At 42.6% G+C, this 144,179-nt stretch overlaps 2 protein-coding genes across 5 annotated transcripts; one reads left to right on the plus strand and one right to left on the minus strand.

Annotated features, from left to right (window-relative positions):
- Positions 1-9,364: 9,364 nt before the first annotated feature.
- LOC144004784 (nucleoside diphosphate kinase B-like) lies at positions 9,365-25,320 on the minus strand. The gene is made up of 5 exons (XM_077502311.1): positions 25,218-25,320; positions 13,682-13,814; positions 9,907-10,008; positions 9,719-9,831; positions 9,365-9,648 (listed from the first exon to the last, which is right to left on the minus strand). The coding sequence occupies exons 2-5, from the start codon at positions 13,808-13,810 to the stop codon at positions 9,534-9,536; spliced, it is 459 nt and encodes a 152-aa protein (XP_077358437.1). The 5' UTR covers positions 13,811-13,814; positions 25,218-25,320; the 3' UTR covers positions 9,365-9,533.
- Positions 25,321-27,266: 1,946 nt separating this feature from the next.
- Positions 27,267-80,977, plus strand: LOC144004783 (carbonic anhydrase-related protein 10). Of its 4 annotated transcripts, XM_077502307.1 has the most exons (10): positions 27,267-27,839; positions 35,067-35,141; positions 39,190-39,332; positions 42,845-43,030; positions 54,387-54,482; positions 55,769-55,841; positions 61,463-61,617; positions 75,834-76,008; positions 76,080-76,137; positions 80,730-80,977. In XM_077502307.1, the coding sequence occupies exons 1-9, from the start codon at positions 27,779-27,781 to the stop codon at positions 76,085-76,087; spliced, it is 972 nt and encodes a 323-aa protein (XP_077358433.1). In that variant the 5' UTR covers positions 27,267-27,778; the 3' UTR covers positions 76,088-76,137; positions 80,730-80,977. The 4 variants fall into 4 exon arrangements, with proteins under 4 accessions (XP_077358433.1, XP_077358432.1, XP_077358436.1 ...); XM_077502306.1 differs by lacking the exon at positions 76,080-76,137; XM_077502310.1 differs by lacking the exons at positions 75,834-76,008; positions 76,080-76,137.
- Positions 80,978-144,179: the final 63,202 nt, after the last annotated feature.

The following is a 144,179-nucleotide window of genomic DNA, read 5'->3' on the forward strand; positions in this document are numbered from 1 at the left end:
TCGAAGTGCCAAACTTCATTTTCCACACACCCTATGAAAAATAAATTTATTACTCCAACTACTACTTTATTTACAACCACATAATTTATTAATGTGATTAATTAATAATCATGTTAATAAATCCTCCCCTTCTACCTGTAAATGCAAACGTCAGTTAGTGTCGGTTTGAACTTTCAACCATTGGAGGGTGCTATTGTATTGCATAACAACATACTTATTTTTAGCTTGCACAAAACTACGTTGCTTATTGATGTCCGTCCAAAACAATCTAACTGAACTAGAGGTGTCAGTGGATTAAAATTTGTAATCATAATTAATCGCATTACTTCAATAATTAACTGACTATTAATCACACATTAATTGCACATTTTATATCTCAATTTATACCTACATTTACAATAAAATGTACCCCCCCCACCCTCCTCCCCCAATTCCAATATGGTTTTATTTTTTTTAGTCATTGATAGAGCAATTTCATAATAATTAAATTAAAAAAAAATTCAAAATTCATTGATAGAGTAATTTCATAACAATTCAAGAAAAAAAGTTTAAAAAAATACAAATAAAATATGTGCTGTACTGTAAAACCAAACCAAAGCGTGACTGATTTGTTTTGGTCATTTTTCTCTCACTACAACATGGTATAATTGCATTTGTAAGACAATAGTGAAAGCTCAATGCATTTCTCTTTTCATATTAGGAGCTGCCTAATTTTTAACATGAAGTAACTTGTGAAATTATGCACATTTTTAAAACTGTAAAATACAACACAGTCCCCACAAATATATGCATTCGCTCTAGGCTTTTATTTTGTGAAGTGAAATAGGATGTGCATTGTAAAATGTACTGAATAGGAACCAGAAACGACCGATGTGTTCTTTTCATATTAATAGCTCTGTAATTTTAAACAATAAGTAACTTGCGAGTTTCTGCACATTTTAAAATTGTAAAATACAACTTGACGCCAATCCCCACACATTAGGCAGTATCATTTAATTTATTACTGCTAAATTGTGTTATAGTGACTCCTTTTAATGACGTCGGACGCTTTTATTTTGTTAAGTTCTCGGATGCGAGACGCAGCTGAGGCCGCTCTACTGTTACAGCGAACACATCGGTAGTTTCACTTTCACCTTGATGAGATATTTTGTGGAGATGCTGAATAAAATACGCCTCACATTTAAAGATAAATAGGCTTGTGCTCACTCCAACTGTCAAGACGGCGTCCATTCGGCTCTTTACTCTCACAGGGGTTTCAGAGTGTCCATGGACGCCTCTTGGTGCTCGGTGCGAACGCAACGGCTAACCGAGTGCGTTCTTTCAAAGCAAGGCACGGGTGGTAGTGGTGAGACACAGTCCAAATGGCTCCTCCACCTATAAACACTGTATTTTAGCTCCAGTGCTTTTCTATTGGGTAGTTTTGACGTGGACGTTTCTACTGCGTGGTGACTAGAATTCCCTGAGTAGAGGCTTTCCAAATAAGGAGCACTCATTAATCGAGCGTTAAAAAAAAATAGTGCCGTTAAAGGCACTTTAAGTTAACGAGATAATAACGTGACAATTTTGACACCCATAATCTGAACATAGAAGTTATTTTAAACAGTCACTCACGTCTCACAGGCAAACAAACATGATATAGCCAAACGCCAACATGCATTCTCGGTACTCAGGAGACTGCTCCTTAAAACAGATGATTCTCCTTCTCCAGACTCCTAGTGAGGTGGATTATAATGCTTTGTCGTAAGTAGCGCCAGCCACTGTTCAGGAGGGGCATAACAATTAGTCGGCGTCTGCTTGGAAAAAAAATGCTGGCAGGCTGCATCGGCAAGGCGTGCGACGTCACTGCGCCGGTGCCGTGATATGTCAATCATTTGGCGTCTGCTGGGTCCAATCACATTTCAGCAGGGGCACGTGCCACCCCGGTCCCCCCTCTGGCTCCGCCATTGCTGATACAGGAGCCGAAAGCAGCACATCACATTCGGCTTAATGAGAACCGGCACCGGAAGCCCACGTTTCCTGCGGATAGAACACACTTTCAGGTTCTTGGATAAGTCTCTCTCTCCCTCGCTCAACGCCCAGTCAAAGCCACCCTGCCGATTGCACTCGGTTTCGCATTACAGGAAAGGCAAATCTGACAACCACATCGCCGATACCTCGCCTGCCCGGTGGAGGCTGAAAAAATGTAATTCCGTAAGGCATACTTTGGAGAGTTCACGCCAAGTAATGTGACTTATGCGCCGGGTCAATGAGTCGAAAAAGCGGCAACAGCGTCTTTTCAGGAAGTTGTGGCGCTTTGTGATATTGTTGTTAGGCGGGAGGGCAACGACCTTCCCGCCTCTGGCCTCGCTTAAATTCCGGTAGCTTGTAGAGCCGAGTAGCGGTTGCCAGATCAACCCATGTAACTTGCTGAACGCCTTTGCACGGCAGTCGACTGCTTCATCACCGTCCATGGGCCCCCACGAGCGTAATAGTTGGCTGGCTTGTTTCAAGGTGTAACCGAGCTTTGTCACCAAAGCCGGGGACGAGAACTCGGCTCGGGCAGGATCGTGGCCACATGTTGGCTGATTCGACCACAAGCGGGTACTTCCGCGGGTCGATTAGAATTGTGAAGCTTTCTGGGTCGAGCTCCATCGCGTGGCGTACAAGCGAGCCTATCTGACACAGTTTAGCGCGCACATACCTAATGTTCCGGTGCGAAGTCCCATCCTTGTAAAGCCAGAAATCACAGAGAGCCATAATGAGATGATCTGACGTGACCGTTTCAATTACTGCGTCGGCGGCCATGGAACTGACCAATTGCCAAAGGTGCTGGCTACAACCCTCCGGCGGTTGTCGGTGCAAGGCATGCCGTGACTGTACTTGATTCCTTCCAGACAAAATTGGACGTTGGTCGGGCTTAAGGAGGCATTTGATGACATGGCACCATAAGGCTCGGCGCAGGAAAAGGTCACTGCAATGCATACAATGGATGTAGTCAAAGTGATTCACGGCGGCCTCCTCTGGGCTACGAGCTGACCCGCGCCAGCCTCCGACACCCGGCTGTTGTGCGCATAGCCGCCCTGGCTGCGCAGCGCGGCTATTTGTCACCTCCGCTCAGCGGACCCCTTCGGAAGACTCATGAAACTAGCTACTTCATTGCGGTCAGACACTTTCCAGGTGGCGGGCGATTTTACTGTAGGACGTTTGACAAAAGAGGCAGTAGTGAAGCTTTGTGCCCTCGCCGGCAACAGAGAGAGGCATGGTTGGGTCGCAGAGACCAATGAGGTTTTGTCCTCCGGAGCGGAGACCAGCGAGGCTTTGAGCTGCGGAATACACAAAAGTGTTTGGTCATTTTGACTCAGCAATGGTCACTTTTAAATGTGGTTTAAGTTAATACAAACTCGCCCCCCTCTACATGCCTTCTTTCCTCTCTTTTGTCGAGTGAAAGCTGCAAAATGCTGCAGTGTGTTTGCCCTTATAAAACACAGCCGAGGCTGATCACCAGGTGCGGGCAATTTCGCTCATAGCGGCGGCGGACCAATCACACGGGCCCGCAAAGGTCCTCTGACCGTATCGGGACTTCCGGGCCCATTCAAAATAATAGCGGAAGGCTCCTCAGAAGGTATTTGAAACCACACACGCACAAACATTCCTGTAAATGGTCAACATTTTGTAAATAGTATGTCAAATTTGAGAATATTGCTGTTTACTCATGTTATCAGATATGTAAATAAATCCTTATTTTGCTATCAAACACACATTTAAAAAATTTTTTTTTCATGTTTTATGGAAGGCAAGGACTGGTTGAGATATTTGAGATGTCACTAAACCAAAAAAAATTAGTGTCAAAGTCAATTGTGCAGAAAATGCATCATTTCACAAAAAGCTTAATTTCCCCTTACGTATTTTGCCTGAGATGCTTGATTTATGTCCAACCGACCATTTTCTGATGATGATTACTAAAGAACAGAATATGGTAGAACCATACTTTTTCTTTCTAATGAAAGAGCAGAACCCAAAGCCCAATCTTTCAAATGGTACCCAACATGTTATTTGAGTCATAACACACAATGTTCTAGTCAGTCTTGAAAATGATTGAAAATGTTCGAAACGGTTGGATTCTAGGGTTATCTTTTCAGAAAATGTGTGGTATCTAAAGAGTTAACATAAACCTCTTTATTCTCAGAATTCAGACTTTAAAGTGAGAATTCTCACTTTATTCTCAGACTTCTCACTTTAAAGTCAGAATTCTGCGATTAAAGTCACATAAAGGTGGTAAACAAGCTGTGCAGTTCAGGATTTATTTTTAGAGATGAGGACACATAGGTCACGAAAAGGACACGGAAGAGGATTAGGGCCAGTGAAGAGGAAAAAAAGGGTTGACAGGATTCTCACATTATTCTCTGGATTCTCACTTTAAAGGAACACAAGACTTATAAAAACTAACCAGCTATTCTGTGAAATTGTTCATTTCAACTCTTCCCTGAAAAAAAAATTGCTAATTTATGTTCAGCAATTATGATTTTATAGCACTTTGTATGAATATTTTTGCGTTAAGTACTGAATCGGGCGTTTTGAACAGTCATGTGAACATCGTGACGTGTCGCGTGCGTAAAATACACATTCAATGACATGGTATGAATGACAGAGGCCGTTGCTCAATAGGCATTCTTGTCCGTACTTACGTCCTCGCGATGTCTTGAAACGTCATCAGTCGCGGCCCAAGTACTGTTCCAATGGGGTATATGCCACGGAAGAGGCGGGACTGTTTTTGCACATCAGCTTTGGTTCCGGTTCGGTTTGCGACGTGTGATTCCGACTTTGTGCCCCTCGGTTGCGCGTTCGCAACCCGGACCGGAACCAAACTCAAGTGCAAAATCACGGAAGTCCCGCCTCTTCCTTTGCATATTGCACATTGCAAGCAAAAGCAGTGAATGGACGGAATACCCGAATGTTGTTCGTACTGCGAGCGTCCTGCTTGTGACGCATTGCCGAAACTGTACCACGTGACTAGATGTTATATATCTGCAAAGATACTGGTAAGAGTTGCAGGTTTTGTTCTGATTCTTCTGAAATTGTGATGATACATCTTATGTTCAAGTGTGCAAATCCCAAAAACATGGGAAAGAAATCAAGTTTGACGGAATTTATTACAAAACACAGCTGCAAAAATACAAGAGCACACTTGCAAATGAAAGAGCTTGCAAAGGAATCAAAACCACCGAAATCCCCCCCAAAAAAGGAAAAAAATCAAATCAAATCAAACAAGCACCAGATTGAGGCGAGACAGGAACCAAAAAGGTGAGGTCGAGACTAGTTGGGCAAAGTAGATCAGCAAGAGGATTAGTCTGGCAAACTGGTGTACTCAGCTGCCAAAGGCAGCCTGATCAACACAACACAACACAAAACAGGTGTGTGGATAGTCATGGCTCCCCCCAGTGGCCAGACAGCAGCTGCAACAAACAAATAATGAAAGCAGGCCAACTCAAAATATAACGCATCTATAAAACGTGGCAGCAAACCTGCCATGTCTAGTCTGCCTAAAATGAAAGATAAAGAAAGAAAAAACATGATGCTCCTCTGTTGCCATTTGTTCCTTGAAGTACGAAATGCATTATGGGATATATTCACAGCCAAGCCTTCACCAAGCAACAACTGATGCATCCTTGGTTTAAGCTAGCAAAAAAGAACGTCATCCGGGAATTCCGTGTGGTCTTGGCTTATGCGTACTTGATTGGAACAGTACTTGGGCCGCCAGTGATGACGTCTCGCGAAATCACAAGGATGTAAGTTAAGTTTTTAACCGACGTATGTTGTACAAACACATTTTGAAACATCCAAATGGTAGTACAAGTCACATGATATAACCACGATGAATTACGGAAATACGCCAGCGAGATATGTGTGCTTGGGAAGTACTTTCTTGAAACCGGGCTTACCAAGACCCTGATCGTTGCGTCACAAGAATGTACTCCGTGTTCTTGATATTGAGAAACGCCTTACAGCTAAAAAGTACTTCTTCAAAAGCAGTGGAGGACGCGCCAAAGATTTGTTTCCAACCGAAAGCCGGATGAAACTGGCAGATCCATCCGCCGGCGAGTAAAAGTGGACGGTAAACATCCGGGTGTCTTGTACTCTACTAGGCTAAGCTACATGTCGTGTGCTAAGCACGCTTCATCCCACATTGGAACGGTCACTGCCCCACCCCCACACGGAATAACATGAAACCGGACGTGCTGAGGATTTTACTCTGAGCAGAATTGGCGCCGTATTTGGGATCGAAGACTGTCTCTTTCTTGCCAATTACGTTGGCAAACTCCCATTGAAATGAGCAAGGCGGCTTTCGTTTTACGCACGGGATACGGCATCATGATCACGTGACCAGGATGATAGTGTCCCACACGGTACGTTCAAATTTTGATACTTTATCGGTTTAAAATAAAATTCAGGGAATAAGGTGCCAGAGATATTTGCACTTTTGTTCTTTGTACACAATGCCCAATCCAATACTGGAAAATGCGATAAAAGTGTTGTATCGCTTTAAAGTCAGAATTCTCACTTTATTCTCAGAATTCAGTATCATATGAAACTTTTTTTCCTTACACCTCACTAGCAGGTATTGTGTCAAAAAGTACTTAGCATTGTAAAAAAAAAAAACTATCCCAATGCCGTGGGAGCGCACATGCAGTGTGGAAGCCACACGACAGCACTGCCTCCACATGTTTTCAATAAACACATAAAAAACACGCGTGGTTTTCGATTTTCAGTTTTAGAAACGTTTTGTAAAATGAGCAAATGTTTTTTTTCGCTGAGAAACAGAAGAAGAAGCACCAGTCACTCCTGCCGTGGACTCAAGGTGCGTTCAATGAACAGGCACACAGTACGAAATCACAGATATACATAGAAAAAGCTCAGACGCCTGACAGAGCGACGTGACGCATTTTTGACACTTCCCTTAAAAACTTAAAACAAAAAAACTAAACTATACTTCAAGAATACAGCATGCAATGTGAACGCACATGTAGTACATAAATATACAGTATGTATATAAATTAACATGTATACATCCTACTATTTTGAATTAATAAAAAATAATTTGAAATTCTTTTGTCAGTTTTAAAATCGCTGCTTCTGCTGATTTAGATTTTTGTCAAGGAACCGTTTCAGTACCGGTATTAGGAATGTAACGATATCCAAACATCACGATACGATATTATCACGATATGAAGGTCACGATACAATAATTATCACGATATTGTGTGGGCGTTGGCGATATTTAAAAAAGATCACATTTAAAAAAAAAAAAAAAAAGACAGCTCATACTAAAAAAAAAAGCACAATATTCCACTTTTGTACATAACAGCAATGCATATAAACCACCTACAATCTCTAATAATATTGAGGCACTTACTTGCTAATGCAAGCACACATTGATCGCTTCACAAGCAAATTATTTTCCCTTACATCTGACAATTAGCATAGATTTTAAACACAAAAGGCCAAAATATCCCTAATGAAAATTAAATTGCACTAATAAACTAGCCACTAGAGGGTGCTAGAACTGCACAGATGGAAATCAACCTGACTTTTTTTAACAGATGCGTTCCTTTTAAATATTGTGAAGATGACGACGATATTGTGGCAGTTTTAATATCACGATATTGCCCTTATCGTGACATACCTAGTATGCGTCCAGGTATTTTATGCAGGAAGAGTATCGATGTCAAAATTTTGGCATCGTGACACCACTGTCCATCATACAATTTTTAAAACGTGCGCGGGTGAAAAATATGGTTAACACTCCAATTGGAGTCTTAAGTTGCATAATGCCTCTTTAAAGTCAGAATTCTGAGAATAAAGTGAGAATCATGTCAACCCATTTTCCCCCTCTTCACTGGCCCTAATCCTCTTCCATGCCCTTATTATGACCTGTGTCCTCATCTCATGTTCTAAAAATAAATCCTGAACTCCACAGCTTGTTTACCACCATTATGTAAATCGATTGCACTAAACTGCTACTACTACTACCGGGCTCTAGACTTGGGGTGTGCTCAAAAAATCGACACGGCAATATATCGTTGCAGGCCTCATTACAATACATGTATCGATACGCAGGCGTCAGAATCTATATTGCTTGTTAACTTTAAATAGGCAGTTAACATTTGCCTTTGCAGCTTGCATTGTACCTAAAAAAATAAAAAACAGCAGCGTCTTTGAAGTTAATTGCCTTCAATTAATGCAAAAATAGCTCACCAATGATTGGACACTGTGTCTTGCTAAGAAAAATGGAAGCAGAGGAGGAATATCAACATTTATTTACTTATAAAATTAACATTGCATGTGTCTTAATTTAACATTTTTCGTATATTTTGTTTAAAAACGAAATAAAATGTTACATGAAAAAAAATGCTGTTTTTATTTCCCCAAATATTTAAAATAAGCACATTTTACAGCTGTAATTTTAATACTTGTAACTTTAATACTTACTACTGCTCCTTGCTCTGCAGTGCGTGCACATTTAGACCAGGCATGCCGCTATGTGGTAAACCTGTTAGCTGCTAACAAAAATCATTTTTGTCAGTCAGCATAACAATCATATTTGGTATACATATGATTAGAAAATGCAAGTAAATTAATGTAATATATCGGGATACGTATTGCCTTGAAGATTAAGTATTGGGAAACTTGTGTATTGCAATACCTATCGTATCATGACCCCTGTATCGTGATACGTATCGTATCGTGACGTTGGCAGCACAACCCAGCCCTACTCCAGACTGCCCCTACCTAAATGGTGTTATTTTGCCCCTAACATTTGGGACTGTGAAAGTGATTTTTTTTTTTTCTTCCCCACCCACCAACGTGAGTTTGTGGCATGTGGCACCAGGAAATTAGATACATGCATATATATCTATTTTTTAAATTATTTTTAACATGCCCCACACTTCAGCATATTTATTGTGTGCGTGCGTGCATGCGTAAATGTGAATATTTGCTCCACCGGTTGATTTAGAGCAGGGGTGTCCAAACTTTTTCATTTGAGGGCCACATCCAGAAAATCAGAAGGACGCAAGGGCCACATAATGTTATGAAGAGTAATTGTTTAGTCCTAAAAATTGTATACATCTTGTACCGATATGTTGGCAGCCGACCTTTTTTAATGGGACCAATCGAGTGTTGTGTGTGTGTGTGTGGGGGGGGGGGGGTTCAAATAAACTTAACAGATAAACGGACGCTGCAATTCTGTTCTCGCAGAATTACTCACCGTTTTTCCTTGTTGAATTTGAAAAGCGAGAGGTGCTTCGTGCATTTTTATCTGGTAAACATGTCCATGCTTGTTTGCAGCCCTGTTATAATCTACTCATCCCAGTAATGAGTGACACCATTTCGTCTCGAACATTGACATTTATTTTATGGCATAAATTGACGTTTGAATGAAAACGTCATTTCAACACGAAATAATGGAATGTTAAAAGACAAATGCATTCTTAAAGTACAGTATGAACTACTTCTGCTGTAGGTCAAATTGTATAAGGGGCATTTGAGGACAGTGCTTAGTAGAGCCAGCTGGATGCACAACTTGTGTAGCAGGTCAGCTCTTGTTGTTCGAACCACAGGTCAATCTCCTTAGTTGCACTCTCAACCGAGTCACTTCCATGTATGATGTTTCTGTTGACCAAAATGGAAAATAAAACTGCCGCTAGAGACAATACCAGAGATGCAAGTAAACGACACTTACTTGTTGACATCAATGCAGAAGTCTCCTCTAATTGTTCCAGGTTTGGAGTCTGCTGGGTTGGTTTCTCCGAGCATCACCCTGCCAGTCTTAACAACCCCTTTTCCTTCCCACACCTGTGGTGTTAAACACACACGTAATGCAATGTTGACCCTCCAAAGTATTTACTGGCTAGTTATTTTTATTCTCACCATGGCAACCACCGGACCACTGCTCATGAAATTGATGAGGTGCGGGAAGAACGGACGCTCTTTCAAGTCACTATAGTGCTGCATCAGCAGCTCCTCAGATGCCTGCAAGCATGATTGGATAGAACTGAGAAAGGATTCTGACAACTACCTTGAAAACCGATAAATGTCTACATCTAGACCAGTGTGATGGCATGTGTACCACAAGTGGCGTAAAAAGGGGGTACGCAGGATATGCACCGCATAGGGGCGCTGCGCCAGAGGGGGGCGCCAAAGCGATGGAAGGAAAATTATTTGGAGCACATGTAATGATCAAATAAACGCACGGGACTTACTCGGCGCTCCTCTGCTCCGTGACTGTCAGTTCCTCTACGCTCGCTTTTTTTTTTTTTCATTTTTTTCTCAAATTGAATTAGTTTAAATGGTTTTCAGGGCAGCTCTGTTAGTTTGAGTTATTTCAAAAATGCTTAGTTTGAGTAGTTTTTAATGATTGTGATTTATTTAATTTAAAAAAAACTAATAAAAAAAATTAAATAAACCATGGTAAAATGAAAAAAAAAAAAAAAGTATTATATTACTTAACTAATTGGTGTGTTTCAGCTGAGTTAAAAGAAAAAGCAGGCGAGGTGAGGCGAGGCGAGCCATTGGAACCAAAAGCCAAGCACGCAAAATTGTCGCCTAGGAGCAACGTCATAAATATACTTAAAATGACAATTAAAATAATCCCAAAGGCTCATATATTCAATTAATTATCAATGATAAAAATGAAGGACATTTTCGCTACACAGTAATTAGATTTGTAAACCTAAAATAGTTTGTTGTATATTTTTTATTTATTTTGTTAATGGAAATGTTTTTTGCATTTTTGTTTGAGTTATTTTGTTAACTAAAATAACCTTGGTTACATATTTCCACTACAGAAAATGCGTTGAGCACTGTGTGCTACTGCTGTTATTACTTATTTTAATTACTTAATTTTAATTAAAAAAAAATATATATTTTTTTTTAAATTAAAATTAAAGAGACAGTGTGTAGAATTTAGTGCCATCTAGTGGTGAACAAAGAATGCACCAAAGATCGCGACGAACTATGCAATATAACTAGTGATGTTTAAAAAAATAAACAAATAAATAACTTGTTGATGTAATAGAACTATGATTGAACATTGGAAAATCAAAACATACTACTCAATTTCTGAAAAGCTGATCACTTGCTGTAATATTACTGGCATCATGGCAAAACCTCAAAATAAATGATTGGAAAATGGTATTTTGGGGGAGGGGAGGGGGCGCCTTTCATGTGTCTGCACACCCCTCAAAAAGTAGGTAGTTGCGCCCCTGTGTACCACTATTGGTATGTGCTGGTACACCAAATAACTGTACAGTTAAACTGTAATTAAATTTGAAAAGGGATACTTGACTCATTGAAGAATTTTCAGGAGTGAAAAGTTAATATTTTGTCCAGAATTAGTTTGATAACTTCATTATTTTTAATGTACAATTACAGTAATACCTTTAAGGTAATTCTTCTATTTGCTGTCAACTGACGATGACATCACACTGTTGCTGAGGAAGTAGGCAATGGCCAATCTTGGCTCACCTGTTTTCTGGGTTTGGTCAGTAACCTGAGCCATGATTGGTCGTTACCCACTTCCTCAGCACAGGTTATATTAGTGATGATATTTTCAATGAAAATTGTGCAAGAAAAAGTTAGAGAAAGTATTCACTTGAAGATCACAAGGGCATGCACAAGTGGCCATCGTAAACAGCAGAGCATGCGGTGGACGTGCACAAGCTTGCACAATTGAGGTCTGCTGTTAGGTGGGGGGGGCAAACAGTCTTCTTTCCCGTATTTGAGAACTGACCGGTCGATGACCGCATTCGCTGACATGCCTAAATGAGGGGTCCTCATACTCGGTAAAATATTTGCTTCGAAGATGATAAAACAAATTGCTCGTATTACCTTTGCTAGCAGGCACGGTCGCACGACAAATCTTGCAAGTGGCATGCGCTATGGGATGATGTCAGATTCGCCCGGAGTTCCTCAAGGCTCTGGATGTTGGTTGTGAAAGTGAAAGTGAAAGTACTAGCGCCGCGTTTTGCTTCAGAGGGCCGTCACGGCGCATCCGGGAACTTAAAATAAAAGCGTCCAACGTCGTGAAAAGGAGTCACTATAACACAATTTAGCAGTAATAAATTATTTGGGCTGGGAATCTTTGACTGTCTCACAATTCGATTATGATTTTTGGGTCTACGATTCGATTCAGAATCAATTTTTGATTCAAACGATTTTCGATTTAAAATTATTTGATTGACAAATGATTTCTGCTTCAATTTACACATATGCACAACATTGTCTTGATCTACTCCAGTCTGCTTTGCAAGACAAGATGGCAAATAGACATTAAAGTGTCTTTTTTTTTTTTTTGTTTAAACATTTATTAATTTTGTATTGTAAGGGCCTTTTTCCCACAAAAACTGCATGTGGGCTACAATTGCCTTTTCCCCTTCTTCATTTCTAATTTAAATAAAATAGATTTTTGGATATCGATTCGATTAATAAATGAGAATCTTGATTCTTTTATGAATCGATTTTTTGGCACACCCCTATAAATTATACTGCATATATTTGTGGGAACAGATGTCAAGTTGTATTCTACAATTTCAAAATGTGCAGAAGATCGCAAGTTACGTCTTGTTTAAAATTAGGTAGCTCTTAATATGAAAACACATCGATCGTTTCTGGTTTGCATGCAGTAAAGAAACGTCATTTTACAATGCACATCCTATTAGACTTAACAAAATAAAAGAATTCCACAAAGGAATACACTAACACAATTTTGCAGTAATAAATTAATTAATTCATATATTTCTGGGGACTAGGTTGTATTTTACAGTTTTTAAAATGTGCATAATTTCACAAATTAGTCAGCTCTTAATATGAAAAGAAAAATGCACTGAGTTGTCACCATTGTCTCAAATGCAATTATGCCATGTTGTAGTGAAAGAAAAATGATCAACACAAATCAGTCACACTTGTTTTGTTTTTTAATGTACAATACCTATTTTAAATTGTATTTTTTTTTTTTATTCAATTGTTATGAAATTACTGTATCAATGACTAAAAAATAAACCATATTTAAATTAGGGGGGAAAATGTGCATTTTATTGAAAATTTAGATATAAATGCAAGTATAAAACATGCGATTAATCGTCAGTTAATTATTGAAGTCATGCGATTAATTACGATTAAAAATTTTAATCGACTGACACCTTTACTTTAAATACTAATTTTTCCGCTTGTTGTCGACTAAAGATGACATCACGTGCTGAGGAAGTCGGTAACGACCAGTTCGTCGACCAAATCCAGAAAACAGGTGAGCGCAGTCGTTATCTTCAGTCAACAGCAAGTGGAAAATGTGTTTTTAAAAAGGTATTAATTGCACATAATGACTTTATCCAATTAATTCTGACAGAATGTTACCTTTTTACCGCTGAAAATGGCTGAATGAGTCAAGTATCTCTTTAGCGCTTGTGACAGCTGCGACGCCAAAACCCACAGTTAGAAAAAGGCAGGGCGTCTTGACTCAGATTATCTGAAATCCCAGGATCAGGAATAGACATGGTTGCTAATCGGCTCTGTCGGTCACTCTGCACTTACAATATACTTGACTAAAAATCTCGCCACTATTGAGAAATCAGTTCAAACCTTTACAAGTCCGTAAAAGAATATGAAACATGGGAAGAGAAAATGCATAACAGGTGGAACATTTACTTACCTGGAGCATTTTCATGGCCACGAGTTTGAAACCTTTCTTTTCAAATCTTGTAATGACCTCCCCGATAATGCCTCTCTGCACACCATCAGGCTTGATGGCAATAAAGGTGCGCTCCTTCTGCTCTGCCATGACTCTTTTTAAAAAAAAATTACAAAAAAAATAAATTAAAAAAAAATACATAAATCACATGACACACATTTTATTAAGTATACATACATCAATATACGTTAATACAAAGTCTGTCTAATTATAAAGAATCACCATTGCTTACATCACCATTTTGCACAAAAAAAGGTGATAGTTCTGGCCAGTACCTCATTGTGCAGACATGGGAACCCCCAGCAGAATCAACCCTGGATCACCCTTCCTGCTACCGGTACTTTGTATTGTCACCACTGAATAACTTTAGCCACACTTCTAGGTATCCAATCAAATTTAGACTTCCTCAGCCATACTTCATGTTGCAGCAAATTGACCCATGGAGTGTAATGTTACCACTTTAGGCAGACACTAATTGACCCATGTATAAGTATACATTTTAGGAAGACACTAATTTAGCTATTAGGGCTGGGTTTTAAAAATTTAATTGATTTTCCTTTTCAAGCCAGATAATTCATAAAACCATGAATCAATTTTATATATCTAATTTCCCATAAATTCTTTAGAAAATAGATTTTAAAGGCCTTTTTTTTTTGCATCTTCCCGTTTTGTTGAAATTTACTATTTTTAGTGTTCACATGAATTTAAAAGTATTTTATTACATTTATGAAAGAACTGACTTATTGCTCTTTAAGACAATTCTGAATCTTTTTCATTTATATTTACCATCCATCCATATTTACAATTGGATTATCCATCCATCCATCCATTTTCTTGATCGCTTATTCCTCACAAGGGTCGCGGGGGTTGCTGGAGCCTATCTCAGCTGGCTTTGGGCAGTAGGCAGGGGATACCCTGGACTGGTTGCCAGCCAATCGCAGACAATTGACTTGCTGCGTTGCTATCGTCAATCAGATGACAGGTAACGACATGGCCCCGCTAGTTCCGACGACTGAAGCTGCAGATCCACTGCCAAAAGGGTTCTAAACAGCGGTTACAACGGAACCGCTCGGCCCCGAAGAAGTCCCATGGAGGCGCAAACATCCGGTGACAAAAATAAGCCGCTTTGGTGTGGAACCGGTTACAGTGGAAAAGCGACATATATGTTTGTATGTAAATTGTAGTCTGCGTGGTGCACGTGTACGCGTATGCTATGCCCGATGAGTAAGTAACCAACCAATGACATTGCAGCGGCTCATGTTTCTATCTATCCGATTGAGTCGGGGTGGGGTGGTGCGCTCTCGTTGCTACGGGAGAGCTAGCGGACGACACGGTCACTTTCGAACGTACGTTTTAAACATAGTGCAGAGGGAGATTTAAAAATTTTTTTCCACCCTCACGTACTTGAAAGTTGTCTGCATTTATGTTACCTAAAAAGACAGCGTTTATAATACAACTGAGCTACAATAACATAACAAATCAGGTAAATTTCTGGCAAACCAAATTAAACACAAATCGGGGAAAAATGTCTTATAACGGCTATTAAAAAGGGACAAAAGGTGAGTGCACACAAACACCAGAATGATTATGGAAAATAATTAATTGCGCCCCCCCAAAAAATGGCGATTGCGATAATATGTGCGACTATTTTTTTCAAGGTCATTTTCTTTTTTTTACCCAACAAAAAGTTAATTATAATAAACAATATCAGAGCTATTATATATTACAGGATCTTGAAATAAAGGCAAATGAAGCCTTTTAATATCAGTTTTTTTCTACTAGTTACAATTTACCACTCAAAATATCCAACTTTTAATGTTGCATGAAACATGACTTGTAAACGTTGTATTTATCCATTTTTTCTTGACCGCTTATTCCTCACAAGGGTACACTGTATTTATAAATAAATTCAGTATACATATGGGGAAAAAAAAAAAAAAAAAAAAAAAAAAAAAACTTAAAAAGAAACTTAGCGATCTTCAGTCAGTAAACTTACATGCTAGCTAAAGTGTCGACCACAGGTCTCAAACTCCAGTCCTCGAGGCCCGCAGTCCTGCATGTTTTAGAGGTTTCTCTCCTCAAACACGCCTGATTCATCAGGAACCTGATAATGATCCTCATATGATTCTGCTGTGTTTGAGGAGAGAAACCTCCAAAACATGCAGGACTGCGGCCATCGAGGACTGGAATTTGAGACCTGTGGTGTAGACAAAGTAAAATTACACCTGCTTATATGACGCGTAACATCTCCGATTTGATTTCAAAAACTTCTAGCATTCTGTAGCAATCCTTGTGGGTGGGTTGCGGGTTGAATAGTTTCCCATGGTCTGGATGGGCCGTGAAAGCAACACAGTACTTGTTGAGGTAAGCTAAGCGCGTTTAGAGCCGTTGTGTTCTGGCGTGGTTACGAGCGACAGTTACTTGCAAACTGCTATTGAAGAGTTGTTGTTTGGTCACCACTTAGCCTGATTAATTTCCCACTACAATACATGTACATTAAAAGAGGCTACGACGGCAGCGGCATCTAAAACGGTGTCGCAAACGGGTCGGCTGCGTGACGTCACTCCTGCGGCAATTTGAAAGCACGTACGGATTTATTTTTTTTCTCTTCACTCATTCATTCACCACACGTAGGCTGCTGTGAGTGAGTGAGTGAGTGAAAAAAAATAATCCGTGCGTGCTTTCAAATTGCCGCAGGAGTGACGCCACGCAGCCGACACGTTCGGCCGGCCCCTTTTGCGACACGCCACCCCCCGCTCTGCGATTGGCTGGAGGAGTGTAAACACTGTCTTTCCACAGAAACGTCCCGCTGTTTACAAAACAAACACAATGACAAAATACAGGCTGAGGGTGTGGGGGTTTAGGACAAAATCACCACCAAAGATTAACATAAACCCAGATGTGTAGACAGAGAAAGTTAAACTGTGTACATCCTGTATTTAAAAAGTGCATTTTCCTGAGTGAAACCGGCATACTGGGCCTTTAAAGATTAGGAGGAACCTATTTTTTTTTTTTACGCGATTAATAAGTGCTGCATATTCCGAACTATTTTGTGTTTTATTATTGTGTTGCCGTTGAATATGGAGGTAAATATGGTGCAAAAGTAACTCGTAAAAAAAAAAATAAAAATAAAAAATGTAGCTGTACAAAAAAAGTATGAATTTGTATCTGTCAAAGACCTGATTTGTACCTGTAATATAAATTTGTACCTGTATAAAAAAAAAGAAAAAAAAAAAAAGAAAAAAAAAAAGAAAAAAAAAAGAAAAAAATTTGACCTGTAGAAAGAAGTGTAAAATTCTATCAGTAAAAGTCATGATTTGTACCTGTAGAAATGACAATTTGCAGTCAAAGAAGTCACCACTAGGAGTCATAAGTGGTTTTTCTGCTGCTGTCCAGTCACATCACTTTTGCTACAAATTTCTCACTACAGATGGTGCAAAATGATTCATACTCATAGAACGCAGTGATTTGTACGTGTTGAGAAGGGGGCGGGCTCTGGAGGATTTGGGAGCGGGTGGAAGCTGAACCTCATTGGTTCAGCGAACGACAGTGGGTTGATCTCAAAAGAGGTCATGTTATTCTCATTAGTATGGACTAGGTCCGGAATCCCAAACAAACAGAGGAGTGACACCAGCATATGAGTCATTTTGGAAGAAAAGGACGTCGCAGGCATGAAAATGTCAACATGGTTCAATCTACCAACACAGTGTGGAACAGCTTAAACGTTGGTTGACATGCAGAGACCTCAAAGTGGGCAAAAAGAAACCAGTTTTAGTATGAAGGTAAGATTTATTGTACAAACATAGCTCGTAATCCGGTGCTAGCTAGCTCATCTCATGTTGCTAATTGTCACAAAAACGGAACACATTGAAGTCACATTTTCATTTCAAGATTTGAAGCCTACACGTTTGGACTGTGACTTTCTCTCCTGAATAATGTATAAACATAGTAATTTTATGGATGCATATATGATGCAAAAGTAACGTACCTGTAAAAAAAAAAAAAAAAACTCATAAAATACATATGTTTACCTACGGCGACAACTACTGCTTAGTGCTTAAATGTGAACATTACTATAGCGATGTAGAACCCTTTTGGATGTCTTACAAGATAACCTAAACCTATAGCCAGAAGTGGACAGTACTCAGCTACTTGTATTTGAGTAACTTTTGAAGAAATTAGAGTATGTTTTTTTTCTTGTACTTGAGTAATATATAGTATCTGTACTCTTACCATTATAATAAAATGAAAACAAACCGTTTTTACTGCAAGGGAATCTTTAAGCTGCTACAGGTATTTTAACCTCAACCTTTATCCTCTGTATTTATTCATTTTATTTTAAATGTTGCAATTTCTTCATAAATGTCTGTCAGGATTTTTATAGTGTCTGCTTTTCAAACGGTGTTTAAAAAAAAAAAATAATAATAATAATAATCTACACTCCTAGTTTACTCATCATTCACAGTACTCAAATATTTGCGCAAGTATTTTTTTCCTCATACTATTTTAATTTCTACTCGAATTTAATTTTCTAATGTAACATTCTGGCTTTAAACATGCTCGTCTATATGCGTCACTAAGATGTGAGCAGTGTCACTGTCACCTAGCTACTTTAACAAAAGTAACTAGGTCAAACGTTTGTTTGTTTATTTTTAATTAAAAGAGCATAATCTCCAGTTTCAAAATCTTGTTCAAAGGTGGAGGAGACAACTCCTGGAGACACTGCTGAAGTATCAGTGAAAAGGATGACCCACGCCATCAGCAAGCAGCCAAATATGACACCTGATCTTCAAATTGATGTTGACAACCACAGCAATGGATGCAGAATCTTGTTTATTGAATGATACATGTTATTTATTTGCTTTCAGTATTTCAAATAACTCCCAATAAGGATTAAATTGTACTCGTTTCACGTTTCAAACTCAAAATTGGAAGACGTCTAGAAAGCACATTCCCGAAGGTAATTGTAGTGAAATTCTCTCAGAACAGGAACCAGTGCATCAAGGATTCTCATTTGTTGGACTTGAGGTTTGATGTGCATGTAAAAAAAAAAAAAAAAAAAAAAAAAAAAAAAAAAAAAATTGTAGTCTACTTGTAGAAAGAAGTGTAAATTTGCATGTGCCACCGATATGGATACAGATGGACCAAGAAGTAACTTTTGTTTGACTACATGCTGGCATCTGCGCGAACAGAATTGTTGGGTCAGCATACTCATACAATATAATAATAATAACAATAACAACAACAACAACGCTTATACATCATGATGAATTGTAAATGCACCAAAAAGACGTCAGCCCTTTGGGGATAATGTATACTATTTTAAAATACACACTTCAAATATATAATCATGAACTAACATCTTGTGAAAGGGTGCAGAGTTCAATATATCTCAGAACAAGTATCCAGGTCGTAAAACAGAGAGGTTCATTAATGGAGTATGACGTCTCCAGCTAGTTCAATTTAGAGTGGCAAGGTTTGGATGAGCGTGCTCCTGTTAGAGAACACAGTCGCGTATTCCAGTTGACTGGTTTATGTATTGCGGTCTGCAACAACACAGACAAATAATAAATGTCAACAATATACAAATAATTCTAGTGTACAGCATGCACAAGCCTCAAAGTCAGCGTTTTCACTATTCAGCAATTAAATCAGCAAGCACATTCTACTGTCACCGCATTCAGTAATTAAACAACCAAACACAAACAATCCACATTCATGTGAAGAGCATCATTAGCCTCGTTAGCATGCTAGTCGAAACTACTAACTAGCACGGGCTGACGTGACATGCACGGGCATACATGTATGCTATACTGCACAACAAACTTTGGACGGACATTATGCGCACACACACGCACGTTCAGGAATACAGCCAGTCGGTATCTATGAGAGCGTAGAGGCTCGAGAAACGCTTCGAGCGAGAGGGGAAAGAAAAACAACTGCCGCACTATGGGGTATAGCCACGGAAGAGGTGGGACGTGATTTTGCACAACAGTTCATTTCCGGTCCAGGTTGCGAACGCGCAACCGAAGGGCACAAAGTCGGAAGCACAATTATTTTTGACGCAGCCAACACGTCACAAACCGAACCAGAAACAAACTGATGTGCAAAAATCAGTCCCACCTCTTCCGTGGCATACACCCCATTGGTGCGTTCAATGACCGCTAAAAAGAGTAGGAAATTTGAAATGTGCATAAGCTAGCTAGCATCGGATTATGATCTATGATTGTACAATAAATCTTACCTTCATACTAAAAATGCCTTTTTATGCCCACTTTGAGGTCTCTGCATGTCAACCATTTAACATTTAAGCTGTTCCACACTGTGTTGGTATTGAAATTTTCAACCAACGTCCTCTTCTTCCAAAATGAGCATAATGGTGTCGCTACGCCGTTTGCTTGGGATTCCGGACCTAGTGCATACTAATGAGAATAACGTCACCTCTTTTGAGATCAAACCCAATGCCATTAGCTGAACCAATCAGGTTCAGCTTCCGCCCGCTCCCAACTCAACACGTACAAATCACGGAGTTCTACGAGTACAAATCGTTTTGCACAATCTGTAGCGAGAAATTTGTAGCAAAAGTCACGTGCCTGGACAGCAGAAAAAAAAACTTGTGATTCCTAGTGGCGACTTGACCACAAATTGTCATTTCTACAGGTACAAATCATGACTTTTACAGATAAAATTTTACACTTCTTTCTAGAAGTAGCCTACAATTTTTTACATTTTTTTATTTTTACATGCACACTTTTTTATTTATTTATTTTAACACGTACAAAAGGTGCATATTCACTAAAGCCTAATTTATGCCTCCACGTTTGCTCTCGCGTCGATGAGCGCCGTCGATCACATGATCGACGCGAGCCATGAATTTTAAGTGCTGCGTCGCTCGTGGCCGGCCGACGTGCACACGTCGCCAATCCTTGGACGCACGTCGATGGCGGGGCGTCGCTCGCTTCTGATTGGTCCATTCGATGGCGTTTTTTCTTTTTTTTTCTCTCTCTCTCTCCCCGCCCCCTGCCCAGATAGTTTCCGTGAAGGCAACTGGCGGCGCAAATCGACTTCCCTGCTCGGAGACCACGGCTGTGCATGTGGATATGTGCCTGGGACGAGAGGCGGAAAACAACAATAAAAAATAAAAAATAAAATAAAAAACTGTGTTCGCTAAGCGCACGGCTGTTGTGTTTTGGCGAGTTTACGGCCGACACCGGTGCAAATTACTGCGGTCAAGCCAGCCGCCACTCGAAAAGACGAAGTCAAGCCAGCCGCCCCAACGATTGTTAATACTGTGCATTACGGTAACATGCCGACGTGCCCCTGCGCTGGCCACCTTCAAAATAAAAGCTGCTCAACACCTGGTTTAGGGTTTAAAATAAAGAATCATAAAAAAATAACGGTTTGTTATTCCAGAACCAGACCAGTTCTAAGGGACACTACACCACCCCAGGTATCCAGCCAAAGTACTTTAAACAAAATCTGATGTTGCATTTCAAAATAAAACTCATTTGAACATTGCAATCTCGACTATAATCCCTGATTTCAAAAAATCATTAAAAATTCATGGTTTGTTATCCCAGGACCAGACCAGTTCTGATGGACACTACAGCACCCCAGGTATCCAGCCAAACTACTTTGAACAAAATCTGATGTTGCATTTCAAAATAAAACCCATTTGAAAATTTAAATCTCGACTATTGTTGTTGATTTCAAAAAATCATTAAAAATTCATGGTTTGTTATCCCAGGAACAAACCAGTTCTAAGGGACACTACACCAGAGACAGGTATCCCGCCAAAGTACTTTGAACAAAATCTGATGTTGCATTTCAAAATAAAACTCATTTGAAAATTTAAATCTCGACTATTATTGCTGATTTCAAAAAATCATTAAAAAATCATGGTTTGTTATCCCAGGACCAGACCAGTTCTGAGGGACACTACACCACCCCAGGTATCCAACCAAAGTACTTTGAACAAAACCTGATGTTGCATTTCAAAATTTTTGAATCAGCAATAATAGTGGAGATTTAAATTTTCAAATGAGTTTTATTTTGAAATGCAACATCAGATTTTGTTCAAAGTAGTTTGGTTGGATACCTGGGGTGGTGTAGTGTCCCTCAGAACTGGTCTGGTCCTGGGATAACAAACCATGAATTTTTAATGATTTTTTTTAAATCAGGGATTATAGTCGAGATGTAACTTTTCAAATGAGTTTTATTTTGAAATGCAACATCAGATTTTGTTCAAAGTACTTTGGATGGATACCTGGGATGATGTCGTGTCCCTTAGAACTGGTCTGGTCCTGGGATAACAAACCATGAATTTTTAATGATTTTTTGAATTCAGGGATTATAGTCGAGATGTAACTTTTCAAATGAGTATTATTTTGAAATGCAACATCAGATTTTGTTCAAAGTAGTTTGGTTGGATACCTGGGGTGGTGTAGTGTCCCTCAGAACTGGTCTGGTCCTGGGATAACAAACCATGAATTTTTAATGATTTTTTGAAATCAGGGATTATAGTCAAGATGTAACTTTTCAAATGAGTTTTATTTTTGAAATGCAACATCAGATTTTGTTCAAAGTAGTTTGGTTGGATACCTGGGGTGGTGTAGTGTCCCCTAGAACTGGTCTGGTCCTGGGATAACAAACCATGAATTTTTAATGATTTTTTTTAAATCAGCAATAATAGTCTCGATTTTATTTTTCAAATGGGTTTTATTTTGAAATGCAACATCAGATTTTGTTCAAAGTACTTTGGCTGGATACCTGGGATGGTGTAGTGTCCCTTAGAACTGGTCTGGTCCTGGGATAACAAACCATGAATTTTTAATGATTTTTTGAAATCTGGGATTATAGTTGAGATTAAAATTTTCAAATGAGTTTTATTTTGAAATGCAACATCAGATTTTGTTCAAAGTACTTTGGTTGGATACCTGGGGTGGTGTACTGTCCCTCAGAACTGGTCTGGTCCTGGGATAACAAACCATGAATTTTTAATGATTTTTTGAAATCAGGGATTATAGTCAAAATGTAACTTTTTAAATGAGTTTTATTTTTAAATGCAACATCAGATTTTGTTCAAAGTAGTTTGGCTGGATACCTGGGGTGCTGTAGTGTCCATCAGAACTGGTCTGGTCCTGGGATAACAAACCATGAATTTTTAATGATTTTTTGAAATCTGGGATTATAGTTGAGATTAAAATTTTCAAATGAGTTTTATTTTGAAATGCAACATCAGATTTTGTTCAAAGTACTTTGGTTGGATACCTGGGGTGGTGTACTGTCCCTCAGAACTGGTCTAGTCCTGGGATAACAAACCATGAATTTTTAATGATTTTTTTAAATCAGGGATTATAGTCAAAATGTAACTTTTTAAATGAGTTTTATTTTGAAATGCAACATCAGATTTTGTTCAAAGTAATTTGGTTGGATACCTGGGGTGGTGTAGTGTCCCCTAGAACTGGTCTGGTCCTGGGATAACAAACCATGAATTTTTAATGATTTTTTGAAAACAGGGATTAATGTCAGAAAATAAATTTTTCAAAACAGTTTTATTTTGAAATGCAACATCAGATTTTGTTGAAAGTACTTTGGTTGGATACCTGGGGTGGTGTAGTGTCCCTCAGAACTGGTCTGGTTCTGGAATAACAAACCGTTGTTTTTTTATGATTCTTTATTTTAAACCATAAACCAGGTGTTGCTCAGCTTTTATTTTGAAGGTGGCCAACGCAGGGGCACGTCGGCACGTTACCGTAATGCACAGTATTAACAATCGTTGGGGCGGCTGGCTTGACTTCGTCTTTTCGAGTGGCGGCTGGCCTGACCGCAGTTGCAAATTGGCAATAATTAATTGCCACGGTGATGAACTTACTCTCCCCCCGGCTTTGTTTCGTGTTTCTGAATTAAATTGAACTTCCTGAATCCGTCATAAAATGCAGAGGAATCGCCACTCTGTGGCGGCCCAGCCATAGCGACAGCGGGACTTGGTGTGAAACTCCAGCAGACACCGATGTGTATTGCGCACAAGTCGGAAGGCAAACGCACGAGCGGAGCTCCAACGTGACGCCTCGACGCGAGCCTCTCGCAGAAGCATACTGAGGCCTTAAGAATGCGCTGCGTCCGGTAATGGGGTATATGCCACGGAAGAGGCGGGACGTGATTTTGCACATCAGTTTATTTCCGGTCCAGGTTGCGAACGCGCAACACAGGTGCACAAAGTCGGAAGCACAAGTATTGTTGACGCAGTCCACACGTCGAAAACCAAACCGGAAAAAACAGTGTGCAAAAAAAAAAAAAAAAAAAAAAAAAAAAAAAAAAAAAAAAACCAGTCCCGCCTCTCCAGTGGCATATACCTCATAGCGCGAAATATTGCACCACAACTGCACCAGCAGTCTGCGCCCAGTAACCCAGCTATTCACTCATGTTATTGCTCTAATCATATACCGGCGCAAACACGCCCACAAATCTGACAGCTTGGAGCAAATTTGCACCCGATTTACCACACAAGGCAATTGATTTGCGAGAAAGATGACATTATCAGAAAGCGAGGTTGGACCGAGATTAGCGTTTATAGCGCCATTAAGCTGTACAGAGCAGAGAGGACGACAACGGCGTCATTCATTCATAAAGTACAATTTTATTTTATTTTTTTTTACAAGTTAGTGTTGCACCAGATTTACCTCCATAGTTGAGAGCTTGTGGCAAAGATGTCATCTTCTGTTATGCCTGATTTCCAAGTTCATAAACGCAACAAAGTGCGTGGCCGTGACTTGGCTCGCGAGTAGAAAAGAGAGACCTCCATGAGGGAGCATGTTCGATGTGAATGCTTCGATGGCATACAAAAACTGTTTTGGTTATTAAACGCGAGTTTGCTGACTAAATTGCCTCTGCAATCCATAAGAGACCTTATTAATATGTTAGCGTACCAAACATTACGTTACACACACTGTGTTAATTATTGCTAGTTTCCAGACATGACTATCACTATGCCAGAAATGCTCGACATCAGCCACAACATGCTTCCTTTTTAAATGCCGCTTTAAATGGTGTGATGCCAAGACAGGGAAGTTTCCATCGTAGCCAAGTGCTTCTCAACTCTGGTCCTCGTGGCACACTAGCCAACCTGTTTGCCATGATGTCTCCCTACCTTTACAAGCTAGTGAGGACAAATTACATCAAACAAAATGATAAAATTACTGGACACCCTAAAATTGACAACGTCATTTCAAGCAAATTCGGAAGCGGACATGCCGGACTTTTCAAACGTCAAAATTTCGACAATAGTTTCTGGAATTTCCCATAGTGTCTGTGCGATTGAACAGAATAGGATACGCTTACAGTGGAAAATAGCCTGTCGGCCTAGTTCATAAAACGTCTCCTATTCTGAGTGTGCATTAAGGCGATTTTACAGGTTTTAAACGTTAAGCAGAGAAAAATTAGTCACGAAAACATCCCAGACCTACAATGCTCTACGAATTAAATGATGTTGCGTTACCGTAATAATGGTCCTGGAGAATTCCAGCCTTCAAACGCTGCGATAGAAAGCTAAAAGACCGCCCAGTCTCGCGCAGCCGCTTTTTATGCGCAAGGGCGGAGACTCGTCATGACTCATTTCAGGCATGCGGCCGAGGGCAGATTAAACGTGCCCAAGGAGGGAGGACTTCATTTTTTATTTTCATTTTTTGTTGACAGCAGGTTCAGTTTTCAAACAAATGAAACAAAAATTGTTGGCAATCTTACCTCTTGCAAATTTCGTATTAATGGGCAACTTTGTGTGGGTTCCCGGATCTGGCAAACGGAGCAGGCAGCTATACTCAGGGTCCGACCAGCATCACGTGTTGTAGTTATTGTCCACTGATCTGTATATAACTGGATAGCTGATACGTAGGTCATGACTTTTGAAGCCGCGAGGCCGCCATATTGCCACTCCCAAGAAACGTTTCTCCGACAACGATCCTATACATTTACAGAAACATAAACATTTGACAGTATTTAGTAGAAACACCATGATTCGTATGTGTTTTAAATTTGTTAAATATAAACAAGAGGACTTAAGATATTCTACAACTTACATGTATAAATTATGCTTGCTGATGTTTACAGGAGGAAACTTCCATCCATCCATCCATCCATCCATCCATCCATCCATCCATCCATCCATCCATCCATCCATCCATCCATCCATCCATTGTCTTAAAGGCATAATTGACTCATTGAACAATTTTCAGCAGTTAAAGGTTAACATTTTGTCCAGAAAGAATTTGATAGCGTCATTATTTTTCATGTACAATTAATACCTTACATGTACAATTAAGTCATGAACTCAAACTTAACCCTGGCTTGACCCCAGACATGACACTTCCTATGTGCACTAAAATAATTATTGAGGGAATATTGAAATGCCTATAACGACCTTCCACAAATTATTAGGCAATCCATCTCTTTATCTTCTTTTAAAAGACGTCTTAAAACCTATCTGTATTCTTTGCTTTTTGGCGCACCATGAGACTTTACATTGTTTTTGGTGTTTTGTGGTGTATATGAATTTGATGTTCATTTATTCATTTATTCATTTATTCATTTATTCATTTATTCATTTATTCATTTATTTATTTATTTATTTATTTATTTATTTATTTATTTATTCACTCGCCTACTTCTTATTACTTTACTGATGTAAAATGTATTTACTTGTAAAAAAACAACAACAACTTGTATACTCAAAAATGTTTACTTTGTTCTTGTTTTTGTTGCCTTATTCTTTACTGCACAACCGATTTCTTTTTCATGTACAGCACTTTGTATTCAGCAATGCCTGTTTTTAAAGAACTTTATTAATAAAGTTGAGTTATCTCCTGTCCTTGGTCCTCTGTAATTTGTTTGTCATAATGAGTATATGGTCTTAAATTTAAATGTGATTTCAGTGTAACTGACAACCAAATGTCACATTTTCTTTTTAATTTTTATCAATGGCTTTCAGTTGTGCATGTACAATATTTAGAACTTTTATTTACAACACAAAATCCACAATAACTCATTTCCATATTATGGGCCCTGTTTTATTAAGAGTTAAAATCAGTAATGTTATTTTGAGTCTATTCACCTTGTACAGGCTTATAATTAAAATAATCTTTATTTTTATTTTTAATTGTAATTCTTGATAAAAACCTGCATTGCGCAGCCCGACCGACTTCAAATCGTGTTATTTGACTTTACTTTGCACAGCAATGAAGTGTTATTTGTTTTCCAGTCCACTCATTTGAGATTCACTTCCCACAATTTCCTCCTCTGTGGGTCTCCGGTGAACCGATGCATCATAATAGTGTTGCCTTGTCGTTGCGAGCAACAAGGCATGATTGGAACATGAAAGTGTTAACACCTATTGCAAAACATTACGAAAACCCAGCAGTATAGTAACAATATGGAGTCCATATGTCATGTGGCCAGCAGTTGACCAGCGTAGTAGCTCTGAAACCGAGTTGGCCAAACTCGATCAACGGCTCTGAATTCAACTGTGCAAGGGCGCCACCGTGTGGCAGCCCCCAGTTATCCATGTTCGGTATGTTCCCTCCTTTTGAGTGGCAATGATTTTCTTTTTTTTTGCATACTATATAGGCACCACAGAAATGTAGGTTACCTAACAGTCTTTTATTTTGACACTAATGGGAAGCGCAGAGGTTGTTTATCCATACTTGACGTTGGTGTTTTGCTTCAGGGAAGACTAATCGGAGGAAAACATGTCCATCGAATTTGACAGACCTCTCCAGTTTTGTGATCCTCCCATCTCTCAGGTTTTTCTGCCTTCACATTGTTCAATCGGCATCCGCCGCATTGATGTGCTACCGTGAACAGTGGATCCGTGATTTTTTTTTTTTTGCTTGGAATTCTCCTGTATTTATTTGTTTTAATGCTGACCGAGCGTCACGTTTATCACGGATTTTGATGACCTACTTACTTCATATGGTGCTGAATATCTTGTATGAGGTGTCTAACACGATTCAGCCTTGGAGGAGAACGTCTGAGATATTTCTAATGACCGTGGAATGAAGATAAAAGATGGACATATTTGGAGGATTATTAATCATTTTCCCAGCCAGTTTTATTGCCTGCGTATCAGGTGAGTCATTCATGTCTTCGTGGTCTACTCCTGCTCTTCATGATGAAATGAACGCACTTCCTATAGGTGCACTAAAATAATTATTAATGAGGGATTATTGAAATACCCATAATTATGCATATCGAAAAATAAAGGTCTGTCCATCCATTGACAAGAATACCATGCAATGTATCTGTGCATTAGTGATGGCCTGACCGCAGTTCAAATCTGGTATGGCTGCTAAACTGAGCCATCGACGGCGCAGACGATAAAGGGGACGGAATGGGGTGGGTGGGGGCTCGGTGGGGGTGCTGTGTGACATCCCAATCAGATTCATATTGATCACGAACCGTCCATCCCATTTTTGCCGCGTAGGGTGACAGAAATCACAGGTAATACAGAACACTATGTTCCGTTTCTATTGGGGGAGCCTGAATAGCTGACTGATGCGTTTAAGTTACACAGGAATGTCGGAATTTTTAATTTTAAGTTTGAATTGCACCCCTCTTCCTAAAATCGGATCACCAGTTCATTAGGGCAGAAGAAGTTGGAAAATTTATTTTCTTTGTGTGTTAGCCAAGTGTTCAAGTTATAACATGTAAATTACATTTAGTTTTTGTTGTGGGTGAAGGGTAGCGGGGTATGGGACAATAATATTGTGGAAATGTAGGTCAGGTGTGGGAAAACTTTGGTTTATGCTCTTTTGTTCGCTGTATGCAAACAATTCTACTTGAACATTTATTCATGTTGTGTGTTTTGGTTCGCCCCGGTTGGGGTCTGCTATGATAATAGCTTATAAGGATTTCCGTGCAAGCATGTCACAAGGTGGCAGTGCGATCTCGACAGGTTCAGTAGATAAGCACAGGATTTTTGGGATAAGTTTTAGTTTTGTAGTCAGACAGGGACTTATATTTTTGTTTATTTTATTTACTTTGTAAGCACAATGTCCAATATACAGGGATAAAGTCTTAGTTTCTGAGCTGGAACATAAACGGAATCCACAATCCAGTCAAACGAAGTAGGGTGTTTGCGCACATGAAAACATTAAAAAGTGATATCATGTACTTGCAGGAAACTCATTTATGATCGAGTGAATATACAAAACTGAAAAAAGCTTGGGTAGGGCAACTGTATTATTCGAAAAATGATGATAGGGCACGTGGTACAGCCATTTTGATTAGAAAAGGCATTCCGTTTTTTTTTTTTTTTATCACACACTATTTGTGACCCCTGGGGTTAGATATGTCATACTGAGTGGCAAATTGTATGGTGTACAACTAGTAACATTGGCTAATGTGTATGGCCCCAACTGGGACGATCCACCTTTTTTTTCCACAAATTTTATATCAGAGCTTAACAACTACCAATTGATAATAGGGGGTGACTTTAACTATGTTCTGCATCCTAAACTAGATAGATCAAATCCCAGATCGGGTAGCAGGATCTCAAATGCTGGCACAGTTATTAAATCGATTATGGACACATATGCACTTTTTGATCCCTGGCGGAAGGCTAACCCAACTACTAGACAATAGAGCGCTTTCACTGATGTCACGAACTCGGCAGTAACCCGGATGCGCGGCCATATTGGCGATATTGACGTAAATAAGCTAACGCAAGCTAATGGAGAATTACAATGATAATTGTTTGGCGAGTCTTTATCGATGTCAAAACAACTTCAAAAGCTCGGCAAAGCCCACCAAAGATGCTAAGGCTTATAGGGACGGACTTGGCAACACAGGAAAAAGCCCGCGATTTGGAAAAAATATGTCTTATCAGGGGTACAGATCCCTATGAGCTGGCCACCTCTTCTTGGATCCATGACGACCCAGCGATTTTTCCTTCAATTACATACCCCGAAATTGTGAACTCGTTACCTGATTTTCTCGCCGAGCCTGTACACAGCAGAATACCTTAAATCCTACAAAGGTTTGGAAGCTTACAACCAAATGGTGTGTGCATGGGTGAGGGAGACACCTTACCAAGTCATCAACGTACCATAGTCTGGATCAAATAAGGAAATAAACTCTGAATAATTACAAGTATTTCAGTGAACTGCTGTGAAGTTTTGCACTTCAGACGGTTTACTTGTGGTTTGAAATCATGTTGAATTAATTTATGTATATATTTATTTTTTCCAAAGGTCGAAGAAACGTTTGTTATGCCATAGCATAATTTATAATACACTCATATACACTGTTGTATTTATAATGCGGTTGAGATGCATGGCTTTCTTGAATAAATGTGTGTGGTTCTGAGTGACATTCTGTATGTTGTCTTCCATAAGCATACAGTAACAATGATTACTATAAATAGCAAATATTTTAGAAATATCTTGAGGCTACATATTTGCAGACCAGGCTCTCACCATGTTCTCACCACTAGAGACCGCTATTGTATTACTATGATCCTTTTATTCTGATCGTTGAATTGTAACAAACTTCTGTCATTGCCTTTACTGAAAACAGCTCACTAGGTATAGACCGGATAGTTGCTATTATTAATACAGAAACACTCTAATCAAGCTTGATGCATTTAGCATTTCATCTGTGTGTTGTTTTATTTTTATTATTATTCTTTTTTTACATGTTTTAGTTAGTAAACGAAAAAATAGTCATCTATTAATGATTAATGGTATTTTATTTCCAAAGTGAATATGCAATACACTAATCAAAATCAACATCTGATGGACAAAGGTTCACCATTGTCCTCCACAAAGTTCTCTGTTGTGTTAATGTGGTGCGGACTCCAAGGTATCTCCAAGATGGCTACTTCCGGGTTAATGACGCGCCTGATGACGTGTTGTGAAAACACTCTATACTCCTTTTTTTTTTTCACCAGTTCACCACTCTTTTTCTAGGATTGACTATTTCATAGTAGACGATGGGACTCTTCCTATGGTCAAGGATTGCCAATATAATAGTATAATTATTTCTGACCATGCCCAGTACAACTGGATATTTGTTTTCCAGAATACGTCAGGCCATGTCGGACATGGCGGTTTGATCCCTTGTTACTGTCTAGAAACTCGTTAAAAAAATTCATTTCACAACAAATGGATATTTTTTGGGGAATTTAAGCTTATGCCAGGGCTACCATTAACTACAGTGTGGGAAGCTTTCAAGGCCTATTTGAGGGGACAGATAATTTCATATACGGCTTATGAGAGGAAGAAACGCAAACAGCGCTTGGAAGAACTAATTCATAGCATAGCAGAGGTGGACCGTAAATACGCGGAGTGCCCAATGCCGGACCTTTATAGAGAGAAGTTGTTGTTAAAAACTGATTTTGACAACCTCTCTATTAAACAAACAGAACTGCTGTTCTTTAAATCAAAACAAATATTTTATGAGCATGGGGAGAGGGCTGGAAAGCTTCTAGCCCACCAAACTAAACGAGCCTCAGCTGAACGAGCCTGTCCCGAAATTCCAATGGGTCTGGGAGAAATAACCACTAACCCTTAGATAATAAATGACCAGTTTAGACAATTCTACATTATCCTCTATAAGTCAGAACTACCAGACAATTTATCGGACATAGCTCTGTTTTTGGAGGGGTTAGCCACCCCTACAATCAGTCCAGAATACCATTTACAAATAGACAGAGACATTAAAGCGAATGAAGTAATACAGGTAATTAATTCGATGCAGAATGGCAAGGTAGGAGGACCTGATGGGTTCTCAATAGAAATATACAAGGAATTTGCTGATAAGCTGGCACCAATGTTTTGCCAGTTATACCAGGATATTTTTTTTTTTTTACAACAGAAATTTCCAAAGACTATGACCCAGGCAATAATTTCAGTATTACTGAAGAAAGGTAAAGATCCCCATTTATGTGGCCCAATTTGTCTGCTGAATTGCGACTACAAAATTCTAATCAAAACATTCGCTACTCAAATAGACAGTGTTATTCCACTTGTTGTCGATCGGGACCAGACAGGTTTTATTCCAGGCAGACAGTCCTTTTATAATATACGTAGGCTGTTCAACATACTGTCCACTTCACAGTCCACATCTGAGCAGGTCCCAGAGGTGGTGATCTCCTTAGATGCGGAGAAAGCATTCCATCGTGTGGAATGACCGTATCTGTTTGCTGTCCTGGAAAGGTTTGGTTTTGGTCCGTCATTTTTGACATGGATTCAAATACTGTATGATGCACCCTCTGCGGCGGTACGTACTAATAGTATTATCGCGGACAATTTTCCTCTTCATAGATCCTGCAGGCAGGGCTGTGGCCTTTCCCCATATTTGTTTGATTTGGCAGTCGAGCCCCTTGCTAAAGCTCGTAGAGCAGAGGACAGTATTAGTGGTATTACTCGTGGTGGCAAAATCCACAAGGTCGCACTGTATGCAGATGACGTGCGACCCCGATGTCATCAATACCAAATCTATTGTTGATGTTGGAAAAATTTAGATACATCTCGGGTTACAAGTTGAATAATTCAAAGAGCCTGATTACTCGTTTCCCTTTTAAAGTAGAACAAGATATGTTTACCTATCTAGGAATTAAAGTTACTCGTAAGATGCGGAACTTGGAGAGTCACAATCTTAAACCGTTATTTGTGCAAACAAAAGACTTTGATCTGCTTTGCCAATCTCACTAGCAGGTCGGATCAATACAGTTAAAATGACGGTCATTCCTAGATTTCTTTATGTGTTTCAGATTATTCCAATATTTATCTCTATGAAAACATTCAAACAATTAGACAAACTGATTTCTTCAAGGGTGCCGGCGGGTTAGGGTTACCAAATTTTCTCTGGTATTACTGGGCTGCAAACATAATAAAGCTACTACACTGGATCTACACATACAAGAATAAGCAGGGTCCGGACTGGGTACATGTGAACTAATGTCCAATCCACTTCCAATGCTTACATCATCATTATCGTATGACAACCGCTTGAGGGAGCGTGGGAGAGAACATCGCATGGACCGTCCGCGGTATCCCTTGCGTACCACGAGACCGGCCCAGCGGATCGTGGAGGTGGACCCGGGCTTGTGACAGTTTTACCCGTGTGTCAGTCAGCAGCTAATCAGATAACTCCATGTCAATCCTGTTTCTGCTGCCTATCAGAGTTACCCACGTCTGGCCGCAGCCTATCAGATCCATTCTCAGACTATAAAAGTCAGACAGAGAAGTGTGTTTGTGCCAAATTATTCATCTGTTCCTCTGCTCAACTCCACAGCCCAAGTTAGTTCCACGTCTCTTGAGCCTTGATACCTTCTCCTTGATCTGGTCTCGTCGTGAGTGCGTTCTGCATATACAAGAATGCAGCATTATATTCTAATAGTGTAGTATTATATAGCGTATTATCATTTTTTTTGTCTTACATTTTTATCTGCTACACAGAGTCTGTTCAACTGGTCCATTTAAAAATTTGTCAGTAAAGCCAAAAGATGTTGATCATGCCTCAGACCCAATTTCGTAACTTTTTGGCAATAGGTGGGGCCATTACGGTGTCGCAAAATCTAATGATGCACTGTCCGTGACAATAAAATATGCTTTAACTTGACCCAGACGGTCCTATCTTCCCAATATTTCACATACAAACTTAGTTTTCACAGTAGTGGTTGTGCTGTGAAATTCTGCTGCCATAACAATGCATTGTTCAGCAAAAAAAAACAAAAAACAAAAACTAAGAATGCTGATTTAAAAAAAAAAAAAAATAATTGTATCTTAATATTGACTCATGAAGCTTTGCACAGAGCACACACATCAGGCTTGGTAAATTAATCAATATTTTAAGTTTAGTTTTTAGCACCCTGAGATATACAAACAAAGTTATTGGAAGCCATACCCTAAAAATGTACATGAAGTGATCTGTGATTTTTTTTGGGTCCAATTTTGGCCTATTTTTTTCCACATTTGCATTGGTCATACTTTTGCCCCCTTATCCTAGACCAGTGGTTATCAACCACAGTCCTCAAGTACCCCCATACAGCCTGTTTTCCATGTCTCCCACAGCAACACAGATGTTTCAAATGATTAGCTAATCAGCAAGCTTGTATGAAGGCTGATTACGATCCTCAGGTGTGTTGGCTAAGAGAGACAGGGACGAAAGAGAGAGGAAAACAGGCTGGATAGGGGTACTCGAGGACCGGGGCTGAGAAACAGAGTTCTAGAGAATTCATCCAATTTTCTTATAACTTTGCCTGTATCATCTCAGGACCTGGGAAAACAATGGCAGAGCAGAAAAAAAAATCCCGAATTTTTGAAATACTAAATGAGGGGGGCGGGGCTTAAAATTTGCCTTTCCTATTTCCTTCGTCACGAAAAAGGATTAATAACTCCCGTGTACATGCTCCATAAAACCCCAAACTTCCCATGTATCTTAATAATCACGGCTTGAAGACATCTATATGATAAAATTTGGTTATTCATATAGCACCACCGAGTGGTGACAAGAAATGTCATTCTTTACTATGCTGAGCCCGTTGAAGGGATACACTTTACAATTTGTCAGAAATGCCTGAAAATGTTGATCATGCCCCAGAATGAGTATTATAACTTTTCGGCAAAGGTGCCGCAAAATCTGATGATCTAGCATGACTATAAAAACTGCTTTAACTTGACCCCAATGACCATATCTTCTCAAAATTTCACACATTCACCCATCCTGAAGACATCTACGAACTTACAATTGATCATCGTATACTGGGCCAAAAGAAATACTAGTTTTTTCAACGTTTTTCTCCAAGCAGGTTAACCGTACCTCATATTTGCATTACTGCAATATTATGGTACTTGGATTATGTTACTAACTATATTTTTTACATGACACTGAACCACCCCCAAAACAACTTAATCATGACAAAAATATGCTTTAAAATATCTTTTACATATAGATATATGCGGTTGACTTATGAGTGCACTAATATTTATTCAAACCGGGTAGTCAGTCGTCAGCCAGAGACTTGCTGAGGTGAGAAATTTTAGTTGATTGGGCAATCATGGATTAGTAAAACATCAAAAATGGCTGTATGGTGCCAGGCACTTCAGGTTAGACAAATAACTTAAATTCAGTATGTATTGAATATTTTAAAATGAACTGCTTAAATGCTAAAATATCAGAAATAAAATGATAAAGGACTTTGGCAATGAAAGATCTTAATTGCAATAAGGATTCATCTACATGTGCTCAGTGGTTGTTGGTCCTACCCCTCTTGTCAAGATGTCTCTGTGTGAATCGATTTTGAGCAAAACTGTGCTCTCTAATTTTGTGTTTTGTTCTTCTTACCTCGCAGCCCAGCAAAATCCACCAAAAATTCATGAAGGTTGGTGGGCATATAAGGAGGTGGTACAGGGAAGCTTTGTCCCAGGTAAGATTCAAATAAGTAAATCAGATATAATAATAATAATAATAATAATAATAATAATAAATCACATTTTCATTGCTCTTTTCTGGACACTCAAACACACTTCACAAGTGTGTTATTGTTATGCCCTCACACATTCGCACTCTGGTGGTGGTAAACTACATCTGTAGCCACAGCTGCCCTGGGACAGACTGACAGAAGCGTGTCTGCCAGTGTGCCCCTACAAACACCAACAACGTATGTTAAATGTCTTGTCCAAGGACACAATGACACATGACTTGGAGAGAGTGGGATTCGAACATCGGACCCTTCGCTTCCCGGAGCCACGCATATATTTATATACTTATGCTCATTTTGTACTGTTTACTCTGGAGCTACCGGTGAGATGAATCACATTGGAATTTGGGTGAGAGGTGTGGTACACCCTAGACCGGTGGTCTGCAACCCGCGGCTCTAGAACCACAATGAGCGCCACCCTAGTGGAGCTTTTTCAAAAATATGTGAATGTGTGATTTTATTTTGGTAACAATATTGTTTTTTGAATTTTAGTTTTTTCATTAGTTTTAGTTAACTTAAATAACCTTTAATGGCACCTGTTTTTTGATACCCTCCCTTCTTACTTTGACCTTTCTTATTTGAACTGAGTCAAATGCCATTTTTAGTCCACTGAAAAATGGACGGAGGGCCGCAAATGGCCTCCGGGCCGTAGTTTGGACACCTCTGGCATAAGCCATCAGTCTGACCACCTGCAACGTTTCCTAGCTTTGGGGGAAACTTCAGCTAACTACCTACCTACCAAGTAGCATGACTACAACAGCGAAAAAAAAGAAAGAAAAAAAACAGACTAGGAATGAAAATAATGTGTTGGTAGAGTAATAAACCTTTTATATATCCTGGTCGTAGTAAGGAACTTACAATTTTACTCGACTCAACAGTCACACTAGGGAGGTTACCGCTGGAGGACGATCAGCATGCTCTGCTTGTATACAACGTTGCAACAGTGTGGGTGGGAGGGAACGGAGAGCTGAGGTGTATCAAACCATTTTCTAATCAAATGAGTGATATAATTTATTTTTGTTGTTTAAATATTACTTTTAAACTCTATGATTTCGGTACATGCTGTATAATTTTCTAGCTTGGTAAAAAGAACACACAATAAAAACTATATCTGTATATACTCTAAAATTTTGGGGTGCTATTGTTCTCTTTGGGGGTGCTGAAGCCCAGGCCCGGCAGGGAAAGGTCCCGCTCGTCACGCCAGTGTGCCTAGTAAGAACTAACCCTGTTACTGAGACTGGCGAACTCCACCCCTACACCGTGAATGTGAATGACAGACGACATTGCCCGACAGTCATGGCAATGAATGGGTACACATCTTCCACATCCAGAAAGATTATACTCAAGGATCTCCATACCTCTGACCGTTCACCAAGACCCGCCCACCCGGCAGAGAAGACCCAGTCAACCGCATCCAAGGACCAGGCCACCAACCCCAACCTATACTGACATTGATATGACAGCGTTTCCAGTGCGTCTTTCCAGTCCACAAGACTCAGATCATGAGTTCACTTCAGTTCATGACTTTTTTTTAATCTTGTCTTCAACTCAAAACATATTACATCTAATTTTTTATAGGCACAAATCCAAGATCATCCAAGATATGATGTAGAGCCTGGCCATGTTTACATTCTTCACAGGAACAGCAATGTCAGAAAAGCATTTACTTAAGTCATATAACCATGGAGTCCCCCGCCTACTGCCTAGAGCCAGCTGAGATAGGCGCCAGCACCCCCCTTGTGAGGAATAAGCGGTCAAGAAAATGGATGGATGGCTATAACCATGGACTGTCATTTCTTTGCACTTTTTTTTCTTTCTTTTCCCGTCTCTTTAACCTATCATTTCTTCCCCTTTCCTGTAAATATCAACAATTATCACCACATAGAATTACATGCATGTGATTAATTCTTGACAATAATTCACCCACAACTCAGTGAGTGAATTATTTCACCTTTAAAAAAAAAAAGCTGCAAATATCCATCCATTTTCTTGACCGCTTATTCCTCACAAGGGTCGCGGGGGTGCTGGAGCCTATCTCCGGCTTTGGGCAGTAGGTGGGGGACACCCTGGACTGGTTGACAGCCAATCGGAGGGCACACAGAGACAAACAACCATCCACACTCACCAGCACACCGAGGGACAATTCGGAGCGCTCAATTAACCTGCAATGTATGTCTTTGGAATGTGGGAGGAGACCGGAGTACCCGGAGAAGACCCACGCGGGCACGGGGAGAACATGCAAACTCCACCTAGGAAGGCCGGAGCCTGGACTCGAACCCGAGTCCTCAGAACTGGGAGGAGGACGTGCTAACCAGTCCTCCACTGTGCCGCCCGCTGAAAACATACTGCCTGAATTAGTTGATTTGTTGGTCTTCAGTATAGTAACAAATATTGCTCCTCCTGTTATTGTAACAGTCCTTATTTGGGTCAATAAAGGTATAATCCACAATTTGATTTTCTATTTTCTGATGTGCTGTGAATACAGAGTTGGTGTTTCGGCCCTACTTTCTCTCTCAAATTCAGCCAACTCCTCTACACTTTTAATCACCCTTGTTTTCATCTGCTCTGGCGAAAGCCTCTTTGTTTTGATGAAGATTCTGCATTTGACCGTCCAAGTATTGTCAATTAGCCCGTTCTTCTTCATTTGATGTGCCTTTTTTTTTTTTTCCTTTTTTTTTATCTGCATTCTTTTTAGTGAGATTTTCGTTGCTATAGACATCCTTACCCTTAAACTTTGGACCTTGCTTCAGGAGAGCAATCTTTTTCTTTTTATCGGTAAACCGCATCAGTACTGGTGGTCGTTGTTTCCCCCCTGATGACAGTGGGAAACACATTTCGATGTCCTCTGGTTCCACGGTTATGTCCAAATCTCTGACTTGGGATATCACTTGTTCCTCCATCTGTCATGTGCTGAAGGGGTTTGGATCCTGAGGCGCAGACACAAATAAGGTTTTAACCCTTTATTCACATAACTTGACCAAACGAAAAACAACGAGAATGCATCGAGAACCACGAGACGCCAGGCCCCCTTGAGCTGCAGGGACGCACAGAGGAGCAGCTTGCAATAATCCGGCAAAACACACACACTTCTCAGACCCTTAAATAGACAGTCAATCGATCTCATAGGTTGTGGCTAGGCATGTGAGTACTAGTACTGACATAGAATTCTCTGATTGGCTGTTGACTCCGTAATTACAGATAGTTCCTGGCATCAATAAACATCATATAGCATAAAAGATCCTTGACATCATACAGCCTAAAACTAGTTGAAACTGGATGCCGTTACATCAACACCAAAACAGACACATAACGGGTCGTGAACTCTGGCGTATGGTCATGAACTCTACTCAAACTTAACCCTGGCGTGACCCCAGACATGAGACAAGACCCAAACATTACTCCTGCAAGACTCGAGTCATGACGCCATCGTCACAAAATCAGAATTTAGGTCAGGACTATCTCTGCTTCTTCTGGCGGCACTTACACGTGCGTACACAACTTTATTTTAATGCAAGTAATTATCACATCAGTCATGCGAGCATTCTGCTCCAGGTCATCCACTATTTGTTCCAAAACAAGAAAACGCTGATCATTTCCTTTCAAATCTCTACACAGTTGTTGCATTTCTTTCAAGAGCTCACGAAGTGGCTCCATGCCCTTTTTCACTACCAACACGTCCTTCTTAATCACCAGGATTGCATTCTCTACTTTATTTTCTATTTTATCAAGAAGGTCTTATTATTTTAGAAAGTCTTTATCTCTTCAGCCTCTTCCGCTCTTTTTCCGCCAGGCATATCGCAACACTAAAAACACAAAGACTGCAGAATGTGTCTTTTCTCGTCAGATGCACCCTTGATTTAATGCAGAACTATATACTTACGCCAAGCCCTTCAGCACACTCATGAACGACATTTTAGCCACTTGTCCATCAATGACCCATCTTTTGAATACTGTACTAACACCATCTCACACAATTAGTGTTTTTGTGTTGCAGTGCCGTCTTTTTGGGGCCTGGTAAACTCGGCTTGGAACTTGTGTTCAGTGGGGAAGAGGCAATCACCAGTCAACATTGAGACCAGTCACATGATCTTTGATCCTTATCTCGCATCCATGAAACTAAACACTGGTGGACAAAAGGTATGGATGTATTTGCAACTGTTCACTGTTCTCTTATGTTAGTCAGTTCTCGTTTCCAGACATCCGTCCCTCTTCTTGTCCATTTGTCTGCTCCTCAACTTCACCTCTATTCTTCTCCATCTATGTTAATGGTCAAAAGGCCCGTTTCCACCGCAGGAACTTCGGGGTAAATTTACGGGGCCACGCCCGTATGTGCAAGGGAGCTTTCCCGACCGGGCCACATTTACAGGAACTTACGGGGACGAGCGGAGGTCCTACTCGAGGGTAGGTACTCCGCCGGCCCGATAAACTCCCGATCGGGCTCTGGTGCTGATTAGCTAAAAATTATTTTATATAAAAATATCTTACCTACATGTGTGACGATGATGCATTCTCGGATAAAGTCTCTTCCACCAAAATAATTCTCCTAATAATCCTTTTCCTATTTTCGTTCCACTCTACTGTTAGCCTTTTAAAATTCTTCATCTTGACGTCGTCTCCTCTCACTCAAACCATCCATCCAAGTACACAAAAATAAAAAGCTGAAAAAAATGACAACTGCCACAAGTTTTCCTCTTTCCTCGTTGTTCCAATTTTTGCCGCACCGTGCTTGGGTGACGTCACGGGAGAAACCATTGCACGGTGATTACGTGTGATTACGTGTATCGAAACTTGGGAGGTTGCGAAATGGGTCGTACTACCAGTGGAGACACAGCCACGAGCGGGCCGGCTGAGAGGATGGTTCTGGTGTAAGTCCCGTCCCCCTCCCTCGACCCGAAAGTCCTGAAGTGGAAACGCGGCTAAAGTGTGCCACGAAAGCAGCCCTTGCAGTTGGCCTGTTATTGTTCATTGGAGGGCAAACAAGAGCAGTAAAAGCAAAATGAGAGGCAACTACAGTGCTGCCTTGCGATAGTACAACCCCAAAGTTTAAAGTCAGTTGGATGAAAACACTAAGACATGGGAGCAAAAAATTATGACCCTATAAATTTGACAAAATGTTCCAAAATTAGACATTCAAAAATTAATAGCTCACGTCGTGTTAATTTTAAAATATGTCAGCAATGGACGCCAATTTCTACAAATCTAGCTGAATCAATCGCAAAAGCTTCATAAAAATGTCTAAATGGCACTATTGAGCCATTTATTGCAAATTGCACAAGAAATATCTAAAATATTCATGTTCATGACAGGTCTGATGTGTGTGCAAAGTTTCATTAGTTTTTGCACGTTTATCTGAAAACAAACATTATTTTTCTTTGCACACAATCCATTGCTACAGCAACGGCACGTGACAAAATAAAAAGCTTTCGATAACTTCATTTTCAACATCTTAAGATAAAACAGACCAAGTTTGAAGACGATTGGATAAATGCAGTAGGAGGAGCTTGTTAAAATATAACCCCTTATAAAAGGGTCCAAATGTGACTACAAATCCCAAAGTAAATCAAAATGGTGGACTTCCTGCTAGGGTTAGCATATGACTCCAAGAGACTTTTTGGTAAGAGCTGATACATAAGCCTCCAAATTTTTGTAGCTCGAGGTGAAACAGACAACCGGGAATGCTTCATTAAAGTAAGATTTTGAAACGCAAAATTTGATGCCTCGCCACTGGTGGAATTCCTGTTTAGGTTTAGCATATGGCACCAACAGACGTCTTTGTAGGTCGTGTGCTGTTACATATGTGTCCAAATTTTCGTAGCTCTAGGTTAAACGTGCAAGCGGGAATGCTTTGTTAAGTAGTAATTTTAAAACTCAAAATTTGATGCCCCACCCCATCATATAGTACATCAAAAACTTTTTTACCCCAATGTTGTCCTAGGTTTGAGATGGTACAGCTCAACTTTGAAGTCACTCGGGTTGGATGTAACAGCCCACGACGCACAAAAAAACCCTTTTGGTGTCATATGCCAAACCTAACAAGAAGTCCGCTAGAGGCGGGGCATCACATTTTGCATTTCTACATTCTTAATAAATGAAACATTCCCGGTTGTACGTTTCGCCTAGAGCTACCAAAATTTGGAGGCATATGTAACAGCCCTCGATATACAAAAAAAAGACTTTTGGAGCGATTTGCTAAAACTAACAGGAAGTCCGCCATTTTGATTTACATTGGAATTGGTTGACTTTTTTGAGGGGCTGTTTCATTGGGGTCATATTTTAACAAACTCCTCCTACAAAATTTACCCGATCGTCTTTAAACCTGGTGTGATTCATCATCAGATGTTGAAGATGAAAAGTTATTGAAAGCTTTTTTATTTCGTTGCACTTAAGATGTTTAAGATGCAAAGTTACAGAAAGTTTTTTATTTTGTCGCATGCCGTTGTCATAGCGATGCATTGTTTGCCAAGTAAAATGTTTTTTTGAGAGTCTAAACTGCGAAAGCTCATGAAACTTTGCACACACATCAGACCTGTCATGAATTTCTTGTGCAATTTGCAATAAATGGCTCAATAGCACCCTCTATAGACATTTTTATGAAGCTTTTCTTATGATTCAGCTAGATTTGTGAACATTGGGAGAGATACTTATCAGCCTAAGACTTACCAAAAAGTATTCTGTAGCCATAAGCTAAACCAAACAGGAAGTTAGCCATTTTGATTTACTTTGCAATTTGTAGTCATTTTTTGGGGCCTTTTATAGGAGTCATATTTTAAAAAACTCCTTCTACAAAACTTATCCGATCGTCTTCAACCTTGACGTGTTTCATCTTAAGATGTTAAAAGTTAGCGATTTTTTAAAATTTTGTTACATGCCTTTGCTGTAGCAATGCATTGTTTGCATAGAAAAATGCTTTTTTTTTTTTTTTTTTTTTTTTTTTTGAGAGTCGAAACATGGGCAAAAACTCACAAATGTTTGCACACACATTAGACCTGTCACGAACATGAATATTTTAGAGATTTGTTGTGCGATTTGCAATAAATGGCTCAATAGCGCTCTCTAGACATTTTTATGAATCACTTATGATTGAGCTAGATTTGTGAATATCCATCCATCCATTTTCTTAACCACTTGCTCCACACAAGGGTCACGGGGGTGCTGGAGTCTATCCCAGCCGGCTTCGGGCAATAGGCGGGGGACACCCTGGACTGGTTGCCAGGCAATCGCAGGATATGTGAATATTGGGAGGCATACCTATCAGCCTAATACCTACAAAAAGTATTCTATAGCCATGTGCCAAACCTAACAGAAAGTCCGCCATTTTGATTTTATTTTGTTAATTGTGCATCATATTTGGCCTTTGATGAAAGTTTACACACACAAGGCATGGCAAGAACATTTACATTTTGTCCTTGTCCTATGTAACAGTACCCCAACGTGCCAGTACCGCGACATGCAAGTACCCCAACGTGGCCCGGATTGCGAGGGTCCTTTATAGCTGCTCGCAGCTCTAGTTCTTCTTCTTCTTCTTCCTTTGTTTTTATTCTTCTCCACATTAGTCCAGTGTAAAATTATCCATGTTATTCATCTATCTAACTGGATATTACACACACTCACACACACACACATCTTTTTCCTTCTAATTACTTCATCAGGTGAGGGGGACAATGTATAACACAGGCCGCCATGTTTCTGTGCAATTGGACAAGGAGCATTTGGTTAATATCTCTGGTGGGCCTATGATGTACAGCCATCGTCTGGAGGAGATTAGACTACACTTTGGTAGCGAAGACAATCAGGGCTCTGAACACTTGCTGAATGGTCAGGCTTTCTCTGGAGAGGTGAGTGCAATGTTTGTCTATGTGTGATTCCTGTGAGTTGGAACAGCAGAGAAAATAGAACAAGATTTCTGAAACAAGAATGCTTATGTCAAGCTTAAGGTTTGGTGGGCTGATACCTGAGCCCATTTTAACAAATAAAGAGGCTGAAATGATACCAAAGTAAATACCAGAGGTGGGCATTTTACAAAATTTTGCTTGTCTGTCATTCGGCCCAACCCAAAATAATGGTAAATTCTGGACTTACTTTGTTGCTCTGTTATCATTCCCTCTGATTGTTTATCACATTATCTTCCTTACACTTACAATTTTCTTATCACCTTCAATGTTCAGCTCTCTCTGTCCAAACACCCTTCCCCGAACCTTTTCATTCCTCAACATCAACATTGATACCTTCTCTGCTGACATTACCAGCCTTCCGCGAACAACTGCTAACAGCTCCCCAGATGACCTTGTTTCCCACTACAATACTCATCTTCATTCACTCCTGACTTCTCATGCATCTCTGAAAACCAGACCAGTTTTCTTTACCCATTCTTCTCCCTGGTTCACACTAGTTCTCCACCAACTCAAATCTGAAGGAAGACAACTGGAACGTATTTACAACAAAACTGGACTACCGATTCAAAAAGAAATGTACAAAAACCACCTAAGTGTTTACAAGGACAATATCGCCTCAGACAAATCTGCCTACTATTCTGGACTGATTCAAACCCACCAAAACTCTCTTTTCTCTCTTCTCTAATATCACCAAACCTCTGACTTGATCACCCCACACGTGCACTCCACCGACACCTGCAAGTCAACCATGTAATTTTTCATTTCCAAAAATCAGTAATATTCATCAACATCTGAGTCCATGTCCAGTTTCAGCTGATCTCACCACCCAACTTTTCATCCCCACAATCCTGTTCTCCAACTTTACTCTTCCTTCCATCCATCCACTCCATATGTGAGATTATTCTCTACTCAAAACCCTCAACCTGCCATCTTGATCCACTTCTCACAACACTTGTTAAATCCTGCCTCTCCTCAGTTGCCCCTTTTATCACTAATATTATCCATTCTTCCTTACGTATTGGTATTGCTCCCCTTCCATCTATCCATCCATCCATCCATCCATCCATCCATTTTCTTAACTGCTTACCCCTCACAAGGGTCGCGGGGGGGGGGGGCTAAGTATTTTGGCTGGCAACCAGTTCAGGGTGTACCTCGCCTACTGCCCAAAGTCAGCTGGGTATTATTCCCCATTCTCTCCAAAACGCTTCTATTACACCAATACTAAAAAAAATAAAATAATAAAAAAAAAAAAAAATGGCCTAGATGCAACCAACTTCAATAACCTTCGACCCATTTCCTACCTTCCATTTATTTCCAAAATTCTTGAAAAATCTTCACAACCACCTCATCTCAATTAACATCTATGAGCAGTTTCAATCTGGTTTCCGTCCATTCCACAGTACTGATCTTGTCAAACCCACGAACGACCTCCTCATAGCTTCTGACTGTGGTCTACTCTCCATTCTCATTTTACTTGATCCGGCCGTGGCGAGAATGCATGACTTGCAGAGCCGGCGGCGAGAATGCGTGACTTGGAGCGGCAGCCAGCGAGAATGCGTGACTGGCTGAGGCCACTGGCGAGAATCCGTGACTTGCAGAGGGTGGCGGCGAGAATGCGTGACTTGCAGAGCCAGCTGCGAGAATGCGTGACTTGGAGCGGCAGCCAGCGAGAATGCGTGACTGGCTGAGGCCACTGGCGAGAATCCGTGACTTGCAGAGGCCGGCGGCGAGAATTAGTTTTAGTTTAGTTTATTCATTTTTTCCTTTCGGGCACATTACAGCTTACATCAATCACATCACATCATTTGCAACATTGACATCCGAATGAAGGGCTGACGGGTAGAAGCCGAAGCTTATTCGAGACCCGTCCCCATCGACCCATTACTATAACACATCAATTAGGGGTGTGAATTGCCTAGTATCTGACGATTCGATTCGTATCACGATTCACAGGTCACGATTCGATTCGATACCGATTAATCCCGATACGAATTTATAAGTCGATTGTTGCGATTTTTTTTCATTTAAATTTAGAAAATACTAATCAGTAAGCTTGTAGAGTGTAAGATTTATATGAAAATGTATTATTTATTTATCTGAAATTTCAGTCTTATAGAGGTTGTAATCTGTTTCATGTTTGAACAGCATTAAAATAAAATATTAAGGCTTAATGTTCCGTTCATATAACATTCTTCCATGCTCAAGGTGTGAATTCTAACCCGAAGTCAGACGTTTTGTTGAATATTTTTCCATTAAAAATGGAAGTTTAAAAATCTATTCACACGCACACAAAAAAAAAAAAAAAGGCAATGATGATAAGACGTTGAATCGGTAAGACTACCGAATGAACAATTCTGAGCTCTTAAAAAAAAAAAAAAAAAAAAAAAAAAAAAAATTAGATTTTTTTTTATTGAATCGATTCGAGAATCGCGCGATGTAGTATCGCGATATATCGCCGAATCGATTTTTTTTTTTTAACACCCCTAGCATCAATCATATACATTATTTAGAATAGTCATTAATTTTGATCGTTATCCATCCCATACTATCCCAGACACTACTCGCTCAGTTCATCTTGAATGTCCGTGTGTAGATTTTGGCTAGTCCCAGTCATTGGGAACTGGTGAGTCGGTTCCCAGACGCCAGCAGCAGGCCCACCCCGCTAGGCGAGCAGCCAAGGCAAGCGCAGTTCTTCTCTTTCACCAGTAGCTTCTTCGCTGACCTCGGATCAGCTTTCACACGTGTTGTGCTTTCCAGAAGAGTAGATCGGCTTGCATTCTGCCCATTGCTATTCAAGCAATTTCAGCCTCGATTCTGGTCAGGTAGCACCACTGGTTGCTAGCACGTTGTAGATCTGATGACTCCTGTGCGCTGCCCAGTCTAGCTCACCCAGCAGAGCGGCCCACGCCAGCTTCATTCCAGGAACCAGACCACCAACCCCATTTTGCGTATTGACAGCAGATTTATTGTAGCCACAATACAGCCTTATCATGTAGCCTTGACTGTTACAACAAATGTCCAAACGGAATTCGAGCCAGACAATATTTACATTCAAACGGGAACAGCATTACATGTTATCAATGCAGGTGTATAAACAAGAGTTAGCCTTGGCAAAGTCAGCAAGTAATCATATACAAATCCAGCTTTGGGTATTAGTGATGTTGTTGTTGTGATATTGTGAATTACTGTTGTCTCTCAAGCGCTACCAATAACCTCAGCTCCTTTCACGATTCGTGTTTTTAGTTGACCAGAGTTATCTTTAGTTTGAATAAAAATTCAGCAGTCTTTTGTCCATGTGCTTTCGATAAGTCCATTCTTTCTCATTTGTCGTGCCTTTTTGGCGATGTCAGCATTTCGTTTGGTGAGGTTTTAGTTGATGTAGACATGTTTCCCACAAAGCTTGTGACGGTCTCTCAGAAGAGCAATCTTTTTCTTTCTGTCAACAAACCTGATCAGAACTGCCGGTGGTCGTGTCCCTCCAGTTGGAAGCGAAAAGCACATCTGAATGTGCGCAGGATCAACAGTTAATCCCAAATCTCTGAGTTGAAGTGTCACTTGCTGTTCCTCAGTCTCGTTCCCTGAAGATTGGTCAGAATCTTCCGTGCTCGTGCTAGCCGCAGCTCTCGAAGGGCTACGGCGCGGCTTGATCTTGATACCGGTGACTATCACATCGTTGATACGAAGATTTTGTTCCAAATCATCCACTTTTTGTTCCAAGGCAACAATGTGTCGATCTTTTTCCTGTGTCTCTGTCTTCAATTGCTGTATTTCCTGAAGAAGTGGCTCAATGCTCTTCTTCTTTTCAAGTAATTCGGCAACCATTCCACTGAGTTTTTTAAGAGAAGATTTTATCTCCTCATTCTCGTCAGCTCTTTTTCCGCCAGGCATTCTGCAACAATGTAGTTAAAAATCCCAATGCAAAAATCAACAAGTAGTTAGATTCACGAGCGAGTGCAGGAGCAAGTACAGATGCGTCCTTCCTCAACAGATGCGTCCTTCAATGAATGTGTGACTTGTAGAGGCCGGGACGAGAATGCATGACTTGCAGAGGCTGGCGGCGAGAATGCGTGACTTGGAGCGGCCGGCGGGAGAACGCGCTGCGTGACTTGGAGCAGCCGGCAGCGAGAATCAGTGGCTTAGGGAGGGCGCGGCAGAGAGTCTGTGACCTGGAGAGGCTGCGGCAGGGAGTCCGTGACTTGGGGCTGCGGCAGCAAGGACGGAGAGGCCAGGGGCTGCATTGGCATGGACGAAGAAACTCCGGGCTGCATTGGCAGGGACGAAGAAACTTGGGGCTGTGTTGGCAGGGACGGAGAGGGCAGGGGCTGCGTCGGCAGGGACAGAGAGGCCAGGGGCTGCAGCGGCATAGGCGAAGCTTCCCGAGGCGGCAGCGGAACAGGCAAAGCATCCAGAGGGGGAAGCGGCTCTGGTGAACCGGCCAGGTGCTGCAGCTTGGCTCACCTTTGCTTTGTTCTTTGCCTCCTCCGAGCTGGGGCGTGCTGTGACGGCCTGCCTCAGGCCAGCCAAAGCCTGCCTCAGGCGGTGGGTTTGACAGAGGTGGGCTGACCAAGGGACCGGGGAACTCAAAATAAACTAGGGACTAAAGCTACTTTCACACTGGACGCTAAATGAAGTGTGGTGTCGCCTGTCCTGCGAGAGCATGTAGCGCGTGTTCGTTGTGCAGCCGTGTCACTCGCGCCACACTTACTGGAGGAGAGGCGGGGCACAACTTCTCTCCTGTTTCACTCTATTAAACCATTAATCATGTATACTTAATAAATTGTTTTATTATTGTCTGTGTACATGAAACATGCAGCTAAACAGGCTGATTGTACATAATATTGCGTAATAGCCCTTAAAGCCCAATTGGGTCCTCTCGGACTTTGAAGAAGAAATTGTGGGAAACAATGCACTAATTATGAAATAATATAATGATGTCGCATATCAAATTAAACAGCAGAACCGGAGCTACAAGAATGTATAACTTTTACATGCCACAGGCACAGGGAACAACTAAAAGCGCTCCGTTGGGGAGGAAAAGGCACAAAAACAAGGCGCAAGGCAAGGCAAAAAGCAAGGACAATGGTTCGAGGACTGTGGGACGCTTCCATGCACTGATGTGACACTTCGGCAACGGCAAGTGGTGTATGATGACTATTTATTGGCGGGATAATTGGTGGCAGGTGGAAGTAATCATGGCCTGGAACCAGTAATAAGCTGAGCAGGAGGAAGGACAAGCGACCTGGGGTGAGAGTGCTGTTAGTATTTTGAAAATAAACAGGAAATAGATCAACAAAGTAAAATCAGAAGCTGGCCCACCTGTGGCGGTGTGACAGTAACCCCCCCCTCCAGACGGCCCTGGTAGGTCGGGATGTTCTCGCTAGAAGTCATAGATGAGTGATGGGTCCACAATGAACCGGGAGGGAATCCACTGTCTCTCCTCTGGACCGTATCCATTCCAGTCCACCAGCTATTGCTTTCCCCGGCCCCGATTCCTGACATCCAACAACTTACTGACCTTGTAGACCGGGCCGCCGTCGATCATTTCAGGGGGAGGCAGATCCAGTTCCGATGCGACCTGCGGGCTGTCGTGGACCGGCTTAACCGGGCTGACGTGGAAGGTGGCGTGCACCCGGAGGGATTGTGGCAGGCGAAGGCGAACAGCAGCAGGACCTATGGTTTTAGAGACAGGATAAGGCCCCACAAACCGTGGAGCCAGTTTCGGGCATGGTACCTTTAGTCAGAGGTGTTTGGTGGACAGCCATACTCGTTGGCCTGGCCGGTAGTGGGGCACGGGTCTCTTCCTTCGGTCAGCGGCCCTCTTCATCCGATCTCTTTGGCATTGCATCACCATCTGGGCCACTGACCACATTCTGCGACACCGGTGGATCATGGCCTGAACGGATGGTACAGATGCTTCCTCTTTGAGATCGGTGAAATATGGAGGATCATAGCCGGAGACGCATTTGAAGGGCGTGAATCCTGTGGCAGACGTGGGTAAAGAATTGTGAGTGAGCTCGACCCATACCAGATTTGTGCTCCATGATGACGGATTCTGAGACACCAGGCATCGGAGTCCAGTTTCAAGTTGTTGGTTCATGCGCTCTGATTGTCCATTAGCCTCGGGATGGTAGCCAGAGGTCAGGTTGGCCTTGGCACCTAGAGCCTCGTAGAACTCTCTCCAGAAATGGGAGACAAACCGTGTTTTACCGTGAGAAGTGGGAAGGCCAGTCACAAAATTCAGAGAGATTTCGGCCCAGGGTCTGGAAGGGATGGGAAGAGGTCCATCCGGGATTGATTTGTTGTTCTATTTCTGGCACATACTGGACAGGCCGTCACGTACTGCTGTACTGAGGCCTCCATGGCCGGCCACCAGAATCTCCGGGCAACGATGAACAGGGTCCTGCGAACTCCGGGATGACATGAGATTCGTGAGGTGTGGGCCCAATGGATTACCTGTGCCCGCAGGTCATCTGGCACGAAGAGCCGACGTCGAGGGCAATCCTTGGATGGTGTCATGTCCTTAAGGGAGTCTTTGACGTCATCCTCAATTTGCCAACCCTCCTATCACACAGTCTTTGGGCAGAATAGGTTCAGGTTTGGTTTCTGCAAGACTCGAGGTCATGGATGCGGGATAGGGCGTCGGCCTTGATGTTCCGGCTGCACGGCCTGTACGTCAGGGAAAAAGTGAACCGATTAAAAAACACTGACTTCCTGGCCTGTCGGGGGTTGAGCCTCTTGGCTTGGCGCAAGTATTCAAGATTTTGGTGTTCGGTCCAGATAATGAAGGGGTGTTCTGCACCCTCCAGCGAGTGCCTCCACTCTTCAAGAGGCACTTTTACTGCCAGTAGTTCTCGATTGCCAACGCAGTTGCGCTCGGCCTTGGAAAGTTTCCAGGAAAGGAAGGCGCAGGGATGCACTTTGCCATCTTCCTGGCACGTTGCGATAAAACAGCCCCGATTCCAATGTTAGAAGCGTCAATCTCGACCATGAACTGCCGCTTGAGATCAAGAACCTTGAGAATCGGGACCTTGGTGAATCGTTGCTTGAGGTTGTTGAATGTGGTATCGGCCTCCGAGGTCCAGTGGAATCATGGAGGTCAAGGTGTGCAGTGGAGCGGCGATGGTGCTGAAATTTCGGATGAAGCGCCGGTAAAAGTGTGTGAATACCAGGAACCATTGGACCTTTTTCCCTGAGTCCGGCGTGGGCCATTCTCGTACCGCGCTGACCTTGTCTGGCTCCATCTCTACTCTCCCGGGTGACACGACGAATCCCAAAAAGGATATCGTGTCCACGTGAAAAAGGCTCTTCTCAGCCTTAACGTACAGCTGGTGGTCTAGAAGTCGTCGCAAAACATGTGTCACATGTTGCTGGTGGATCGTCATGTCAGGGAAGTAGATTAATATGTCATCCAGATAGACGTACACAAAGTGGTCAATAAAGTCCTTTAGTACCTCGTTGATCATGGCCTGAAACACTGCAGGTGCATTGGTGAGTCCAAAAGGCATGACTAAATATTCATAGTGCCCCCGGGGGGTGTTGAAGCCGGTTTTCTATTCGTCTCCCTCTCGGATACACACAAGGTGATCTGCATTTTGGAGGTCCAGTTTTGTGAAAACCTTGGCTTACTGTAATTGGTCGAACACGGAAGACATCAAGGGTAGTGGATATTGATTCTTGATGGTAATATTGAGGGGACTGTAGTCAACACATGGTCGTAGTGAACCATCCTTCTTGCCCACAAAGAAGAATCCTGACCCTGCTGGCGAAGAGGATGGCCGGATGAGTTCAGCTTTGAAGGAGTCGTCAATATAGTCATTGAGGGCTTGGCGTTCATGTCCCGAGACCGAGTACAATCTTCCCTTGGGAATGGTCGATCCCGTGATCAGGTCGATAGGGCAGTCGTAGGGTCGATGCGGAGGAAGAGCCATGGCTTTGGTCTTGCTGAACACTTCGCAGAGATGATGGTAGCAAGGAGGAACTGTGTTTAAGTCTGTATATTCCTCAGTGGTGGAGGACATGGGAGTCACCTGGTTTACGGAGACTGAGGGAGCATTGGTCGCTTGTGGCCCCAATCCATGATCCACACAGTCTTTTCCCCAAACCATGATGTGCCCAGAGCGCCAGTCGATACGAGGATTGTGTATACGCAGCCAGGGGTGTCCCAGTACCAACGTGTGCGATAAGGATTTTAAGACATGAAATCTGATTCGTTCTCTGTTTTGTCCTATTTGTACCTCAAGAGGCTCGGTGAGATGAGTGATGACAAATAGTCCTCTTCCGTTGAATGCCCTGGCCTGAATTGTCGCGGTGAGCGGTTCTGTCTCCAAGTTACAAGATCCCAGGCCATGAGACTTTTATCGGCCCCGGAGTTGATGAGGGCTGGCAGATCTGTGGTGACAGCATGGTGACTGATTCTGATTTGTGTGAGTCTTCGGGTCTTGGCTGGTTTAGGGGATTCGGAGCTTACCGAGGGACTCCTTTTGGCGGGACAGTCCCCCACTAGGTGACAGAGTTCACCACAATAGCAACACCGGCCCTCTCGGCGGCGAAATTGTCATTCTTCGGGCGTCAACTGGGCGGAGCTGCACGGGTTCTTCAATGCTGCCTCGAACCTCTCTTGGGGCTGGCGTCTGGAGAGAAGTGAGCCTTGGAAATCCGGTTGCTGGTAGATGTGGAAGGACCCCTGGACCAGTCCTTCTTTGGAGACCACTGATTTGCGCGAGCTTCCGCTGCCAATGGTCGGTGCGGATGGCCAACGATATCAGCGAATCCAGATCGGCCGGCAGATCGATGGGGATCAACAGCTCTTGCATTGAGAGGGTGAGTCCTTTCAAAAAATGATTGTGCAGGGCTATGGCATTCCAGCCACTGTTGGCTGCCAAGGTACGGAAGCAGATAGCATAATCACTGACAGATTCCTTGCCTTGTTGAAGACGGCTCAGCTCCCGTGCCTTTTCTCGATTATCGCTGTCCGGATCAAAAACTTGGCGTAATGCTGCTTGAAACTCGAATGCCACCTGGGAACGGGCCGTGGAGAGTGCCTGTGGAGAGTGCTCAAAGTGAATGTCACATTCTGTCAGGAAGACCTGACATTGCCCGGGTTCACCGGAGTAACGTTCCGGGGAATCCAGCCTTCAGGCCTACCCCGGTACACGACGGAGTCGAGGCTGTGGTTGAAGGTTCGTGTCGGGTGGAGGGCGGCTCCGCATGTAGCTCATCAGTTCTTGGATTTGACCAGTAAGTTCACTCAACGGGGTGGCCATGGCTTGCTGAAACTTGGTGCGTCAGTCGAGCCTCCTGGTTCTGCGGTGCGGCCTCGGGTTTCCCCGCTGGGTCCATGCTGGCCGAAGTGTACTGACACACCGAGGAAGGTATTACTCAGACGCAGGGAGAGAGTAGGCGTTAAAGGCTGCAGTTTATTAACTCCAAACTCAAAATCACCTCTAGATGAGGGGAAAAGGGGTACTCAAAAATGGGAGAACTAAGGACGCTCCGCTGGGGAGGAAAAAACAGGCTCAGGAAACAGGGAACAACTAAAAGCGCTCCCCTGGGGAGGAAAAGGCACAAAAACATGCCGCAAGGCAAGGCAAAAAGCAAGGACAATGGTTCGAGGACTGTGGAATGATTCCATGCACTGATGTGACACTTCGGCAACTGCGATAAGGTTGGATGACTATTCATTGGTGGCAGGTGGAAGTAATCATGGCTTGGAACTGGTAATGAGCTGAGCAGGAGGAAGGACAAGTGACCTGGGGTGAGAGTGCTGTTAATATTTTCAAAATAAACAGGAACTAGATCAACAAATTAAAATCAGAAGCTGGCCCGCCCGTGGCGGCGTGACACCCACAAGGCGAGCAGATAATAATAGAGTTGTTCCGATAATGTTTTTTGGCTCCCGATACCGATTCCGATACCCAGCTTTGCAGTATCGGCCGATGCCGATACCATACTGATAACTAAGGTTTTTTATTTCTCAACATGAAAAGCTGTCCTGCCATTGGTTCAGAGCATTCAAGGGCCAATAGGATATCTTAGATTGGCATGCAGTGAACATGTCACATATCATCGTGCATGAGCAAGACACATTATTCTGCATTCAAAGTCCTATATTAGCATTGGAAATAATGGTATCGGCATATTACTTTTTAGTACTCACCGATACCGACACCACTGTTTTAATGCAGTATCAGGGCCTCTGCCGATACCAGTATCGGTATCGGAACAACAATCATAGTAATTGTTAAGATCAGGTGCAGCGGCGAATCCCTCCCACCTCTTCCTTGGGTGGTGGGGAAAGAGAAAGACAATGTCTTTCTTTTCAGCCGCTAACTGGCGTGTTTATTTTACATGAACTTTAACTCAACACTCTCCGCTCTGCACGCACGCTAGAGCTTTGTTACATCATCACCCATTCTAACTCGGCATCCAGTTCCGTAACACAGAGTAAGGGCGCCCCCTTAATGGCACTTGGCACTTCATTTATATAGCGTTTTCCACCTTTAAGGCACTCAAAGCGCTTTACATTTTGACTACCCATTCACCTACTGATGACCCAGCATCAGGAGCAATTGGGGGTTCAGTATCTTGCTCAAGGATACTTCGACGTGATCACAATGGCCTGGGATCGAACCCACAACTTCTGGTTTGGGAGACGACCACCATACCACTGAGCCACGCCGCCCCAAGTCAATACTTAACACTCTCACTCGCATTTAGCTCGATGGGTTACCTGAAAACGAATATAAATGTTCCCTTGAAAGGTAAATAAAAACAAATGCACCATGCAGTCGATGCATTTAAATGCCAAACAAATTCTGAGCAAATTTTCTCAACTTTAACTTTTTGGCTGGTTTGGTTAACACGTCTGCAACCATTTGCACAGTAGGACAGTACTCCAAGTTCACATCACATACACACATGCACACACACGCACACACGTCTGAACAAAATAAAAGTGCAGTCAAGGAAAGACAGTGGCCAGTGACTGAAGTCAAGTGAAATTAAGTAAGTCAAACAAATCTTTTATGTCTGTGGAGTGCGTTGGCATAATGTCCTTTTAGAAATGAAATATGGATCTTGTTGACCTAAATTAATTGTTGGAGAGAAAATTAAGGCTGCAACTGTATGTGTTTTGTTTTTGAATAAAATTTTGTCTATAATAATATTAAAAAAAACACATGTACGCGCTCACACTCTCTGTCTCTCTCTCCCCTGTCTCTCTCTCTCTCTCTCTCTCTCTCTCTCTCTCTCTCTCTCTCTCTCTCTCTCTCTCTCTCTCTCTCTCTCTCTCTCTCTCCAGGTTCAGCTAATTCACTACAATCATGAGCTGTATACAAATTATACTGAAGCTGCCAAGAGCCCCAATGGACTAGTCATCGTGTCCATATTCATGAAGGTGAGTCTCAGATGCTTGTGTTACGCACCCATCTAGGGGTAGGTGCGCCACATAAGGAAGGGACACCTCCCAGTCCCCAAGTGCGATCACAAATACAAAAATGAAGGGAGCTATTAATACTGTATGATTGAATTTGTAATACAAAAAGGGCAAATGTGAGAATAACAGCCATCAATTTTCTTGACCGCTTATTCCTAACAAGGGTCGCGGGGGGTGCTGGAGCCTATCTCAGCTGGCTGTGGGCAGTAGGCGGGATACACACTGGGACTGGTTGCCAGCCAATCGGAGTGAGAATAACATATGTACACAAAAAGGGAACGAAAGGAGTCACAAGACGGTTTTCACCATGTATGTTTGTATATATATTATCAACGATGGAAGCACTGTGAGTAGTAATCCTGGTAGGTTGAGATATCATGGGAGATACACTAGCAGTTTCCATATAGTTTGTAAAGTCATTTGTTGTGACAGTATTACCCAAATCAATATTAAAATCACCACATGGAATTATTGATTTGTTAGTATCATCTTCAAACATATCCATGATTCTATTTGTCAACAAATCAACTCCTGGCCCAGGCTATGTGATTACTATATTTTTATACAAGTGATTAATGTATTTTTCCCTCTATCATGAATTATTTCTATTGTTACTATTTCCATCAAATTAATCACACTCATACTTTTCTATTCTTTGATTTTACAATTTAAGCTTGTATCGACATAGAGAGCAACGCCTCCACCAGTTTGACCCAATCTATTTACATAGTACGTATTATATCCTTCAATTTGTACATCTTAGCACAGATTAGCATGACAAAATCCTAAAACACACAGCCAAAATTGTTAAGAAATAGTTCATAGACAAAAATATTCTATAGATAATAGTCTATATGCTGGGATAGGCTCCAGCACCCCTGTGATCCTTATAAGGAATAAGGGGTCACGATAATGGATGGATGGATATATTGCCTGCCTTGCACTTGCACAATTTGCATTTTCGTTTTGTTTTTTTATCTTGATGTATCTCATTATACGATGTATAATGACAATAAATGACATTCTTTCTATTCTATATGTGTGGGGGTGTGCATGCGTGTATGTGTGTAGCCTAATAGACCGAATCTGCTCTCCCCTAAAGCTTTTTAGATGCATTCATTTTGTAGTTGAATCACTGCTGTTTTCATTATAAAATGTGTCAGAAAGAAAATCAATCAATTAATGACATAAATTATTTAACTACTTTTTGCTCTCTATTCCTGTTTTTTTTTTTTCATTTTATCTAGGTAGCTGAAACATCAAACAGTTTCCTGAATCGTTTGCTGAATAGAGACATCATCACAAGAGTAACATATAAAAGTAAGTAGTTGTCTTAAAGGTTCTGTCCACGGTATTTTAAGAACCGTCTACAGTTAGCTATAAGCATATAATGTTTAAATCTTACCTTTGACACCATGGCAATGTAATTTCTTATGAAATACAAGTTATTTTGCTGGTTATTTGTCCAAAACGGACGTATGACGCCTGGTTCAGTAAAACCCTGCATCTCCCTGTGTGACTGCCGCGCCGCAATCGCGCACTCCTCCGCGACTGGCGAGATCAGCGAGCCACTGCAGTACAACCACGTCTTCTTGAAATGTAGAAATTGGGTGTATGTTCAATTCTTCAATAAACATTTGAAACAAAACAGCTCGTTTGCTGCAAGAAATCGTAGTGGAGGAGGAGGGGATACGAAAAAAAAAAAAAAAAAGCAAACCCAGTACCTTCCACTTAAGCCTGGTACACATATAAGGATTTTTCAAATCTTCAAATATATTTTATCTTTGTCAGATACCACACATAAAGATAGTAACATCGGGCATTTAACAGCTTTGGTCGTATTGTGTGTAAGGTGCGCAGATAATCTCATCACAGCTCCCTCACAAACATAAAGATTATCATCTCAACACTGGTCAAGATTCCAGTCCTCCGTGAGAGACCTCTTGCGTGATTATACGTGACCTAATCAAAACCGGAAGGGAACAAAAATAAAACAACTGAAACGACTTGAAAACGACGAGACACACCATGGAAGTCAACAAACGCGACGAACTGGAAGTAATGATGGTGGTTTGCGGACTACTTCTCCCATGAGCCGGCCCTCCATGGTAGAGGTCCAGTGGACATTGTGCTTCTGGTCGGACATATTTTCTGATATGCTTGTTGTTGTTGTTTTTGTATATGCACACTTCCGTCTTTTTCACTTAAGGCGCCTCCTGATTGGCTACATTCTGTTTGACGTCACAGCTGGTGGCGCAGACGCACCTCGGCGTCCCCGCTGACGTTAAGATTTTTCTCGTAAATATTGAACTGTTCATTAACTCTTTGACCTCCAAAAATGTTTTATAACGATTAGTAAAATCACGATGTATGCCGCCATAAGCGTTAAATGATATCAACTACGTTTTTTGTTGTTTTATTTTTATTTATTTATTTTTTTATCAATGGGCAGTTCACCGTTGACACGACGAGGAAAGGTAGGACTCAGACGCAGGATAAAGGTAGGCCACAAAGGCAACAGGTTTATTTCCGGCCAACAGCTGTCTCCTCTCAACCTGAGAGGAGAAAGGGGAATCAAAAAGTGGAGAACTAAAAACGCTCCACTGGGGAGGAAAAAACAGGCAAAAGGTACAGGGGACAACAAAAAGCGCTCCGCTAGGGAGGAAAAAAGGTTCAAGGCACAAGGGGTAACTAAGGGCGCTCCGCTGGGGAGGAAAAGCCACAAAAACAAGGCAAAACAACAAGGCAACGGGAACAAGGACTCGAGGACTGTGGGACGCTTCCATGCACTGAAATGTGTGACACTTCGGCACTGAGGGGAGAATGCAGGTGGCTTTTATTGTCTGGGTTGATTGGTGACAGGTGCTGATAATCATGGGAGGGAACCGGTAATTAGGGAGCGGCAGGAAGGGCAAGTGACCTGGGGTGAGAAGGGAATCAAAATAAAACATGAAACATGACTATGAAAAATAAAAGCATGGGCCGTCACGCCGGTGGCGGCGTGACAACCGTCTAAATGCAGCATGTGCCGCATGTCACTTCAGCATGTCCACTCGAAAAAGTCACCGCTCGCCACTACTAAACATAGATATCAATAGCTTTTATTTTTAAGTTGGACATTGGAAGTAATTGTTATGGCGGCTGACTTGACTTTAGTGCTGTCACTAACGACTTTTTGAAAAATTGAGTCACCTAGCAATTATTCCATCGATTAATAGCCCCGCCCCCATTTTTTTTTTTTTTTTTTTTTTTTTTTTAAGTCCACTAAGGTTGAACCTGAGTTGAATTTAGTGTACATGAATACTCATTGTTTCTTATTTTCTGCACACACATACACATATTACACAAACACCAATAAAATTTGCCTATGCTAAATGATTAACAATTGTGATTAGCATTAGCCATGAATAGACTAGAATCACTTACTTATTGTACTTTTCCTGAAAATCACTTCATAGTCCAACATAATGAAAAATCCAATTTGATCACAATATTAATGCACTTAGCCAGCATAAAAAGACTAATTTTGTTTTGTAGTGTAAACTCACTAGTTATTGGTAACACCTTCTTTCAGCATAAAAAAAATACCCAAGAAGACATGGAGATCGCCAGATGGAAATACATTTAATGAAATCAATTATATTTGCATCTCCAAGAGATGACATTCGTCGTTACAAGATGTCAGAACTTACAGAGGAGCAGATATTTCATCCGATCACTACATGGTGATTGTAAACCTAAAATTGAGACTCAAAAAATTACTAAAAAAAACAACCGTCAAAACTGTACCAGATTGAAAAGTTGAAGAAACAAGACATTTCAAAAGCATTACAACTAAAAATGGAAAGCAAATTTGAGGTACTTGTAAATAATAAAGATATTGAAGAGAATTGGACAGTCTTTGCTGAAACAGTGAAAGAAAAAATGATTGGTTGAAGAAGAGGACATTACGTTTGTTCACATCTTGCCAAGTCTGTCCACGTCTGCCAAGTCTGTCCATGTCATACCCAGTCTGTCCACATTCAGTCCAGTCATGGCAACCGGCCTGCTCACATTGTCTGTCACAGTCTGCTCCCGTCCTGTCCGTCACATTTGTTGTAAATAAAGTTCCTCACGTTGCCCTTCCTGTCTGTCTCCCTGCCTTATTTCTCCGTCTTTTGGTCCATCTCCCCTCAGCCACTGAGCTTGTGTTGAATTTGAATTTTGAATATAGAACGGATACTATAGAAACAAAACTTAATAATGACAAATGACATCAAAAGTAATGGATGTGAAATAATTAGTAATAACAATGATTAGCATTAAATATTGCATTTGTACTAAAAAGTTGTCCAAGCAGGGTTCCAATCCAGGTCCTCCGTGCAGCAGACAACTAGTTCTAACCACTGACCTAACTTGTCTGGTTCAACTATCATGGCTTGTTGTATTTATATTGAAAAGTGACATTGATGCAGAAAGCAACGCATAATGGGTCACATGTGTTTAATCATATCAGTGATATTATAATGCATTTCCTAATATGATATTCAGTTGGTTATCATGTAATCACTTGGCATAATTGACATGGATACATTTGCAATGTACAGTAAGAGCCTGCGACCTCCTGGTTACTGAACAATGCACTATACAAAGTGATCCACTGAACAGTATCAGACAGCTGGTAATGATGATCAGTTGTGTGTATGGAAATGGGCGTGAAAAGTGGAACTCGATTGCAAATAGCTGAATGCTAAGCTGAATGCTAATAACTGCATGCTAGTGAAGGAAATAGAAAGAAATTCTGTGAAAATTACAAAGTAATTAACTAATAATTACTAGTAAAAGTACAGTAGTAGTAGTAGTAGTAGAAACAGTAATTACTAGTAATTATTAAGTAGTAACTTCTAGTTAACTCATTCGCTCCCAGCAATTTTCACAGAAACAATCCCGTTCTCTCCCAGCTGTTTTACTGGATTTTGACTTATTTTACAAGGCCTGCAGAATATTGTGTTCTATTGCTATAAAAACATGGAACCTATCAAAATAAAGATTAAAGTCTCTTCTTTCATCAGGAAAAAAAGTATATTTCTATCTGTTTCCGTTTTGCAGCAATTAGCATACTAATTAGCATTAGCTAAGTTTAATCAATTTTCACAAATCAATTTAGAATTGTGAGTAATTGACCTGTTTTTCAACATGGCCCTGGTTGATCTCCTTTGCTCTGCTGCCACCTGCTGGGCGTTTGTGTAATAACTACCATTTCTGCAAACGTTCTGTGCAGTTGAGGCTGCATCAAAGCCTTCTGTATGCTCTAGTATAAAAAACAAAAAATAAACAAAAAAACTTCTAAATACGTCTTTGGGACACTTACAACATTTGAAATAGAACATATTTATACGTTTTTGGGAGATAATTAGTTAAAGGTGGATTCAATAATATTCTCGAAAAATGGAAGCCAACATCTGTTTCTCACGTTTAAAAAACTGACCATCCTACCAGCTCTCCTGCTTGTCTGGGGGAAACACCTCTCAAATGTCGCTAACGTCCGAGCTCATCTTCAACATCTTCATCAGTCTCTGCAGCCGGCCTCGCTTCATATGGATGTCCTCTTGTGGCTCTCAGCTGTTTTCAAAGTACGCGGTCAGCTCGGTGGAGCTAAAACGTTGAATGGCCGAATCCGAAGCTCACTACACGAAGCTAGCTACATGCTACAAACACTCGAAGTGCGCATGCGCAGCTAGGAACGAGCACGCATGACGTTGTTACGCATATTGATTGACAGGATCAAGAAACAATCGTTAAGATGATCCACCCGGAAGACGCAGCCACAAAAATATCCTTGAACCCAATATGAAATGACAAATACAAACCCATCCACCCATTCTCAGTCAGTAGTCAGCAGTAGTCACCTACCATAAATTACGAGTAAAGTTTTCTCATTCATCTATTTATAAGCAATGCCTATACTCCTTTTTCACATCTTTGGGTGCTGGTGCTGCAAAAGAGGGATTATAAGCAAACTTCAGCTAAAATCAGCCCAAAAAAAACTTGGCACAAAACACAATTACTCGTCCAATCAGATGGCACCTGAAAGTAACGTCACTTTCGCAGCGTTCTATTCATAACATTATTCATGATCATCATCGGACTACTGCAATTGGCTGGGAACCAGTTCAGGGTGTATCCCGCCTACTGCCTGAGGCCGGGCTGGGATGGGCTCCAGCACCGCCGCGACCCTTGTGAGGAGTAAGGGGCCTAGACAATGGATGGATGGATCATCGGACTAACAGAAGGCAAATTTATCAGCCAACGAGAGAAAACATGTCTTCAGAAATTCATTTTGTCATATCTAGTGATATTTATGTGATTTAAAACATTAAATACAGTTTATAATGTTATTGTTTGTAAAAAAAAAAAAAAAAAAAAAGAACCACTCATTCTGTTTTATGCTAGCATCCGCTGGCTACTTTATTTTTCGTAGTCCCTTCTCAATCCTCTCTGACAATCCCAGAAGCCCCCGGTCCCTTGAGGCTACACTGCCATCTATTGGTCAGTACACATCACTACATTTACTTTTACAAAAACAGTAACAGACTTTTCTCTTTCTGAAGCACAAAGTATTAAAAGTACATTTGGTCAAACAAAAACACGATTGTGAAGATATGGGTCCAATTATTGCATAGAGCAGCTTTAAGTTTAAATAACATTCAAAATACTTTTTGTCTTTATTTTTTATTCTACAAAGAAATTGTCATCGTTATTGGAAAATCGTGTTTGAGAGAAAATAATTGGGTTTTTCTTGTTAGGCAAAATCGAACAGCTCTACCCATCACAACTGTGACCCGAGTGAGAATAAGCGCTTCAAACAATACAAATGTTAAATTTAGTTGGTCAGTGTAATTCTTTTCTACTTAATTTTTAACCAGGCTGTTTTTGTCTTCTCATTGCTTCTTTCAATGCAGATGATGCTTATCTTCTGACTGGACTAAATATAGAAGAGATCTATCCAGAAACAAGTAGTTTTATCACATATGATGGCTCAATGACCATCCCTCCATGTTTTGAGACTGCCACGTGGATCTTGATGAACAAGCCAGTTTACGTCACACGCATGCAGGTGAGCCTGAATTAGTTGCTGAATTCAGAAATAGAGACATCTCAGCACTGGTGATGTTGCCAAAAATACAAATAAATATGGACAAAATTTAAAAGGTCAAATACAAAAACTTGTCAACCACCTTTTTGACATTCTAGCCTAGGCGGGAGTGTGCCAAAAAACGTCACCCCAAGCTTCTAAAGCACTCGGAGACTTAGAAGGCAGTATCTTATTTTGAAATGGCTTGGTCAAAACCATCAAAAAGCCCAAAACGGGTCACAATACTGTTACAGGTTAAATGGTTCCAGTTTTTAAACGGTTCTGAAATCGGTACCTAAAAAAAATACATAACTGCACTTTTTTTTTCTTTTTCTTTTTTCCCCCAAAAACAATACCCTTTTATTAGCAGGGTTAAATTGAACATATTATTGTAAGGGAAATTGGTCAAATTAATTGCTAAATCAATATTGTTAATTATTTAATTAATAATCATAGCAATTCATTCATTACTTGAAGGAGACTCAAACTTAATTTTGAGTTCGCCTGCGCAGCACCACATCTTTTTTTGATAGTTTTATCAGGATAACCAATAAGAACCTCGTTGAATCAGTCATTAAGATGAAGGATTGTACCTTTTTTACAATTTTGTGAGTTCTTTGTTCAGCATAGAGGTTACTATAAATTGATGAAGCACACAGTAAAAACCCAGGTTTTGAGTCTGTGCATTTTATTTTCTTACCTATGTGGGAAAATCTACTTGTAATTTAAAAAGAAGCAAAACTAACTGCTGTGATAGGAAATAAAACAAGAACTAAAATGATAAAAACAAAAACAAAGATAAACTGTCTTAATGAAGGTGATGGACTACCTAATCTAACCAACATGGGACCCTTATTTAACCTTGCACCAATTAGTACAATCTGGCTAATGCCTGCAAAGTTACACTTATCGATGGTCTTGTGGTGATCCGAGAAGTGTAGGACCCTGGATTGGCGATTCACCAAGCCCGTTCTTTGAAGAAGAAGGTTCAGTTCAGGAGAGGGACAGAGAGAGTGAGGTTCACCGGCTGGGCACAGGAGACTCATGAAGGAACTGTTGAGGCAATCCCTCGGAAGTCGACCTGCTGGAGAGGGGCCTTTTGGTTGGGCCTCAGAGTGCTTGGACTGTCAGTCAGGGGGCTGTCTGTTTGTGGGGGATGCTATTGCCCCCCCCCCCCCCCAAAAAAAAAAAAAAACACACGGTGGCATGTCCAGGACACAAGAAATTAAATTCCTTTGTTTGTGATGAGGTTGCTAAAGTTACGACCGGCCGATAATCGTTACATTAGAAATTAGGGGTGTGAATTGCCTAGTACCTGACGGTTCGATTCGTATCGCGATTCACAGGTCACGATTCGATTCGATACCGATTAATCCTGATACGAATTTATAAGTCGATTGTTGCAATTTTTTTCATTCAAATTTAGAAAATACTAATCAGTAAGCTTGTAGAGTGTAAGATTTGTATGAAAATGTATTATTTATTTATCTGAAATTTCAGTCTTATAGAGGTTGTAATCTGTTTCATGTTTGAACAGCATTAAAATAAAAATATTAAGGCTTAATGTTCCGTTCATATAACATTCTTCCATGCTTAAGGTGTGAATCCTAACCCGAAGTAAGACATTTTGTTGAATATTTTTCCATTAAAAATGGAAGTTTAAAAATCGATACAGCCGCCTATTGAATCGATTCGAGAATTGCGCGATGTAGTATCGCGATATATTGCCGAATCGATTTTTTTTAACACCCCTATTAGAAATAAAGGTGAAAGGAGTCACTGTGGTAACTGAAAGCCAGAAATGAAAATATTACTATCAAAATAATTTAGAAGATATACCTACTACGCCCATTCTGATTAACAGCTCACGACAACATTTAAAATTTAACATGTTTAACATATGGTCTTCAAATTTTATGACTATTTAAAACACAGCCCGAGGCAGGAGGAATAATCGAGACCTAGCCAACAATCTTTAGCTAATCTTTCTGTTGTGTTGCTAAAATACTTTTGAGTTTCACAGAAAACAGAAAGTAAGCACCAAGTGGAAGTATACAGAGCCACGTACAAGTTTGTCACACACATGCTGTCGAATGGCAATGGTCTTTGCTAACAAGTTTGCTAACCAAAGTTAACTACCGGCGGTAGTTAACAGTGGTACCTCGACTTACCAACGTCCCTTCAGACAAAATTTTCAAGTTAGGAAATGCCTCAACAGGAAAATATTGCCTCTTGTTACAAAAGAAGTTTCAGGATACGAAAGGTAAAAATACAGTATCGGCTGCCATTCGCAGCTCCCAGAGTTTACCGAACGCAAAATACTTACAGCTGCTCTGCCATTGGCTATTACCTTAGCATACTTTATGTCTCCATGTGTGTAAATTGATAGATAATAGATATGTGTGTATGTAGTGTGCTCGTCATTCGCCCCTCGGGCCATGAGGTGTTCAGATAGTTTTACGTAACTGTATTAAAGGCCCAGTCTGCCGGTTTCACTCAGGAAAAGGCACTTTTTAAATACAGGATTTAAACAAACAAGCTCCTGGGGGTTTAGGACAAAATCACCACCAGACATTACCAGAAGCCCAGATCTGTAAACTGAGAAGTAGTTTGTTTGTTTAAATCCTATATTTAGAAAGTGCATTTTCCTGAGTGAAACCGGCAGACCAGGCGTTTAACTAACGGCCGACAAATTTGTGCAAAAATTCAAACAATTGGTGATTGATGAAGGCTATGTTGCACAGTAAGTTTTTAATTGTGACGGGCCTTTTTTGGAAAAAGATGCCTTGCCGTACCTAAAGTTTCCATGAAGTTTCGAAATTTGTTAAAAAGAATCACCCAGAAAAAGTGTTCACCAGTCGGGCGATCGCACACTATGAGGATGTTTGCGTTGGACATTTTTGAAGGATTGTTAAAAAAGCAAACATCCTTGGATCAGTTCTTTACAAAACACCAGGCAAAAAACACTTCTGAGAGAGAACATGAACCAAAGAGGGCAAAAAACGAGGTAAAAAGGTAAGTGACTATAATTTTAATTCTTTACTCTATTCTTTGTTTTTTACATTATGCACAACTCTCATTTATTGTGCAATAATCTAATTGTAACATGTATTTGTTACATGTTTTGATGCATTTTTATGCTTTATAAAATATTTATGTCTGAATGTTGGGAGGCTTGGAACAGATTAGTGCAGTTACATTGAAAATGGGCCTCTACTTACAAAATTTTCTAGTTAAGAACTTTCTTCCAGAACCAGTTAATTTCGTAAGTAGGGGTACCACTGTATGCAAGATTTGCGGTTGGCATAAATGATGAGACTGAGCCTGCTGTCAATGTCATCAATTGGGTAGATGCCACGACTTTCGTAAGTCACACACTCATGCCGTCTCCGGCGCGTTCAAACACTCGCAAACCTACCCCTGCACCCCCCAAACATGTACCGATCAGCAGGAGCGCGCAGGGCATGTCAGCTCTCTGAAATGCTTTGAATAACTGAGGCAGACACAACAGGAACACGCAACCAAGGGGCACAAGGGCAGAAGAGCAAGCAACGGACGCGGCCCACATGTTGCAAACGGCAACCCGAAACAGCGCCGGCGTCGGAAGTCATCTGTCATCTGCCATTTCAAAACATACTGGCAGTGGCTTTGAGTGGGACTTTGTTTTATTTGCCGAGTCCGACTGCTGTGCTGAAGTGCTTGGATTTTTGGCACGTAATTTGTCAAACACTGTTTACGCACTGCTCAGGTTTTATAAGGACTCCATGAGTCTGCAAGTGTTTAATTAAAGTTGAGGTGTACCTCCCAAAAGTTTTACTACACCTGTTGCATGTTGCACTCCCAAAGTCACCCTTCTTTGGTGAAAAGTGAAGCCATACCATTTTTCTTTCGGCATCGCATCACTTCAATGTTCTACTGTAGCGCAGGTCACGTATGTTGACACTGGAAATGCAAGCGGGCATACCGAAATGAGGCACCGAAATGTTTGTTTTCATTCGGTCTAGTTACTACCGGTTAGGTCCAGTGCTGTATTAGTAGAGACTTTTGGTACCCAACTGTCAGGTTTACCTGTTTGACATCTATTAAACACGACACAAAAAGGAGAGAAGACACTCATTTCAAGGCTCGCGAGGAGAGGAACTGACTGATACAATTCACTACTGGCGCTCTGACAAAAATCCCCTCCTCACCCTCTATTTATTTGTTTTCCACACCCCTAGTTACATAGGTGTTCCAACCTTAATAATGGAAATGCAAAACATAGTTGTAACACAGTACACTTGTTTGTCTATGTGTGTGCATGTGAGTGGAATATTGCTGAGTACATGTGTGGTCAAGTTTGCAATCATTTCTTAACACAAAACAGGCGGCCTCAGCAGACTGACTCTAACCATTCTGCTGTGTTAGATATTCTGGTTCTTCAGCTTCTTTAGTCATCTTCATATAGCAAGGCAATGTGAATGCGAGTGCGGAGCAGAGCAAAGCATCTTCAACTTCATGGCCGCCGGGTTGATGACAGAGTCGATGACGAAAGGACCAATGTAGCGCGGCCCCAGTTTCCTCGATTCTCCGGCCAGTTGCAAGTCCCGTGTCGAAAGCCACAGTCTCTCGCCCGGCTGATAGGTGGGGGCTGGAGCCCGGTGTCGATCCGCGATCCGCTGATTCCGAACCGCGGTGCGCCCCAAAGCCGCCCTGGTGTCTCGCCACACCCGTCAAGCCCTGCGAAGGTGAACCTGGACAGAAGGAACAGAAACACCCCTCTCCTGTGTTGGAAAAATCGGGGGTTGGTAACCCTAGGCCGTTTGGAATGGCGACAGTCCAGTGGCTGAACAGACAAGGGAGTTGTGGGCGTACTCGACCCAAGGTAAGTGAGTGGACCAGGTCGATGGGTGTTGCTGGCAGACACACCGAAGAGCTGATTCGAGGGTCTGGTTTGAGCGCTCTGCCTGTCCATTAGTCTGGGGATGGTACCCAGATGATAAGCTGGAAGTGGCCCCCAAAGCCTTGCAGAAGATTTTCCAGACACGGGAGACAAATTGCGGCCCTCGGTCTGAGACCAGGTCCACCGGGATGCCGTGGAGCCGAAACACCTCCCCAATGAGAATCTTCGCTGTCTCCAGGGCTGAGGGAAGCTTTGGCAGCGCAACAAAATGGACCATCTTTGAGAAACGGTCCACCACATTCAGGATGACCGTCTTCCCCCGTGACTTTGGGAGGCCTGTAACAAAGTCCAGCGCGACGTGAGACCATTGGCGAGCCAGAATCGATAAGGGGCGGAGCAGCCCAGCAGGGGGTTGGTGAAATGGCTTGTTCCGAGCTCAGACAGAACATGCAGAGACGAACTCACCAATGTCCTTCCGAAGCCCTGGCCACCAAAACCTCTGGGCTACGAGGAAAAGAGTCCGGCCTCTCCCTGGATGGCAAGCCAACTTGGAGGAGTGATCCCAATCCAATACCTCCGGGCGCAGGTGGACCGGAACGAACAGTTTGTCTGTTGGGCATCCATTGGGTACATGAGTGTCCTTGATGGCGTCTGCCACCCTTTTTTCAACCACCCATTGGAGAGCCCCCACCACCCGGGTTGCCGGAACAATAGTCTCTGGGGTCGCGTGGTCCTCAGGCGGACCAAACATCCGGGACAAGGCGTCGGGTTTGGCGTTGCGTGACCCAGGGAGGTAAGTGATTGTGTAGTCGAAGCGAGTGAGGAACATCGCCCATCGGGCCTGGCGTGGGTTGAGTCTGTGGGATAACTTTATGTATGCCAAGTTTTTATGGTCCGTGAAGATTTGGAAAGATTCCACCGCCCCCTCCAACCAGTGCCTCCACTCCCCGGGCGCCAACGCTATTGCTAGCAACTCCCTATTACCCACGTCATAATTGCTCTCGGCAGGGGTCAGGCGTCGTGAGTAAAATGCACATGGATGCAGACGCTGGTCGACTGGTGACCGCTGAGACAACACTGCCCCCACTCCTGTCTCCGAAGCATCGACCTCCACAACGAAAGGGAGAGCAGTGTTAGGGTGAATGAGGACCGGTGCGTTAGAAAATAAATTCTTCAAATGAGAGAAAGCAGCTTCACCCCTTGGGGTCCACCTAAACTGGTCCTTGTTTGATGTAAGCCTTGTCAGAGGTTCCGGCACCATGCTGTAATTTCGAATAAAACGCCTGTAGAAGTTGGCGAAGCCCAGGAACCTCTGCAAGTGCTTACTTGATGTGGGAGACGGCCAGTCGACCACAGCCTGTATTTTGGCTGGATCCGCTTTGAGTTGGCCCTTCTCCACTATGAACCCCAAGAACTGAACCGAAGCAGTGTGAAATTCACACTTCTCAGCCTTGACGTAAAGGCGATTTTCTAGCAGGCGTCGGAGGACTAGTCGGACATGTTGTCGGTGCTCGGGGAGGTTTCTGGAAAAAATCAAAATATCATCAAGGTAAACAAAACAGAATTTGTTTATCATGTCCCGTAGTACATCATTTACCAAGTTCTGGAAAACCGCAGGTGCGTTGCAAAGGCCAAACGGCATAACCAAATACTCATAATGACCCATAGGTGTGTTAAATGCCGTCTTCCACTCGTCCCCCTCCCTCACCCTAACCAAGTGATAAGCATTGCGCAAGTCTAATTTGGTAAAAAATGGTAGCAGACTGTAGTGGTGCGAACGCGGAATCGAGCAGCGGCAAAAGGTATTTATTCGTTACTGTAATGTCATTGAGACCTCGGTAATCAATACAAGGTCTTAGCGTTTTGTCTTTCTTGTCCGTGAAGAAAAACCCAGCGCCAACTGGTGAAGTTGATGGGCGAATGAGTCTTGATGCCAGAGAGGTTGAGATGTATTCGTGGAGTGCTTCCAGTTCAGGCTTTGAGATCTGATATAGTCTTGCGTGTGGCAGGGGTGCGTTGGGAACGAGATCGATGGCACAGTCGTATGGCCGATGAGGGGGAAGAGACAGTGCCCTGTCTTTACTGAAGACCAGTTGCAAGTCATGGTATTCTGGGGGGATGTTGGCCAAGTTCAGAAGTTCTACAGCTATAGCTGGAATGATGGGAGTAGAAATGGCAGATCTCAGACAGTTAGAGTGGTTGGTTATTTCGGCCTTTTTCCAGTCAATGTCTGGGTTATGCATAGCTAGCCAAGTTAGTCCCAACACTACAGGGGCCTTATGCATATGTGCAACAAGAAATTGTCTGTTCTCCACATGGTTACCTGACAAGCGTATTTGCAAAATATCCGTAATATGTGTTACAACGGCCAACAGCCGTCCAGATCAAAAACCTCAGTGGGGTTCTCCAGCTCTAACACTGGGCATCTCAACTTGTTAACAATTGATTCATCCAGAAAACAGTCATCAGCCCCGGAGTCCACCAGGGCTACGATTTCAGCCCTGGCACCATAACCCAACACCTCCCCTCTTAATTGCAGTCTTTTCATCTCCGACGGTTTCAACATGGTAGACGGTGTCGCTGTTGAAACGGCGGGAGAGTACTCACAGTTAGGGAGTGAGGAGGTCCGGGGATTCGTACTGTTGGGCCATCGATCGGGTCTAGCTGGGCAGGTCGCTACGAGGTGCCCCGACACCCCGCAGTAGAAGCAGAGACGGCTTGTCGTCCGTCGTTGGCGCTCCGCCGGGGTGAGCCGTCCTCCTCCCAATTGCATAGCTTCCTCGGGCTGTCGGTGGGCTGGCAGCTGCTGAAGGAGCAGGGAGAAGACCCGGAGCTGGCTCAACCGCGGCTGGCGCCCTCGTCCCCCGGGTGTTGAAGCCTGTGTGTCGCCGTTCCTTGTCTCTCCTCTCGCGGTGACGTTCCCGCATGCGATTGTCCAGCCGTATGGCCAGTCTTATTAGCTCCTCCAAGTTGGTGGTTTCGTCTCGCACGGCAAGTTCGTCTTTGATTGACGGATTCAGTCCTTGACGAAAAACGCTGAAAAGTGCAATCTCATCAAAGCGGCTTTCAGCGGCCAAGATACGAAAATCCGCGACTGACATGTCCCGTTGTTTGAGGCTCAGCAGACAGCTGCCCGCCTCCTTGCCTTTTATCGGGTGATCAAAAACATTGAGAAACTCAGTAAGGAACTCGGGTAAGTAATTGCGTAGTGTGAGGTCCGCGTTGCTTACTGCCAACGCCCAAGCAGCGGCCTGGCCCGTCAAGAGACTCATTATATATGCGATCTTAGATTGATCGGAAACGAACGTACGGGGTTGTTGATCAAAATTCAAAATACACTGGTGAAGGAAATGACTACATGACCCAATTTCCCTCGAGTAGTGCTGCGGATGTGGTAATTTGGGTTCTTTACCATCGTGCGCGCCGGCAAGGGGGGCGGAGGCTTGCGCACTGGATCCAGTTGACGAGCTGGGTGCCTCCTGGGCCGACATCTGGTGAATACGAGTAGCGAGCGAGCAAAGCTGTGTCATGAGGGAAGACACCGCTTCCATTAGCTGTCGAAGGGATTTCTCATGTGTGCCGAGAAGTTGTCCCTGACTAGACAACGCATGGCGAACGTGATCGGGATCTGTGGGATCCATCGTGGTCGGGCTATTATGTTATGTATGTATGTGTGCGTGCATGCGTGTGATAAGGATCCCAGAGCAGATAATTCATGACAAATAACTAGAATTTAATTTAACAAAAGGCGCATGGAAAAAGTTCCAAGGAAGCAACAACGTACAAAGTAGCAAACAATGAAACTATACAAAATAAGTACCAAACAACCGAGAGTGCGCAGGGGGACTAAACCGCCGCGAGCAAGATATCAAAAGGGGAAAACTACTAGGCATAAAAATAACTAAAACGGCCAAAGAACAACTAAGGATGCGCGAGTGGACAAAGCCGCTGCGGACAGGAGAACAAGTCATAAAACAAAACGTAGCAAGACGAGGAACGAGTAGTCGAATTGGCAGCAAGCAAGGGAGCGATGCGGAATAGCCCGGCGTCTCCTGTCCGCAGACACCCGGCTTTTAACCCCTGCTGATTGCAAAGTGACAGCAGATGCGCCGTTGTTGACTCTGCCCCTCTGTCACCATGGCAACTACAAACAGAAAACAAACTCAACAGGTACAAGATAGCCAAAACATAACACTATGAGCAGTGCTTAGTCTGGTCCCTCACCTAGGACCTGTTTGCCATGGATGACCCTGCCAGGGGCATAAAACCCCAGACAACACAAGTCCTAGGATCATTGAGACGCACAAACCCCTCCACCACGGTAAGGTGCCGGCTCACGGAGGGGAGTCCCCAAGTTGATTAGAAAATAAACGTGCACATCAAAACTTGACCATGTGCGTGTTTTAACAATTTATATTAACCTCTAAGCTGGAAAAAGATTTTAGAAACTATTAATAAAGTGTAGCAACCTTCATTTTAATGACTAATTTACAGAGGTTAACATCTGTTATCCTGATAAAACTATGTAAAACACAAAACACGTTGTGGTGCTCCGAAAGGCTAGATCAAGAGTAATTTAAATATTAAACCTGAGTTTCCTACAATGAATGAATCAATCAATTATCCATTTAATAATTAATTGACCGAATTCATCTACTGTTGAAATGGATGAGTTTACATTTCATCATTACTTTGTCATTAAATTGCTCGACAGTTTAATATTCAGAATTTCTATTTGGAGTTACTGTAGACTTACTATTTATACCCTCATCCAAATTATATATTTTACTCTCTAAATCTGCATCTAAGATTGTATATGACTACATGTTCCAATATATGTATTTTTTCTCTTCACTTTTACGCCCATTATCCATTATCCTAACCCATTTTCCTCATTCAATCTGATACAACAGCAATACTTCATTGTCATTTTCTTAAAGGGATCGTTCGGCTTTTTTAACATGAATCTCAATTTGATCCTCACCTCCCGTGTGTACGATCAGCACTGACTTACCCCTGACAGCGTTCTGTGACACGCGTTCTGGTTCGGCGTTGGACGAGAGGAAAATAGTCCAGCAAGCTGGCTGGGGTCTCGGAAATAAAGCGTTTTTCTTCTAAAAAATATTTGTTTTCAAAAGCGTGATACATTTCCATCACAGTACTCTTTTCTGAATAAAGTCAGACGCCATTACCGCCAGCCACTACTTTTCTGTTCGTTCGTTCGTATCACTGCGCGGCGCCCTGTAGAGCGCTAACCGACGCACTGCAGCCAGCTAGCTGGTACTTCCGCCTGAAGTTGTTTGCCTTTTCGGCGGAAGTATCAGCTAGCTGGCTGCAGTGCGTCGGTCATCATGCGCCGCCTGTCCACCTGTGTCTATCGTTGCGTTAGTCTTTTGCTGGCGTAGTTTTTGTTTGTATCCTTCTACTCGGGTCCTCATGCTCCTTTGGTTAATTTAAAAAAGAATAAAAAGAACAATTTCTATTGTGTTGGCCCTGTATTTGATTTATATTATGGGCACACGTTTGTGACAAAATAATCCGGACCCTGCAGAGGCTGATCGCTTACGTAGTGTGTTAGGGAAATTGGGCCAATTAATTATTAAATCAATAACTGTTAATTATTAACATTAATCATCAATTGACTCAATTAATTGAAGGAGACTCAAACTTAATATTTAAATTAATTTTGATCTAGCCTGCGGAGCACCACATCTAATTTTATCAGGATAACAGATGAACCTCATTGAATCAGTCATTAAAATGAAGATTGTACACTTTTTCCAATTTTGTGAGTTCTTTGTTTATCTTAAAGGTTACTATAAATTGATAAAACACACACTCATACACACAGTACACGATCAGGTTTTGATTTTGGGCACGTTTATTTTCTAACCTATGCGGGAAAATCTACTTGTAACTTGTAAGGCCCTTTTGGTTGAGGCCTCAGGGTGCTGTGCTGGCACCATCCGTTTTAGCCTGTGCAGGGACAATAACAACGTATCACTGCACCTGTCGCAGAGCGATGGCCTCCTTGAGTTTGTTGCGTGTATTGATCACGCGAGCCGTGTGCTGGTAGTCACGCTAGCCATGTGCTAGCGCCAGGGGTGGGCACACTCGGTCTTGAGGGCTGGAGTCCTCCAGATTTTGGATGTTTCCCTTCTCCAACACAGCTGATACAAGATCAGCTCATCAGCAAGCTCTGCATAAGCCTGATAACGATCCTGTTGATTAGAATCAGCTTATGTTGGAAGAGGGAAACCTCCAAAACCTGCAGGTCTCCGGCCCTCGAGGACCGAGTTTGCCCATCCCTGTGCTAGCCCTTTTTCTAGCAGCCATGCCAGATGAAGAGGAGCCAAGGGAGAAAGCAGCCAGGAGAGGTCCCAAGGGAAAGAAGAAGAGACAGGCAGGAAGTGTGCCTTTTGTAGTGGGCTTGGCCAGCTCCTCACCAGGGGTCTGTTTCTCGGATTTCACAAGAGAAACTGGGAGTTTAACAGCTTACTGTGAAGTTGGTATAACTCTTAAGTTTGCATTTGGATCCTATGTTAAACGGCTGACTTTTACAGTCCCTGACCCTGGTGGATGGGCGGAACCTCCGTCGTACACCTGTTTGTCATCCAAATCAGCTGGGCATTTAAGCGCTGGATGGAAGCTGGTCGCCCGATTATTGTTGTTTCATGCTTTTTGCCCCAGGTCGATCATGTGTTTACTGCTTGCACCTTTTCTATGTTTAATTAGTTCACGACTCTCATGTAAGTTATTCTGGCTTCTTTGTTCCATGCATAGTATTAGTTTTATTTGTCTCTCTTGTCTTGTATAGTTAGTACTAACCTGGTCCTTGTTTCCTTATCTTGTTTCTTATTTGGGTTTAGTTGCACTCCTTTACACTTTTGTCACTATTATTTGTTTCTTTGTTTCATTCCCCTGCCTTATTTCGGCGACCAACTCATCTGTCAGCCTGTCCACCTGTGTGTATCGTCGCGTTATTCTTTTGCTGGCGTAGTTTTTGTTTGTATCCTTCTACTCATGTCGTCATGCTCCTTTGGTTAAATTAAAAAAGGAAAGAAAAAAAAAAATCCATTGTCTTGGCTCTGCATTGGTGTTATATTCTGGGCACACCATCGTGACAAATTTCATTTTAGTCCTTGTGTCATGAGCTGAGGGTTGGATGCCAAAGCGCAGACACAAATAAGATTTTAACTATTCACATCGAGAGGCGTGGAACAAACTTGACTAGACGAGAAATGAAGAGAGTTGCACAGAGGACAGTGGTAACAGAAGTAATAATCCGACAAACACACACACACTTCTCAGACCGCTACTACAGACAGTGAATCGATCTGATTGGTTGTGACTAAGTAAAGGATCGAAGACTGACGTCACAAAGCTCTTGACATCATATAACATCACATAAACTAAAACCAGTTTAAACTGGTTTGACTGGTAAACTGCTGTTACATCATTACAAAACAGACACTTATTCCATCAGTACATAACAGACACTTGACCTCACGATCATGAACCCAAACTTAATAGGTCATGAACTCAAACACGACCCAGACTGACAGTACCCCCCCACTGAAAGGACGCCTCCTGGCGGACCCCTTACATGACCCTAGTCACGACAGTCAGCATAACATAACCCGCACATGACCCGTGTCACAAAAATAACCCGTACGTGACCCTAGTCACGAAAGTAAGCATAACAAAACCCATACATGACCCTAGTCACGATAGTAAGCATAACCCTTGCATGAATGATACATGTGACCACGGACCTAAATGAGTATAGGTCGCCACAATCCTGCTGGAGGTCGACCAAGACGCCATATGAGCGTCCGGGACGGCAGACGAAGGGTGAAGGTGGCCACAGAACCTGTGCTGCCAGACGAGGAGCAGAGGGCGGCCACAGGGCATGTGCGCTACCGGAACTGGAGCCACAGAGAGATGGCCGCTGGCCGGACACTGGCCGAGCGCTGCCGGAACTGGAACGGGAGAGTCGCCGCAAGGAGGGGACTTGAGACGGCGACGAGGGAACTTCAGCTTGACTTGACACCACAGCGGACGTGGTTCTTGGACTTGAGGCTATAGCAGATAAGGTTCGTGGACTTAAGACCGAGGTTATTGGACTTGATAAAGACGGACTGGACTTGACTTGACTTGAAGCCGGAGCGGACGTGGTTCAGGGACGTGAGACCGTAGCAGACGAGGTTCGTGGACTTGATAAAGATGGACTTGACTTGACTTGGAGCCACAGTAGACGAGGTTCGGGGATGTGTGGCCGCAGAAGAAGAGGTTTGTGGACTTGACGTGTTTTGTGGACTTGAGGCCATAGCAGACGAGGTTTGTGGACTTGATAAAGATAGACTTGACTTGAAGCCGTAGTAGACGAGGTTCAGGGACTTGAAGCTGAGGCAGGGGTGAAGCCTCCGGTCAGTCGGGGAGCGCTGCGAGAGGGCTGCTCCCATCCCGGAGTCCGATACATCAGCATTGGGGATCGGTGCTGGGACAGGCTGACTGGTTGGCTAAAGTCTTTAGCACATCTCTCAGACCAGGACGTCCAAGCAATCGTCCTTGGGAGTCCAGGGCATGGCACATCTTATTTAAGTCTGCGGGATCCATGTGGTCGGATTATTCTGTCATGAGCTCGAGGTTGGATCCCAAAGCGCAGAAACAAATAAGATTTTAACTATTTATTCACATCAAGAGGCGTTGAACAAACTTGACTAGACGAGAAACAAAGAGAGTTGCACACAGGACAGTGGTAAAAGGAGTAATAATCCGACAAACACACACACGTCTCAGACCGCTACTACAGACAGTGAATCGATCTGATTGGTTGTGACTAAGTAAAGGATTAAAGATTGACATCACAAAGCTCTTGACATCACATAACATCACATAGCCTAAAACCAGTTGAAACTAGATGCTGTTACATTAGTTCAAAACAGACACTTGTTACATCAGTACATAACAGACACTTGAGCTCACGGTCATGAACCCAAACTTAAAAGGTCATGAACTCAAATGTGAACCAGATATGACACTTTGAGCTGAATTATCTGTTGAGCTAAGGATGATGAAGATCCCCAGCATCCTGAGAATATGAAACTATTTTTCGTCAAAATATGACGTAGGGTATTATTTTAAGAAGGGTTGCTCAATTTCCAAAATTTTTTTTAAAAACCCCCCCAAAAAAACAGAAATGCGTCTACACTTGAACTCTTCAACTACTTTGTAGCCCTGACTGGGTTTCTTGAATTTAAGCCTGACAGATAATTTAATTTCAAACATTTTCACCACCACTTCTCTTTCTCAGATGCACTCGTTACGCCTCCTGAGCCAGAACCAGCCATCTCAGATCTTCCTGAGCATGAGTGATAATGTCCGTCCAATTCAGCCACTAATCAACCGCTGCATCCGTACCAATATCAACTTCAGCATGCAAGGAAAAGATTGCCCAAACAACAGAGTCCATAAGCTTCAATACAGAGGTAAAAATGTAGAATTGATATATAATACAGCTTGTGAATATTCTCATTCCTCCAGGTCATTTCATTCTCAGGGCATTGAATCGATCGCAACTGGACTGCTCTGTGTTGGAAAACGTTTCACCTCTCATAGTAAGCTTCAACAATTCATGCAACAATGTAATACAACCTTATTGACTCGAGCTACCTTTGAGTAGCTCACGGACAGAATTTCAATCTGAAAATTTCTGTTGCTGTTTATAAACACAACATTCAAAACTGACCCTCGAGGAAGCAGCCAGCCAGGAACGAGCATGACAATAGTCCACCAATCAGGATCGGGCGTTCGCACAGCCAAATGTGGATATGCAGACAAGACAAGACAAAGGACTCAAATCCTAACAGAATCGGAAACAGCCCACCAATCAGGAACATGCGTTCGCACAACTAATTTTGCATATACCACTGATCAGTGGCGTAACATGATGCTGAAAGGTCCCGATACAAAAAAACAAGACAAATTTGGGCCCCCTTCACTCGATTTCGTCCTCCGATCCACCCCCCACACACACACACACACGCACACACAAGTATTGCCATTTGAGAGAAGTGCTTTTAATATTGTGACATTTATATTGAACATTAAAAATGCAATACATTATACTCTGTTTTAAAACTTTTAAATCTGTTTGAAATGCAAAATGATCACTATGCCACCAAAAAAAACAAGTAATTTGGCATAAATTAGAATCCCACTAACTGTACTTAATAACAAAAATAAGTTACTATACTCACTCATTACCTTGCGCGCTGCGCTCAGCAAAGTCCTTTGCGACGCTCCTCAGGTCCAAAGTTGTATCTGTCAGAAAAAAAACAAAAACAAACACCAGTTTCCTTGTTTATTGTATGTGGGGAATGGTCCAGTGGGCCTTGGCAATTGATAAACAGGACTGTCTCAGAAAATTAGAATATTGTGATAAAGTCCTTTATTTTCTGTAATGCAATTTAAAACACACAAATGTCATACATTCTGGATTCACGTTTTTTTGTTTTGTTTTGTTTTAGTTTTTAATTGCAGTACAGAAAATAAAGGACTTTATCACAATATTCAAATTTTCTGAGACAGTCCTGTATTATACAGAAGCTTTATTGCATTGGCGTCAAATTCATGATAGGCGGTGGGGAAGTTGCCTTTTGACTGCCGGGAGAAGCGGGACGCTGCTGACAAGCTACACCTCAACCAACCAACAATCAACAGTTTGCGCACCTCTGGAGAGCCAGCGAGCCATTTACGTCCTGGCTTTGAAAAGTGACGGACGAAATTCTTCCCTGTTTTCGTGATGACTACTTCAGGAGTAGAACCACCACTTGAATTATTCTGTAATGTTTTGTACAAACGCCACCAGCAAATGTTTGGGATGTCACCCGTTTATTCCTCTCATCAAAACGCCACTTTTGGCAGTGGCCGACGCCAAAGAACAGAGTACAACGGCTCTCGATGCTCGCAGGAAAAAAGAACGTTAACTGAACCGCATGCCTCCTCCCCTCCCTCCCGCGACACCTGTTTTGCGTTCACTAACAGTCAGACATAATAGTGCTCAACATAAATGGCAATCCCACTTAGTTCGTTATACGTCTTTTCCACAAAAGTTCTCCGGGAAAAGGGAACTCATTGGGATTTGGCGATGAACTTGAACTGAACAATGACTGTTTACCGCAGAACAAGCCAAGTAAAGCAATTATGCGCATGCACGTTGTCAGATACTCTGCGTGACTGACAGCTTTTTTGTCATTCAAAAGCCGCACATACAGAAACAACGTTCTCGGAACTAACGCTTGATTTCTCATTGTGCATGCACGAAACAAGCTGTCGGCTTCTCCACTCCCCGTGAGGGAAACAGGACAAAATATACAGGAATGTAAGACCAAAACAGTATTGTATTTTAGAAGACACTGACAGAAATATTTTCAAAGATTTTATTTTGAAGGGCTTGGGCAAGCGTTGCATTAACAGCTTATTTAGACCGCACTGCCCTTTACAAAGTGGAGGTTTTTTGACCAAGAGACTGTCCTACCTCCACAGACAGCCATGTCTGGAATTCATGAGACTGACTGTCAGGAGTAAAAAAAAAAAAAAAAAAAAAAAAATAAAACTTTCCAAAAATCTGCCTTATTTTGCAACCGAACAATGAATTATCAAATGTTATGGTTTGCCAGTCTGAAATGTTGACCCCACGAAGTATTGTTAAGGTATTTCATTTGTGTGACATATTCTCCACTGAACGTTTTATTTGTGCATGCTAGGGGTGTAACAAAAAACGATTTGAACCGGAAATCCGGTTTTGATTTGAATGATGCGAGTGCACCGGCACACGGACACATAAATCGGTCTAAAAATAGCTTCAACCGGCCGATAGCCCGGTCAAACGACCTAAATCGGTTTTAGGTCGCTGATACAGCTGCTGAAAACTGTCTTATAAAAGAAACAAAATAGGTGGAGCTGCCAAGGCTGTCAAAATAAAAGCTTTCCAACTAATGCTTGGACGTCAATGCAATTGTTCTGTTACCTGACTTTTTACTTTTGAAATCCTCAGTGTATGGTGTGCATCGCTGGTGGGCTCAAGGCGGCTAGCATGACTCGTCCTCATCAACAGTACAATGCCATCTCGGAATCATATAGAGCCGCTAAATAACGGCGCTAAGAAACTGCTAGTTAACTCATTTGCTCCCAAAAACGTATAAATACAATCTATTTTAACTTTTAAATGTCCCAAAGACATATTTACACGTATTTATGTTTGTTTTTCTTATGCTAGAGCAAACAGAAGGCTTTGATGCAGCCTCTCAACTGCTGAGAACGGATGAAGCAATGGTATTAATTACAAAAATGGCCAGCAGGTGGTTGCAGATTATAAGAGATCGACCAGGGCCATGTTGAAAACAAGCTGTTTCACCACAATTCTAATCAGATTTGTGAATAATGATAAACTTTGTCAGGTGCAGGTGGAGGTGTGGACGAGGACCCAAGTGCAGGAAGCAGGGAAGTGAGGCAGGCTTTCTTCTTCTTCTTCTTCTTCTTCTTCTTCTTCTTCCTCTTCTTCTTCTTCTTCTTCTTCTTCTTCTTCTTCTTCTTCTTCTTCTCCTCCAAAAACAATCATAATTCTGGGGACCGAAACATTTACGAAAACTCACCAAACTGCACACTCCTCGGGCTATGAAAATTGGCAGGCACGTGTACCGTACCAAGACACACAAAAAAAGTCAGTGGAAGCCATATCCTAAAATGTACAGGACGTGATCTATGAATTTTTTAATGTCCAATTTTGGCCCATTTTTGAACATTCACTGTGGTCATACTTTTTATCCCTTTGTTATCAGTTTTTATCCAATTGACTTGACATGTATCATTCATCTCAAGACTTGGGACAACAATTTGGGGGGGAAAAAATCTGGAAATTGAGAAAGAGGAAATGCTTAATAACTCCACTGTAAAAGCTAAAAAAAAAAAATAAAAAATCCCAAACTTCTTAACATCTATATGATAAAATTTTGTTATACATATAGCGCTACCTCGTGGTGACAATAAATGTCGTACTTTACATTTCTATCTGCTGTGCCGAGCCCGTTGAAGGGATCAAGATGTTGATCATACCCCACACCGAATATTATGATGTTTCGGCACAGTGCGTGGTCATGACGATGCCGCAAATTCTGATGATTCGCTGTGACAATAAAAGCTGCTTTAACTTGACCCGGATGATCCTATCTTCTCAAAATTTCACACATTTGATGACAGTCCAGTCCTGAAGACATCTACAAACTTATAGTTCATTGTACTGATACGCCCCCCCCCCCCCCCCCCACCCCCACACACACGCACCCCCACACACACTTTTTTTTTTTTTTACATTTATCTCAAACCATGTTAACTGGATCTACCTCATATTTGCTCAGAAGAGGGTTTCGGCCTTCATGATGGCACAACACGAAGTTTGTGAGTTTTTTGAAATACTATATGTTGGGGCGGAGCATCAAATTTTGCCTTTAATATTTCCATCCATCCATCCATCCATCCATCCATCCATCCATCCATCCATCCATCTTCTCAATAGCTTACTCCTCAAAAGGGTCACGGGGATGCTGAAGCCAATCCCAGCCGGCTTCGGCCAGTAGGCAGGGCACACCCTGAACTGTTTGCCAGCCAATCGCAGCTTTAATATTTCCTTTATGACAAAAGAGGAAATGCTTAATAACGCCGTTGTACACGCTCCAAAAAAAAAAGTGGCCTGGGCTGCTCGCAGCTCAAGTTAGATTTGCGATTGGATGATTTGGCAAGTGGAGGTGGGACTTCCACCTACATATGCAAAAGCTTTCCATTTCCACCTTAAGTCGCGACGGCACAGAGAGATAAAAATAGTCTTTACAGGAATGCATTTTATTCACATGTCCAACGATGATTACACAGCATGAGAAGAAACACAACATAGATCCATCCACTCATTCAATGCCAATACGTTTGTATTTTGAAAATAGTACGTAAATAGAGGTAATTTTACTATGAAAACTTTGTAACTCGAATTGTACTTAGAAAGGGGTGCTCGAGGTTTCACTGCACAAGTTGTCAAGGCTAGGAGCTGATGTTATTACATGACAATACAATGCATTTATGGAGGCTTGATATCAATAGGTATGAATGTAATGCATTTTGTAGATTACTTTCCAACTGCCCTTTTCTTCTGTTTCAGTGAATGGATGGTTGCTAAATTAGGATCCTTCTGAGGAGAAAAATGTCGGCGATTAAGGACATCAAAGCAAAATAATGGATGACAGTTGTGAAATCGCCACGCTTGTCATTTCATCCAAGTCAAGAGGACTTACCAGAATTGTATTTCAACAAATGTATTGATTGTTTCCAAAATATGGAACTTTATAAAGCATGCAGAAATGCTCTGTTTTATATATTAAGAACGATAAATGTATTTCACATACAGCATCTGAAGTGAATATGCTCCTCACATTTCTGCATATATCTCATAACTTTTCATGAGACAACACAATGAAAAGTAGTCAGTGTACAGCTTTTATATATATATATATATATATATATATATATATATATATATATATATATATATATATATATATATATATATATATATATATATGTATATATATATATATATATATATATATATATATATGTATTTTTTTTATATAACTTTATATTAAATCTGGAGTTGGGTGGGTGCCATCCGGCGGATCCAGCTGCGTGCACGCTTCGTTTCCTCCCCGCGATACAGCTGCGGTGCCTGCACCGGCGACTGGAGTCTGGACACCCTTCGAAGGGAGTCTAGCATAGCCTAGCGTGATTTTGGAGGGTCGGACGTCCTCGCGGGGTCGCCAAATCCCACTAGGACTGGCAGTCTAGACTGGTGCAAGTCCAGACCCAAAGTCATGATATGGTAAGATTAAATACATTTTGCTTGCTTATCTGCTCTTCAAATAGTCTTTTGTTTGTTGTGAAGTTGGCTTGTTTCACACACATATATACTGTATTTTTTCTTCCTAAAGAAAAACATTAGGTTAGCCCATCAATTTGTGTTAAGTAGCATGCTTTATGAACAGAATCGGCTACAGTAGGTTCTCAATAATAAAGCTCTTGTGAAAAATTAATATACTGGTTAATATAAAAATGTATTTATGTAATTAATGTAATTAAAGTAATTAATTAAAAGGTGCCTCTATTTTAATTGTTGTCTGTGGGCAGTTGGTTACTGCAGGTCCATCGGCGGCAGCACACTTTTTGACTTTTTTTGAGTAACTAATAGATGTGCCAAAAAGATGGTGTTTAAATGGTTTACTTCACTAACCACTGTCCACTCACCATATAAAATTTGTTGGGGTAAAAAAAAATCTCCTTAATAAAATGCTGAGGTATTGGATTGGGACTCTGAATCAGCCAATCTCAAAATGAGGTTACTCGGAAAAAGTGTGATCCCTAGTCCAAAGACAAATCTGTCTTGTCGACAGTCAAGCATGGTGGTAGGCCGCATGAGTGCTCCTGCTACAGTTCATTGAGGGAACTATGTATGAAGCAGAGCATGATGGACCTCCTCTGGAAACTGGGCCACAGGGCAGTATTCCAACATAATGACCCCATGCTCACCTCCAAGATGACCACTGCCTTGCTAAAGAAGCTGAGGGTAAAGGTGTGGACTGGCCAAGTTCTCCAATATCTGCCAGATCTGATAAGTCACCATGGAGGAGTGGAAGAGGATTCCAGTGGCAAACTGTGAAGTTCTGGTGAACTCCATGCCAACTCCAGTGCTGGAAAAGAATGGTGCCTACACAAAATATTGACATTTTGGGCATTTTCCCATAGGGGTTTACTCACTTTTGTTGCCAGTGGTTTAGCTATTAATAGCTGTATTTTTGAGTAGTTTTGAGGGAACAATAAATTGGCACTGTTATATAAGCTGTACACTGACTACTTTTCATTGTGTCAAAGTGCCTTCAGTGTTAACTAGGCATGGGATGAGACACAAATCTCACGAGAATGAGTCCACAAGCACGAGAAAAGATGAGATTTTTGCTAAATTTGTAATATAAGAAAAGCCCAATATAAATTCTGCAGTTTTCAAAATGAGTTGTGTTTATTGAGCAAACTGCAAGAAAATTGACGATCAAGCTTTAAAGTGCAAATATAAACGAAAACAGGAGAGTCACTTTTGTTCCAGGCTCACTTTTTCAAATGCTGCTGCCATATACAAGTAAAACAGCTGCCGCTGAGATATTTCTTCTTACTGAATAATTTTCGGGCTGCAGCTATCGAATTATTTGGTATGTGAATATTCTACTGAAATTATATAGAATATTTGAGTATTCATATAAAATAAAAATGTAATTCTTTGCTTAAAGAATAAATTTATAAAATTATATTTATCCATCCTTTCCATCTGCCCAACCATTTTCTGCCGCTTATCTGAGGTTGGGTTGCGGGAGGAGCAGGTTTTGCAGGGAAACCCAGACTTCCTTCTCCCTAGCCATTTCGTCCTGTTCCACCGGGGGGGATCCCAAGGCTTTCCCAGGTCAGCCGAGAGACATAACCTCTAAAGCACAGGTCTCAAACTCCAGTCCTCTAGGGCCGCAGTCCTGCATGTCTTGGAGGTTTCTCTCCCCAAACAGAGCTGAATCATATAATGAGGATCATTATCATCATCAGATTCCAGAGCTCGAGGACTGGAGTTTGAGACCTGTGCTCTAAAGCATGTTCTGGGTCGTCCACGGGGCCTCCTCCTGGTGGAACATGCCCCGAACATCTCACCAAGGAGGCGTCCAGGAGGCATCTGAACCAGATGCCCAAGCCAACCTCAGCTGGCTCCTCTCAATGTGCGTTCTTCCACCAACAACAATTACCAGTGTAATTAAATTCCCCAGTGACACGACGAGAGGAGGTAGGACTCAGACGCAGGTATAAAGTTGGCCAACAAGGCTGCAGCTTTAATGACTGGAAACTCAAAATCGCCTCTTAAAGAGGGAAAAAAGGCTGAACAAAAAGAGCTCCAAACTGGAGATACAAAAAGGGCACTCAAAAACAGGGACAACAGAAAGCGCTCCACTAGGGAGGAAAACAAGGGGCAAACTAAGGGCGCAAGACAAGGCAAAGCATAAAACAAGGACTGTGGTACGAGGGCTGTGAGATGCACTGAGATGTGACACTTCGGCACTGAGGGGAGAATGCAGGTGGCTTTTATTGTCTGGGTTGATTGGTGACAGGTGGTGATAATCATGGGAGGGAACCGGTAATTAGGGAGCGGCAGGAAGGGCAAGTGACCTGGGGTGAGAAGGGAATCAGAATATCAAAATAAAACAGGAAACATGACTATGAAAATAAAAGCATCGCCGTCACGCCGGTGGCCATAACATGGTGGCTTATCCGGACTTGCGTGAATCTTTGAGTCTTAGCAGGACGGGGTGACGGGAAACTCACCGGTGGACCTCTCTTCACGGTGCAAGATCCCACCAGATGACCAAGTTCACCACAGTAGTAGCAGCGGCCTTCTTGGCGGCGACGCTGTCGCTCCTCGATGGTTAGCTGGGTCCGATCAAGCTGCATGGGTTCCTCGTCATTTCCACTGACCTCCCTTGCGGTGGATGACTGGGGAAATGCATATCTTGAAGACTCACTTGCCAGTGGATGCTGGAGGGGTCCCGAACCAGGAATCCTTTGGAGTCCGCTGCTCTGCTTGAGCTCCCGCCTCCGATGATCAGTGCGGATGGCAAGTGAAATCAATGAGTCCAGGTCGCCGGGTAAGTCACTTGGAAGCAAGAGTTCCTGCATGGAGGTTGTGAGCCCCTTCAAAAAGTGGTCAAAGAGAGCTGTGTCGTTCCAGCCACTCTTGGCTGCTAGAGTTCGGAATCGGATGGCGTAATCATTAACCGATTCTCTGCCTTGTCTGAGATAGCTGAGTTCTCGCGTCTTCTCTCGATCCATGTTGACTGGATCGAACACTTGGCGGAGAGTCATGCAAAACCCGGCTGCGGTTGAGCAGGTCGGGGAGTTTCGTGCCCATTCCGCGGTGGCCCAGTCCCTGGCTCGTCCAGTCAGGTGCGAGATTATGAAGGCCACGCAGGAACGGTCTGTTGGAAAGGCCTGTGGTGAAAGTTCAAAATGGATATCGCATTCAGTCAGGAATGCCTGGCAGTGTCCTGGTTCTCCCGAGTAACGCTCCGGGGGAGCCAGTCTCAGACCTACTCCGGCCAATGCTGGAGTTGTGGTCGGTGGTTCAGCGGTGGTTTCCTGTCTCGTGGTGGGTAGCGTGGAGTGTTGCAGGTGGCTCATCAGCCCCTGCACCTGTCCAGCAAGTTCACCTATCCGGGTGGCCATGGCTTGCTGGATCTCCTCCAGGTGCGACAAGCGAGTGGCCTGCCTCCGCAGTGCAGCCTCCAACTTATCTGCTGAGTCCATGCTGGCCGAAGTGTACTGACACGACGAGAGGAGGTAGGACAGACGCAGGTATAAAGTTGGCCAACAAGGCTGCAGCTTTAATGACTGGAAACTCAAATCGCCTCTTAAAGAGGGGAAAAAAAGGCTGAACAAAAAGAGCTCCAAACTGGAGATACAAAAAGGGCACTCAAAAACAGGGACAACAGAAAGCGCTCCACTAGGGAGGAAAACAAGGGGCAAACTAAGGGCGCAAGGCAAAGCATAAAACAAGGACTGTGGTACGAGGGCTGTGAGGACGCTTCCATGCACTGAGATGTGACACTTCGGCACTGAGGGGAGAATGCAGGTGGCTTTTATTGTCTGGGTTGATTGGTGACAGGTGGTGATAATCATGGGAGGGAACCGGTAATTAGGGAGCGGCAGGAAGGGCAAGTGACCTGGGGTGAGAAGGGAATCAGAATATCAAAATAAAACAGGAAACATGACTATGAAAATAAAAGCATGGGCCGTCACGCCGGTGGCGGCGTGACACCCAGGGGGCATCCAAGTACTATCTCAGCAGCAGGGTCTTGCTGAGCCAGGCAGGAACTTTGAGGGGGCGGGCTGCAGTGGCCACAGCTGATTGATCAAATTTGGGGGCGTTGTTTTTAGATCAGCTAGGCTCAATCAAGATCATTTGAATTAATTACCGAGAACTGTAAGACTGCTGTGAAGCTGTGGAAACACAATTCTAAATTCCCTGCTGAACTTTTACCACCAAGAACTCCCTTTACCCGGAACTCAAAGTTCCTGGGCTTGTTGGTGGAAAAGCAGCTAATGTGGAGGAACAGCGGCTCGACACTGAGTCCCTCCCGGATGACCGAGCTTCTCACCCTATCACTCAGGGACAGCTTGGACACGCTGTGGAGGAAACTGATTTCAGCCGCTTATATCCTGGATCTTGTTCTTTTGGTTACGACCCCACAGGTCATGACCATAGGTGAGGGTGAGAACATCGATCAACCGGTAAATTGAGAGTTTCGCCTTTCGGCTCAGCTCTTTCTTCATCACAACGGACTGATACAGATCCATCTGTCAATCTCCCATTCCGTCCTGCCCTCACTCGTGAACAAAACCCCAAGATACTTGAACTCCTCCATTGGGGCTAGGATCTCATCCCTGACCTGGAAAGAGCAATCCACCCTTTTCCGACTGAGGACCATGGTCTCGGATTTGGAGGTGCTGATTCTCATCCCAACCGCTTCACACTTGGCTGGAAACCGCTCCAGTAAGAGTTGGAGATCACAGCCTGAAGAAGCCAATAGCACCACATCATCTCCAAAAAAGCAGAGATGCAATACTGAGGCTACCAAACCAGACTCCCTCCCTGTAAGTAGAAATTCTGTTCATGAAGGTTATGAACAGAATAGGTTACAAAGGGCAACATTGGCACAGTCCAACACTCACTGTAAACAAATCCAACTTACTGCCGGACCAAACTCTGACACTAACATCCCATACTCCCGAAGCACCCTCCACAGAACTACCCAGGGGACACGGTCGAACAACTTCTCTGAGTCCACAAAACGTAGACTGGTTGGACGAACTCCCATGCACCCTCGAGCACCCTGCTGAGGGCATATCGCCACTCCGTGGGTGGGTCAAAAACCACATTGCTCCTGAATGTCAGAATCGAGTTCCCAACTCTAGCACCCTTGAAAGTCCTTACCAGGGAAGCTGAGGAGTGTGATCCCTCTGTAGTTGGAACACACACTCCGGCCCCACTTCTTAATAAGAGGGACCACAAACCCAGTCTGCCAATCCAGAGGCTCTGTCCCCGATGTCCACACGATGTTGTAGAGGCGTGTCAACCAGGACAGCCCTACAACATCCAGACCCTTTTAGGTACTCCGGGCAGATCTCATCCACTGCCACTGAGGAACTTTCTAACCACATCAGTGACTTTGACCCCAGACATAAGAGAGCCCACCTCTGAGTCCCGAGACTCTGCTTCCTCAAAGAAAGGTGTGTCGGTGGAATTAAGGAGGTCTTTGAAGTATTCTCCCCACTAGGGCTGCACAATATATCGAAAAAATGTCGATATCGCGATATTGGCCCTTGCAGTATGCATATCGCAAAGGCACGCAATAAGTTTTATATGGAATTTTATGCTTTTTATATGAATTTGACCAGTCAGATGCTAACTAAAATGTGCATCCCCATTCAATAGTTGAAAATGATCAAGACATAATTACAATTAATTAACTAAGATTACATGAAGGTTGCTTATTTTGCCCCATGAAAAATGTTTTTCTTTCATTAGGTAATAAAAATGTAATTTCTTGAGGTACATGTTAAATATTGCAATAATATCGATATCGCTATGTTCAGCAAGTATATCGCGTATCGCATGTTTTTTTCAATATCGTGCAGCCTTACTCCCCACCGACTCATGACGTCCTGAGTCGAGGTCAGCAGCGCCCCATCTCCACTTTACACAGTGTTAATGGTGCTTCCCCCTCCTGAGATGCCAGAGGGTGGACTAGAATTGATTAAGTCGTTTTCCATGGCCTCGCCAAGCTCCTCCCATGCCTGAGTTTTTGCCTCAGTGACCACTGAACCTGCGTTCGCCTGGCTATTTGGTACCCGTCAGCTGCCTCCGGTGTTCCACTGGCCAAAAAAGGCCCTGACCACTGGTGTCCACCATAGGGTTCGGGGACTGTCACCACGACAGTCACTGACCACCTTACGGCCGTAGCTCTGATTGGCCGCCTTGACAATGGAGGCGCAGAAGATGATCCACTTGGACTTAACTCATTCACTGCCAATGACGACTATAGACGTCAAAATCCAAGCAAACAGCCAGTTTTAATTTTGAAAAAAAAAAAAAAAAGAAAATTTAAAATTAAAATTTTAATTAAAAAAAATAATTTAGTTTTAGTTATAGTCTTCTGACTAAATTTAATTAAAGCCTTAGTCATAACTCAGTCACCTGATTGTATTTTAGTTTTAATCCAACTTTAGTCAACAAAAATAAAGAGCAATTTTAGTCGACTAAAATTGGGCTTTTGGAGGCCGAGACCCAGTATGTGGTCTCAGTAAGACCAAGACCGATCGCAAGAACGTCAACGCCCGTGTTGTAGGGTAACAGGAATCCGTTCTACGCACAATGGTAGCACTTAGCAATGAAATTGTTGTCATCGTCGTTATTCATAACAACAATGATTAATAACTATGAATGAAAACAATGAATAACTAAAACTTCAATTCAAATTTCTTGTCAAAATTTGCACTGGCTTTTTGCTTGGATTTTTGACGTCTATAGTTGTCATTGGCAGTGAATGAGTTAATGTCCCCCACTTCCCCCGGGACAACTTCTGCCAGAGGTTGGTGTTGAAATTCTTTCTGACAGGAGATTCTGACCTTCCCAGCAAACTCTAACAATAGGTTTGGTTCTGCAGGGTCAAACCGGCATCTGCCAACACGCCACCCAGCTCCCTGAGCACCCGACCCCTTTGGCCCCTCCTACAGATGTTGAGTCAAGGGAAGGGGGACACTTTGCCTTTTCGGACTGTTCCCAGCCGTGCCCCATGGGAACAGGCCCAGCCACTAGACACTAGCCTTCAAGCCCCACCTCCAGGCCTGACTCCAGAGGGGGGCCCCGGTGACCCATGATCAAGGGACACGCATGACAAATTATTGTGTTCAACAGAAGGGGTCTTTTCAAGCCCCTCCCGTAGGACTTGTTTGCCATGGTGACCCTGCCAGGGACATAAAGCCCCAAGACAACTTGGCTCCTTGAGATCATTGGGGCACACAAAGCCCTCCACCATAGTAAGGTGACTGCTCACAGAGAAGATCAATTATTTTATAAATCCTAAATACAGAAGACAAAAACAACACAATAATAAATGACCAACTGGTTTTAATTTTTAGAAAATAAACTTTTTTTTTTTAACTTAAAATTAAACAGTGCTTACCAGCAAACTAATTTCCTATCTAGAAATTCTCGCCATAGATTTTGGTCTATAAGACGAGGTGATGTCAAAACCACAGTAGCGGTTTTGCTGGTTAAATCAACACAGTTAAGCAAGCCTGGTTTATTAAAAAGTGATCAGCACGTCAAGTCAGCATAAAAATGTGGCACCTTTTTCGCCTTTTACGTCATTTACGCCTTTTAAAAGTAATCAAACGGCCTTCAGAAATGCTGAGCAGTGCTAGCCACATAGCTTAGAGACACTTAGCAGCATTAGCATTACAGGCTCTAGAGCTGCCATTAAATGCTGGCAACAGGCACCGTATAATACATTGTCAGCTCAATTAGATATTTTTTTTTAGTGTCCGTAAGTATCGATAGAACTTGATTTCAAGAAGACATGTTTCTGACGACAGCGACAAATCAAGTCGGCATTACGCCGGGAACGACTTCAACATAAGAGCGTGTCAAGGCACTAACTCTTCTAATTCCGTGCGATCTCGAAGTAAGATATATTCTCCCATCCCTAGTAATTTATCTGCACAAATGTGAGGGTTGTACTCACCTTTGTGAGAAACAGGTTCAGGGAGGTTCTGGGAGAGACTAGCTGAAGAAACACATGAAAAACACAGTAGTTTTTGCTATCAATTGAAAGAAGTGTATATGTGACAATTCACCCATGCAAAAAAGTTGAACGGTCATTATGCTTGTAAGCAGCTCCGGATCATATAATGTTGGTCTCATTTGTATCTATTTTAATTATGAATGTATACAGCAGATTTAATATATCAAGACATCATGGTGCACATGATTTTAAGATTGAAAACATTTTTTTATTTTTTTTTAATGGCCACAATTTTGTGGAGTTGTCCAAGTTGATGCCTTTTATTCATTTAGTAATCATAGACAGAATAATTTCATTAAACTAATAAAGTGTTGTTTTTAAAATCCCCTTTGCAAATACTTTAAAAAATTCTAAGGACTTAAGGTAAAGTATACATTTTGTCGCATATATAATATACAGCGCATATACAATATACAGCACTCGTCAGCACAGCACAAAACAGTTCCAGATCTTATTTACAGTACTACTTTGGTCAAAGGAATTGTCTAGAAAAAAACTCCAGTTTCGAGCAAGTGGGCATGGATACTCATTATAATGAGAATATTCTCAGTTGTGTGACGCTGGACCCCTTTCAGTCTGTTTCAATTTCAACACAAATGTTATAATAGCAACCAATTGAAATAATATTTGAAATAATCCATTCCAAAACAATTGCCATCATAAAACCTGTATCAACCATTACAGTGAATGTTTTAATTACTTAACCTGTGTTATTTTAACATTATTAATTGCCACAAAATGTAAATGTAAATTAACTTTATTAAATGTCCATTTAAACAATATCTGTAATCAACCATATCTATTTTTGTTGTTGCTGTTGTAACCTGTCCTGTTTCGTAGCATTGTGCGAGGGTCTGTCTGTCTTAAAGTACTAGAACAGACTAGTTGTGTAACAGCAGCATTGAGAGCTTATGTACATACAGTGGTACCTCGAAGTTTGAACATAATTTGTTCCTGTGAAGTGTTTAAAGTCTGATTTGTCGAAACATTTGTTCCCAACGGAAATAATGTAAATGCAATTAATCCGTTCCCAAGCTCCAAACTAATCTAATTAAATTTATTTGTAATTTAATTTAATTTCTATTTATGTAAAAACCTGTACACCCTGTACAGTTTTAAACAATAAAAAATACCTTACCCTTTTTATTGTGGTGTGATGGCATCAGTGGATGATAAATGTACTTGCAAATGTAACTTGTAAATTCCTCATTATTGCTATGCTAATGCTTGATAGTTCAGTGCTGAGTTTTTGGTTTTTACATTGGGCATATTGTGAGACTACTAAGGGGTCCTTGCATGCGCTGTTTAATGTCAGGCAAATTGTTGAATTGCTAAGGTCGTCGCGCCAGTATTTACGGAAGTAGTCACCGGCTATGTCTAAATGTGCACCCTACTCCCTGTATTGTGCCGTACTGAGGGGTCACGCCATTTTGCAATGGTGTCCGAATGTCCAGGGAACGAAAATGTAGGGCACTCAAAATTACCCAAAATTCACTCTGAAAAGTAGTCAACATCGATGCTCAACCGGGTTGATATAGACCACAATGCATTGTGAGTATGAAAAAAAAAACAAAAAAAACATTGCGCAAGTGACAGGAATCAAAGCGATGCATTAATATCTGACCTGCAAAAAGGTCCGCATGTGGGAAGGATCAAAATAGAGATATGGACGATATTAGACAGCTGGACTTTATTTGTCCATATTGAGATTTCTCCACAAACAGCCTCCTTGAGGTCTCTAGTTTCATTTCCAAGTTGCACAAACGTCCAAACTGACCTTTCGCTTAAGCTCCGCCTCCCTTAGTTACTGTTGCTAGTCCGTCAAGCTTGGTGACTCCGACAGCACAAGCCGTGACGGGAAGACTTGCACCGGCGTGTATTAGTGATTTCTTTTGGAGCAATACCAGTGCAATATCCTCCAGATCGAGGCAAAAAGGTTTACAATATGCAGTGGAGGGTTATAGTCATAATATTAAATTAGCCAGCGAAGGGGAAATATACAGGACGCACGCTAAATCTGAGAAAACACCATGACCTATACTTCAGATGCAACCAGCACAGCATTATGGACCAGTCGTGCTCTTGTACTGCCGGGTAAGTTTTCTTACTTATATTAGTCTAGTATTGTTAAAATATGAGGATTACTCTTAGGTCAGCAAATTAGCTAAACCTCGGTGTTTATAGCTAGCTAAACATTAGTGGGGGGTTTTTGTCTTTGAAAGCATCAGATCAGTCATTGTTATTCTTTGTCCATCATAAAAAAAAATATATTTATGTCACCCTAGCCATGGATTTAGTTAAGGTTAACAGCCTTCGAGCTGCTCCCTTGTCTGGTTCAACACTTGTACAGCAAGCACAAGGTTGGGATACTCCGGAGACGGGTGTCCGTTCACAAAATGCTGCATGAAAAATGAAAACAAGATAAGCTCGGGGCACTTATTAGGACGCTAAGTTTTCCAAAATTGACGAAGCTTTGTGTTAATGTTAGCTCGCAACATTTAGACAAATGCAAAAGCTAACAGAATACATTAAACTAACATTAACCACTGACTGAACAAGCTTAACTTAGATGGTAATGTCATTCTAGTAAAATATATTTTTCATTAATAGTAACTACAATAACTTTGATATCGTTTTGTTATTGCCCCGAAAGCAAACTACACTACAGCTAGCTAGTTAGCCCGATAGAGTTAGCATAGTCTTACCTTAGCACAGTCCGATTTACTTACTCCGTAGGCACACCGCTTCATCATTCTGGAGGTCCGGAGCTTGTTAATGGTTGTCACTCTTCTTCCGTAAAGTTTTATGGTGGTTAGCAGTCTCGTAAGCCATCAAATAAAATCAATCAGACTATGGACGTCATCGAGAGCTGAGTAAAGCATGACGGACTATGCTATTGCTTACATAGCAACGGTTGCTAAATGTGTGATTGGTCAATGCTCGTTTGGGGGGCGGAGTTTGCGAAAGGTCAATTGTAATAGAGCGAATGAAAATAAGCAATTATTAGAGAGTATGCCTCATAACTAGGGGGAGTGTTTTTAGCCTAGCATCTAGCTCGCGCCGCGTCTTGCTCAGCAGTTTAAAAACAGCCCAAATTTTCTAGCCACATAATTCACAAATGATTTATGTTGTGAGGATACGCGGATCTGCTAATGGATGGAAAAAGTCGAAATACACCATTCAGCAAGAAAGTGAACAGAACAGTCATCCTACCTTAAGGATGTCATCAGTCCCGGATACCGGCGCAATTTAATCCAAGCAGGTGGAGATATTCTACAGGATATTTTTCTTCCATCCATCCATCCATCCATCTTCTTCCGCTTATCCGGGGTCGGGTCGCGGGGGCAGCAGCTTCAGGAGGGAAACCCAGACTTCCCTCTCCCCAGCCACTTCAACCAGCTCCTCCGGCGGGATCCCGAGGCGTTCCCAGGCCAGCCGAGAGACATAGTCTCTCCAGCGTGTCCTGGGTCGTCCCCGGGGCCTCCCGCCAGTGGGACATGCCCGGAACACCTCCCCAGGGAGGCGTCCAGGAGGCATCCGAACCAGATGCCCGAGCCACCTCAGCTGGCTCCTCTCAACGCGGAGGAGCAGCGGCTCGACTCTGAGTCCCTCCCGGATGACCGAGCTTCTCACCCTATCTCTAAGGGAGAGCCCGGACACCCTGCGGAGGAAGCTCATTTCGGCCGCTTGTATCCGGGATCTCGTTCTTTCGGTCACGACCCACAGCTCGTGACCATAGGTGAGGGTTGGAACGTAGATCGACCGGTAAATCGAGAGCTTTGCCTTTTGGCTCAGCTCTTTCTTCACCACGACGGACCGATACAGAGTCCGCATCACTGCAGACGCTGCACCGATCCGCCTGTCGATCTCCCGCTCCATCCCACCCTCACTCGTGAACAAGACCCCAAGATACTTGAACTCCTCCACTTGGGGCAGGATCTCATCCCCGACCTGAAGACGACACTCCACCCTTTTCCGACTGAGGACCATGGTCTCGGATTTGGAGGTGCTGATCCTCATCCCAGCCGCTTCACACTCGGCTGCGAACCGCTCCAGTGAGAGCTGAAGGCCCCGGCCTGATGAAGCCAACAGCACCACATCATCTGCAAAGAGCAGAGATGCAATGTTGAGGCCACCAAACCGGAACCCCTCCACGCCTCGGCTGCGCCTAGAAATTCTGTCCATAAAAGTTATGAACAGAATCGGTGACAAAGGGCAACCTTGGCGGAGTCCAACCCTCACCGGAAACGAATCCGACTTACTGCCGGCAATGCGGACCAAACTCTGGCAACGGTCGTACAGGGACCGAACAGCCCGTATCAAGGGGCCCGGCACCCCGTACTCCCGAAGCACCCCCCACAGAACTCCCCGAGGGACACGGTCGAACGCCTTCTCCAAATCCACAAAACACATGTGGACTGGTTGAGCGAACTCCCACGCACCCTCGAGGATCCTGCGGAGGGTGTAGAGCTGGTCCACTGTTCCACGGCCAGGACGAAAACCACACTGCTCCTCCTGAATCCAAGATTCGACCTCCCGACGGACCCTCCTCTCCAGCACCCCTGAATAGACCTTACCAGGGAGGCTGAGGAGTGTGATCCCTCTGTAGTTGGAACACACCCTCCGGTCCCCCTTCTTAAAAAGGGGGACCACCACCCCGGTCTGCCAATCCAGAGGCACTGTCCCCGATGTCCACGCGATGTTGTAGAGGCGTGTCAACCACGACAGCCCCACAACATCCAGAGTCTTTAGGAACTCCGGGCGGATCTCATCCGCCCCCGGGGCCCTGCCACCGAGGAGCTTTCCAACCACCTCAGTGACTTCGACCCCAGAGATAGGAGAGCCCACCCCAGAGTCCCCAGACTCTGCTTCCTCAAAAGGAGACGTGTTGGTGGAATTGAGGAGGTCTTCGAAGTATTCCCCCCACCGCTTCACGACGTCCCGAGTCGAGGTCAGCAGCACCCCATCGCCACTATAAACAGTGTTAACGGTGCACTGCTTTCCCCTCCTGAGACGCCGGATGGTGGACCAGAATTTCCTCGAAGCCGTCCGGAAGTCGTTTTCCATGGCCTCACCGAATTCCTCCCATGCCCGAGTTTTTGCCTCAGCAACCGCCGAAGCCGCGTTCCGCTTGGCCATCCGGTACCTGTCAGCTGCCTCCGGAGTCCGACAGGCCAAAAAGGCCCGATAGGACTCCTTCTTCAGCTTGACGGCATCCTTTACCGCTGGTGTCCACCAGCGGGTTCGAGGATTGCCGCCACGACAGGCACCGACCACCTTACGGCCACAGCTCCGATCGGCCGCCTCAACAATGGAGGCGCGGAACATGGCCCATTCGGACTCAATGTCCCCCGCCTCCCCCGAGACAAGGGAGAAGCTCTGCCGGAAGTGGGCATTGAAACTCCTTCTGACAGGGGATTCCGCCAGACGTTCCCAGCAAACCCTCACAATACGTTTGGGTCTGCCAGGTCGGACCGGCATCTTCCCCCACCATCGGAGCCAACACACCACCAGGTGGTGATCAGTTGACAGCTCCGCCCCTCTCTTCACCCGAGTGTCCAAAACATGCGGCCGCAAATCCGATGACACGACTACAAAGTCGATCATCGAACTGCGGCCTAGGGTGTCCTGGTGCCAAGTGCACATATGGACACCCTTATGCTTGAACATGGTGTTCGTTATGGACAAACCGTGACGAGCACAGAAGTCCAATAACAGAACACCGCTCGGGTTCCGATCAGGGGGGCCGTTCCTCCCAATCACGCCCCTCTAGGTCTCACTGTCATTCCCCACGTGAGCGTTGAAGTCCCCCAGCAGGACGAGGGAGTCCCCAGAGGGAGCGCTCTCCAGCACACCCTCCAAGGACTCCAAAAAGGGTGGGTACTCTGAACTGCTGTTTGGTGCATATGCACAAACAACAGTCAGGACCCGTCCCCCCACCCGAAGGCGGAGGGAAGCAACCCTCTCGTCCACCGGGGTAAACCCCAACGTACAGGCGCCGAGCCGGGGGGCAATAAGTATGCCCACACCTGCTCTGCGCCTCACACCATGGGCAACTCCAGAGTGGAAGAGAGTCCAACCCCTCTCAAGAGGACTGGTACCAGAGCCCAAGCTGTGTGTGGAGGCGAGTCCGACTATGTCTAGTCGGAACTTCTCTGCCTCACACACCAGCTCGGGCTCCTTCCCTGCCAGAGAGGTGACATTCCATGTCCCAAGAGCCAGTTTCTGTAGCCGGGGGTCGGTCCGCCAAGGTCTCCTCCCTTGGCCGCCACCCAGCCTACACTGCACCCGACCCCTTTGGCCCCTCCCACCGGTGGTGAGCCCGTGGGAAGGGGGACCCACGTTGCCTCTTCGGGCTGTGCCCGGCCGGGCCCCATGGGTGCAGGCCCGGCCACCAGGCGCTCGCCAGCGAGCCCCGCCTCCAGGGGATATTTTTCTTAATGAATCTTTTTCTTAACGAATCAATTTTTAATTCAAATTACTACATTCACACATTAAACCATGTCGAACTCTAGCGGGGGAGCACTGACAGGTTGTTACTTAAAGGGATCGTGCGGATTTTTTGACATGAATCTCTATTTCATCCTCACCTCCAGTGTGTGCGATCAGCACTGACTTACCCCTGACAGCGTTCTGTGACACGAGTTCTGGTCCGGTGTTGGACGAGAGGAAAATAGTCCAGCTGGCTGGCTAGGGTCACGGAAATAAAAGCGTTTTTCTTCTAAAAACAATTTGTGTTCAAAAGAGTGATACATTTGCATCACAATACTCTTTTCTGAAAAAAAGTCAGACGCCATTACCGCCAGGCACTACTTTTCTGTTCGTTCGTATCACTGCGCGTCACCGTGTAGACAGCTAATCGATGCGCTGCAGACAGTTGATCCTTCCGCCGTCGAAAAGACAAACAATTTGTAGATTAGTGCGCATGCTAAAAATGGCATTTGACTCAGTTCAAATAAAATAAACAAAACAAAAATGTTTGGAGATGGTCAAAGTAAGAAGGGGGGGGGGGGGTAATCGAAAAACAGGTGCTATTAAAGGTTATTTTAGTTAACTAAAACTAATGAAAAAACTCAAATAAAATAAAAACAATATTGTTACCGAAAAAAATAAAAACAATAAAAATAATAATAATAATAAAAAAAAATAAAAACGAAAATGTTTTTTTAAAAAATGAAAACTAACTGAAACTACATTTTATGTTTATAAAACTAACTAAGACTGTAAGGACTCAACTGAGTCGATAAAGAATAGATCCCAAAAGTGCAGGCTCAGAGGAGGAAAACAATCTCGATTTATTCCTTCTGAAAAACCGATTGCACAAAGCTTGCGCGCAGGCAAGACAACGAAATTTACAGAGGTGTCCCTGCACACAGGCAAGGGACACGGAAGTAACAGAAAGCACTTGCAAAAGGCAAGGACGAATTGGAAAACACAAAACACTTGCAAAAGGCAAGGAACGCGAATGTAACAAAAAACGCTTGCAACAGCAAGGAGAACTAACATAACCAAAAACGCTTGCAAACGGCAAGGAGAACTAACGTAACCAAAACACTTGCAAAAAGGCAAGGACTAGAAAAAACACAAAACACTTGCGACCGGCAAGGACGACACGAAATGCACACGGGATCAATTAACACGGAAATATCAACAAAAGGCGACGCGGAAACACACACGTGAATAAAACTTAACTAAAGACGACGGCAGATTCAAAAAACTTTACCAACAGGAAAACGCGGAGAACACTTGGACACAATGGTGAGCAAATAATAATCCGACAGCTGGCTGTTGCTTGTCGGAGTCCTCTTATAGTCCTGATTGCCAACTCGATGCAGGTGCGGAGCTGGGGAACGCCCCCCTTGTCATTGACACTGAAAACACACACAAGAGCACAACAGGGCTGAGAACCGAACCATGACAGTACCCCCCCCTTAACGGACGACCCTTGGCGGACCACCTGGTTTATCCGGGTGTGCAGCATAGAATGTGTCCAATAGAGACGGGTCCAGGATCCAGGAGCGGGGGATCCACTAGCGCTCCTCAGGTCCGTAGCCCTCCCAGTCCACCAGGTACTGGAAGCCCCGGCCCCTGCACCTTGAGTCCAAAATTTCTCTGACAGTGTAAACAGGGTCCCCATCGACCAACCTGGGAGGAGGCGGAGCTGGTGCGGGAGGATTCAGTGGGCAGGGGGTCACAGGCTTCAGGAGGGAGACGTGGAACACCGGATGCACCTTGAGGGAAGAGGGTAGTCGGAGTTTTGCAGTGACAGGGTTGATCATGGCAAGAATCTCGAACGGTCCAATAAAGCGCGGACCCAACTTCTTGGCCCCACCAGCCAGCCGCATGTCCCGGGAGGAAAGCCAAACCTTGTCCCCGGGCTGGTAGGCCGGCTCCGGCCGCCGCCGGCGATCCGCTATTTCCTTGTTGCGTTCAGCTGTGCGGGACAACGCCGCTCTGGTCTCTCGCCACACCTTGTGGGCTCGGCGTAGGTGCTGCTGAACCGTGGGTAATTCTATGGGGCCTTCTTGTGACGGAAACAGGGGTGGCTGGTAACCGTACGCCGCCATGAAGGGTGAATGTCCAGTAGCAGAAGTAGGCAAGGTGTTGGTTGCGTACTCTATCCAGGGTAGATGCGTGGACCAAGATTCGGGGTTGTGCAGACAGACACACCGGAGGGCGGCTTCCAGGTCTTGATTGGCCCTTTCTGTCTGGCCGTTAGTCTGCGGATGATACCCCGACGATAAGCTGGCTGTGGCTCCCAACAGTTTACAGAATTTCTTCCAGACCTGTGCTATGAACTGCGGCCCACGGTCCGACACCAAGTCCACCGGCAGTCCATGAAGCCTGAATACGTGCCGGACGAGGAGTTGTGCTGTCTCCCAGGATGAAGGCAGTTTGGAGAGAGCTACGTAATGTGCCAGCTTGGAGAACCGGTCTACCACAGTCATGATCACTGTATTCCCTCTAGAACGAGGGAGGCCAGTGATGAAGTCGAGGGAGATATGGGACCACGGTCGCGAAGGGATGGGCAGGGGTCGCAGTAGACCCGCCGGAGGCTGGTGGGAGGATTTCCCACATGCACAAGCGGTGCAGGCCTTGACAAACCTGGTGATGTCCTTCCTCATCTCCGGCCACCAGAACCGTTGGCCGATGAGGGCGAGAGTCCTATGAATACCCGGATGGCAGGCGATTCTCGAAGTGTGACCCCACTGCAGGACCTCCGCCCGCAATGGGTCCGGGACGAACAGCCTCTCGTCCGGACAGTCCTCCGGGATGGTGATTCCCTCCAATGCCTCCGTAACCCTCTTCTCCACCTCCCAGCGCACTGCGCCCACAAAACAATGTTCCGGTAGAATTGATTCCGTCCCAGTCTCGGGAGTAGCCACGTCGTGCATTCGGGACAACGCATCCGGCTTCTGGTTCCGGGAACCTTGGCGGTAGTCCACGACAAAGTGGAATCGGGTGAAAAGTAGGGCCCAGCGTGCCTGTCTGGAATTTAGTCTCTTCGCTGACCGGAGGTACGCCAAGTTCTTATGATCGGTCAGTACTTGGAACGGTTCCTTCGCGCCCTCCAGCCAGTGTCTCCATTCTTGAAGTGCCAGAACGATCGCCAATAATTCCCGATTCCCCACGTCGTAGTTGCGCTCCGCTGGGCTTAGTCGCCTGGAGAAGAAGGCGCAGGGGTGGAGCTTCCCGTCTTCTGGCGACCGCTGGGACAGGACCGCCCCCGCTCCTGAATCCGACGCGTCAACCTCGACCACAAAGGGGATATCAGTATTAGGGTGGAGCAATACGGGTGGGTTTATGAACAATTGCTTAAGTTCTGTGAATGCCTCTTCGGCGCACGGGGTCCACCTAAACGGAACTTTACTCGACGTTAACCTGGTAAGTGGGGCGGCCCGTAGACTATAGTTCCTAATAAACCGGCGATAAAAGTTGGCGAAGCCCAAAAACCTTTGCAACTGCTTACGTGTTGTGGGACTCGGCCACTGCCTGTGTCTTAATCGGGTCTGCCCGCAGTTGCCCCCCCTCAATAATAAAGCCCAAGAACTGTACAGACTTGGAATGAAACTCGCATTTCTCCGCTTTGACATATAGTCGATTCTCCAAAAGACGCTGGAGCACCAGGCGAACATGTTGTCGGTGCTCATGCTCGTCTCGCGAGAAGATTAGAATGTCATCCAAATACACAAAACCAAAAACATTCAACATGTCTCGGAGGACATCGTTAATTAGGCACTGGAACACCGCGGGCGCATTCGTTAACCCGAAAGGCATGACGCAATACTCAAAATGACCTAGGGGGGTCTTGAACGCGGTCTTCCATTCATCTCCTTTTCGAATGCGTACTAAGTGATACGCACTTCGTAAGTCTAACTTAGAAAAGATTCGGGCAGACTGTAACGGAGCGAAGGCCGAGTCCAACAGTGGAAGCGGGTACTTATTCTTAACTGTAATCTCATTCAATCCCCGATAGTCAACACAGGGACGAAGGGTCTTATCTTTCTTTTCTATGAAGAAAAACCCCGCCCCCACGGGTGATTTAGACGGACGGATCTGACCACTGGCCAGCGAACTCGAAATATATTCCCTGAGGGCTTCTTGTTCCGGCTGAGATACTTGATACAGGCGCGAACTCGGTAGTGGCGCATTGGGTATCAGCTCAATAGCACAGTCGTATGGTCTATGGGGTGGCAATGCCTGGGCACGGTCCTTACTAAACACCTTTCCTAAGTCATGGTATTCCTTCGGAACCTGATCGAGGCAAATTGCTTCGGGAACCGGACCTACGGACACCGTGGTGGTCCCTTCTGCCGACCTCAAACAGTGGGCGTGGCAGAAGGGACTCCAGTTCTCCAACGCGGGCTTCTCCCAATTGATGTCGGGGTTATGAGTCTTCAGCCAAGGGAGCCCCAATACGAGCGGAGCAGCACGGGAGGGCATCACGAAAAAACTCCTTTTCTCAACATGATTTCCCGAATAATTCCCCCAACAGTTCCACCGGGCTTCCTAACGCCTCTACCACACATGGATCGACAAAGCAATCGTCGGCGCCTGAATCTATGAGTGCCTTAATCTTAAGATTCATCCCGCAGTCGGACAACTCCCCTGACAATTCTAACCGTCTAATATCACAGCTCGCCCTGCTCGAAAGGCGTGGTTCGGTTCCCCCCGGTAGGTGCTTACCCTGGTTCGAGTCTGTTCCGGACTCCTGGGTCTCATGGGTCCGTCCTCCGAGTCGGGTGGTCGGTCGCGTCCGGCGTGGAGGTTTCGCCGGGCAGGTAGCCACCCAATGCCCTGGTTGACCGCAGTAGAGACAGGCTCCAGTGACCCATCGACGGCGGCGCTCCTCGGGAGGCAGGCGTCCTCCTCCGACCTGCATGGGCTCCCCTGTGTCCACTGGGGCGCCCGGAAGGGAACGTGCCTCGGCGTCCTCGCTGAGAGTGAGTCCAGTCCGTCGGAGGTTGGTGGAGAGCCCATGCCGCTCACAAGCCCGCTCCCGGTGCCGTTCTCGTAGACGGTTATCCAGCCGTATGGTGAGTTCAATAAGCCCTTCGAGAGAGCTTGTATCATCGCGGACCGCCAGTTCATCTTTCAGTACAGTATTCAATCCCCGACGAAAGATACTACGTAATGCACAATCATCAAACCCGCTTTCTGCGGCCAGAATACGAAACGCGATCGAGTAGTCTGCGACAGATCTCTCCCCTTGCACTAAATCTAACAACCGACCTCCGGCCTCCTTCCCCTTGACTGGATGATCGAACACACGTTGAAACTCGGAAACAAAACTCGGGAAGGAGGACCGGAGGTCTGGTCGTGAGTTGCTCACCACCATCGCCCATGTAGCGGCTTGACCAGACAGTAGGCTCATAATGAAAGCAATCTTAGACTGATCACGAGTGTAGGTGTATGGTTGCTGGTCGAAGATAAGCGAACATTGATGCAAGAACTGACCGCAACCACCCGGCTGTCCGTCGTAGCGCGACGGGTGGGGCAAAACGGGTTCCCTTGGAGCTGCTGGAGGAGCCGTTGTGGCTGGGTCCGTTCGCGGAAGTTCCGGGCTTAGCACTCCACGAGAACCGAGCTGCTCGAACCTCGCGAACATTTCCTCGCACCGGTGAGCAAGCCTGCCTACCACCTCTTGGAGTTCCACCAAGGAGGTTTCGGTTTGCACCACCCGTTGCCCCTGACTGGCCAACGCCCGTCTCACCTTCTCCGAGTCTGCGGGATCCATGCTGGTCGGATTATTCTGTAAGGACTCAACTGAGTCGATAAAGAATAGATCCCAAAAGTGCAGGCTCAGAGGAGGAAAACAATCTCGATTTATTCCTTCTGAAAAACCGATTGCACAAAGCTTGCGCGCAGGCAAGACAACGAAATTTACAGAGGTGTCCCTGCACACAGGCAAGGGACACGGAAGTAACAGAAAGCACTTGCAAAAGGCAAGGACGAATTGGAAAACACAAAACACTTGCAAAAGGCAAGGAACGCGAATGTAACAAAAAACGCTTGCAACAGCAAGGAGAACTAACATAACCAAAAACGCTTGCAAACGGCAAGGAGAACTAACGTAACCAAAACACTTGCAAAAAGGCAAGGACTAGAAAAAACACAAAACACTTGCGACCGGCAAGGACGACACGAAATGCACACGGGATCAATTAACACGGAAATATCAACAAAAGGCGACGCGGAAACACACACGTGAATAAAACTTAACTAAAGACGACGGCAGATTCAAAAAACTTTACCAACAGGAAAACGCGGAGAACACTTGGACACAATGGTGAGCAAATAATAATCCGACAGCTGGCTGTTGCTTGTCGGAGTCCTCTTATAGTCCTGATTGCCAACTCGATGCAGGTGCGGAGCTGGGGAACGCCCCCCTTGTCATTGACACTGAAAACACACACAAGAGCACAACAGGGCTGAGAACCGAACCATGACAAAGACTAACTCTAATAATTAGAGCAAACATGTCCTTCGTTTTAGTCTTTGGTAATTAATTTAATGCATGAGCCTTTGGGGATGATTTTAAATGTGATTTTGTTGTTGTTTTTTTTTGTAGATTTATTTTGCTATAAACCGGAATAATGACGTTTGAAAGTATGTCACAGAGAAGTGACGTCATCGAGCAGCAGCCAATAGAAAAGCACCTTCAGATGATGTTGCTCCCATGCTGTTTTTTAAATATTGCGCACAAGTAATACACATAAAAAAACTAATACTAATACTGAAACTAACAAACTAAACTAAAATTAAGCATTTTTTTAAAGAACTAAACTAATAAAAACTAACAGAGCCTCCCTGAAAACTAATCAAAACTAACTAAAATGAAAAATTCCAAAACTATAATAACCCTACTGCCATATTACAAATAAATTGGTTTATACACTGTAGCATTTTTCTAGATATGCAAAAGCACAAATAAATTATTTGTACAATTTTTAGAACTAAACACAATTTCTCTTCATAACATTATGTGGCCCTTGAGTCCTTCTGAGTTTCTCTTTGTGGCCCTAAAATGAAAAAGTTTGGACACCCCTGCACTAGAGGGTGCTAAAACTGCACAAATGGAAATCAACCTGACTTTTTTTTTAACAGATGTGTTCCTTTTAAATATTGTGAACATGACGACGAGGATATTTTGGCAGTTTTAATATCACGATATCACGATATTGCCCTTATCGTGACATCCCTAGTTATTACTGCCAAGCTTGGTGAGGTGAACAACTAAAATGCTCACACGACCCTCAAAAAGTCTGCCTAATCTATTATACTTTCAGATTATGAATAATTGATAAAAAGGATTTTTATCGTTTGTTTTGCTCCTAAAACCAAGCAAAATCAATGTGGTTCCCCCTAGTGCGACCTGCGGCTCTAGAGCCGCCCTAGTGGCTCCCTGGAGATTTTTCAAAAATGTTTGAATATGGAAAAAGATGGGGAAGAGAAATATATTTCTTTGTTTTAATATGGTTTCTGAAGGAGGACAAACATGACACAAACATTCTTAACGTTTTCCAATGCTGTAAAAATGTGTAGAATAAATATTAAATTTCAACATTTCTGTCAACGAAGATTTACGTCATAGCCTGCGACACACGTTTCTATCAGCAGGGCGGGATGCCAGGCAGGCGGCTGTGTGATGGGCCATGGATCGCAAAGTGAAAAAGAGAAAAATAACTGAAGAGAACAGAGGATTTAACGTTTCTTGGACCGAATCATTTGCATTCATTGCCAATGCCGAAGGATTGCCTGAACCACCGTCAGTTCCGTGCATTGCTTGATGAAGTAGACAGCGAATATTCCGATCTCCTGCTACGCAACAAAGTCCGATGGCTGTCCAGGGGTGAGGTTTTGCGCCGCTTCATCGCTAGGGATATTATCGTGTTTTGTTGCTCAGGTCCGGATAGCTGTGTTGGTTGCGTGTCAAAAAAAAAAAAGAGGTTGCTGCTTCGTTTTACCCTTGCACTGACTTGCTTGGCATTTGCACAGACGTCAAACTTGAGCTGTATTAATTTGATTTTATATACTTTACCTTTTCAAAAGCCTGGCGTTTTATTTTTATAAATGCAGGCTGCGTTTTATTGCACTCTGTTGCCCAGATAATGGGAACGTTATGCATTCCATTTTGTTGCTGTTTTTTCGAATCCACAAAATAAAGACGACATCAAAAATCTGATTTCTTTATTACATTTCTTTAATTTCATCAAAGCAATGAAACATGTTTGCGCCATTGCTGTCCATGTTTCGCACGGACCTTTACACGCATATCGCATAATGTGTTGCAAACCTCCGTGAGAGGGAGGCGACAGAGTAAATGACTCCTGTTTGATTGGTCTGATTGGTTGTTTGAATTTGGAGGTGTGTTGCACAGCCACCATTAGCCTAACTGCGAGCATACAGTTCTTTTACTGCAAGCGTACACGTACATTCATACAGTATTTACAATATTTATTAGTTATGATTATGTCCTCATTGGTTGCAATATTTTAAAATGGAGGAAAAGCGAATGGATAGGAGGACAGAGGTACAGGCTCGTCTAAACATTTGGGAGACGAAGACAGTACGACTTTGAATTGGCGTCACCCAAGCCACCATGCACGTTATTACTGCCAAGCTTGATGAGGTGAACAACTAAAATGCTCACACGACCCTCAAAAAGTCTATATAAGGTGCAAAGATAGCTACACCAAGACTATAAAACGCTCATGGATCACCACAGCGGCAGCCGCAGTGGAAATGACTGCCGAGTGAATGGGACGGCCAATTCGACGCCACGGTTCATGGACACCGGAGCAATACTGGAGTCAGCGCGCCACGGACAGACGAAGGTAAACACAACAATAATGTTACAGAAATACTTGTAATATTGTCATTTAGTTCGCTTCCTCGTGTAGTGTTTGTCAGCAGCTTAATTGTGCGACTGTGTCTATTAGTAGTTATTTTGCCGCGACCTGCAAATCTCCTGCTAGCGTTATTTTGCCGTGAACGAAAAATTCTTGAATACTACGATTGCTTATAGACATTTACAAGCGGATATGAATAACACAAATGTGCACGACCAGTTCGCTGTGGCGTCGTGATGGCTGTTTTGTCGAGTCAAACACATTTCACCGGGAGTTAGCTTAGCGTGTAGTACCGCAAATCATGGCAACGTAGTAACAAAAGGCAAACTTTTTCCACTCACCGTAACATAATAACCTTCAATGGTGAATTGCCGGTCACAAACACGGCTCGCATCGCAAAGTCTTGGTCGCGAAAGAAGAGCTTATTCCCCTCGGCGTGAAAAAAAAAAAAATCCCTTCGGTGAAAACAACATTCGGTGAAAAGTTGCGGGTCACGGCGAAAAACAAACAAACAAACAAACAACCACTGTGCCTGTGTTTTAATGACCATAAATTGAAGGTAAGGATTTGACGTACCGTGTGTGTGCGTGAGTGCAGGCGCGTCGCAGTTAGACTGTAAATTGAAGACTGTTATTGTACAGGAAATATAAGGAACAATTGGTTGTTGGGTTTAGCACATGGCACCCAAAGACTTTTTTGTACATATGCCTCCAAATTTTCGTAGCTCTAAGTGCTTAGTACAACTGGGAATGCTTCATTGCAAACAGTGCATGCCACGGCAACGGCGAACGACGAAATAAAAAGCTTTCACAACTTTTCATCTTCAACATCTTAAGATGAATCACACCAAGTTTGAAGATGATTGGATAAATTCTGTAGGAGGAGTTCATTAAAATAAAACCCCTAGGAAACGGCCAAAAAAGGCAACACGTTCCAAAGTAAATCGAAATGGCGGACTTCCTGTTAGGTTTAGTATATGGATCAAAAAGAGTTTTTTTGTACCTTGAGGGCTGTTACATATGTCTCATTAAGTAAGAATTTTGAAATGCAAAATTTGATGCCCTGCCTCTGGGGTAGCTATTTCCTGTTAGGTTTTTTAGATCGTAGGCTGTTACATATGTGTACCAATTTTCGTAGCTGTAGATTAAACATACAACCGGCAATGTTTAGTAAGAATTTTGAAACTCTAAATTTGATGCCCCGCCCCCCGTCATATAGTATGTCAAAAACTTTCGCTTTCGTTTTTTTTAGCCTGATGTTGTCCCAGGTGTTGAGATGGTACAGCCCAAGTTTGAAGTCAATTGGGTTAACCGTGTAGGAGAAATGGGCAAAAGTATGACCCTTGTACATGTGCAAAAATGGGCCAAAATTGGACATTCAAATACTTGTGCCTCGCTTCCTGTCTATTTAGGGTACACCTATCAAAGAATTTTTTGTTCATCTGGATGTGTTACAGGTGCCACACAATTTTCGGAGCCGTAGGACAATCGTACTAAATTAAGAAAGAATATTGAATATCTAAATTAACATTTTATAACGGCGGCACGGTAGTCGAGTGGTTAGCACGTCCGCTTCCCAGTTCTGAGGTCTCCGGTTCGAGTCCTGGCTCGGACCTTCCTGGGTGGAGTTTGCATGTTCTCCCCGTGCCCGCGTGGGTCTTCTCCTCCCACATTCCAAAGACATGCATGGCAGGTTAATTGGGCGCTCTGAATTGTCCCTAGGTGTGCGTGTGAGTGTGGATGGTTGTTCGTCTCTGTGTGCCCTGCGATTGGCTGGCAACCAGTTCAGGGTGTCCCCCGCCTACTGGCCGAAGCCGGCTGGGATTGGCTTCAGCATCCCCGTGACCCTTTTGAGGAGTAAGCTATTGAGAAGATGGATGGATGGATGGATGGATGGATGGATGGATGGATGGATGGATGGATGGATGGAAATATTAAAGGCAAAATTTGATGCTCCGAAGATTTACTTTCCTGAAGAGTAGATAGACTAATTTTGGCTTTTTTTTTATTCCAATAGAATTTTATGATAGCAGAGTCCAGCGATTGGAACCAGTTAGACGTAGGTTTAAATGGAATCATTGAAAATAAATAATTAATCTTTGGTAAAACTTTCATTTTTATAGTAGCTATCCGTCCTATTAAAGAGATCGGAAGATTATTCCAGCGCTCCAGGTCACTACGGATACTATCCAATAATGGTGAAAAATTTAAAGAAGTTAATTCAGTTAACTTAGGTGAAATTTTAACACCTAAGTATTTTAAATTACCTGTAGGAAAGGAGTAGAGTGGATCCTGACTTGTAGGATTCCATGAATTTTCTGTAATAGGTAATAATGTTGATTTTGTCCAGTTAATAGAGTAATCTGATAAGTGAGAGAATTGGCGGAGCTATAATCCTTCTTCGGGAATACACTCTGTCCAGACCACATCGCAGGGTGAAGAAAAAAGGGCGTCGATCGCAGCTGGTGACGGCTTTTTATCCCCTTGGGTCATACCACCGACTTCTTCCGGTAAATGTCCTTCCGCCTCCAAAAATATCAAAGCGCACTTGTTGGGACTAATTCTCAGTAATTTTCCACAGACGAGCCATGAAGTCATACATTCTTTACAAATGTGTCATGGATACAAGCACACCCAGACACTTGCACCAACACAACTCATCAATAAAATGAAGGAAGACACAGTACACTTGATGACGAAAAGTTGACAAATACTAGAATGGAAAATCTATACCCAAACACAAAAAAATTACAAATATTTGATTATACGGAACATAAGACATCTGATCCAGAAAATGGCATTGATCCAGATAAATTTTTATGTAGTAACAACTATGACCTTGCCTGCGAGTACCACACTGATGAGCAATTCAATGTAAATGTAAGTAAGGATTTTCGTGCATTCTCAATCATACATTTTAATAGTAGAAGTCTATATAAAAACTTTACAGAAATTAAAAAATGCTTGAGTAAAATAAATAAATTCCAAATTATAGCCATATCAGAGACATGGCTTGATAATGAGAAAATAAGCGATATAGAAATGGAAGGATATGAATTGTTTACAATGAATAGGGAAAACAGAAGGGGAGGAGGAGTTGCAATATATGTTGATAAGGTTTTCAAATGTAGTAAAATTGAACATCTAACTACTACTGTGGATAATGTGTAACTATTGAAGTTCACATAAAAAATATATCAAACGTAATTATAAGTTGTATATATAGGACACCAGGATCATGTCTTGATACATTTAACGATAAGTTAACAGATATCCTTAGTTATACAAATGATAAAAAATTGCGAATATTGTGTGGTGATTTTAACATTGATTTATTAAATCCTAATGGACATCAGAAGACAACTGATTTTATAAATATGATGTATAGTAATAGTTTATTTCCTGTTATTATAAAACCTAGTAGAATAACAATCGATACAGCTACACTAATTGATAATATATTCACAAATAAAATTGACCTTAAAATAGAAAGTGGACTCCTTATTAACGATATAAGTGATCACCTCCCGATCTTTGCAATTTTTTATGATTATTTTGATAAAAAAAATGAAGCCGACTACTTACACATTTGAAACTAGAGTAAGAACAACACGCTCCATGGCTGCCTTTAAGTTGGATTTAGAGAAACACAACTGGTCTGAGGTTTATTCAAATAACGATCCTGATATTGCATATAGTGAATTTCAGTCAACCATTATTTCTTTATATAATAAACATTGTCCATCAATTAAAATTACAAGAAAGTATAAAGGTCCAAATAAGACATGGATGACGAAGGGAATACAGAATGCATGTAAAAAGAAAAATAATTTATATAAAAGATTTATTAAATTGAGAACTGTGGAAGCTGAAACAAAGTACAAGATCTATAAAAATAAATTAGCAAATATTATTCGAATAAGAAAGAAAGATTATTACCATGAATTATTAGAACAGAATAAAAGCTGGTGGGTGGCGGGTTTGGGTGGGGTGCGGGGGGGGTCGCGGGGGGGTGGGGGCTGGGGACCGGTGGGGCGCTGGGGGGGCCCGCTGGGCCTCGTTCCGTGGCCCTGGGCTCGGGGGGGGGGGGGGGTGCTCGCTTTGCTGGACCGCGGTTGACGGCTTCTTTCTTTGGAGGTGGTCCTTATGCATGCCAGATCCGTCGCACCAGCATCTACTGAAACTCAACAAAAGTAGCCTCTCCCTCCCACAGCCCCTTGAATCAGTGGGTGCTGGTGTCTGTGGTTCTCACTTTGCTTGATCTATCCTTCCCTCCTTCCTCTCTTTAGTTTTTCCTCTGGTCTCTTGAGATTTTAATTTATTAGAAGTACGAGGCTTCTGGGGTTGGCATAAGACTCTGGTTTTGTAACCACGTAGGAGGGGTCTTGTTGGTGCTGGACTTCACTTTGATGGATTGGATGTACTGGCTTCAATGGATCTCACTCTGCCTCATCGATCCTTCCCTCCTTCCTCTCTTTAGTTTTTCCTCTGGTCTCTGAGATCTTGCTAAATTTGATGGAATTTAGAGGCTCCCGGGGTTGGCGTAAGAGTTTGATTTTGTAACCATGGGGAAGGCAGGAAGTGTTTGGTCGGTGCTGGATTTCACTTTGATTTACCTTTCTTTTCTCTTTATTTCTTTTTTTTTTTCTGACCTTTTCTCTGGTCTCCTGACCATTTAAACCTCACGACTCTGGCAAGATTCTGAAGTACCTGGTTAAGGCGAAGGGTAATGGGATATTTATAAGGTTTTAGGTGAATTAATGAGTATAAATTTATATGTATTTGCACGCACACGCACGCACGCAAACGCACGCAAACGCACGCACGCAAACGCACACACACACGCACACGCAAACGCAAACGCACACGCAAACGCACGCACACATACGCACGCACACAAAAAAAAAAAAAAAAAAAAAAAAAAAAAAAAAAAGAGCAATGATGACAAGACGTTGAATCGGTAAGACTACCGAATGAACAATTCTGAGCTCTTTTAAAAAAAAAAAGAACAGAATAAAAGCAATACACAAGAAATATGGAAAACACTAAATCATGTAATTAAAAAAAGTTCTAAAAAAACAAATTTCCACAATATTTTATAAAAGATAACGATATGGTAATTGATGAAATTTCTGACATAGCTAATAATTTTAATGAATATCTAGTTAACGTGGGCAGTAACTTGGCAAACAAAATCCCAGAGCCAAGAAACAAACGTGAAATAGATAAGAACATTGTAAATAATTCATCCACAATGTTTCTTAATGATGTTAATGATATAGAAGTATTAAATGTTGTGAAAACATTAAAAAATAAAAAGTCTACTGACTGTCTTAACATTGATATGACATTAGTTAAAAGTATTATGAAATATATTGTACAACCTTTTACCTATATTTGTAATTTATCATTTAAAACTGGTATATTTCCATCAAAAATGAAGATAGCCAAAGTCATTCCTGTTCATAAAAGTGGAGAAAGACACACGTTTAATAACTACAGACCAATATCATTGTTGCCACAGTTCTCAAAAATTCTAGAAAAATTATTTTCATATAGATTGGATAATTTTATTGAGAAACATAAGCTCTTAAGTGAAACCCAATATGGGTTTAGAGAAAAACGGACCACCTCAATGGCAGTCATGGAGCTTGTAGAAGCAATATCTACCGAAATAGATAATAAAAAATTTACTGTTGGGATTTTTATGGATTTAAAAAAAGCTTTTGATACTATAGATCATTCTATATTAATGAATAAATTAAATAAATATGGAATAAGAGGTTTAGCTTATAAGTGGATGAAAAGTTATTTGGAAAATAGATATCAGTATGTGCAGTTTAATAATGTACAATCAGAACACATGAAGATCACTCATGGAGTTCCCCAAGGGTCTGTGCTTGGCCCTAAATTATTTATACTGTATATAAATGATATTTGCTATGTCTCAAAAACATTGAAAAGTGTCTTATTTGCTGATGATACAACTTTCTATTGTTCAGGAGAAAACCTGAAGCAGCTTCTGACTACTGTGGAGTATGAATTGAATATAATAAAAAAAATGGTTTGATGTAAATAAATTATCATTGAATTTAAATAAAACCAAGTTCATAGTTTTTGGCACTAGACAAATCACTCATCAAGTTAAAATTATGGTGAATTCAATTGAAATAGAAAGGGTGAATGAAAATAAATTCCTTGGAGTTATTATCGATGATAAATTATGTTGGAAGCCACACATAGAAACTGTTAAAAGGAAAATGTCAAAAATCGTAGGGATACTCTATAAAAGTAAGGATGTTTTAAACATGAAATCATTATATATATTATATAGTTCACTATTATTACCATATTTGACCTATTGTGTGGAATTATGGGGAATGGCATATAAAACAAATACTAACACCGTTTTCAAATTGCAAAAGAAAGCTATAAGAATTATTAATGGATCAAAATATACAGAACCAACACATCCACTATTTATTAAATTAAATGCAATGAAATTTTATGACTTGGTGGATTTTAAAATAGCACAAATAATGTATAAAGTTTATAACAATTTACTCTGCCACAGTACTCAGAAGTTATTTGAAATTAGACACAGTCCTTATGATATAAGGGGTACAAGTGTGTACAAAAAACCCAAAACAAGAACAAATATTAAGCAAAGGTGTGTATCTGTAAAAGGTGTTGATCTGTGGAACCATTTGGAAATTGCTCTGAAAAATTGTGACTCAATGCTGGAGTTTAAAAAAATGTTTAAAAGTAAAGTTCAAAAAAATTATCTATGTCAGACCAGAATATGAAAAATGTACATGTGAGTATGTGTAAATGATCTAGATAGGTATTATGGTATATGTTTAGTAAATTTATGTATATATGTTTTTGGTAAATGTGAATATGTTAAGTGCACTTGTGTATATGTGTGTATATGTATGTATGTATATGTGTATATGTATATATATATATATGTGTGTATGTATGTATATATATATATATATATAACTTGGATTATATATATCATTTATTATTATTATTATTTATTTATTTATTTTTTTAATAATTAGTAAATTAAAATTGTATTAATAATGAAATAAGTTTAAATATATTGAGTAAAAGGGGTAGGACTAGATAAGTTTTTAACTTCTTCCTACTCCCTTTTGAACATGTAAGTTATGATTGATTGAATGATTATTTTATTGGGATTTTCTTCTCTTTTGATTGTTGTTGTTTTCTGTTTTATTTCTGCTGTTCATCTGTTTATATGTTCAAAAAAAATAATAAAAGGAAAGGAAAAAGGATACACAACGTTGAATGATGAGTCATACATGAAAATATGTCAAGGTCTTAGCTCTATTCGACAATGATGAACGTTAAAATAAATAACATCATAGATATATTAATTAAGCAAGCATGAATAACATGTATATACATGACATGTTAAATCCCAAATTCTCTCAGCTTGAACTTAACAGGTTAATTCTAATCTCTGTTGCACATCTTGTATGTATCTTTGTTAAATCAAACAATACATACAGATAATCTTTTCAATGCAGTTACAGCAATATTATCAGCGATAAAAGACAGTATCACTTATAAATAAAAGAAAAGAAAAGAAAAGAAAAGACAGCAAAACTACATAGTTGGCTTTCAATGTGCTACAAACATTGATCCAAAAATCAGGTGAACAATTGTCGAATATAGATTGTGTTGTGTATTATTACTTAATTCAGGATATCATTTATTTACACTCAATTTGTATCTTATATGGAATGTCCGGGCAATGCTGAGTGGGTGGCTTAGTTGTACAGGTTTGGCGGCATCTGGTGGTTACTTTGAGGAACTACACCCAGAGGCCAAAGACTATTTATCAATCCTATAGACACCTATTGGTCTCTAACTACGAATTGAGTCTAGTCCATTAATTTGTTATCTCATTTTACATGATATGGCGTTTCATCTGACCCTACTCAATCCACTCAATTCAACAATGCAAAACAGGTCGATTTAACACGTCCGGAACGTATACCGGGAAAGTGTTGCCGCGTTCCATTAGCATTTGTGTTATTCTTCGGAACAACATAATTACACTTGAGTTCTGTAATTTAGGGCTGGTCCACGAAAATCTGCGTATAAATGACTGTAATCGTTATATACCGTTATTTTACCGATGTGGCCCACTTGGTAATATATTTTCTTCCATGCGGCCCCTGTACTAATATGAGTTTGACACCCCTGACCTAGAGTTACCAACATTTGAAGACATATGTAACAGCCCTCAAGGTACAAAAAACTCTTTTTGAACCATATGCTAAACAGGAAGTCCGCCATTTTGATTTAATTTGGAACGTGTTGCCATTTTTTTGGCTGTTTCATAGTGGTCTTATTTTAACGAACTCCTCCTACAGAGTTGATCCAATCATCTTCAAACTTGGTGGGATTCATCTTAAGATGTTGAAGATGAAAAGTTATTGAAAGCTTTTTATTTCGTCGCACGCTGTTGCCGTGGCATGCACTGTTTGCAAAGGAAAAAATTCCTTCTAAATGAAGCATTCCCAGTTGTACGAAGCAGCTAGAGCTACGAAAATTTGGAGACAAATGTAACAGCCCACAAAAAAGTCTCTTGGTGCCATGTGCTAAACCCAACATGAAGTCCCGTAGGGGCCGGGCATCACATTTTGAGCTAAAAAACTCCGGTTGTACGTTTCACCTAGCGCTATGATAATTTAGAGGCATACATAAGAGCCCACGATGTACAAAAAAAGTCTCTTGGAACCATCTGCTAAACCAAACAGGAAGTCCGCCATTTTGATTTACGTTGGGATTTGTCGCCATTTTTTGTGGCCTTTTTTAGGGGTCATATTTTAACGAACTCCTCCTACAAAATTTATCCGACTGTCTTCAAACTTGGTGTGCTTCATCTTAAGATGTTTAAGATGCAAAGTTATCGAAAGTTATTTATTTTGTCGCACGCCGTTGTCATGGCGATGCATTGTTTGCCAAGTAAAATGCTGTTTTTTTTGTCTAAACGTGCAAAAACTCATGAAACTTTACACACACATCAGGCTTGTCATAAGCATGAATATTTTAGAGATTTCTTATTCAATTTGCAATAAATGGTTCAATAGCGCCCTCTAGACATTTTTATGAAGCTTTTGCAAATGTTTTGTATTTTATGATTCAGCTAGATTTGTAAAAATTGGGATAACTATCAGCCTAAGACTTACAAAAAGGTTTCTAAAGCCATATGCTGAATCAAACAGGAAGTCTGCCATTTTTTGGGGCCTTTTATAGGGGTCATATTTTCAACAGAACTTATCAGATCGTCTTCATTCTTTGGCGTGTTTCATCTTAAGATATTTAAGATGAAAAGTTATTGATTTTTTTTATTTTGTCACACGCCTTTGCTGTAGCCATGCATTGTTTGTGAAGAAAAATGCTTTTTTGAGAGTCTAAATATGGGCGAAAACTCACACAACTTTGCACACACACCAGACCTGTCTGGAACATGAATATTTTATTTTGAGATTTGTTGTGCAATTTGTAATAAATGGCTCAATAGCGCCCTCTAGACATTTTTATGAAGTCTTTCCGATTATATGATTCAGCTAGATGTGTGAATATTGGCAGGCATGCCTAATATATTCAAAAAGTATTCTATATAGCCATGTGCCAATCCATTTTGATTTTATTTTGTTAATTGTGCATCAATTTTGGCCTTTCCATGAAACTTTACAAACACAAAGCATGGCAAAAACGTTTACAATTTAGATGGTTTCCTATTTGACAGTACACCAACATGCCAGGACCCCAACGTGCAAATACCCCAATGTGGCCCGGGTTGCGAGGGCCCTTTATAGCTGCTCGCAGCTCTAGTTTTTTTAATTATTTTTTATTTTACGTGTATGTGTGCGTTTGCGTGCGTGTGTGCGCGTGCGTGTGCGTGCAAATATGTGTAAATCTATACTCAATTCACCTAAAACCTCATAAAAATCCCATTACCCTTCACCTTAACCAGATACTTAGCGTCTCGCCTATTTAAAGTTAACGAGTAATATCGATTCTGACGCTTGCGTATCGATACGTGTATTTTATTGAGGCCCGCAACGATATATTGCCGTATCGATTTTTTGAGCACACCCCTAATGGCCTCCTATTAAGGCAGAAGAAGTTCGCTTGCTCAGTGAATTTGCGCTTTTCCTAAGAGGATGTTGCAACACAATGACTGAGATACAGTATATGGAGGAGTTGAATATTCCATCAAACATGAGGAATGTCATCATGAAGTTGCCATACAAACTGAGGGAAAGGTGGAAGGTGGAGGTCTACAGCATGTGAGATTGAAGAGCGACAAGGCAGTAGAGCCACATTTCCCGATGTGGTCAACTTTCTACAAAATCAAGTTAAGATTTTATCACACCCATTCTTTGGTAACATTACAGATTCACGTCCAAGCACCTCAACACAGCCTGTCAATAGGACCAACAACAAGAGCCACATCAAAGGAAGCAGCTTTGCAACAGCTCTTGTTGCCACTCACTTTACTGCAGCCACCACCAGTCAAACCGCAACGCCCAAGCCAACAGTGTCCAACATTCAAAAGCAGCCTACAACCACCAAAGAGCTGTCATCGGAAGCTTGTGTGTTTTGTGAAAAGCAATATTTAATATCCAAATGTCCTAAACTGAAGAATGTGTTAGGATTGGGGGATGCAGAGAGGACCCAAATGCTGGTACGATTAGACAAAGAGAGCTGGTGCAAGTAGCTTTAATGAGCAGAGGTGAGTGAATCAGGCAAGCGGGCCAACTTGACCAGGAGAGTGCCCGCAGGGTGGAGGACGACCAGGAGCAGAGAGACAGGTGGTGAGCGGGTGAACAGGGCGGTAGGCAAGCAGGCAGGATGACAGGCAAGATGGCAGGCAGGATGGCAGACGAGATGGCAGGTGAGCAGGCAAGGCGGGAGCCGGTGAGGATGACCTGGACAGGTGGGACACAAGTGGTTAGGGAGCAAGCCAAGCAAGTGAGTGAGTGAGTGAGTGAGTGAGTGAGTGAGTGAGTGAGTACGTAAACTGGACACTACTGACTGGTGTACTACTCAAGACTTTCTGGCGCTGAGATGTGGTCCGGGGCTGGCTTAAGTAGGCTGGCACTGTAATTATCCACACCTGGCTGCTGCTCCATCTGCTTCTCATCTGCCTAATTAGCTGCCTTGTCTCACACAAGCACGCACACACACACACACACACACACACGGGGGAAGGAGGGGAACAGGGCTCATGGAACCCTGACAGAATGTTTCTCAAAGGGAGAAAGTTGAATTTTTGAAAAGCAAAGGAGCTTGTTTTGGATGTCTAAAGGTTGGGCACATGAGCAAGGAATGCAAAAGTCGTCTGATGTGTGATGAATGCAACTTAAAACACCCAACTGTTTTGCATATTCCCAAAAAGGAGGAAGTTGGCAAACCAAAAGAAACATCAGTGAATAGTGCACTTATCTCTTTGCAAACAGCTAGTTATATCAGGGCCAGAGATCAAGACTGTACTCTTTCCATTGTGCCAGTGCAGTTAAAATCCATGAAAAGTGACAAAGTGCTGCAAACCTATGCTGTCCTTGACTCTGGAAGTACATCAACCTTTTGTACCACCAGTTGCATGAAGAAGTTGAATCTTCATGGCATAAGGACTCGTATTTTATTGCGTACAATGGGTAAAGAAAGTGTGGTCGAAAGCACCATCCTAACAGGACTGGAAGTGTCAAAGCTTGACTATGATGAATTTGTGGAGCTCCCAGAGACATTCACTCAAGAAACAATTCCTGTCTCCAAAAGCAACATTCCAACCCAGCAAGACATTGATCGATGGGAATATTTGAAAGAGATTAAAATCACAGAACTTGACTCTGATTTAGAACTTTTAATTGGAACTAATGCATCAAAACTCATGGAACCATGGGAAGTTATCAACAGCAAAGGTGATGGACCTTATGCCGTGAAGACCCTATTGGGGTGGGTCATCAATGGACCTTTGAGGGGCAATAATGGAGGTCAGATAAGCTGCCCAACCATATATGCCAATAGGATATCTATCGCCAATCTGGAGGACCTGTTGATCGCTCAGTATAACCAGGACTTCAAAGAGAAGGTACTGGAGGAAAAACAGGAGATGTCAAGGGAGGATCTAAGATTTATGGAGATCTTGGACAAATCTATTTGCATGCAGGAAGGCCATTACTGCATGGACTTACCCTTTAAAATAGATGACATCACCATGCCAAACAACAGGTGCATAGTAGAGCAACGTATGCAAAGTCTCAAGAGAAAGTTTGAAAGAAATAAGAACTATCAGGAAGAGTATATGGCATTTCTGACAGAAATGATTGACAATGGGTATGCAGAAGTGGTACATGACAAGCAGCTCAAATGTGAAGATGGCAGAATGTGGTACCTCCCTCATCATGGAGTCTTTCAACCAAAGAAAAAGACTTTGAGAGTGGTCTTTGATTGTGGAGCAGGATTCAAAGGACCTTCTTTAAATGGTCAGCTTTTGCAAGGTCCTGACCTCACAAATACACTCTTTGGCGTCTTAACAAGATTCAGACAGGAGAACATTGCGCTGTTGACTGACATCCAAGCCATGTTCCATCAAGTGAGAGTGTCAGAGAAGCACATAGATTTCCTTCGCTTCCTCTGGTGGCGAGAAGGAGACATGTCACAGAGTCTAGTTGAGCACAGAATGAGAGTGCACCTCTTTGGAACGGTTTCTTCACCAAGTTGTGCTAATTATGCTTTGAGGAGAACTGCATTGGACAACAAGGACAATTTCAACGTAGAAGTGAGCGATAGTGTCAACAATAGCTTTTATGTAGACGATTGTTTAACATCCGTGCGCACAGAAGAGGAAGCAATGCAGCTGGCAATGAACCTTGCTGACATTTGCGCGAGAGGAGGATTTCAGCTGCTGAAATGGACTAGCAACAGTCGAAAAGTATTGTCATTCATTCCAGAAGAAAAGCGGTCTAAAACAATCAGACAATTGCACTTGGATCAAGACAACTTACCAGTGGAAAGAGCACTTGGATTAAGTTGGTGCGCTGAGACTGACAGTTTCATTTTCAAGCCTGCAGTGGAAAAGAAACCACCCACCAGACGAGGTATTCTTTCAATTATCAGTTCTATTTATGACCCATTAGGGTTTTTGTCACCTGTTGAATTGAGTGGATTGAGTGGGTCAGATGAAACGCCATATCATGTAAAATGAGATAGCAAATTAATGGGCTAGACTCAATTCTTAGTTAGAGACCAATAGGTGTCTACAGGACTGATAAATATTCTTTGGCCTCTGGGTGTAATTCCTCAAAGTAACCACCAGATGCCGCCAAACCTGTACAACTAAGCCACCCACTCAGCATTGCCCGGACATTCTATATAAGATACAAATTAAATATAAATAAATGATATCCTGAATTAAATAATAATACACAACACAATCTATATTCGATAATTGTTAACCTGATTTTTGGATCAATGTTTGTAACACATTGAAAGCCAACTATGAAGTTTTCCTGTCTTTCTTTTTCTTTTCTTTCATTTATAAGCGATACTGTCTTTTATCGCTGATAATATTGCTGTAACTGCATTGAAAAGATTGTCCGTATGTATTGTTTGATTTAACAAAGATATATACAAGATGTGCAACAGAGATTAGAATTAACCTGTTAAGTTCAAGCTGAGAGAATTTGGGATTTAACATGTCAGGTATATATATGTTATTCATGCTTGCTTAATTAATATATATATGATTTTATTGATTTTAACGTTCATCATTTGTCGAATAGAGCTGAAGACCTTGACATATTTTCATGTATGACTCATCATGCAACGCTGTGTATCCATGACACATTTGTAAGGAATGTATGACCTCATCATGACTCATCTTCATGGCACGTCGGTGGAAGATTACTGAAAATGAGTTCCAGCAAGTGCGCTTTGATATGAGAAGGTGCGCGGAGAGACATTCACCGGAAGGAGTCAGTGGTGTGGCCCAAGAGTATAAAAGGCCGTCACCAACTCTGAGCTAGGCCCCTTTTCACCCTGCGATGTGTCTGTATAGAGTGCATTCTCGAAGATGGAATATAACTGCCTGCCTGGACTTTGGATTTTTACGAAGGACTGGGATTAAGCCGTGGTTGGACCCTTTCTTCAATGATTGGTAATGTACAAATCTTTTAGCAATAATGATGTATAATAGGAAGATATGAATGACTAATCGCGTGTTAGGGTGGGGGCCATTTAATACACTCTCATATCTTCAAAATTATTTTTGCCAAAAACATCTTATTGTCAATCAGGTCTTAAGCTTTTCCGAGGAATGATCAATCTTGTAAAGCTTATTGTAAAAGGTTATATTATTCCTAATCTCCTGTTTTATTTTGTTTTATTTTATTTTATTTTATTTTATTTTATTTTGATTGATTTAAAGTTTTATCATTAAATGTGATTTTTATGATTCATATCGGTTATCTTATTATTGTCAATAAAATTGTTTAAAAGATAATTTTTGAATCAATCATTTTATTGTTTTGTTTCAATCTTTATTTTATTTAGTTTGGGTTTTATTCCTTTTGGACGTTTTAATAAGTCCGGTCGTTTTATAAGACCTTCTATGATTTTATTTTATTTATTTGAGGTCGTTCTATAAGACCTTTTCATTTGCTTATGATTTTATTTTTATAATTTGGTCGTTCTATAAGACCTTCACATTTGTTTATGATTTTATTTTTATTCTTTGGTCGTTCTATAAGACCTTAATGTTTGTTTATGATTTTATTTGGGACGTTTGATGAGCCCTCATTATTTTTTTGATTTTATTTTATTTATTTTGGACATTTTAAGTCCACCTCATTATTTTTTTTCCAAGACGGACAACAGTAACGGACGTTTGGAGGAAGGTAAGTGCATTTGAATAACCTCTAACCAATGCTTCCATCTGTATTAATAAAGTCAAATACTCCAGCTTGATATGTAACAAATCCGTATGATTCTAACAAGGATTATTAAATTACTAGGTCAATAACAAATGCAAACAACTTAGAAAAGTGGAGCTGCCAATGAAGTGAGGTGTACATGCTAGCATTCCTGGGCTCTGTGTGTGTGGTTACTCACTCAGGATTGATAGGTGTATGAAAACGGATTGGCCTCATGATAAGATGACAGTGAACAAACCTAGGTGAATCCACTTTGATATATCGGCTTATTTAATTCCCGTCTCCTCACGCTGACGCCTTAGAGCTGGTGAGGAAAAAGGGGAATTTCTAACCCTTTAATTGGAGAGTCGATCAGGACATATTTCCCGATTTAAGTCCTGCGGGTAAGCGGAAGTTGACATGTGGCGCCCAACGTGGGGCTTCGATTGACTCATTTTTGTCAAAATCGGGATCGATCGAGGCCCAAACCGGAACCCGAGTAAGTGCGGCTCTGAGCGGAGGGCACAGTGCTTGGAGCTGATAGCGAACTCGCTGATAAATTGTCATGTCATACGACCCTGAGCTAACACAAAATAGTCTCTTTGATGAATAGTGTTTCATGGAAAAGAGCTTCTTTAATTGTGAAAATCTAGTGTGATTTTTGAGTTGAAGTTGATTGTACTATTTTGTGTTAATGAAACGGTGACTGGCTCCCCCAGGAGACTTGCACTCTAAAAGAGGTTGAGTGTGAGAAGGCCATTCAAAGTGAATGGGCTTTAACAGCGGCCTGCTGCTCTGGTCAGCTGTGAAGGTACTGATAGTGTACTTGGCAGAGCGCGCTGCGCCGCGCTTTCCTGAGGGGGGGGCTGAGTCAAGGGGTGGTTCAGGCCTGTCCACAAAAAGAAGGAGGGCTTGAACAGTTAGAGTTAATGTTGAGAGGCTGCTCGGAGAGAGGCAGTCTCTTCTAGACTTGTGATGTTAAACTATGGTTTGCGCTATTTAGGCTTGCCAGATTGGGTGCGGTTGCCCATTTTATTGGTTTGTTATCTCAGGTATCCATTTGTAGCAAAACTACCATACTCTTTGCTTAGTTATTGCGGGGTGCCTGAAGATATTTATAGTCCCTTATCTTGGATAGCGGACTCAGTGTCAGAGGCTGATGCTGCAAACCTAACCCTGATTCCCGGTCGCTTGCCTTTTCTCCTGGAGTTTTTGAAAAACTTTTAAGTTTTCGGTTTTGACAGGAGTGTCCATTGGCACAAGAAGAAAGTCGTCGAGAACCAAGGAGAAAAGGTAGGAGTTTCCACTAGACTAATGTTCTAGTGGAAGCAGCCTTTTTCGGTTTTGACAGGAGTGTCCATTGGCACAAGAAGAAAGTCGTCGAGAACCGAGGAGAAAAGGTAGGAGTTTCCACTAGACTAATGTTCTAGTGGAAGCAGCCTTTTGCGGTTTTGACAGGAGTGTCCATTGGCACAAGAAGAAAGTCGTCGAGAACCAAGGAGGAAAGGTAGGAGTTTCCACTAGACTAATGTTCTAGTGGAGGCAGCCTTTTTCGGTTCCTAGCAGACGTGTCCAGGAACAAGAAGACATCCAGATCCCGGAGAAGAGAAGCGGGAAGGATTACAACCGACCTGAAAGGACAACACACCCCACCGTTTGAGGGAGGACATCCGCCGACGAGTAAAGGTAGGAAAAACTCGAAGTCGGTAGTCCTGATAGCAGTAGAGGCAACGTACATGGGTACGGAGCTGAGTAACCAGGAGCTAAAGTACGTCCCTGAACCCAAAGCGCGCGGGGAAGGCTTCGGAAATAGATAGCTCCACTCCTACAATAAGAAAGCAAAGCGGGCTATAGAACACGCTAGTGAAGTAATGGAAAGAATAATAGGGAGAAATGGGAGGGGAAAGCCCCCCAGCCCTACAGAGGGGGTAGCAGGGTTAATGCCTGCACCCCAGCCTCTAGAACAACCAGATATACCAGTAGTGGTTATGCTACTGGGCGAGGGTGTAGATCGATGGCCACCAGGAGCAAGAAGGCACCTGGAAGTAAACAACCCTTCAATCCGTCTTGCCGACCTCGCAGCTGAGGTGGAAAGGTCGGTGAAGGAAACAGGAGTGTTCGTGAGTGAATTTCCCGAAATAATGGGCATAGCAACAGTAGTGGTAAACCACCCCCAAGAGGGATGCACCTCTGGGACGGTGGGCCTTTGGGTCCACTGGTGGACTGTGTTGTTGGATGTGTATAACGTAGTGGAAGTAACTAGCACCGGAGTCCAGTGGGACTCTACGATTAAATCCCTCGCTGAGAAAATGCAGATAAGGGTGGAATTAGCAAATCCCCAGGGGGCTGAAGCATTAAGCTTCAACCTCTGGGAGCAGTCGGGATTTGATCAAAAGCAGAAAGAGTTACAAAAAATGCGGAAAAGGCCAGCTGAGGCCGTTGGTGAAGAGGGCTTTGTTGATATGGGCTCATGTGTCCATGAGGAGGATGCAGGAGCATCAGAAAATGAAAGCCCGGGAAAAATTGTAAAAATGACTCCCCTGATAAGAACGGCGCCCCTGGGTGGGCTGCCGGAGGAAACAAAAAAGGTTTCAATTGGGAATGGTGTAATATTGTGCCACTATGTGGGAAGCCCCTGGCAAATACGGGGGGATGCTATAGTGATAATAACAGATAGATCACTAAAACCGCATAGTAAAGCGCTTGGAAACATTTTAAGGCAGGAAGCGGGACAAGAATATGAATTAGAGGTTAAACAAGAATTACAAAAAGATAATCAGCGGCCAATAATAGCGGCAAAAACTAGTGGTGGGAACACTCCCTACGGCATGATAATACACGTGCCAGGGACAGAGTGGAACCCCAAAATCGATCAGTCACAATATGCGGACGAGATGGCAAAAGCATTGGAGAGGGGGGTCGACAAAGCGTTAGGAGAAGGAGCGGAGAGAATAGTGATGGCTGTAAATTGGATTAAAACTGGAAAGATGCAGTGGCAACTGGCTGAGTCCATAGCAGTAGCAGCGTTCACTCTAAGAGCTAAGACTCCTGTAACAACACCATCGGGAGTAGAATTTGTGATAGTAATATCAAAAAAGCAGAGAGAGGAACGAGTTAAATCAGTGACAGACGAGATTTTAACCCGTACTAGACAGATGCATCGTGAACGACGCCAGCTCCAGCAATCAATAAACGGAGAACCCAGGGACTCACCCCAGTCATCATCCCCAGTTAAAACATCTCCCGTGCCTCTCCCGGTAAGTGGAAGGAAGGCAGAAGCTGCCCGGGAGGTGGAAGACGAAGAGCAAGAGGGACCGAGCAGACAAACCCCAAAGGGAAAAAACAAGGCCCCAAGGGGAACGGTGACCTTTAGCCCCGTCACGTCTACCCCTGGAACAGCACGGGAGCTCTTTCCGGGACAACCCCCCATAACGCCGGTGCCCCTGCCACAGGTTTCGCAAAAAAGGCATATGGGAAATGTAAACCCGATGGGACCGTTAGCGATGCCAGGAGATGGGAGCGAAGAGGAAGACGATGAAGAGCAAGCTCCTGTTTCGACCGCGATTGGCGCTAACCCCGCTGACGAGGACCAAGACTCAACCTCATCAGAAGATGACCCGGGCAACCCCGGCCAGAACCCGAAAATAGTTACAAGACCAGTTAGTAAAAGAAAGAAAAATCCTCAACCTACGTTTGACGTGTACCAATCCTCAGCAAGGGTAGCTAGAGATCTTAACCTGGGATGGATCGAGACAAAGGATGGGCGAAGAGCTTACGTACCCGAGGCAGGGCAAGTAGATCGCCCCTATCCACCTGCCTGGCTCAATAAGCTAGATAGTAAAATGCCTCTAACTATGCGAATAATTTATCGCGAGGCTATTAACATTTTACAGGCCCCGCCATATACCACATTATTAATTCACCAAGACCTGACTAAGAATTTCAGGGATGGCTACGTGGCGGTGGCACATGATTTTATGTTGAGAAGGCTTAAAAAAGCAATAAATAATAAAGCAAAATGTGAGCTGAGAGCCGACGATGACCTGAATTCAGGTTCTGATAATGATGGAGCAGCGGTTACTGTAACGGTACCAGCTGCCCCAAGAACCTCTTTGAACCAACAGTCCCAATATGTGACACAGCTGGGATCAACTACAATAGTACCAAACCCAGTGCCCCAACCACATGACATGGAGGGGGATGTGCAACAATTTAAGACCTTGAAGGAGCTGGTTCGCCAAAAAGGTAGGCTAGAGACAGCTAAAGAGTATTTAGTTGAGACATGGCCTATGATTAGAGACGCCCCAGGAGGAGATGGTGCTAAGAAACTATGGCTTCAGTACATCATCGCTAGCCCTGTCGGACCATACGAAACACCACAACAGGTCTACGAAAGATGGGTGGACGGCGAAGATGAGGATGAAGATGCCCATATTAGCAGGGCTAGAGAGCAACTCAAAAGGGACGTTTCACTGCTAAATGTGTGGCACAAAATTAAGGAAGTTATATCTCCAAATAGGTATATCAAAGTGCTGCGGATGATTGTCAAGGACAGAGGGAACGAAGCTGTCTTTGTGAAGATGGCCCCAAATAGCACGACGCTGAAAATTGAAGCCTCCGTTAAGAAGTGGGATCGCCTAACTAAGCATAACGCTGAGAAAAGGAGGACCGGACCAGTCGCTAGTCGCACCCGAGGGAGCGAACAGCAGGTCCAGCAGGGAGCTCAGCAACCAGTTCAGACTGTCCCCTACGTGAGACCTCAGCAGCAGAGAACGAACTGGAATCAGAGACAGGCCACCCAGCCAGGACAGCAGACGAGGCCCCAACCAAGACAACAGCCAGCAGTGCGAAGACCAGGTCCAGCATATATGCCCAAAGAAGAATTTGACAAACTGAACCCAGAAGAAAGGAAGGCCTTCCTCGAGGCTCGCAAGGCTGCAGCCTCCGGGGGGCCTGGGAAATAATGGAAACAAAGGCACGGGTCACCCTAGAAGGGGTTTACAGAATAGGGGATAACCTTTATGCTAAGGTGGAGGGAGTGCCCTATTTAGTAGACACAGGGGCCGAGGTGTCCATGACCCGTAGAGCCTTAAAACGAATCGGACACCTAAAAGTAATGGTAGCTGATGGCTCGATTGCCAAAATGCCGGTAGGAATTTGGAAGGGAATTGTGTGGGTGTTAGGACCATACAATTTGTTGACATTAAAAGATGCAGAAGAAATGGAAAAGCCTAAAAATAAAAGGCAAGTTGCGAAAAAGAGATGGGAAAAACTAAAACCGAAATTAGTGAAAGTAGGCCCTACAAAAATAATACCCGACCAAGAATGGTATAAATCAGTAGATGTACCTGCCGTAAAAGCCCAACAAATCCAAGACAGTGTATTAACACTGGAAGGGAAAAAGAAATTAGGTGAAATTCTAGACAAAGCCGCCATCGCACATTTTAAGAATGATTGCGGTGATTTAGGCGCAAATTATGTGCATATTATAATTGGGGGGGTACATCCGCCAGTGAGGCAATATCCCCTCAACCCCGGAGCAGTGGCCGAAATGGAGGTAATTGTAAAAGAATTATTAGCACTTGGCATTATTCGTGAAGAGCTAAACCCTATTACCAATAGCCCAATTCAAGCTGTTAAAAAACCTGAAGCGGTAGGAGGGGGATGGAGGCCAGTCATTAACTTTAAAGCTCTAAACCGCCGAACGGTGGCTAACCGAGCGAGCCTCATAAACCCCCAGGCGTCTTTAAAAACATTAAGAGTAAAGAAGTATAAATCATGTATTGACCTTGCAAATGGATTCTTTTCCCTAAGAATTGCCAAAGCATCACAAGGGAAAACAGCGTTTACGCATAAAGGAAAAGCATACGTTTGGCAGAGGTTGCCGCAAGGATATAAGAACTCCCCGAATGTATTTCAATCAGCTGTCTTGCATATTTTGGAAGGTCTCCCAGTCACAGTTTACATCGATGATGTGTTCATCGCTAGTGACACGGAGGAGGAACATTTGGAGATTCTGCAGGCCGTAATCGAACGAGTGACGGAGGCAGGATTAAAACTAAATCTTAAGAAGTGTCAGCTGGCCAGGTTTGAGGTAGATTACTTGGGATTCCAAGTGTCTGAAGACTTGGGGCTGTCGCAAGCGTATCGAGAGAAAATAGAACAGATTTTGCCTCCAACGTCCGAAAACGAGCTACAGAAAATATTAGGACTGTGTAATTATGTTCGAGATCATGTTCCGTTTTATCAGAAATTTGCGAGACCCCTTTATGCCCGATTGCGTAAAAATCCTAACGAAAAGAAAACAAAAGATTGGCCTTGGTCGGCTAAAGACCAGGAAAATTTAGAAGGGCTCAAAAACGCAGTAAAAAATGCTATACGCCTCGAACCGAGAAGCTTGGAAGTCAGGTTGGTTGCCGAGATACAATGTGATGAAGATAATGCGATGGTAAGTGTTAGTAATGAAGGTGCCGGCTTAGTGACACTATGGACTTATACTATAAATAATGTTGAGAAAAAGTTTCCCCAGGAGGAGAGAGAATTAGCGGTTCTTGCTAAATATTGGGGAACATTAAAAGACCTAGCCCAGGGACAAGGCATAAAAGTTGTTACGCAGAGTCAAGTACATCGATACCTGCGTAAAGACACACTAGAAAGTACTAAAGCGACGAATGTGAGATGGGGGAGGTGGGAAGATATCCTGCTTGACCCTGACCTAGAGATAGGACCAGCAAAATCCATATCTAAAAAACAGGCGAAAACTGTAAATGGTGAGGAGAAGCCATATGAATGGGTTTTATACACAGATGGTTCTAAAAAGGGTGAAGACCAGAATGCCCACTGGGGCTTCATCCTGAAACACAATGGTAAAGAGGTATGCCGCCGAAAAGGTCAGACTCCTGGTAGTGCCCAAGCAGGAGAGGCTACAGCGGTGTTAGAAGGATTGTTGGAGGCCATAAGATTACACGTGAGTCGAGTAAGACTTATAACCGATAGTCACTATTGCGCCCAGGCGCTCAGAGAAGATTTATCCATTTGGGAAGAAAATGGGTTTGAAGGAGCGAGGAGTAAAGAAATTGCTCACGCTGAGTTATGGAAGAAAATAGCCGAGTTAAGGTTAAATATGACTATCGATGTTGTTCACCAGAAAGCCCACGTCAAGGAGGGGGCTCACTGGAGAGGAAATGATGAAATAGATAAATACGTCCAAGAGAGAAGATTGGTAATTGTAGGAGCAGAAAAATGGGACAATACTCCCAAAGGAGGAAAAGTGGTCCCAGATGAGTTTGTGTGTGAGGTTACTAAGGCCGTACATGGAGCGCTAGGCCATGGAGGTGCCTTGCCCACAAAGAGAGAGCTGGAGAAACTGGAACTTTGGATCCCAGAAAAGAAAATCCGTTCAGTTATACGAAATTGCGAGTTGTGTAATAAGTATAATGCAGGACGCCGAGGACAGCGAGTGGACGGATTGACGATTAAAAGCACTGTTCCATGGGCATCAGTTTGCATGGACGTAGCAGGCCCCATGGGAGTAAACGGCACTAAAGGTGAGAAGTATCTTGTTGTGCTTGTAGATTCGATGTCAGGACATTTTGGATTAAAAGCGGTACGTAATGCGAATGCTAATAGCGTACTAAAAACACTGGAAGAGGGTTGTATGTGGTTAGGCATACCGAGAGAGTTAAGAACTGACAATGGAACTCATTTCAAAAACGCTACAATAGACAGGTGGTGTCAAAAGTGGGGAATAATGAGGACTTACTCTCCGCCTTACACCCCTCAAGCTAATGGCGTGGCTGAACGAACCATTGGCCTAGTTAAAAGTTGGCTCGGGAAAAATGCTAATGGAAAAGAATGGAGTGAAAAATTGGTGGAGTTGGTCAAGGACTTGAATGGGAGGAGCAGAGCAGATAGACCTTCCCCTTCAGAGGAGTTAAACCAGCGCCCCTTTGTCGCTCCTGAGGTAGGACGAATGCAAAGTACAGAAAACACTCAGAAAGGAAAGTGCCCATTTCAGGTAGGACAGAGAGTGTGGATAAAATCTCATGGTCCATCCGATAGTCAGGCAGTAAAAGCGAAGTATGACCAATCTGACATCATTGAAGAAGTTTTAGACAGAAATACAGTGCGATTAAAAAAGAAGGGACTCCAAGGGGTAGAGCAGCTAAAACCAATGCCAGTTAATTCAGCCTAAAGCTAAGGAGTAAGACAAATAATTAAAAGATGGAACAAGCCACTCCGGCCTTTGTCAAGCTCGTTATGGTGAAAGGAGCTGTCATCGTGCGGAGGACTGAAAAGGAAGTAATGGTTGGTAGGGCATTTAATCTTTGGATAAATGCAATAAGAGGATATATTGTTAATAGAGTAGAAGATTTTAGTTGGCAACCGGCTATCTTGACCTGCATAATTTGTAGTGGAAGCGAAGAGTCGAGGAGCCAGGGGAATGTGGAACAGATATCCGACGAAGGCTGGTTGGACGAGCTTAAGCCGGATTTGAGCGAGGTAGGCACGGCTAAGATATTTGAAATACAGGTATGTGGGTATTGTAGAATAAAGAGCCTACCTAGAATAAAAGTGCATGTTCAGTGGGATTTAGCCTCGCAAGAGAATACAGATGCACAGTATTGTAAATGTATGTGGGATGGAGAGAAGGTATTGTATTGTCAACATTGTTGGATGAGAATGGAAAGAGGTTCACTGATAAGAGCTGGGGAAGCCGAAGGGTGGCAGTTAACTAGAGCGGAAACCCCGATAAAGTCGCTGAGTTCCGATTTGCTGACCTATTGGCCGATGGAGATAAACGAGAGGACATGCGACCCAAGATTTCAGGCGCTGCTTTACAACAACTGGCCGCCGGAAGGAGGTGAGTATCGCCCGGCTCCGCTTATTGTTGGCTCGGAGGCGACGCCAACTCTAATATATGTTGAACCTAAGTGTGTAGTTGAACCAGGGGTACCCTGGGCCACAGTAATCAATGGTGTGTTAGCCCGAGGGGATATTCCGATGGAAACATTACCTGACGTCCCACAAGAAAGGGTAATAAATATTAGTAGTATGTGTAGTAGTAATGTGTTAATGTACGCTACATTGGATAAAATGGAATATAAGGCTAAAACAGCAGTAGTAAGGGTGAGTCCAGTGGTGTCGCCTCAACAAGATACGAGGTCGGACACAGGATACTGGATAAAAGTAAAAATAATGATGGCCATGAAACCTTATGAGGGTATATACTCATTGGGAATGGAAGTGTCGATGAGTACGGAGGAGGAGGCCAAGCGGCTTCACCCCAAATGTACTTTTTATAGGGAGTGCCATAGTAGTGCACAGATAAGAATGTATAGTGGTAGAACCTATAGAGATGAAAAGAGTGAAAAAATAAGGCCTAGTGGTAATGAGAAGATGATGGCATTAGCCCAGGTGGCCACAGAAAAGCTAGAAAAACTTAATGCGAGTTCATTAAGTGAGGGAAGGCTTGGGCAAGAACGAGTGACCCATGTCAGGGGAAAATCTGACCTTAGAGGTCGCCCAAAGGAAAAATGGTGTCAAGGATGTCCATACCCGGGTTGTACCGGTGAAGGACATGTAGTTGGCGACCGCCGAGTGCATCGGTCGCTACGTGGATGTCCTAGTTTTAACAAGGCAAATCCATGTGAGTATAGATCACCTAGATGGAAAGAATTGGTGAGAAAGTGTAGAAGGGCCCCTCATTCCATTTTTTCCAAGGAGGAACGGATGGAGATGGGTAAAGTATTGGAAACTCCAGCCACGAGGTCAAAGGCGGAATGGAGGGAAGGGCCAGACATGATGAAGATAAGTGGTCAAAAGATCAAAAAAGCTAGGAAGATTGATTATCAATAAATTAAGAAGGGAAAAAAAAAAAAAACCCCGCCTATTTTAAAATAAAATAAGTTTTTGTAAAAAGATAAGATAATTGTGTAATGAAGGCCAACCCCCAAGAAAAGGAGGAGGAGCTAATGAGATGTTAAAACGCAACAGTCCTTAAAGGACAAGACCAAAAGAAGAAAGCATGAAACGGAGCTACGAGATGGAGGAAGAGCAAGGTTGTAGCAAGCTAGTAATACTAGAGCTAAGCTCTAGTACTAAGCTAGAAGACCCACCGGACACAGTTGATGAACAACTTAAAGCTATCAACCGCCAGCGACAAAATTGGAGGTATGGAGGAGTTTTGGTGGCTATCACACTTTGTTGTATGGTAATATTTTTGATATATTATTTGATGAAACAAAAATCTAGCATCGCTAGCACAGCCCCGATTAATCCCCTCGACCTAGTAGAAATACGGCATGGCACCACTAAAATAACCAATCAGACGTGTTGGAAGGTGGAAGTGAAGCATGGTTGTGAAGAATGGAGAAGGAAGAAGGGAGCCTGCGGTGCTGGCGAGGAAAAACCCTGTGGGGTAGAATGGAGAAGGGAGAAGATAGCAGTAATAAATTCCTATCTTCGCACCTTTAACAGCACATATTATAATGAAACCCTAGAGGTCTTGAGAAGAAGTATTATATATCCTGCGAAATCAAAAAGCAAGTGTGCACATCCAGTGATTCTACGAGTCGATAACACAACAAGCGACTTTACAGTCAATATTACCTTGTTATGTCTGGAGAAGCAAGAACAAAGGGTCATCAGAAAAAACTGGGTCCAGATCGGGAAGGAAGAACCTGCTTGGTACTTCAACGAATATTGTGCAAGACTGCCAGATGCAACAGGTGGATACTGGTTGAAGACAGACCATGACGCCCCTGACTTTACCTACCCGGCGGCCCCACGGAATGACACCTGTACCGAATTTCGCCCGGCATGGGAACGATGTTGGAACTGTATAACCTTTCGGTGCGAGGAGCCAGGGACCAACGGGACCACTGATTACTTGCCAGGTACTCCTGCTTCATCGTCAGGTAGGTCACCTAAATTTCTTAAGTTACGTAGGTTTGCAAAATTTAAAAAGCCTGTACCAATATCACAGAAAAAATTAGTAATAACGCGACGGCCAGGATGCAAGTTAATGTTAGAAAAGGCCCAGTCGTATAATAATAGCCATTGTGATTGGAATATGATGAAATATTGTTTTGAGCCCTATCATATGTTTTGTTATGCAGATGAGGGTAATATAATTACACCCTCCGATATAGGGCTTAGGCGTGATGTAAGGTTAATCCTGAGTCACTTTATTAGATTATATGCCGGAAATGCATTAGATCAAGAGAAAATAGAAGTGAAACATGAAGTATGGCTAAATGATTCCTTTCCATGGATATGGAAAAGAGATATATATATATTGAAATCAACCTTTAATAAAACTTTGGGAATAAATATGTTAAAAGTAGTATGGGCACGGATGTGGGCTCAACGTATTCCTACACCGGATGATTTATATAATGTCCCAAAAGGGGATTTTGATAAAATTGACCAATGTGTAGCATTGAGAATGTATAACAGATTGCATAGGAAGGAGTGGATAAGTGGAATTTTACCACGATGCCCCTTGGTGGAGATAGGAACACCACCTTTGACTCATTGGATATATAACTGTACAGGGTTGAACACAAACCTAACGATTAAAGGAGTGCTCCAAGCATGGAAAGAAGGACACACGAGAGATGAAAGTAAGACGTGGTGGGGGCTCAATAAAGATGAGATGGTTCAGGATGTGATACCTTGCTTAGGAGAGTCGGAGAACTATTGGGTTAAATATCAATATATAGCGACGGTGTATTCTAAAGAGAACGATATTTGGCCTGACATTGAAAAACCAGCCTTATATGCTAATCCAAGACCATGGGAAATGTTGTGTAAGGGGGGAGAGTCCGTGAAAGATTTTAATGAATGCACAATTGTATTAGCACGTATACCCTGTTATAAAGTCTCCCGATTTCAGAATTTTTGTAATGTATGTTATCGCGATGAGAATTATGCCAACTATGAGGGGGCAGTATGGATCAAGGATAACAGTAATCAATGGATCCGGAGTCAAGCTGCGGGTAGAGAATATTGTACGCGATGGGACAAAGATCATGACTTATCCAAAATGGTAGGATTAAGAATGATCCCCAAGCCTCCTGACTCTATGATGCAGATCTTAGAAGGTCACGCATTTAGGAAGACCCTTTGTAAAGGGGATATAGTTATAGGGTTTGATTGGCTGGGATTTAATAAAATTTATGGCCCTGGCACATGCCACGAACCTGCTGAAAGATGGCTGCATTGTGGACACAGGGACGAATATGATCATAAGGGAGAACATGTATGTACTTGGTATGAGAGAATAGGATTGGCAATAAAAGGTGTAGTAAAAACTGTGGCCACGACAGCCGGGGAAGTTGTAGAAGATGTAGCAGGGACGGCGATTATTGGGATAAGTACAGGGCTGTATGGTTTATTATATGATGTAGGACTATGGTTCCTGCTAGTGTCAGGAATTGTCCTGTCAGCAGTTATAGCTGTTGTAGTTATCAAAAGAGGGATTTTGGCATTATCCACCCACCGAAATTATAAAGAGAAAACCTCACCAAATAAGGTTAAAGCTCAGTTATTGGCCAACGAGCTGCAGAAAAAATGGGGGGGCCGACTAAGGGGAAATTATTGAGAAGTGGGGATGGGCTTCAGAAAAGGGCGGGATCGATCCAATTATAGATAAGACGCCCTAGCCCTGACTTCCTCACTTCTCACTGAAATCTTTTGGCGGAACAGTAACCAACAACTAACCATGGCTTGTAATGCTTTGGGTAAAGGTATTATTGGAAGGCCAGGCGCCCTTCAAAACGTGAGTAATGAAGTGGAATGTTGGATAATTTATATAATATGGCTTTTTTATTGTTGTGTCGGATATAGCGAACAACTAAATTAATAGTGTGGGGAATAATTTTAATTCTCCTTTGGTTATGTCTGGTCGACCACTTGGTTTTAGTAATTTGGGTTTTTATCTATGTATTTTTTTTACTCTCCCGCCAAGAGGTTTCGCTACTCGGAAGAGCGACCACACTCTCGCTCTCCCGTAGTAGAGGTGTTCCGCATTGATGAAGTAGATGCGGATGGAAACTTAGACTAAGATTAGAATGTATATATTGGGAGCCGCAATATTTTAGGTTTCCCCCAGGTCTAAGAATTGTCGAATTTTGGATGTGTGTTTAACAGGATAACCAGGATCAGCCGCAGTGTGTCTTCTGTGGAAGTGATCTCCTCACGTCCGCTTGGGTGGTGGGGGACGCTTTCTATGGACACTGCTGCTATCCGTTGCCCGCAGTGGATGAGGGTAGAGAAATGTGGCTCATACCAGACGGGCTTTTTCTAAATTTCGTCAGTGATTTTTTCATTGATATCCAGTGTGGTTCCTGGATATGGCCTGGCTTTGCTGACCTCGTGAGCTCAAGTAAGTTGGAAGGTTTGGTTCAAAGTCGTTTGAAAGAGATACGTTATTATTTTAACGTTGAGGGTGAATTTATCGGGGGAACTTTCCCTTTAATGCGCATGATATGGCGCCTGCCTGACGGTGCTCGGCGCTTGACATTCAACACATTGGCTGGCTTCTGTGTAGCCGCCACTCCTTTGAGACAGGTCGGATCCAATCAGGATGAGTGGCCCTACGAGCCTGTAACGCCCTCCTCGCCCTTCCTGGACCGGGTTGACGAGCCTGGGGAACCCAGAGCCGCCCGACAGGATGTTCCAGTTGGTAAGGCTGTGCCACTGTTGAGATCACCCTCCCCCACGGTTACATCGACCACTGATGACCTGGAGGGTGTGCAAGGCGAGGATGGGGGTGGAACGGGGTCATCTCCCTCCCTGATGATAGGTGAACTGGGCCTGTGGTCTCCTCTTACTGATCCTCCGTCCGACTCCTTGCCTTCTGAATCCCCGGTGTCTCCGTTGCCGGAGGACACAAGGGGGTTGCATGCAGGTGACGGGTTGGATGGGGGCTTTTGAGGTTGATCAGTTTGGACACCATTGATCTCTAGGAGGGGGTGTTGAATTGAGTGGATTGAGTGGGTCAGATGAAACGCCATATCATGTAAAATGAGATAGCAAATTAATGGGCTAGACTCAATTCTTAGTTAGAGACCAATAGGTGTCTACAGGACTGATAAATATTCTTTGGCCTCTGGGTGTAATTCCTCAAAGTAACCACCAGATGCCGCCAAACCTGTACAACTAAGCCACCCACTCAGCATTGCCCGGACATTCTATATAAGATACAAATTAAATATAAATAAATGATATCCTGAATTAAATAATAATACACAACACAATCTATATTCGATAATTGTTAACCTGATTTTTGGATCAATGTTTGTAACACATTGAAAGCCAACTATGAAGTTTTCCTGTCTTTCTTTTTCTTTTCTTTCATTTATAAGCGATACTGTCTTTTATCGCTGATAATATTGCTGTAACTGCATTGAAAAGATTGTCCGTATGTATTGTTTGATTTAACAAAGATATATACAAGATGTGCAACAGAGATTAGAATTAACCTGTTAAGTTCAAGCTGAGAGAATTTGGGATTTAACATGTCAGGTATATATATGTTATTCATGCTTGCTTAATTAATATATATATGATTTTATTGATTTTAACGTTCATCATTTGTCGAATAGAGCTGAAGACCTTGACATATTTTCATGTATGACTCATCATGCAACGCTGTGTATCCATGACACATTTGTAAGGAATGTATGACCTCATCATGACTCATCTTCATGGCACGTCGGTGGAAGATTACTGAAAATGAGTTCCAGCAAGTGCGCTTTGATATGAGAAGGTGCGCGGAGAGACATTCACCGGAAGGAGTCAGTGGTGTGGCCCAAGAGTATAAAAGGCCGTCACCAACTCTGAGCTAGGCCCCTTTTCACCCTGCGATGTGTCTGTATAGAGTGCATTCTCGAAGATGGAATATAACTGCCTGCCTGGACTTTGGATTTTTACGAAGGACTGGGATTAAGCCGTGGTTGGACCCTTTCTTCAATGATTGGTAATGTACAAATCTTTTAGCAATAATGATGTATAATAGGAAGATATGAATGACTAATCGCGTGTTAGGGTGGGGGCCATTTAATACACTCTCATATCTTCAAAATTATTTTTGCCAAAAACATCTTATTGTCAATCAGGTCTTAAGCTTTTCCGAGGAATGATCAATCTTGTAAAGCTTATTGTAAAAGGTTATATTATTCCTAATCTCCTGTTTTATTTTGTTTTATTTTATTTTATTTTATTTTATTTTATTTTGATTGATTTAAAGTTTTATCATTAAATGTGATTTTTATGATTCATATCGGTTATCTTATTATTGTCAATAAAATTGTTTAAAAGATAATTTTTGAATCAATCATTTTATTGTTTTGTTTCAATCTTTATTTTATTTAGTTTGGGTTTTATTCCTTTTGGACGTTTTAATAAGTCCGGTCGTTTTATAAGACCTTCTATGATTTTATTTTATTTATTTGAGGTCGTTCTATAAGACCTTTTCATTTGCTTATGATTTTATTTTTATAATTTGGTCGTTCTATAAGACCTTCACATTTGTTTATGATTTTATTTTTATTCTTTGGTCGTTCTATAAGACCTTAATGTTTGTTTATGATTTTATTTGGGACGTTTGATGAGCCCTCATTATTTTTTTGATTTTATTTTATTTATTTTGGACATTTTAAGTCCACCTCATTATTTTTTTTCCAAGACGGACAACAGTAACGGACGTTTGGAGGAAGGTAAGTGCATTTGAATAACCTCTAACCAATGCTTCCATCTGTATTAATAAAGTCAAATACTCCAGCTTGATATGTAACAAATCCGTATGATTCTAACAAGGATTATTAAATTACTAGGTCAATAACAAATGCAAACAACTTAGAAAAGTGGAGCTGCCAATGAAGTGAGGTGTACATGCTAGCATTCCTGGGCTCTGTGTGTGTGGTTACTCACTCAGGATTGATAGGTGTATGAAAACGGATTGGCCTCATGATAAGATGACAGTGAACAAACCTAGGTGAATCCACTTTGATATATCGGCTTATTTAATTCCCGTCTCCTCACGCTGACGCCTTAGAGCTGGTGAGGAAAAAGGGGAATTTCTAACCCTTTAATTGGAGAGTCGATCAGGACATATTTCCCGATTTAAGTCCTGCGGGTAAGCGGAAGTTGACACACCCCTCATCTTGCTGCCAAAGATGCTGTTGCAAGAAATGTGTCGCAAAAACATGTCTTGGGATGATCCTATACCCCTGACATTTTCACAACAGTTGACAGAATGGTTGAGGGACTTGAACAATGTGGCGAAGTGTAAGGTGGATCACTGCATCAAACCAAAGAACTTCCGAGAACACACACATGCTCAGCTGCATCACTTTTCTTTTTTTTTTTTTTTTTTTTTTTTTTTTTTTTTTTTTTTTTTTTTTTTTTTTTTCCTAAAAGAGCTCAGAATTGTTCATTCGGTAGTCTTACCGATTCAACGTCTTGTCATCATTGCTCTTTTTTTTTTTTTTTTTTTTTTTTTTTTTTTTTTTTTGCGTGTGCGTGTGCGTGTGCGTGTGCGTGTGCGTGTGTGTGTGCGTTTGCGTGCGTGCGTTTGCGTGCGTTTGCGTGCGTGCGTGTGTGTGTGTGCGTGCAAATACATATAAATTTATACTCATTAATTCACCTAAAACCTTATAAATATCCCATTACCCTTCGCCTTAACCAGGTACTTCAGAATCTTGCCAGAGTCGTGAGGTTTAAATGGTCAGGAGACCAGAGAAAAGGTCAGAAAAAAAAAAAAAAAAAAAAAGAAATAAAGAGAAAAGAAAGGTAAATCAAAGTGAAATCCAGCACCGACCAAACACTTCCTGCCTTCCCCATGGTTACAAAATCAAACTCTTACGCCAACCCCGGGAGCCTCTAAATTCCATCAAATTTAGCAAGATCTCAGAGACCAGAGGAAAAACTAAAGAGAGGAAGGAGGGAAGGATCGATGAGGCAGAGTGAGATCCATAGAAGCCAGTACATCCAATCCATCAAAGTGAAGTCCAGCACCAACAAGACCCCTCCTACGTGGTTACAAAACCAGAGTCTTATGCCAACCCCAGAAGCCTCGTACTTCTAATAAATTAAAATCTCAAGAGACCAGAGGAAAAACTAAAGAGAGGAAGGAGGGAAGGATAGATCAAGCAAAGTGAGAACCACAGACACCAGCACCCACTGATTCAAGGGGCTGTGGGAGGGAGAGGCTACTTTTGTTGAGTTTCAGTAGATGCTGGTGCGACGGATCTGGCATGCATAAGGACCACCTCCAAAGAAAGAAGCCGTCAACCGCGGTCCAGCAAAGCGAGCACCCCCCCCCCCCCCCCCCCCGGAATCCCCAGGCCGCGGCAGCACCAAGGCCACCCCCAAGCCACCCGAGCGGACACCGGTCGGCGAGCCGACCCAGACGCCCGGAACACCCCCGCCCCAGCCCCGGCCCACACCCCCGAGCCCAGGGCCACGGAACGAGGCCCAGCGGGCCCCCCCAGCGCCCCACCGGTCCCCAGCCCCCACCCCCCCACGACCCCCCCGCACCCCACCCAAACCCGCCACCCACCACGACCCAGGCCCCACCACCCCCGATCCCCAAACCCCCGAACACACCCCGACCCCCAACCCCCAACCCCCCACCCACCCATACCGCCACCCCCCACCCAAACAAGCCGCCCCCCCCCCCCCGATGGCCTCCAACCCCCCCCGCGAACCCGGCCCCCCACGAGCCCCCCCCCCCCCCCCACCCCCGTCCCCCCCCCCCCGGAAACCGGCACCGGGCAGCAGCGCAGAGAGGGAAGATGTGCCCACCCCACCTCCAGCCGCGCGAGAGTAGCACAGCGGCGGGAGGGGGGAAGCAGAGGAGGAAGCACCAGGGGAGAAGGCGGAACACCAAAACACCGAGCCCGGTGGGGAGAGGCCCCGGTCGTCACGCCAGAGTACTAGTGACACCTAGCCCTGTTACTGAGTCCGCCAGCTCGCCGACTGGCGAGCTCTACCCTTACACCGTGAATGTGGCCCCACCCAGTGTATATACAAGTGTGTGCATGTGGTGCATTAAAATTGGGAGCAGGTGAGTCGGAGCAGAGGGAAAAAATTTCCCCTACTCCGACACACCCGTATCCCCCCCCAAAAAATGAATATGTATGTGTGTAGTGCATTAAAAAAGGGAATGGAGGGACAAAGTGGTGGGGCAGGGACACAGATGGGGGGGACCACAGCGCTGCCAAGCACTGCAGTCCATCCCCTCTGATGGCTCCCTGCCCCAACTCACCCCTCCCCTTGGACGTGAAGTGCATTAAAATTGGAGGGGAGTTGAAGGGTGAAGACGGTGTTTCCACCCTTCCCCACCCCACCAAGAAATGTGATGTGTGCCCTATGTGTATATTTACAAAGTGTATAGTGCAAAACTAGTGAAGTGAGTAAGAGGAGCGACCAGCGGGGCCTCACCCAACCCGGCGGGTGTAGGTGGCACGCCCACCCCCCAGCACCCCCCACCCCCCACCCCACCCCCACCTCATCCACACGGCACCACAATGGGCGGACAGCCAGCGCAGCAGGGCTACCGGACAGCCCACCGCCCACCGGAGCCCGCCCGGGGCGCCAGGAGTTCTACCGGAGCGGGGCAGGCCCCAAACCCCCGCCCGGCCCCCGGAGCCCGGGCCGGGGAGGGAGCCCCAGGCCCAGGGAGAGGGAGGGGGAGGGGCCGCAGGGCAGACAGGGAAGGGGGGGGGGGGGAGGAAGCAGGGAGAAGACGACAAGAAGGTGAAAGGGCGGCTGCAGGGCAGGAGGGGGGGGGGGGGGCGACAAGGGAAAAGGGACCGGGAGGCAGAGGAGGATGGGCGGGAGGAGGCGAGGAGGGAGAGGCGACGGGGGGGAGGAAGGGGGAGGGGAGAGGGAACCACGGGGCACACCGGAGGCCCACCCACCCCGAACCGCGCCGCCGGGCACGGAGCAGCGGACCGCGCCGGGACGGCACCGCCCCGGGCACCAGGGGGAGCTCCCCAACACCGCACCCCACAGGGGGCCCAGGGAGCGGCCAGGACGCAACCGCCGCCAAGCAGACAACGGGGGGGGGTAGAACCATCCCCGCCCGACCACAGGGGACGGCGTCAAGAAAATTGACTAATTAGCATGCAGTAACACCAAGTGTTGATGCTTAGTGCCCACTAGAAATAAATCTTAAGGAGTTAATGAGTATAGTGTCGTATAGTGTGGTATGCTCGAGCCCACTAGCAGCAACTCGGTTCCTGACTATATAAAAATAAAAACAATCAGATACAAAATACCAAATACAGAAGCAGCGAAAACAGAAGTTGTAACGATGTGGTGGCTCTCGTTAACAGGCAGAATCTTGGCAGGATTAAGTTGCCAGATTGAGATTAAAATATTCTATGTACATAGACCATATTTGTTTAAATCTTGATACTTGATTTTTATTTAAGGCAGAGATTTTTTCCATTGAGATATAATTTATTAGTAAGTTTAACCAGTGGTCGATATTTAGAGATTGTTTATTTTTCCAATTGACAAGGATTATTTTTTTTAGCAATAGTAAGGGCTATAAATATAGATTGAGATTGTTTACATGGTAGCTCAGTTATTGTTAAGTCACCTAGTAAACACAATCTTGGAGATAAAGGAAGCCTACAGTTTAATATATCAGCGAGCTTTTCCAAGATTTTAGTCCAGAAATGCAGCACTGGAGTACATGACCATAAAGCATGAAGATAAGTATCGGCAGTGTTTTGTGAGCACTGGAGACAAATGTCGGAGTCAGAGAGTCCCATTTTTTTCATCATATATTGTGTAATATATGTTCTATGAAGTATCTTATATTGGATAAGTTGCAAATTTGTCTGTTTGGTCATTTTAAATACATTTTCACAGATTTGGGTCCAAAAGTCTGGTTCCGGAACTATAGACAAGTCTTTTTCCCATTTTAAAGTCGGTAAATACGTTTTATTTGTGTATAAAAATAACATATATTTTTGATATTTTCTTTATTGTTGTTGGAGAAAGCTTTATAATATCATTAGCTAAGACAGGCAGTTGGAGCGTATCCTGAAGTGTTGGGATTTGTTTCTTAACCATATTTTTAACTTGCAGATAATGTAAAAAATTTCCCTTTTTTATTTCATATTTCTGGACCAAGTTTGTATACGATATAAACTTATTATCTGAGAAAAGATGATGAAGGTGTGTAATTCCTTTCTGCTCCCATAGGCTTAAATGGAACGACTGATTATTAAGTTGAAAGTCGGGGTTATGCCAAATGGGAGAGAGCCCACAGGGCGCCAGTTGGGAGTTTGTAATTTCTAATGCCTTCCACCAGGCAGTCAGGGTGGCGGCTATCATTGGGTTTTTAAAACAATTATGTCGTCTTATTGATTTTGTGATAAAGAGTAAATCTGACAGTCTAAGATTATTACAATCCTTCTGCTCCAATTCCAACCAACAGTTAGTATCTCTGTTGGGTTGTGTCCATAGCACAAGATATTGTAGTTGATTAGCTAAATAATAGTACATAAAGTTTGGTGCCTCTAAACCTCCTTTAGATTTACTTTCCTGAAGAGTAGATAGACTAATTTTGGCTTTTTTTTTATTCCAATAGAATTTTATGATAGCAGAGTCCAGCGATTGGAACCAGTTAGACGTAGGTTTAAATGGAATCATTGAAAATAAATAATTAATCTTTGGTAAAACTTTCATTTTTATAGTAGCTATCCGTCCTATTAAAAAGATCGGAAGATTATTCCAGCGCTCCAGGTCACTACGGATACTATCCAATAATGGTGAAAAATTTAAAGAAGTTGATTCAGTTAACTTAGGTGAAATTTTAACACCTAAGTATTCTAAATTACCTGTAGGAAAGGAGTAGTGTGGATCCTGACTTGTAGGATTCCATGAATTTTCTGTAATAGGTAATAATGTTGATTTTGTCCAGTTGATAGAGTAATCTGATAAGTGAGAGAATTTAGTTATTAATTTAAATGCTTCCCCTAGCGAGATAGCAGGTTCTTCTAAATAGAGTAATATATCATCGGCATATAGATTAATTTTATGTTCTGTTGTCCCGGAGTGGATTCCTTGGATCCGTCTATCCTGACGTATAGCTAATGCAAGCGGCTCAATAAATATAGCAAATAATAAAGGAGACATTGGGCACCCTTGTCTTGTTCCCCTTTGTAGAGTAAAACTCTGTGACGTAATCCCATTAGTAGTAACTGTAGCTTTAGGCGAATCATATAATATTGAGACCCATTGAATGAATGACTCCCCGAAGCCGAATTTATTTAAGACAGCAAAGAGGAAAGACCAGTTAACTTTATCGAATGCTTTTTCTGCATCCAGCGAAATAACAACTGCCTTTTTATCATACCGCTGTGACATACTAATCAAGTTAAAGAGTCTCCTAATATTATTAGTAGAATGACGACCTTTAATAAAACCTGTTTGATCACTATGAATAATTGTCGAGATTACTGTCTCTAATCGAGATGCCAAGGCCTTAGCGATAATTTTAATATCGGTATTAATTAGTGATATCGGTCGGTAACTTGACGGGAGGGTAGGGTCTTTTTCTGGTTTTAATAAAAGTTTAATTGCTGCTATATTCATATCTTGACGTATATCACCTTTACTTTTAATTTCAGTTACTACCCTTAGAAATAATGGAGCAAACATTAACCAGAAATGTTTAAAAAATATAGCCGGAAAGCCGTCTGGACCAGGTACTCTGCCATTAGGCATACTGTCTAAAGCACGAAACAACTCATCTATAGTAAGCGGGGTATCGAGAATATCTTTATGTTCAATGGATAACTGAGGTATATTTAAGCTGTTTAGGAATGCCTCAATATATTCAGGGTTAGGTCTATTAATTTCTGTGTATAGATTTCGATAATAGTTATAAAAAATATGGTTAATTCCTTCTGGTGATTGTGTGCATTCACCATTTATATCTTTAATAGCCGTTATAAGAGATTTTTCCCGATTCCGTTGAAGTTGATTTGCCAGGAATTTACCTGATTTATTATTATGTTCAAAATTATTATATCTCAACTGTTGTATTGTAAACTCTGTCTTTTTAGATAACATGTTATCTAACTGTATTTTTATATTCTGTAGTTCTATCCATATTTGATTATTTGGGTTTAATGCATATTCATCCGTTAGTTGTTTAATTTTATCTTCCAGGTATTTTTCTAATTTTTGATCCTGTTTCTTTTTATAAGTTGAATATGATATAATTTTCCCTCTAATTACCGCTTTCCCTGCTTCCCAGAGAAGAGATGGAGATATATTTGGAGAGTCATTTATTTCCAAAAAATCTGCCCACTCCCTTCTAATAATTTTATCAAACTCTACGTCTTTCAGTAATGAAATGTTAAAACGCCATATCGGGGGAGGTTTCAGGGTAGAGTCAATTTGTAGAGTGAGGGAGATTGGTGCATGATCACTTATAATTATAGAATGTATTTTTATAGCAGTTTTATCAACAATAGAATTATTTGTAAGGAAAAAATCAATTCTTGAGAATGATCGGTGCACAGCAGAGAAGAAAGTAAATTCCTTCTTAGTTGGGTTTTGAAGTCTCCAGCCATCGCTGAGGCCAAAATCCTCCATATATTCATCTATTACTTTAGCGGATCGTAATCGCCTTGTATATATCGTATTATTAGAACGATCTATTAACGGGTTTAAGACCGTGTTAAAATCACCTCCAATAATAATAGTAGAATTTGTTGCTAAATCGAGTAACCGAGAGAAAAATTCATGGAAAAAATCAGGGTCATCATTATTTGGGGCATATAAATTACCAATTGTATATACTTTATTAAATATAGTTACCTGGATAATAATATAACGGCCCTCTAAATCTGTTACTATATTATTTAGAGTAAAAAATAAATTCTTATGTATAAGTATAGAGACACCTCTTTGTCTACTATTATAGGAGGCAGAGTAAACTTGACTAAAATTTTTATCTATAAATAATTTTTCTTCTGATTTTTGTAAGTGGGTTTCTTGTAGGAGACAAATATCTGCCTTAAATTTTGAGAGATGGTCTAAAATTTTTATTCTTTTGGCCTGGGAGCGAGCGCCACACACATTCCAAGAGACCAGAACTAATTTCTGCATACAAGCAATATAGACTCAGTCTTATGAATACATCTATATAAGCTACTTATTAATATTAACATATTGTAGGATAGCAAAAGAGTAATTAGGCAATTTATATAATTTACATAAAGAGAGAGATAACAAGTAGATAAGTATAATAGTGAAGAAACGTGGGGGGAAGTGAGTGTGAAGGAAATCTGTGGGGGATTCAACATAACAATATACCAGTAAATAGTGACCTAAGCGAGATTATTATTATTATTATTATTATTATATTTTTTAAGAATATATTTTATATTATTATTATTATTATTATTATTATTATTATTATTATTACTATATAGCCTATGCATAATATAAGTTCATATTCTATTTCGTAACCCATTATCCATACATATACCTATACATACATATACATATACATATATATATACATATATACACATATACATACACATACATATACATATACATACGTCAAATAATCACACAATTCTCGGCTCTACTAATTATCAGTTAGAACAGCCAAGGGGTCGAGGTTGGGTTCCGGAATAGCTGGCCGTCGATATATAATTTATCAACGACCATCGAGGTCCGTTTACCCTCCTGTCTGTTTTGTTTCATTATAGGAAACAGTACTTTTCGCCGCTCGTTTATCTCTCTTGGGAATTGATCATTCATCCCGAAAGATGTCCCTTTGAGCTCCCGTCCTTTACTTTTTACCAATTCTTTATGTTTAAAATGTTCGAACTTAGCAATAATAGGACGGGGCTTATTGCCCTTACGAGCTCCGAGCCGGTGTACACGGTGAAAAGAGATATTATTTACCGTCTCCTGTGGGATCTTTAGCGATGTTGTCATAAATTTTTTTATCTCGCTCTCTGGATAATCCGGGGAATTTTCGGATATACCTGAGAATATTAGATTTTCCCGCATACTACGGGATTGAACATCTAAGACCGTTTCCTTTAGCATTTTATTTTCCTTCTTAATCGTCTCCAACTCGGCTGTAACAGCGACGAGAGAGGAGCGTAGCTCGGAGTTATCGCGTTGGAGATCGCTTACCTGTTGGCTAACGAATTCCAAACTTGCCTTTAATTCTTTGACGTCCTCGCGGATAAGACAGAGGACGTCAAGTTTTTTATTTATGGAATCCAGCATACTCACAGATACGTCGGTGGTTGCTAAATCATCCGTATCTGTTGATGAATCATTTTTCCTTTTTT

This window comes from Festucalex cinctus, chromosome 17, assembly GCF_051991245.1.
Source record: "Festucalex cinctus isolate MCC-2025b chromosome 17, RoL_Fcin_1.0, whole genome shotgun sequence".
In the NCBI taxonomy this organism is placed as follows: Eukaryota; Metazoa; Chordata; class Actinopteri; order Syngnathiformes; family Syngnathidae; genus Festucalex; species Festucalex cinctus.

Excerpts from the sequence above, each read along its gene's own strand:
- LOC144004783 (XM_077502306.1), top strand. The coding sequence starts at position 27,779 with ATGGACATATTTGGAGGATTATTAATCATTTTCCCAGCCAGTTTTATT. Across the intron at positions 35,142-39,189 it reads ACAGGGAAGCTTTGTCCCAG|TGCCGTCTTTTTGGGGCCTG; the intron begins GTAAGATTCAAA and ends TTTGTGTTGCAG. Across the intron at positions 61,618-75,833 it reads TTTACGTCACACGCATGCAG|ATGCACTCGTTACGCCTCCT; the intron begins GTGAGCCTGAAT and ends TCTCTTTCTCAG.
- LOC144004784 (XM_077502311.1), bottom strand. The coding sequence starts at position 13,810 with ATGGCAGAGCAGAAGGAGCGCACCTTTATTGCCATCAAGCCTGATGGT. Across the intron at positions 10,009-13,681 it reads TGGCCATGAAAATGCTCCAG|GCATCTGAGGAGCTGCTGAT; the intron begins GTAAGTAAATGT and ends TCATGCTTGCAG. Across the intron at positions 9,832-9,906 it reads GTGGTCCGGTGGTTGCCATG|GTGTGGGAAGGAAAAGGGGT; the intron begins GTGAGAATAAAA and ends TTAACACCACAG.